Source organism: Patagioenas fasciata, chromosome 2 (genome assembly GCF_037038585.1).
Source record: "Patagioenas fasciata isolate bPatFas1 chromosome 2, bPatFas1.hap1, whole genome shotgun sequence".
Classification (NCBI taxonomy): Eukaryota; Metazoa; Chordata; class Aves; order Columbiformes; family Columbidae; genus Patagioenas; species Patagioenas fasciata.
The window spans coordinates 75,392,528-75,536,706 of record NC_092521.1 but is presented as its reverse complement, the minus strand read 5'-3'; the positions used below and the strand labels follow the sequence as shown (position 1 = coordinate 75,536,706).

At 39.7% G+C, this 144,179-nt stretch overlaps 3 protein-coding genes and 1 long non-coding RNA gene across 7 annotated transcripts; 2 read left to right on the top strand and 2 right to left on the bottom strand.

The window, feature by feature from the left end:
* Window positions 1-26,708: 26,708 nt before the first annotated feature.
* TENT4A (terminal nucleotidyltransferase 4A) lies at window positions 26,709-86,918 on the bottom strand. Of its 4 annotated transcripts, none has more exons than XM_065832150.2 (12): window positions 85,798-86,918; window positions 74,375-74,498; window positions 72,869-72,915; window positions 71,869-71,989; window positions 70,157-70,264; window positions 69,301-69,429; window positions 68,031-68,244; window positions 60,570-60,696; window positions 52,696-52,796; window positions 52,260-52,432; window positions 40,408-40,566; window positions 26,709-28,942 (listed from the first exon to the last, which is right to left on the bottom strand). In XM_065832150.2, the coding sequence occupies exons 1-12, from the start codon at window positions 86,613-86,615 to the stop codon at window positions 28,763-28,765; spliced, it is 2,301 nt and encodes a 766-aa protein (XP_065688222.1). In that variant the 5' UTR covers window positions 86,616-86,918; the 3' UTR covers window positions 26,709-28,762. The 4 variants fall into 4 exon arrangements, with proteins under 4 accessions (XP_065688222.1, XP_065688223.1, XP_071660543.1 ...); XM_065832151.2 differs by having other exon boundaries at window positions 26,709-28,939; XM_071804442.1 differs by lacking the exon at window positions 40,408-40,566 and having other exon boundaries at window positions 26,709-28,939.
* A 105-nt stretch (window positions 86,919-87,023) lies between these two features.
* Window positions 87,024-89,658, top strand: LOC139827199 (uncharacterized). The gene is made up of 2 exons (XR_011737516.1): window positions 87,024-87,694; window positions 89,470-89,658. It is a non-coding gene; the product is annotated as an uncharacterized lncRNA (long non-coding RNA).
* A 12,506-nt stretch (window positions 89,659-102,164) lies between these two features.
* SRD5A1 (steroid 5 alpha-reductase 1) lies at window positions 102,165-121,577 on the bottom strand. The gene is made up of 5 exons (XM_065832214.2): window positions 121,233-121,577; window positions 118,945-119,111; window positions 111,735-111,836; window positions 109,482-109,632; window positions 102,165-106,563 (listed from the first exon to the last, which is right to left on the bottom strand). Exons 1-5 carry the CDS (start codon window positions 121,550-121,552, stop codon window positions 106,497-106,499), a joined length of 807 nt encoding a protein of 268 aa, XP_065688286.1. The 5' UTR covers window positions 121,553-121,577; the 3' UTR covers window positions 102,165-106,496.
* A 236-nt stretch (window positions 121,578-121,813) lies between these two features.
* NSUN2 (NOP2/Sun RNA methyltransferase 2) lies at window positions 121,814-142,977 on the top strand. Its single transcript, XM_065831202.2, has 19 exons — window positions 121,814-122,017; window positions 122,090-122,247; window positions 122,391-122,495; window positions 122,606-122,711; window positions 123,360-123,431; window positions 126,067-126,151; window positions 126,971-127,163; window positions 127,569-127,643; window positions 128,753-128,883; window positions 131,484-131,557; window positions 134,346-134,476; window positions 135,082-135,178; window positions 136,267-136,442; window positions 136,801-136,893; window positions 137,288-137,423; window positions 138,690-138,770; window positions 138,997-139,135; window positions 139,976-140,015; window positions 140,643-142,977. The coding sequence occupies exons 1-19, from the start codon at window positions 121,931-121,933 to the stop codon at window positions 141,043-141,045; spliced, it is 2,382 nt and encodes a 793-aa protein (XP_065687274.1). The 5' UTR covers window positions 121,814-121,930; the 3' UTR covers window positions 141,046-142,977.
* The last annotated feature ends 1,202 nt before the right edge of the window (window positions 142,978-144,179 follow it).

The window sequence follows — 144,179 nt, the reverse complement described above, 5'->3', positions numbered from 1 at the left end:
TGGCTTATTTGTTTCTTCATCTTTCCTACCTGCCTATGTTGAAAATCATCACAATGTGTGATTGCCTTTGGAATACACTCTTTGCCAAGTAAATTGGGTGACTTTTTATCCCTTTAAACATCTATTTTTCCTTTTCTAGCACACTGTAGCTGACATATTGATCGAATAAAGTCTCCTCCTAATCTTTTCCATGAGAAGCTGGTGACAGAGAAGCAAAGGCACCCAAGAATCTAAAGCTATGAACTTAATTCTTCCCCCAAAGGCTGCTTTCAGTCGACCCAGTCATGCACAAATTCTTTACATGGCATCAGAGGCCACAAGAGGTAAGGCTACACATAAAGTTTTGTAGACTTTGACTAGAGAAACTGGGCGTGTTTTGCCAACCTGGTGCAAAGAGCCATCTGGGCTTGGACATATCACTGATTTGTTGTCTTTGATCACTTCTATTGCTTCCTTCACTTGTATCACATCTGCCTTCTAATACCAGATTCCACCCTCCCAAATTCTCTGAGCCTGTCCATGTTGCTTAAGCCTTAAACTGGCTGCACTCTTGTTACAAATAACAAGAGAGAAGATTTCCAGGCAATATAACTTCCAACTAGGAAGAAGGAATTGCAGAATAATGTTTGAAAACCAAGAAGCTCATGCAAAATCCAGGCATCAAATTACAAAATGCATAAAGAATTTTTCATCTGTTTTAAACCTCCCTGAAGTGATGCCATGTGATGCTTTGAATGCTATTAAGGAGACCAGAGGCATGAGGCTAAAAGTTCAAAATCTCCAAATTCATGGTTGGGTGGATTTTGTGGACCATACCAATTCCCTTGGTCCCCTCAGTTAAAGGAGAAGAGAGTTCTCCTTCCCTTCTGGGTGGAGTAAATATCACTCCCAGTCACCTCCTTCCCAGTCACTGGTTACAATACTAGTGAATCCACTTTTAATTACTACCTAGTGTAAACCAGAGCAGATACAATCCTGATCCCAATAGAGGCACTGCTCAGCAGCTATGCAACTGTACCACATACCATGGGAGCCTGCACTATTGAAAGACTAGGAAGAGTTTAAATCCTATCACGAGAGGAGCTAAATATGAGTCTCAGTCTAAATCCTATGTTCATAAAAACAGGAACAGGGCTCAAGACAATTTCACAGCTCTTTTTATCTTGCAGATGAAAGCAATGAGAACATGTGTGCATTTGTGAACACCTTGTACTCAATTTAATGTTTTTATTGCTATAAATTATTGTTTGTTGTGTTACAGAGCATTGCAGTTGCACCACTGTGCAACTGCCGTCACTTTAAACTCTTTGTATAATATTTTAATGAGATGTTCAGAAAGGGGTACCATCTATAATGTGATGACAGATATCCAGTCAAACTACTGTTTGTAGGTGTACCTGTCAGACAGAAATTTCAGGTTGTTAGACTAGTTACACTCAAATTAGTAAAAAATTATGTTTGGTCTGCTCTAACAGAATAATGTTTTCTTCATACAGATAGTGTGGCTCAGTTTCCAGATTAGCAAATCAAGCTGAAGACCACATGAACACTCAGTGCTCACCCTAACCCACCCCTCCAGAAGGCAGTGCAGCCCCCTCAGCGGGGAGGACCAGGCAGCCATCAGCACAGCACACAACAGCGAACACTGTGCTGGTTGGGGATGTTACTAGAACAAAATATCCTGTTCCATTATAAGTATTTGGTTGCAAAACATTATCTCTACTAATATCTGGCTGTGGCTGAGGTCCCAGATTCCCCTTCGGAGATAAAAAACAGTGGAGTGACAGCCACAGTGTAGAAAGCCAAGGTGGCTTAGCAGCAGTGTTAAGGTAGTAGGCTAAGGAGGAACTGGTCAGAGTCAAGTTCAGATAGTTACCTAATAGCAGGACTATTCAGGATGCTGTTGTACAGACCTCTGGACTAGCTGAGGGACCTTGGTAGGGCTTCTTTATTCAGTGCCAAACAGGTAATCAAAAGATGCCTGTGTGCTGTATTTTGGATCCACAGTGAGCAGAGTGGAAGTTCTGAGTGTGTAATCAGGCAAGGCAATGAGGCCATAATGATTGCCTTGATATTGTCAATTTACTCACTGCTGGCTTGCCCAGATGCATCATCTTCTTCTGGTGAAGATGCATTGCCGTCCCACTGAAGTTCCCTTGGTTTTGCCAGGGTTGTTAGTCATGATGGGAGCCTGTATGGTGGAATTCAGTTCTCCTGGTTTACAGCTTTTCTCATTTATCTTTAAGAATGGTATATCTTCAATAATTGAACTCAATCTTTCTTGTTATTTTGTGCCAGCTGGAAGGACCACCAGAATTTTACCAGTTGTTAGCTCATTATGGTTCATTGTCAGATTTTCTTCTTTTTGACCCAATGAGGATGTGATCACTAGAGTCGTTTCTTGAGGGCACAGTCTTTTATAGGAAGTGACTGTAATGTTAAGAATTTGTCATGTTTGATTCTGGCAACACTTGAGTTTCCTGTGTTCAATAAATCTGGAATTCAGGAGGACACTTAAGCAAACATGCAAAAATGCAACATTTTATTTTAAAATGGAATAGTACGGTTTCTCATTCCCTTGCTATTTTAAATGTTTATTACTGCACAGTTTTTCATCTCCATCTGAATTTAAAAGTACAATCTCTCAGCTGACCATTGAAGTCTTACTTATTATATATAATCTCTTCCATCTATGTCATCTTCATAGCTAATAGCATACATTCAGAATCCCTCAGGAAATTTAGGGAGACAGTGTCAGAGTAGACACTGTTAAACATCATTGTCTTCAAAATGAACCATAGCTTTTTCATCAGATGTGAGGAATAATTTGTCCCTTGTGTGCAAATAATAAAGAAATAAAGTCATAGTTAATAAAGTCTTACTAGCTATAATAAATTATTTGAGAGGTACACAAAACAGCAAATTGAACACTAATGGAAACATATTCTAAGTTTGAACTCCTCCACTTTGATTTCTCCTGAATTGTGATAAAGGAGGAGCAAGTTCATTTCTACTTTACATTCATGTAAAACTTCAGGTTTAGTTTGGGATCTGGTTCCAATTCAGTACAGGTATTTTTACCAGCTTTGAAGTCTTTTGACAAACAATCCATAGAGAAATCGCAATGATATTGTAATTTCCTTTCTTATTTCCCTAAATATAATGGTAAATTATCTATATATATTGGATTTTAGGAGGAAAAGAAAAGGTGATTGGTATATCACTTCATGATGGCAAATATGATTTGTGTCTATTTTAATGCATCTTCAGTCTTGATAGTTATTAAATCTACCTGCTATTTCGACTTTGTCTGGTCAGCAATTCAAGAGTCTCCATTTTACAACTATCATTTGCCAAGCTGATCATTCCTAAATAGACAAATATTTGGTAGTAGCTTATCCCAGAAACAAATTGACAGAACTACCAATGCATGAGCAAACCAGTTAGAACCTTTCTGCTGTATGTATGGTTTGCCACCAGGAACCTCTTTGATTTCTGTGTATTACCGTTTGTTACTCATAGTGCATCACCCAGAGGTCTCATTTGATACCAGGGCTTTCTTATGCAGGACACTGCATGTACATGGGAAGATGGTACCTGTACATCAAAGTCCACCCCACAGTCTATTCTGCCCAGGAAGCACAGAGGATGACAGAACTGTCCTTTCCAATGCTTTTGCAGCAAGTCTGTCTCCACCCACCTCCTCTCACACAGACACATGGAACTCATACCCTTAGCATCATCCTCTAGAAGCAAACTCAAAGATACCAGCATCACTACTCAAAGGAAGTAGATACAGGTCCTTGTAGCTGTCTGTCTGAAGATCTCCCAAGCCTCAGAAGAAAGATGGGGAAGGAGAGAGATTTATAATGCCAAATCACCCTCAGCCTTGTAAAAGGTGCAGGCTGTTTGCACAAAAGTCAACAGAGTGCACAGCACGATTTCACATGGACACCTGCATGTACGGAGGTGACACAGGTGAATCAGAAATCTCGTGCTCTTTTCCCTACCCCTTCTGCTCCACACCCAACTCTAGAAAATTTCCAGTTGCTCTCCAGTAACCACCCAATCTGAGCAGGTCACTGTGGGGCGTGACAGTAACCTCAGGCAGGGGACAAAGGCAGCTGCAGAACTTACCTTGGGATACAATGAATACTGCTTACTTCCTCATGTGTATATAGACAACAGCTGGAAAAACACAGCAGAGAACCTCCCTCGAGGGAGGTTATCCTGCCCCTCTGCTCTGCCCTGGTGAGGCCGCATCTGGAGTACTGTGTCCAGTTCGGGGCTCCCCAGTTTAAGAAGGACAAGGAATTACTGGGGAGAGTCCAGCCACAGGCTATGAGGATGATTAGGGGTCTGGAGCATCTTTTTTATGAGGAGAGACTGAGAGAGCTTGGTCTGTTCAGCCTGGAGAAGAGAGGCTGAGAGGGTATCTTAACAATGTTTATAAATATCTCAAGGGTGGGTGTCAAGAGGATGGGACCAGACCTCTTTCAGTGGTGCCCAAGGATAGAATAAGGGGCAACAGGTGCAGACTGAAACACAGGAGGTTCCATCTGAATACGAGAAGAAACTTCTTTACTTTGAGGGTGCCAGAGCACTGAACAGACTGCCCAGAGAGGCTGTGGAGTCTCCTTGTCTGGAGACATTCAAAACCCACCTGGACACATTCCTCTGCGATCTGCTCTGGGTGAACCCGCTTTAACAGGTGGATTGGACTAGATGACCTCCAGAGGTCCCATCCAACCCCCACCATTCTGTGATTCTATTAACTGCCAGACCCCCAGCTTTTCCTGCAATCTGCTTTGGACAGGTAATCACTCCGGCACCGCTCTGCTCCCCCAAGTCAGAGACAGCTCGCACCAGCTTTTGTAGGCCATCCTGCCTGGAGTTCTCCTCCAAGTAGTCCTCTTCAGGCATGCTCTATAAAAGAGCAATACAAAATTGGAAATAGTTACACCTAAGCATGCCAGGAGTAGCAGTCATCCTAGGACAATGGTTTCTGACTCAAGGTTACTGAAATTACAGCCTAACAAAAGGGCAGCAGATTGGTTTAGAAATCTGCTGGAAACTGCAAAGTAGTCACAAATTGTTGTGCAGTAGTTAAGACCGAGATAGATCTCTCTCGTTATTTAGAGACAAAATAATATATGTTGAAGCATCTCCTTTTTGCAGTACTGTAGACCCTCCAATTAGGAGCTGAAATAACAAGAAACTGTTAGAAAAACTGCAGTATCAGCTGGAGCAGTGAGCAGAGCAAGAAGCAGGTGCAGCTAGAAAAGCAAGCAATAAAGGAAAACAGCAGCAAAACTGGAGAGAGCAGAAGTTGCTCACAGCACAAACTCTGCAGATCTTCAAGACTTGACCATAAATCTGTAAATATAAATGTTGTGCAACCTTCTTTTTTTTTCCCTTTATTGTCTTTTTTTTTTTTTTTCTTTAATGGGTTTCCTGCTAGTTTTAGTAGTTCATGTCTCTGGTTTCTGTATGTAGAGCACCAAACAGATTTGTAGACCCCTATGATATCCCTTCTGTCTTTGCTAGGCTGTAAAATTACATGGTAGATGAATGGATTTATACAATGGAACAATGGCATATTTTTTCCTAAAAAAATCACATTTGGTCTGTTATTTGGACCACTACTGGCATTGAGCCAATGTCTTCATGGAATCATTCAGCATAACCCCACCATCTTGCACCTGAGTTGCACAGATGACCTCCAAGTCTATCATTTTACAACTGTAGCTATGCATATCTTCCTCCAAAGTGCATAACTTTACAGTTACCTCTGTTGAATTTAATCTGGATAGGTTTATTATAAGACTGAGTGACTTGAAAATGTCTTTCTACTCTTCATAGCCAGTTCTAAACCTTACTGCTATGAGTAACTTTGCACTACCAGCAGTTTTCTTAACCCATTGCTCCTTTTCTGGTGAGCAATGCCAGTCCTTGTAGATACAATGGTGATGTCTCTCTTCAGCTAGACTTAAGTCTCTATTTCTTACCTTTTAAAACCAATTATTTATTGATGCACAGGCCTCCTGTCCTATGACATAGCTAGTTTCCTTGAAAGGTTTGATGAGGGACTTTGTCCAAAGATACAGATCTGCTCTACTTATTTATCCATACTCTGATGGACCAGGTCCCGCAGGACATAAATCAGTCTGCTGATGAGGCTGGGCCCCCAATACGTCTCACATAGTAAAGAGACTACTCAAACACAAGCAGCAAACACAGCATTTCAGAAGCAGCAACAGCTGATGTAACAGACACAGTAATGAACTGTAGGGTGTTGTAAAGCAAGGTGGACAAATGCTGAGGACAAAACGTGCTGCATGTCAGCGTGGCATGTGAGTATAATACATGCAAAATCTGTAGGGCACATACTGAGCCAGGGGTCTCTGTAAGTACTACACTATATGAAAAAGGCCCATCATTCATAGTGGGGAGCACTGGGGGTAGATCCAAACATTTTAACAGAAGCCAGCCTCCAGTAAAGGGTCAGGGGTTGCTCTATGGTGTAATACAATGACTATAACTATACAGATATGTGTATGTATGCATACATACATACAAAATGATAACAACATGCAGATAAACCCAAGATGCATTTTAAAGGTTTATTTTAATATTCAAGTATTGAATAATATTAAATAATCACTTATTAATTTAATTATTCATTATTAATTTATTAGCAAGTAATTCCTATTAGTTTATTTAATATTAACATGTTCATTTTTTAAAATAATTGTAAAATTTCTCTGTCAGGAACCTCCACATACTTTCATATCTAACTTTCTCCCCTTACAGAAACTCTCAATAATCCCAACATCATATGAATATTGCAGGTGCTAATTCAGGAAGAAAACTAATAACCAGAAAGCTGCTTTTCAGAAATTACTGAATCTAAAAAACCCAAGAGGTTCATTTCTTTTGCTACTCTGGTAAATCCCAGTGCCTCAAATGTCGCAGGTTTTGGAATTCTGGGCAGCCACAAGTACCACTGTGATGGATGTGATGAAAGAATCAGAAAACAGAAACTTTGTTGTGGGGGATTACCCAGATCCAAACATATTTTATGAAAACAATCTGATCTGTTGAAAGGAAAGCAATGCATTGAAAGAAACCGGTTTAACAGTGCAGTTCAAGTCACATGTTTTTTCTAAATGAGAGTTTGGAGGCAAATTTTCCTCTAACTAGCATTTTGCATACTATATTTCAGGTCTGTTTTCCCAGAGTATAGCAATATACTGTATATAATGGCATAAGATTGACAGATTCTGTACAAAAACATACCAAGCAAGATTTAAAATAGAACCCTGATAATATGTGAAAAGGGAAATATCATAGTCATAAACACTGAACCAAGAAACTTTTTGGAAGCAGAAGTGGAAAATTAAAATATTTCAGAAATTTGGCCTCTGTTCTCAACATCTTGATGCAACAGATGATCTTTCACTAGCAAAATGTTTTATGCAAGACTTTTCATTTCTCTTTCTTTTATGAAAAGTAAAAGGAGATTTTGAAAGAACTTTGTTACCAACACTTTGTTGTTACCAAGACTATGAAGAAATAGTAGTTAAATCTTTGCTTTCAACATTATCAGTTCACATCGCTGTACCCTAAGTCAGGCAGAACTAGTTTGGTTTTATAACCAGAGAGCCAGTGTCATGTTAGCTTTTCTTCCTGTAGGCAGTGCTGTGACACTTTGCGCAGGTATGCCTACATAGATTGCTAGCGTGATACAGTAAAAAACAAACAAACAAAAATTTAAAAAAAAATCAAAATCCATCAGCAGAGCTATTCCCAGTAGATGGAAAACTGCTCATGTGAGCCATAATTTCAGTAGTGGATCCAAGTTTGATGACCTATAATCAAGAAAGATGAATCTTAAAAGGCATGTGGATAAGGCCTACCTGAGAGATGAAAAGAGTGGAGAGGCTGTCTTAAGAGAAACTGCAAGAAAGTATTTGGTGTTTGGTTCCAAGCAATCTCCCTCTAAAAGGCAAAAATTAGTCTAGCATGTATACCTATACACATAATAGCAGATATTTGAGTTAAAATCAGGGAAGGAAATGAACTATTATGCATGATAACAAATGACTCTTAATGAGCCATGAATAAATACCTATTTGAAATGAGGAGAGAATATCTAGACCATTGGCACAATCATGTTCTGAAACGGGATTCTGAGAAGAGTAGGATCAAAAACCTCAAATACTTTCAAATGGGACTTAGCAAGTTCATGCTTGCAATACAGCTGGACTGATTTGGCCACCCAGAAGCTGTTTGCAAGTTCCATTGAGCAGCAGCAATCCCAGTTTGCATAGGACCACAAGTATATTGTATGGCTGTTGCCCTATTTGTAAATTACTGTGAAGTTGAAAATAAAATCATTTAAACATATAAGAATGACCTTTGTGAAGCTGGAAATGAAAGAGCCATACTAAAGAAAACTCTCAGAAGCTGGAGTCTTCTATTTGTGTTTTTAAAACTATTTAACTACCTTTATATTCAAAGTTATATTCTATTTAAAGGCAGCTGCATCTAAATTCATATTAAAACTGCATCTTAAACAACTGCTAGTGGTGATTTTCTATTCCTAGCAAGCCTCATTCTTGCTCTGAACTGGCAGATTTTTATTCAGGTCCGCAACTAGGTGCAGCAGGCAGTCTCAGACCTTCCCAGCAGAGTATCCCGAAGGTTAGGTCTTTAATGAAAAATAATTGAATGACGTGATACTGAAACATTCAAAGCCTTTTGAAGAATACCCGCAGGAATAGTTCTTCCTGTAGACAAAATGAAGAGCAAATATGCAGTGGCTAAAAAGTACAGATAATCTGAAAGGTGATTAAAATGCAAACGCTAGATAGCTCACCTGCACTCATCTTACCTTGATGTAAAACAAGGGCAAAAAGAGATAACACAAGCAATTTGAACATTAAGAGCACTATCAAACCATGTTCTCAAAAGCAGTAAGGCAAAAAGCTTCCCTCAATATACATGGGTGAGATATTCTTCAGCCTACAGTGAAGAATAGGCTCAAAAGCACTTCAGGGTGTTTACACAATCTAAGTACAAAAAGTACTGCTACAGCCCAAGAACTTTGGTGTTTGCTTCTTAAAGAGCTCATGCTATAGACGGTGTTTCCAGGAGCTTGACATCATGGCCTTTAACCCGAACAGGCTCGTTCATTGTGATAGAAATAGTGCAGCATCCAATGCATGATGATGTTAGAAGCCAACAAGCTACTATACTCAGGAACTCCTGTTTCTTATGCATAATTCACATGGGAGGAATAACAGATCTGAAGACAACTAAAACTCAACTTACTGACACAAATCTAGAAAATCTGGAATCAGATCATTAATAGTTTGACCACATAGCCCTGTAATATTGTTTTGCTGTGGCTTAGTGACAGGTTGTGAGCTTGGTACTGAGTTGAAAAGGAACAAGACCTCAAGCTTCTCAGACCTGTTCTGTCTCATCTTTTCCTGACCTGCCTGCAAGTTTGCTTTATTTGCTTGTTCTAAACTAGTTTACTTGGTTACCACATGTCTATAATTAATTTGTGTTACTTGCAGTTATCTTTATATTGTACAACCACAGCTTTATATAGATAGCAATGGAAGTAAATTATTCTATGTAGAATGAGGCACTTATGCCTCTAACATAATAAAAAGTATAGAGAGATATAGGCCTAGTAAGATAGCAGAACAATAATACTTTATTAACAGTAACATGTAAGAGACACTAGATATAGTAAATTTTGATGGAACATGGGGCTGGAGACAAAGGAAGAAAGAGCAAAGGTGTAAAAGTGTTTTACATACATACATACATACATACATACAAGAACAACCCCAAGTAGATCTTAGAAAGAGGAAGACAAAATTATCAACACGAACATAATATTTCTCCTGGCAAAGAACACCAGGTGCTGATACCTCACCATAACACCCACCACCACCACCAGAATGAAACCACAGATAGTAGGACCCAAAGGAGCAGGGAAAAGCTGAGCGTAACATCAGGAAATTGAGTAATTAATGATCTGGTTGATGGGGCAGAGTGTTCCCTCAAGAAGTTTGCATATGACCCAAAACTGGGAGAAGTGGCTGATATGCTAGAGGGTCATGCTGCCATCCAGAGGGACATTGACAGGCCGGAGAAATGGGCTGACAGGAACCTCTGATGACATTCAACAAGAGGAAATGTAGGATCCATCCAATCCTCCCTCAAGCCCTTCCCTGTCATTGCCTGGATTGAGGTGAAAACCATCTGGGTCCCCATGTACTTGACCCTGAACACCGGAGACAAGCAGTCACTCTTGATACACGTGAGGTCTCCCCAGCAGTACCACAGATGCCCACTTGGAAAAGCAGCAGAGGGGATAGCACGAGAGCTGCCCTTGGCAGTCTTTCTGCAACATCCTGGATCCAAGTCCCCAGCAGGCAGCAAAGCTCCCTAGACAGCAAGTCAGGTCGCAAGTGGGGGCTTCTGTTTCCTGCAGGAGGGAGTTTCCCACTCTTACCACAGGTTGCTTCCTCTTGGTGCTGTCACATGTTCAGGCTTGGCCAGCTCTCATGAAATCATAGAATCATTTGGTTGGAAAAAACCTTTAAGGTCATCAAGTCCAACCATATACCTGGTGTCCAGCTTCTCACCAGCTACCAAGGCACAGGATTTATTGTGTAGGTGCAGATCTGGAGCTGGAGAAGGAACTGCGCTCCTGCTGCCTGAATTCACAAGCCTCCAGCCTTCACAACCACGGGAGCCTCCATTTACTACCCTGATGAGTTCAGCTGTTCCTGCATACAGCTGAATTCAGGCTCTTGTTTCTGCAGTGACTGGGTCCTGTTCGGATCCAGCCAACCTGTTTCTCGTCATCCCTAGTGCTGCGCTGCATGCCACCCTCCTCCCACAGCTTTTTAACTTGCTACCAGACCTCCTGCAGGTAAGGACATCACCGCCCTGTGTCCCAGTCTTAGCCAGCAGTACCAGGCACTCCCTGCAGCTCCAGACCTGAAGAGCGGCAGCCTCCTCCAGAGCTGCCCCTGAGCAGAGACCTCTGATGTTCCTGAAGTAGTTGCTCCAGCCCATGCTAGAAAGGGCAGTGTCCTGTGTCACATATGCTGTCTCATTTTGGTATTAGAGAAAACTGTGCCCTTGCAAGGAAAATACATTTCTACTATGATCTAAATGCTAGGGCAGAGGTATGAGTAGTAACAATTTATCACGCACACTAAATTAATAATTAATAAACAAATTGGGGGAAAAAAAATAACATCCTCCTTGCTGATATTGCCTGAAATAATTACCATAGTCTTTTGTTTCTCTCCATCCCTGTTAGCCTTTAAAAAGCCAGCTCTGAATGGTACTGATAATATTTAATTAGCTTCTTGTTTATCAATTAGTGTTCCTTTCAGAAAGTGTATTTTTCAGCCATTCAGTACCTCCTGTCAGTATTCTGGCTATTTAATTATACTGTGACAATTTAAAATTGGCCCTTCAGCCTACTGTCTCAGCTAAGTCAAACCTAAAACATGAATTTTCCACTTGTTACAAGAAAACCTTTTGTCTAGCCTAAACCTCAAAAAACCTAAACCTCTTTTCCCTGAAACCCCTTCGATGCCCACACGGCGTCCAAACTAATAATCTTCCTTGTTTGGCTGCTTTTCTCTCAGTCTTATCTAATGTTGCAGTACAGGTTTTTTATCAATAGCAAAACGTCAGTAATTTTCTGAACCTCTTTAAGATCTTGACTTCACATGGTGGCTCAAGGGAAAAGAATGATGCAAAAGAAATATTTCAATCATATCACATATGTAAAAAGCTGTCTTCAGAACAGTCCTAATTTTAAAAAATAAAGACCCATCAACTGTTTTACATCCAGAATAACCATATCAGGGTATAAAAGAGTCACAGTGGTGCACAGAAAGGGGATACAACAGCCAGCACATCTCAGAATGCTTAAGACGGTGTAGCAGACTCATATACAAAAATATGATCTCAAGGAGAAAGCTAAAATCAGCCTCCCAGGCTTTTCCCACATTTAAGTGAAGCAAATAGGCAAGAAACACGGCGAGGCATGGTATTCCTGATTATCTGGACTGATTCCTTCCTTTCATGATTTGGGAAACATTTTCAACAATGGATGTAGGAGAAAAAAGGCTCTGTAAGATGTCAGATGGTAAACACTCCTACTAAGAGAATGAATTATCATAAGAGGATTAAGCTTGAAACCAATAGCTATTTTATAGATAGTAGGATTAAGAAACTAAAGACAAATTATATTAATAAATATTAGAACTGTTAAATAGGTGGTAACAGAGATGCTTAAGTCCCTTGAAACCCCTTGCAAGAGAAACTGAAATACCAAAAGCATGAACAGCTTTCTTCAGTTCATCTTGCACAGTGGTCCTTTTCTAACAGGAGGGTTTTCCTCACTTCTCCTGATCTTCTGTGCATGCAGAATGTGGTGTAGGAAGTACTACCAGCTTGCTGTGATGGAAACAAAATTCGTACCTATTTTTAAGTAAGCAAAATGAAGCTTTTTTTTTAAGGGAGCAGGAGCGGCAACGGTGTAAATGAAATCTCCTGTTTATGCAGTTCCCTGTATATTTCAGGCAGCTATCTTATGAGGTCAACCAAATTGAACAGAAAGATAGGATTCAGAGAACAGCTCACAGTGGATGGGACTTCAGACTCAGGAGGTCATCTAACACAACATCCTGCGCAAAGCAAGGTCAGCAAAATATTACTCAGGGTTTTATCCAACCTGGTCTTGAGACTTTCTAATGATGGAGACTACACAACCTCTCTGTCATCATAGTTAACAAATTTCTCCCCTCATGTTTCAATTTATGCCTTCTGGCCCTCATCGTCCCACCAGGCACCACCGTGAAGAGCTTGGCTCTACCCTCTTGATAACCTCCAGCTTCCAGGTCCCCCTGAATATTTCTCTCCTCCATGGTGAGCCAACCTCAGTTCCTCAGCCACTCCTTACAGGGCACATGTTGCACAATCCCAGAGATAACCCACTTTCTACATCTTCCCCAAAAATCTACAGCTAAGTGAAGGGGAAGCATGAGTACCTGACCATTTTGACATCAAACCGCAAGCATAGCTCAGAGGGGGTGCCGTCCGTACAGCCGTGGTCAGCGGGAAAGCTCCAGGTTAGTTACAGGCTTCTGCCCAGGGGAGGTATCACAGGAGACACATGAGGCACTGGGATCAGGGGCGGGAGACAGAAAAAATAAAACCAGAACAGATTGAAATTCATTAGTTCTGCTGCTCATAAACCAGCCTGCTTCTACCAGGTTTTGTTTTCTGCGGATACAAAATTCAATCAAACTCATTATGTAAGATTTGTATTTGCCGTAGCCCTTTGAGCATGTTGCTTCTGCATGGATATTGTATCTATTCATTGTTCTCCTCTTTGTAGTTAAAAATGGAGTATGAAGCAAACAGAGATCAGCTTGAACAATTTTATTCTGCATTGTTCAACTCAATCTAAATCATCAATATGTGACTTTTTCAGAATGGTAATTTCAGAATTGTTTTCCTTTTTTTTTTTTTTTCAAACTGAAAGGAATTTATAAAAAAAATGAAAATAGCTTCAATTGTTTCCACTGAAAGGCTATACAGTAGTTATTCCTGGTAAATCACAATCCTGTGCATGGATGTTTTACTTTCTGGGAATCCCTGAGGTGAGCTGTATTTTTTTAAGACTACCATCTCAAATAGTGAACAACTTAATTAGCAGCATGATTTACATTCTAAGAATATACAGAATGTACCTGCGGCAACAAAGGAGATAAATTTAATCAAAATGTTCTCTGCTTCCAAATCTTGATATCTGTCACAAATGAAAAACTGTAGTTCAGTGGGATGCAAGACTAATGAATATGTCTAGAAGACCATATTTTTAGGTAGGCTTCCTAAGAAAAAAAACCTTATGCAATTCCATTTTATAGCTGTCCATCTACATGTCTTCTATTAGAAGATTAGACTTTGTTGGCCAGCTGCTATCCAGCTTGAAAGGGGTAAATATCAGGAAGATGACTGAGTTACTCTAAGTCACATGAATGTTCACTGCTTGGTAGAGGGCACTGGATCACAGCAGCACACTTGAGGAGGGAAAGTTGCAGAATTCATCTTCTACATACACACCCCATTTATCAACCACTGAAGATGCTGACATTTGACCTTAATATCACCCTCCCAGACTTTTATAAGCACTTATTAATTATTTCAGTATTTTACACTTCTCAAGAGATTCTACAAACATTAAATCCTGCATTACGTGAAAATTCTCAAGAGCAGTTTCTTTGCTGCTGTAAATCAGTCAATTCCATGGTGGTATTGTGACATGTATCAACAGAGGAAGCAACCTCACAGAAAATAAAGAAATACTGGCTTGCAGGTAAATAGAAAAGAATTACCCTGATGCATTACACAGTCTGCCCGATCTATTTTTGCTTTCCATGTGAGGGCATAATGAATGTTTTTATAATGAAGTAATAAAAGTCATCTAGATTTCATCTCCCAAAGTCCCACGTAAGTGGAGTAATTGTGGAGTAAAAGTGGAGTAACTACCTGCATGTGAAATCATTTGATTTTCAGGAAGGAAAATTGTTTAATGTTACACATTATTAAGTATAGGGATTAAGAGTATTCCTGCATAACTCTAATAAACACATAGAAAGGACAGATTTAGTTTAAAAAAAGAACAACTGTTCAAAAGCTTGACCAAGAGATTCCCACACACGAAACAGGAGCTCTCAGGCTGCCCTAATCCGTGCCAAACCAGAACTGCCAGTAGTCCAAAGCAGAGGGCAGACCCGACAAGCATCATCCAGAAATTCGGTGCAATTAAAATAACCAGCGCAACAATGAAAGAATAAGGTACATACAAGCATACAAAAGAGGTTTCTACACATTAGAGAAAGCTTGTTTCCATGTATACATAAGTACATTAGCCTTACTAATATTTACCACAGATCTCACTGGTCTGAACCCTGCATGTGGGTAGGAGCAGAGCCGTACCAGGAACAGCATCAGCCACACAATGGAGCAGTAGCAGTGACAGGCTGAGATAAATCAGAGAAGTGGCAGATGGCAGAAAAGGCCACAATAACTGGATGCTCTGGTACCATGTGGAATTATGTGGTAGGTGGGTAAGTGGTGCAGTGGGGCACAGTGGACAAAGAATGTATTAAGGCCTTGTAAGTGGCTGCAAACTTTCTCATGTTATTCTTCCTCTTTTTCCTCGCCCACCACAGGTCCCTCTGATCTCTCTCTCCAGTACCTGTCTGCAATTATCTTACTCTTCATTTTCTCCTCACTTTAAAGCCCTTTACCACTCTTCACTCTCCTGCGTAGTTGGAGAAGCCAGTATCGCCAGTACCTTTTAATGCAATTTTCTTTAATTTCATCTTCTTATGTTGTTGTTGTTTTGTTTTGTTTTTTTTTTTTTCCCCAGATCCTTTCCTTTGCAGAAACTCCTTTACTCTTCTGTCCCTTTCCTCCTCTGCACAAACCACTCTCAGCTTCTCTGGAGACAGCTTACCTCACCCTGAAGCAGCCACAGCTCTAGAAGCGGCTGCCTGCCTCTGAGGGGGATGGAAAGAGATGCAGTGGGAGGGAGATGCCTCCATCTGGACCACACAGCTCCCCTTTCCAAACCAATCCCTTTGCAGCTCTGGTTGTGGTATCCAGAGGTGTTATCTCATATTCAATATCCCTAAAAGGGCTTCTTTTTTTTTTTGAGATTTTTCCAACTGTTTTTCAAACTCAGATAAGACTTCACATACAAAACCTTTCAGTAAGGAATTCTGCAGTTAAACCAAGAGTTACAAAAATTGTTCCCTTTTAACCTGCACCTGCGTGATTTGTTTGATGCTGTTCAACCGTTAGTAGGAGAAATTAGCAACTGTTCCTTTGCCTAGTATTTTGTCATATCCATCTTCACTTATCATTTGCCAAAGGTAAAAAGTCCTAATCTCTGTATTTTATGTAGTCTTACATGTAAGCAATACGATTTATATAGAAACTAAACAGGACATTACTCTTGGCCTCTCCAAATATGGCCATACTTTGAATAGATGGCTCAGATTCTTAAATGAATCTGAGTTGATGGATGCATGTAATTACTGAGAGCTATGCAGAAGCAACTTATGTGGGGGAAAAAAAAAAAAAAGACACAAAACCAAAAACCTACATATGGACTAGGTTGCATTGCTGAAAGCTTTTTTTAACCATATATTGAATGCACAGTCAGACATATAATACCAAACCACAAATCTAAAATACTTGATGAAAGACAAAAGTTTGGCAAAACACAAAAGGTTTGATACACAGTAGTGACAAACCATGTTGTCTTGGTTTTTTTCTGAAGGACTACTCATTATACAGCGTAGGAAGCAGCTGGAGAGAGAAATGAGCTCTAGGAAAGATCTCATTTTGGAAGAAAATTCAAGACCCTTCCACTACAGTAGAGCAAATGCTTACTTCGGACAGCTAGAGCCAAGCAGCTTTGTAAACCCACACATTTCTCAGTACCAATATAAACAGAAGACAATGAAAGCCTTAGATGCTTTTACTGAATATTAGTCTAAAATGGGGGCAGTACCCCAGCAAAAAGGTATAAGAAACAGATGTTAGTATCATCTCCAGTAACTTCCAGGAAGAAGTGGGGAGGAAGGCAGGAAAGAAAAGCTTGAGGGTTGAGGGGTGTGAACCCAAACATAAAACCAACACTCAAACCCAGAGTGAAGTAACTATAATTCTGGAGCAGGAGAAGATAGATAACCTTGTGAACTGATAGAGTTGTCTTTGTAAGTTCTTTAATTAAACACAAGAGCCTCTTTAAATACAAGGCCTACTGATTTCACCCTGTTTCACTTGCAATTCTCATTTCTCTTTAAAAGCGCAAAGTTAACTCTTCAACTGATAATAACACAGACTCCCTGCATACAGCCTGGACTGCAGAGAATAATCAAAATAAGTTCTGGCTTGCACAGACCTTTGCTCTGTGTTAGAAGTCCTATTGCCATTTATTCTTCCCCATGCACATTTAGTGAACACAAACTCATTTACCATGGTGATTGCTGATATTACGTTACTGACTAAAGATTTCGCTCTATCAACTCTTTAACCTTTAGAAAACAATGTTAATGGTAAACTGACAACTGAACTAAAGCTGGATAAAACTAGGAACATCAGTACCTGTTTACACAAAACAAAGAATATCTAATTTGGATGATGCCTGGAGATATTTTCAAGACTGTCTTTTATTAACACATCCATGTTGACTATACTGTATTTTCATCTTAAACTTGAAGGGGTGAAAAAAAAAAAAGCATGGCCATTTCAGGCTAGGGAGAGAAAACCTGTCAGCATCCTAATTCCATTCCCAAGAGGACCCGGGCATAAAAAAATCTCTTCTGTATGCTAAAACAATTAGGAGCTCCTGCACCTGAGCTGAATTTGCATAGTTAAGGGACTGAGAGATCCCTAAGAAGGAAACAACGATTTAACATCTGGAAGTACGAAGCGTTATGCCAGTGGTACAGCAGGACAGCACAAATCAAAGGTAGGGTTTCCCAGGTACAGGTTTGATAGAAAAACAACCACCTTGTCAGTGATCCATTACTTCATACAAATAAAGCGTTCTGAATATTACCCGTATAACACGAAATGAAATTACATTTAAAGCTGCCCTGTGCCTTGGGAAAGGTTTTTCAATCAAGGTAGCACCTCCTCCACACCAGAAGCGGTGAGCTGTTTATTTAGCGGTGGAACATGAGAGTGGTGCAAGAGCGCACCCTCCCTGCAGTCAGGGCAAATTGAATTTAGCGAATTTCATTTACCTTATTAACAGCAGAAAATCTTGTAAAACCCTATAAGGAGATTAGTTAAAAAAACCCAAACAATTCTATACTCGAGTCAATTTAAAGTCTTATTACTAGATGAGCAACATTCACTTCCAGTAATCTATGGGTAAAATAAAGTAATAAAATCTCTGCAAAATGCCCAGGAAAAAAGTTCTTTTATCTAGATTCAATGTTTACCTAGAAAGAAAAAAGAACAGCTCATTTTGAAGTAACTACTGACAGCAATCTGCTTAAACAATGCTGAAAAATTAATTCATGTTCACCATAATCCTTTTCATAGCACATCTTCAGAAAGATCCTGCTGAGCTCTTTCTCTCTCATGTGTATCAGAAGGGTCTCTGAAATTTAAATGCATAATGAATAGCATGTTTTGCTTTGGTAATTTAAATAGCATTCATGCCTAGAGGATTATAGTCCTCACAATTTCAGATGCCTTCCCATCCACTCTCCCCCAGAGTCCTCTCTCAGGAGTCCATGAGAGCCAGAAAACAGAGGTTTTCAGTTCCTACAAAAAAAAAAAATAAAGGGCTATGGAGAAAAAGAGAAGGTAGCTGTGAGATGAATGAACAGGTAGATCATTTTGATAAGTGTTTATCAGTCTTTTATTTCTTTGAGGCTTGGTTAACATGACTGTTTATACCCTTGGATACTCCAGGGTGCATCCTGCATCTAGAGGGTCTGTCCAGCCATTTCCGAGCCTTCCAAGCAAATAACCATCTTGGTGCTGCTCTGCAAAATGCCACTATACACTGGGATGTCTCAACAACCCCATAATATTTGATGAAAGGACACATGGAGATCCCATCTAGGTGTTCTGAACACATCAGAGATGCAGACATTTCTGAGCAAATCTCCACATGTGGCTTATGCCATGGTGAAACATGCTCTGAGCACTGAAGTACCTCTTATGATTCCCACATGACCATGTTGCAGACATGATCTAATGTGCCCCATCAGCTTGAACAACAACTGCACAATTGGTCCCAACATCCTCTCTGCTGTAGGTATAATATTGTGACCAAGGCTTTAGTGCCATGAAAATCTCCTTGATGTCAAGAGGATTTCAAAAATTCCTCTGGTCTGGAAGCATGGGCTCTGAGAAAATAAACTAATAAATAATTTTCCTAATCCAAAATGTTCTTTAGAGAAAGCTACATCAGACACTTGAAAGGATTGAAAGTAGGGAACTAGCACAGATGAAGATTCGATAAGGTCAGATCTGTTACTTAGTCCTGAACCTTGACTGTATCTAAGGGCACGTTTATGACAGATCTTTTTTAAGCATCAAACTTAGAGCCACAGGGAGTATGCAGGGGAAGAAAAACCCCAACTATATCCTGCATAAATCTGTGAACATTGGTATTAAGAATATTGAAGAGCAAGTAACAGGTGAAATCAACTTAATGGTGATGTTTCTCCCCTTTGGGACAGTCTAGACTATCCATACCAAGTTAAAGCAAATACACTAAAATAGTGAAGAAAATTCTTTCAGGTCACTAAGGCCTGCCTGTACAAGCAGATGGCAGAGGGGCTTGGGGAGGCGACAGAGAAATGTATTCCATTTAGACACAACGATGCTGTGGTAGATCTCTCCTTCCCTATGGGATCACCCCTCTTGTTGACAAACTAGCCTTTTTTTTTTTGTAGGCAAGAGCCATGCAATGAGAATTTAAGTAGCTTTCATGCCTATAGGATTATATTCCTCTCCACCCCTCTCCTCCTGCACATTTGAGTTTGGATCTATCTATATCAGTATGTCAATGAACAGGAATGGACAGCAAGAGTTACCAGGGACTGAGCTATGTCCTGGATGCCAGGCTAGGTCAAAGGGTGCCATGAAATTCCTGTTTTATACACTGAAGTGCCCAGAATTATTGGAGGAGTCTGAGCTGTTGCATGCCTTTTTCTTCCAGATCTTCCAAAAGGATCTGACAGGAAACCCAGAGTAAAACCACAGGCATTTCTCCACCAAAACTGAGGAAGGAGGGCTGGCTACCACAGTCATTCCACATTCCCTAGACTGATTGCACCCAGTCAGATCTTCTACTTGTCATACACAGATACGAAACGACAGTCAGCCAGCATGTTCAGTATCCCCAGGAAGCAAGTCATTCCTACATCAAAGCCAAAGATCCAAAGTTTGTCAATACAAGAATTGTGCAAACTGGTACAAAAAGCTGGGTGATGGTATCTGTCATCCCTAGTATTACCCATCATTTTGTCATGACATCATAAAAACTAGCTTAAGCTTTGATCAGTCTCCAGAGGAAGTAGATCCTCAAGTGTCAGAAGATTCTTTAAACCTGTGCCTGCAGCTCCGGTCACAACTGAATAAAGAAAAAAAAAAAGAGGATTACACTTTCTTTTTGTCCTTTTTTATTTTTCTGACATGATGAAAGCCACAGGTAATTTAACCAGTAAAACTCCAGACTTGTAATTAAAGAAAATAATTAACACTACTGGAAATATTTCATCTAATATGTGTTAGGTTCACACATCAACTTTATGACACAGTTTGGTGAATTCACTCATACTGTCAACAAATATGCCCGGGTCTCTTTCCTCTTTAGCATTTCTAAGCCATAAACTTTCACTGTTTGGAAGCAGCTATAGATTCTTAATTTCTAGACTTGTGCTTTGTGTGTCATCCCATCTCTAATACTCAGTACTACAAAACTCTAACACCGTGCATTGGCCACGCTTCCCACATTTGTCACAACAGCAGATTGAGCTGGTGCATGGCAGTTCTTGTGTCACAATCATTAGCAAACACAGACAAAACAATCTGTTTGCAAGGTTGATCTCCAGTGATATGCACCACCCTGGCCCAAAAATTTGCACTCAGCGCCATCTATTGATTCCATTCTGGTTAAGTGGAAGGTAACATTCGTTCACCATGTGGCACTGAACCACAACATACGCTTTACAGAAGAATTCGGGAAAATAAAAAAATAAGGGAGGTTTTGTTTGTTTGTTGTTTTGGTGGTGGGCTTTTTTTAATAGTAACACTGGGTAAGGCATTACAAACCATTTGATAAATGAGTGTTGTATTTTGCCTGTTTCTAATTAGCTCTATTCTGCTTTCCCACAGAAATAAAGATGCAATACTGATATGAGTTGTCCAAATAATGCCTTTGCTATTTCTTAGCGATACCAGTATCTTTGAGATCCTGGAGCCATTTTCTCCATACAACATACCAGCATTAGAGGGACTTTCCTGGTGGGTTTAAGTCCTTATTAGTAGATCTGCAGCTTGGCATGCCTCAAATCCTGTTCTGCTGGGATGGCTATTTTGTATTTCAAGTTAAGATCATCAAGCTCTTAGATTTTGCTTCCTTTTTCTTTGTGGAAATTTCCTTTTCTATATACCCAGTCCTGATGAACATTTTTCTCTCTCTGATTTCTATGGTGCAAATTGACAGCTCTGATCTAGACAGATGTGATCTAGAGTTACTTAGGTAAAACTCAGGCTAATAGCAGCTTCCAAATCTTACCTTCAATAAGCCTTGTCACGATGCTTTCAGCTCCATCAGTGCTGTTTTACTACCTGTCAGGCAGTGTTAATGTAAGTAATCTGCCTACTCCTGTACTGTAGAATAAATCCAAACAAGCAGATTTTAATTATCAAAAGCCTCCATGATGAATCTATGCAACTCTCATCAGGAAGAAAAGGTGAAGGACTTAGCATTTTGGAGTATTTTGCTGATGTCCTTCACAAACCACTACTCCTGCACATCTGCATTATGTTACCATTACAAATGCAAGTTAACTGAAATCAGAAGAGACAAAATATATGTTTATCGATAATAATAATACAGAGAAGATACAGACAAATTCATTTTAGTCAGGAAGATTTATTGATTTACTTTTTGATGCATAATATATGTGTGGGGACTATGCATTTCTGGGCATTATTAACTTCAGAAGCCAGTGTGTTCTCACCTGTTTCAACCTGTTGGTCCTAGAATTTCCAGATATATTTTCTCAAGTGCAGGACAAAGCAAAAAAAAGTTAACAATTCCTGCCCAACATTAAGACACTTCATAAAACTAACAGAGATACAGATAAATCAAAAAATAGTTATTCTTTTTTGTGATATCATAGAAAAATTAAGTTTAGGAAAGGTCCTACAGAGGTCATGTGGCCTAATCTCCTAGTCTAGTAGGACTGACTTTTAATTTAGACTGGGTTGCTTAGAGTCTTGTCTAGGTAGGGTTTCAGAAGATGGAAATTTCACGGCCTTTCAACCATTTCAAGTAGTTGTATTCAGCGCTTAATCGCTTAGGATTTCTAACACATCCACATGGTGCATGTAACTTGCACAACCTTACACCCCTTGACCGCTCCTTCTTAACAGAGGAGTGGGAAGACATTTCGGTTGACTGTTATGTCAGGAACTAGTCAGAAAACTTGTTGCACAGACCTGCTCTGGGGCAGAAGTGGCAGCATTTGCTCTTGATGTGAGGGACAAACAGCTCTACTGGGCTGACTTTGCTGCCCCTGAGATCTTTGTAACGACCGCAGAACAAACCTTGCTCATGTAGCCGAGAACCGCAACTCTGCTCTGCTCATCCACAGAAGACTGCACACATGTATATGAATGACTAAAAGATTAACCCTATCTTCTGTTCCTCCATCTCCTAAGAAATTTCCCTGAGAAAACAGAGATGGTTTCATGATCTCACCCATGACTATACAGTAAGAGGTTACTCAGGTTGTCTGTTACCGCCTGGACAGGCAACTCTTCACAAGGGTGAGATTTCACATACCCCTGTTGGATCCTCAAATTAGCCAGATGCACCCAACAGTAATCCTGAAGGAGAGGATGTAGCCCATCAGAAGATTCGTCTTTTTCTCTCTGAAAAGGAGGAACAAAAAACAAGGAATCTTCTTGCACAGATTTTCTCAACAGAACTTCCCTAAGAAGATCAGTGCCAAAGTTTTTACTGATAGAAAGTGGTAATTAGCATAGAGGTTATGGACTTCCAGTTTAAAAACTTCTTTCATCCCAGAAAATCACATAACAGAAGCTCCCAAATTATGTGTGGTTTAGGTTTAAAAATGAGACACTGAAACATTTATTTGAAACCCATTTTTTACTAAGACAGTAAACCAATGTACTGTTCAAGTCCTCTAAGTTACTGAAGCAGGAAACAGCTCACTGCACAGCTAAGAACTCACAGCAGGAAAACATGACACATGGGTGGGCAGAGGCAACATAGCTGGTGATGCCCTTTGCACCCACAATCCCGCATGAGAGGCAGTGGCACAAAGGCCAGTAGCAATGCCACAGAAATTTTTCTTGATCTCAAGCACAAAGATGGGTATCAGTAATACTTTTCTTTCTTTTCTTCACTTTTCTTTCTCTTATGTTCATGCAACAATCACTAAATAAAAAATAAAAAATAATAATTTCTAAAAAAATTAAAAGGCTTATTAAAAAAGCAAATGGTTGGAGATTGCCTAATTGATTTAAAATGGAAAGGCTGCTCTCCCAGAGACAACAGCCTGTCCCAAAACTTTTGCAGTAGCATAAAACTGAGAAGAAATGCGACCAGACCTGTAGGCAGCAATTTTGCACATTTCAGGTACAAAGATGTTCCATAAGCGGCATCCCTATCATTCTTTCACTGAAACACAACCGTAGCCTGTGACTGTTATTTAACGGAAATACACAGCTGATTGAATTGTACAAGGTTCAACAAGGCCAAGTGCTGGGTCCTGCACTTGGGTCACAACCCCAGGCAAGCACTAGAGGCTTAGAGAAGAGCGGCTGCAAAGCTGCCTGGCAGAAAAGGATCTGGGGGTCTTGATCGACAGCTGGCTGAACACAAGCCAGCAGTGTGCCCAGGTGGCCAAAACGGCCAACAGCATCCTGGATTGTATCAGGAATAGCATGGCCAGCAGGACTAGGGAAGTGATTGTCCCCGTGTACTCAGCACTGGTGAGGTTGCACCTCGAATGCTGTGTTCAGTTTTGGGCCCCTCACCACAGGGAAGACACTGAGGTGCTGGAGAGAACTCAGAGAAGGGCAATAAAGCTGTTGAGGGGTCTGGAGCACAAGTCTGATGAGGAGCAGCTGAGGGAACTGGGGCTGTTTAGCCTGGAGAAAAGGAGGCTGAGGGGAGACCTTGTCACTGTCTACAACTACCTGAAAGGAAGTTGTAGCATGGAGGGTGTTGGTCACTTCTCCCAAGTAGCAAGTGATAGGACAAGAAGAAATGGCCTCAGGTTGCATCACAGGAGGTTTTGATTGGATATTAGGAATAAATTCTTCACTGAAGCAGTTGTCAAACATTGGAACAGGCTGCCCAGGGAAGTGGTGGAGTCACCATCCCTGGAGCTGTTTAAAAGACACGTAGATGTTGTAGACTTGGCAGTGCTAGGTTAACAGCTGGACTTGATGATCATAAAGGTCTTTTCCAACCTAGATGATTCTGTGATTCTATCTCCTAGTAAATATACCGGTTAAAAAGTTAAAAACATTTTGCTCAGTAGATCTCTTGCAGACACCAGCTGTCCATAGGTTTCTTTAAGTGATCTTTTGCTGAGAACCAATGGAGGATTTCTGTCATCCAAAACAGGCAAGGCACCTCCAGGACTGGAACTTATGCAGTCTTGGAAGGAAGTAAAAAAAACCCACCAAACTTAATACAACAGTTTAATATCCAGGTTGAAAAGAAAGCCTAAAGCCATATGAAGAAAACGTGGGGAAAGCTCAGCTACAACAGTCTTCTGACTGTGAACCTGAGGTTCAGTAAATGGTCAGTACTGTCATTCTGATACTTCTTTTAGTTACAAATAAATTAAACAACAACCTGCACCGGGTCTGAATACCGGGGTTTATTTACAAACTAAGAAGACTAGAACTTTAATTCGGGTTGATTATTCCACACACTCATCCGTTCACTCTCTCAAAGCCCTACATTTGTAAGGGTGTGAGCAACCTTCCTGGCAGGTTGGCTTGCTGCTGGTGTGGCAAGGTCAGGCAGAAAACCACGTCCCTTCATGCTGCACAGCTACCAGTCCAAGGCAGTATCAGCCAACATCCCTGGCATCCCCTGGTGCTTCTTCCATGTTCCTTATCTCCAGGATCTTTTCTCCAGGCAGGATCTTTACTTTTGTCTAAGGCCACTTCCAAAATCCTTTTTGGCACCACATGTGTGTTCCAGAACACTCCAAGCCCAAATCAAAATAGTCTACATGCAGAAGTACAAAACATGATCAGTGACCTAACACGTGCCTCTGCCTCATGTCTCTTAATGAGAGAATTCAGGACACAAACTTTGATTTTAACTTAATTTACAACCAGACTGTATCAGCAGCAGCCAGCAAGTAGCAGGCTTGTTGTGCTTGAGAGCTCAAAAGTTGGCAAATTAGCCCCCTACACATATACACCCAGACATCTGTTGCCTGTTAGCATTCACAATTTTAGCTTTTATTTTTGCTCACCATTGATAAAGAGCTCACATTACTTGAAGGTACACTGTATTTCAACACCACTCTCTGGCTGTTACTATACCTGTTCAAGATCCTGTCCCACAGCTGTTCTGTGGAAAGAAATGCTGCTGAACCAGCAACACTGTACCAGCAGTCACACCTCTGTCTTCTCACCCTGCCCCAGTGCATGGGGGGGATGAAGTTACAGGAAAAGTCCAATGCGACACCAGCATTTACATCTCCTGGAAACGGCAACAGATAGCAACTGAGTTCTCTCCGTAACATACACTGTGGGTCCCGTTCATCCATTCCATTTGCAGTCTCTTCCTTCCACATCTAAAGTCCGCGGCTAATTTTGCCTGTGAACAGTGTACAAAATAGTCGGTAGGGCTGGGAAACAGATCTGGTGGACATCTGATATTATTATCAGAGAACAAGGGTTCAAAGGAACAAAATGAGACTCCCTGTCTGTTAAACTACTAACAAGCATAGACAGTTTGGCAGAATCTGTGGGAAGAATAAAGCGAAGTCACCATCTGGACAGGAAAAGGTAAAGCCCAGGAAAACTTACGTTCCAAGACCAGCACTGCTGCACTAAATATAAAATGTCTGCAGAAATTTTATATCCCTCTGTTAGCTGTGTCCCACCAGCTAACTGACCTTGACAAAAAAACATTATCCCACCTGTTACCGACTGCTTATTATTTTCCTTTCCCATTACTTCTTCATGAGTATCCACTAGAGAAGAATAAAGTCTGACCAAGTACCACAGACTTCTCTGGTTCTGAATCCCTAACTCTGCATTACTACTACAAATACTTCAGTTCTCTCTGTTAAAGTTCACAGAATCACACAAATTCCTTCCAAAGACTCAATTCTGAAATTTTGAATTCAAGTAAATTATTGACATGACAGAGTCCTCTCAGAGGGTTAATGCAAATCAAGAAAAAAAGACAAGATAAGTCTAGGCTTTCAGGAGGCTAAAAACTGGACAAAGATTTTGAGAGGAAGTTAGAAACTACAGGGAGGGACTAAAATATTATATGGAAAGTTAAGGTATCCCAAGGGATCAGTTAAGTCAGTCTCCTCTTTTAAGAATATTGTTGGGAACTACCTCCAACTCCTTCGCTGTCTCGTATTATCAAGAGATCAAACCCACAACTACGACACCAACTGCAGTGTTCATTACTCCCTTTATAAACACATCACAAATGTTTGCAGAGGGCATCCACCCACCTTCTGAGCTCGTTCTGAAGGCGTCTGGCATCAACAATATAAAGCAGATCCTAAAGTATATGTCTAACAATGGGATAAGGTCAAGTATTATTTCACAAATTCAGTGTCCCATTAAAAGATACAGAAGAGTGACTGGTCTCCAAAGTTTATTAAAAATCAAAGAATAGAAAACTTTACATAAAAATATGTCAATTTTAGCTTCCACATAGTTGTCCACACAAAAAATTTAAACATGATTTTTTTAAACCTGTAGCACATAACCACAGTGATAGCCAGGCCAATTTATTTGGTTCACCATGACTGAAGTGTTACATGATACCACTTTTTGAATGAGTTTTGCTTTAAAATGGACTCTAGTATAAGACACCAACTAAAGCCTTTGAAGGCTCTTTAATGTAGTTATGCTCAATATTGCTAGTGTGTGAAGACTAAGCAGTACAGGCTCATGTAACAGCCCTTAGATATTATTTATGAATCAGCTCACAATTTTTAAAACTTTTTTTTAATTGTGATGAGTCTGGAGCATTAAGACAAACTTTTTTGCAAACAGATATGCGCTACTCTACTTTGGAATGTTGCCCTCTCTCCCCTCAAGGACCTGTTTGTGTTTGACAGATTCGGTAATAACATGAACTACTTCTGCTTCAAATGCATACAGCATATTAAAAAGCTTCATGCTCGACACCTCAATTTAATATTCAGATATCAGTTTTAAAACCTTCTATATCTGTACACAGTATAGATGTCCAGTTAACAGGATTCTTCAACTTTCTCTGCTAGTGGGTTAGCATGACTGATCCGTAGTTTTCTGTATAGCTTAAGAACTCTCATTAAAAAGAAACGGGCAGTCAGAGGGCGTGAGATATGACCTACTCCCAGGACAACTGTGGCGCTTTAAAAACTCAGGGTTAGGCAGGATGTACATTTTTCAAAAAGTTAAAGACAGTGTTTGTCATGGCAATACACACTTGCATAGTATACCTGTATGCATCTGTAAATTAAGTGCCAGCCACTCATACTGTGTACAACACTGGGCTGTGCTCTCCTGCAATACATCAAAAGATACTTCTTGTAATGCTCAGAGCAGCTGAAGTACTTTTTATATATTTGCTCTTAACAGAACTAATGCATACTGCTATACAGATTCCTTAATGGAATCAACATATTTCCTTTCTCCACATTCCTTAAGCCGGGTACCTCTATTTAATAATGTTGTTTGAACCCAAACATTAACAGGTTACATTACTAAAATGCATCAACGCGTGTAGCTCACAGCTTTGTAATTTCACATCAGGACTTGAAACACCCTTTCCCCCCTCCTTTCAAACGTTTTACTTCTGGTACTACAAATTCTGGATTTGTCGTCTAGTTAAAGGAATAAAATTAAAACTCGTTGGTCAGAGCAAGATAACTGATAGAGGCCAGACAATGAGCTAAAAAACACAGGGTCAAAATGCTTTGGAGCTTAATACCTTCTTAAAACCATAAGCCAAATCACACTTTCATTGTGAATCAAGAAGCCTCAAATATTACCAAATGTCATGTTTGTAACACTGCTCAGACAACCTGCCAAAACTATGAACCCAACTTAGATAATGCAACCTGGGAAAGGATCTGTAAATTAAAAAACCTCTTCCCATTAAATATAACTTATGTGACAATATGAAGTTAAATTAAAAATTCTGAGTTATTGCACAAATTATACTTCCAATATTTACAGAGCAAAAAATTCTGAACTTTGAAACAAAAACAGGAGAGCAGCAAATTTATGAATTCCCAACTTAATTTGCTGCAAAGAAAAAAATCCCAAGGGGCCGAAGTTTCCTTCACTTCTAAACCAAAAGAAAACAGAACCCACAAAGGAACAGATGCAGCCACAGCAAAAAAGCCACAGCATTTTTAGAATGTCCTCACAGTTCCATTGTCAGAGCTGCTTCGGCACTGTATGAACCATTGTGGGAAGGCAGAAAACAAACTTCCACGTTTTAATAAGGCTTCACAGATAAGCACAACTACTTCTTGAAGATGGACTGAACCACCACACAAAAAACATGCAAAGAAGTCAGCTGCAGATATTTGGCAACACCAATAAAACGATGTGCTGGACGCTGGTCTCCATCCCTCAAGTCGAGTGGCACTCGCTCAGTTTGTCTGAACAGGGAAGGTCATTTTGGCACCCGCCATTATCTGCTCAGACTAATAGGCAAACTGTCTCTGTGTTTTTTTCTTCTCCATATATTCCGATTGTACTGGTGGTGTCCTCGGTTACCAACTGGTTGCCTCATGCCTCCACTGCTGACAGGGCTGTAGCCGTTGCCTTGGTTATGAGTTCCTTTCATGGAAAACTTCATTCCACTGTGCTGCTAGAAAACACAAGATAAGCACTCAGTTTAGGCACAAAAACAGCTGAAACAAAGCACATGTTACCCTTGGTATTTCCTTAACATACAAGTCATTCCCACAGAACATGGCTTGAAGCAACTCGTCTTTTCATGCTTGTCTAACTGTAGCTGCGCAAGACCGATGGCACTAACAGTTTAAACAGTGTTCTTTGATCGTCCTGCAAATGAAATGGTGTCGATCTCAAAGCCTCCTTAAAACCCTTGGACCTCTACAAATTATACTCACTATATATTATACTCACATCACACTTATTAAAAACAGAGACCTTCCACATTAAATACTAATTGTGACAGTCGTGTCTATTTTAGAGGGTCTTAGCAAGAGTGTGACCAAGTGAGATACTCAGTAAGACTTTCAGAAACATCATGGACAGATATAAGGGTGTGTTCATACGAGCTGATACATACATAGCACAAGTCTGCTCTGCCCATAATCTCACTCACCTACAGGTAAACTAGCTACAGCTTGTATGGAGCTTGTAAATCCTACTGGTCTGATCAGGGGGCTGGACAGCTCTTAGAACATAATTCACATCCAGACCAAGGTAAAACAAGCCATCAGGAACTGACCACGCTTTTGCCAAGAAAGGTTGGACGAGATGATCCTTGTGGTCCCTTCCAATGCGGTATTCTATGATTCTATGAACGCAGCATGACACTTTATTTGGAGGAATGTCTTAACTTGGAAACTGCCAAAAATGTTTACTGCCAGCTTGAGTAAATGCAGCACACCATAAGGTACTACAGGCATCCCTATCACTTCACAGCATATAGTATGTTGGTTTAATGTGCGTGTACTTAAAATAGGTACAAGAGTTTCGAAGATGAAATTGAAACACACTTCCCAAATACTGGTAACTTCAACGCATATAACGTTTTTTGATGTCTGACAGCAATATCTTTAAGACAGACAACTGACTGCCTCTAACAAAAGCTACTAAATCATTTTGTCTGTCCTAAGTGCTTACACAGGAACACCACAAAGCTAACATTTGAGCTAGCTGCTTAGAATATAGAATAGCTGCAGCTGCTTTCGTAACCTGTATTTCCAAACAGGTTTGGAGTAGAAAGAAATATGAGAACGCCAAGCCATCATTACAATTGTGTGCACAAAACCAGGTTATTGAAGACATAACTCCATAAGCAACATTCTACTGTCAAATTAATTAGGAGAGACACTGAGCATACAGAAAAACAAACTGGTGAAGACTAGTATTGAGGAATAATTAAATTAGCTGCAGGGTGATTAAAAAATCCTTAAACTCTTTTTTAATTTGTAAAGTGTGTCCTACAGCAATCTAATCAACCTTCAACATGCAACTTCTAGACTTCCAAGACAGACATGCCAAGTGCTGTCCTCAGACTAACAATGGTAAAATATTCAAGGACAAAACATAAAAAGGGAAGCTGAGAATCCCTCATTCTTTAAGAGACACAACTGCCCAAATCTTATTTATTGATGTATGTTGCAAAACATCTACCAGAAGCTATTTATGAAAGTCAACATGAAAATTAAAAAAAAAAAAAAAAATCAGAGTATGTTTTATATTCTTGGCAAGTGGTTCTTCAAGCAAACACCATCTTGTCACATTTTTGTGCAGCAAAGCTTTCTAGTTCAGTAAGTGTACATCTAGCTCTCAATTAAATAAGCAGACAATTAAGCATCTACATCAATTCAAAATACTAAAAATAATCCTTCAACAGTCAAAATACTAAAAACAGCCAGTCATTACAGTTACCCTCAACTACATGCTGAAAAAAAAACCACAATCAAAAACTTTAGTTTTCCTGCTGTACAACTGGAACAAAAGTCTGACCAAGCAGCATACAAAGACTCAGCAAGCCTATCCTTTTCAGCTGGAAATGTGAAAAATCTGGCAACTTCATCCTCAACTGGAGGATGTAGCAAAAAAATTACTGAGGGCAGGAAGGCAGGTGACCACCAGGTCAGACAAGCACCATGGCAAGTACGACAATTAAGCCTGTCTATCAGTATCCTAAAAGCCGTCATATCCCTGATCTGTTCAAAAGGCAATCAAATTTCCAAAGAATGATCAATAAGATAGCCAGAAAGTGATCTCTAGCTTGTCATGAAGCATTTTGCATTATTCTCTAGGCTATCAAGGTAAAGACTGTCAAACTATCAGAGCAGAATCTGAATCCATCTGCCTTATGACTCATTAGCTGAGAGCAGGTGCTTACACAAGTTGACCCAGGGACCTCTTGAGTCAGAGATGATGCCTTTATATTTGCTAGTTCTCAACAAGATATTGCTCACTAGTCTGTTCAGATTTTTGAAACCATAAGCTTTTAGCATCCTGCATGCTGTGTCATGGCATTTCACACCTTAAATAAGCATCATGTTTAACTTGAACCTATTATTTGATGATTTTTCAGTTTGTGGAGTAGTTTATTTTCATTCTGCTCCCTTTTCCATATACTTTTCCAATGACTACACAGACCTAGATCACATACTACTTCATTTTCTTCTCCAGGTTAAAGAACCATTCATTATTCACACAGAAGCAATTCCACCTGTCTGGCCATTCTTACCATCCTTCCCTATTATTCTTCCACTTGCATTATAACTTTCTTCCCATGTAGCAGGTAAACTTGTACTCCCTGTTCATGATGTGGGGCACACATTAATTTTTACATAATTTAATTTCTGCTCTTTTTTTCCTAATAAGATCTGAAATCCAGTTTGACACTCAGTTCTCTGTAGGAAATCAAGAAAGCATTATCACAGTAGTTTTCTGCAAAAACATCAAGATCTCGTGTTTGCAAGAACTTGTGAGCCCAGGACCTACAACTCTCTACCAAGTTTAAACTATTTGTCTCCCTCTATGCCTTGCCAGGTCCTTTTGCAGCCCTTTTCAGTTGGCCCTTAAGGAGTTTATCAACACAAGCAAACTTCACCACACTTCATTCATTGCCCTTCAGATATGAGGCAGCTTGAGGCCCAGTACAAACTCCCGCAGGGTTTTCCTGGTAAATTCCGTTTACTACAAAAATTGAGGGTTTTTTTTTCTCATCATCTAACTAGTTAATCATTTATCAGAGGACACACATCTTTCACTTAGTTTCTTTCAAATCTTTGGTAAAATCACATCTTTTGGAAACCACAAGAGGTTGTTATCAGGCAGTTTCTCTTGTCCACACACTTCTGGATATTTGCATGCTCAGGACTCCCATAATCACTGAGAAATGTCATGTTTGTAAGCAGATGATGACTAGATAGAAATCAGATAATCAGAAAAGCAAGCCCTTCATCCTGTAATAAAATAGACAAACTTGTGGTTCAGATATTTTGACCGTCTTTAGATCTATTTCTCTTGATAGAAGAATCTCCTCTCCCACCATAAAGTTATTGATTCAACAACTGAATGATAGAACTGGTTCTGTGGATTGATTGATTGGTTTGTTTTCTTGTTTGTTTTGGTTTGTTTGCTTTTGGCAAGTCTGTTGAATTTGATCCTCTGCAAATAAAGCTGCTGGATCTGGAGAGAAAACTAAAAATCTGCACTTAAGACAAGTCTGGGGGTAGGGAAAAGGGGAGAATTCTGTATCACATAGTGGGTTTAAAAAGCTGCCAGATGTTTCAACAGAAATTTAAGAAAAGGATGTTCCTGGCCTTTACCCGAAACTATATAAATCTGGTGGAAACTGAAACACCAAGTAATTATTTGCTAAGGAAACCAAACTTTTATTCTTAAATACAAGCAAATGTACTATACAAAACTGCTGACATTCAAAAACTGTCATTATTCAAAAAGAAAATTTATTGCCAAAAATAAATCACCCACACTTTGAAGTAACACAAGTAACATAACAGAGTAGAAATCTAAATGTAAACGTGTCTGAATTGTTTTGGTGTTTGCTTGCTTTTCGCCTGCTAGCATCTGTAAAGTAAGGAGAAAAAAGCAGAAGTGTTAGTGATGAAATTTAAGTATCAGTACTCTTAACTTTGAAGAGATGATACAAACGGAGCTCAAAAATATTTGGTAAGGACCAGCTAAAGAACAAGTTTAGAAAAGGCAGTTTAGAAATAACACATATTTACTATTTTGTTGTTAAGACTACAGGATTAATGGCCATGATTGAATCTAGTCTGAAGTTGACAGGAATTGTTACCAAACTCATACACTTCAAAATATTCCACATGAATTTACAGAGTAATATTCAGAAGAACATAAGATTTTAAGTATCCCCTTAATTTAATATACATCCTCAAAATAGTTCATAAAATTGTTTTCAATTCCTCACCTTATTTCTGAATTCTCTATTTTTGGCTTGTAGAAAAAAAAAAAAAAGAAAGAAACCAACCAACCAAAAACCCAAAACAAAAACAAAAAACCAACCAAACAAACAAAAAAACCCACACAAAAAACCCAAACAAACAAACAAAAAAACCCACACAAAACAAAACAAAAAAAATAAAGAACTGGTTTCTAAAGATTTTAGGTTCACTTTCCCACTTTCTGAGCATAGGGACATCTGGAAACACACTTAAAAATGCATCTGGTATGTAAGTGAAATTTAACTTCTTGTTCTTTACAAAAAAAGTTCACTGTTTTGCGGAGAAACAATGGACAATGACCTAACCGACATTTTAGCCATTATTGCACAAGCAATAAATCAAGTATTAGGCAATGGTTCAGCCTAGCCTCATTACTTTAAATTAGCTAATAGGATTCTGTAAGATATTTGCACAAGTTACCTGGGCACCCTCTTAACCTGGTAAGATTTGTAAGTGGTTTAGATTTCTAAGCTGAAGTACAGCAAAACCAAAATAAGTTCTTACTCAAGTTGTTTAGAGCTGGCCAACCAAGGAAAAAAAGGCCCAAAGCACTGCAAATATCAAAGACACTTCCCCTCATTTTGGGTCTCTTGTTTGGACTTACTGGTTACTTTCAGCTACAAGAAGATCTTGAGCCCTAAACAGATTTTATAAAATGAGCTAAAATCTTCTTCTGCTCCCATTAAGAGGAAAAAACAGCACTTATGCAACCAGCTGCAAAAGTAGCAAAGAAAAAAAAAATCAACACAGATACCAGAAAGGTCTCAAAAGCAAGAAAGCTTTTAGATGTTTCTTATCTTCTAACACTAGAGAACTGAAAGACTCACAGCCACAAGGGAGCAGGTTGTATCAGTCCTTTGTATCTCATCTTACTTTGTGTGGTAGCTCTGCCAGTAGCCTTTAACAAAGGGAAGCTTTTGCTTCTCTTCACCTCTAGCAACTATTAGTATGACCAGTTCAAAGAAACTGGTATTTGAGAGATCAGAGGCCTGATCTCCAGAATGAGTGACTGACAGTAGAGACAACTGTCATAAGCTGAGCATATTTTGAAAGTAGAATCTGACACATAAAATACCCTTTTTGATCTTGTCACCAGTCAAGTTTCAAAAACGAGAGTCAAAACAACACTGCCAGAAGACAGAACTCACACTGCAACTTTGCTACTGTTGTGACACGGGCCATGAAGCGTTATCTGCATACTTGTCATTAAGGAGAACACTTTTCTAGCATAAAGCTGGCAATTTTACACCTTAAAGAGAAGTCTTACATCAATGAGATTTATCACCTTTTTATTTGGAACAAAAGGTATTATTACAGTGAGCAGACCCAAAATACTTTCCAAATGGTGAACTGATAGCAATATAGTACATGTGAAAAAGTCACTAGAAGAAATGGATATCTGAGTAGTCAAATCAATCTCAGTTTGGGAGCAACAATCTGATTACACTGGCATCAGAAGATAAAGACTACGCAAACAAAACATCAGGTACTACCCCTACATTTCCATAAGTCTATATTTTATTTATGGTGGGTTTATTTATGTTCTTAGAACTACTGTTTAGACTTTGTGTCTCTCCTGCAACTCAAAAAGTACTCAGGAAGCAACCACCAAGGTGGCCAGAGACTTTCATAGAGTCATAGAAACACCTGCACTGGATGTTTATATGGAGACCTGAATGTCTACATGAAGGCCTCTAAATATCATTTAATCCAGCCTTCTGTTGTAAACAGTCAGATTAGGTTATCCAGGTCTAGTCAAACAGTCAGTTTCCCTACATAAAGGGATATCACCACATAAAGACTGTCCATATAAGTATAGGACAGTCTAAGATGGAAAATATCTTGAGTACTATTTTGAGCTGAAGAGCCTCTGAAACTCAGGTGCAGGTTTTCCTTCTCTCCATTCTTTAGGAAAGGTAATATAACATCATCCTCTTTTCCTAATTTTGCATGTTTTAAATAAAAATAAAAACGTAAGACACAGAAGATAGGAGTCTGACATCTAGAATCAAAACTGCTTCCAAAGGAGACAGTTGCATTCTCCTTGCTCTACCTAAGAAAATACATAAACACTGAACAAGTATTCCACACTAAATGAGCTCTAAATAAAACATAAATGACATTTGGTTGACTGAAGAAATCTTCAGTACCTAAGCAGCTTAATAATGTGATTGAAGAAACTCAGTCTACTTCTAAATTGTAGTTAACATACTAAAAATACTAAAAAAGCACCACACTATACTAAGGGAATTTAGCATATCTGTACTTCTGACCAGCTGATGACACCTGCATTCTTCAGAAATATTTGGTAAAGTGGACTAGAGTTCAGCCTTGACATGAATGACAATGTATATTTACAAATATATATCTTTCATCAAAGTGAACAACACTTAGCTGCTTGCACTCATGTAGAAGAAACACGGGGTGTTTCAAAACCATCGATCCAATTTGAAATCACTACATCTCCGCAACCACAAACTCCCCATGAATGAAACTCTTATCACGTGAAAGGACGGGACACAGAGCTCCAAACCATCACAGCCAAATGCCTCACACAAACAGTCCCGGCCTCAGCCACTCGTAGGATGGTGACCCCACAACTGCTTTGAAATTTAGTCCATCTTTTTGAAACAGCCTGTACATTTTTCACTCAAGCACCTGAGCAACATCAGTTTTGTTTTCGACGTTGCTAACTTTTTAGGAATCATTCCAGAGATATCAGCAGTACCAGCAATACTAGTGAGACAAAGCAATACCATCAGCTATTGCAAATTCTGAAGCAAAGTATTTTAGCCAGTGAAGTGCCTGTAAAGCAATATAAACAAGCAGTTTATAAAGTTTAAGTGTATGGTCTTGTATAGCTGAACACAAAAGAATCTGAAAACCAAACTACTTGAACAAGTTCTTCTAAGAGTTATTTATAGCGTGGTGTTTCCACACTGGCATTAAGGTTTCATTTCCTAGTTGTTCCCTGTGTTTCACAACTGAGCCAGTGAACGCTGCTATGAAATTTTAAATGAACGTATTCACAATCATATACCACTCATCTAAAGAGGTTTTCTTAGACACACTGGAAGACAGCACAGCAGATTGACTGGTGCTTACTGGCTTTAAGATACTTTTGAATCAAAAGACCACTCTTTTGGGGAAAAAATGCGACTTAAAAAATAAAAGAGTTCTTCTGACCTAAGCAACATGAATTTTCTTCGGTGGTGACTAAGCGATCACCAATCCAAGAACAAACCAAACTTATTTCATCCCAAAATAACAACATGGAAAGCAGTCCCTTGTTCTCCATGGGAAGTTACCAAGCAATTTCTGCCTGCTCCATTCATCTGGACATGCATGCCAATATCTGTTTTTCTGCTTATTCCAGTAGGCAACACTGCTTTATAAACTGTTCTGCTCTCCCAAGTGACATTTCAAGTTGCCTGTCAGCAAAGTAGAAGAATGATTACCTTGGAAACATGATGATGATCATGAAAACCATGCAGACCTGTATCAGGAGCTTAATTAGACCCTGAACTATCTGGAAATTCTCCAATTAATTATGCAGTATGTAAATGGAATCCGTAATCAAACCAAAGCTATTTCAAAGAAAGTAAGTATTAGGAAGCTCTAATAGCAGAGAATTTGCCTAGAAGGCTGCAAGTTGTTCAAAATACAGTTAAGTGCTCTTGACGCTGGCACCTCCTGCTTTTGAGAGTAGTGCTGGACACCCAGGTACAGCTTCCAAGCCAAACTGAGGCAGAGAAAGTTGCCAGGGAAAAGGCTGAAGACACCCTGCAGACAAATCAAGGACGTTTTGAATATGAAAAACACCTGCTGCTAAGTAAGACCTGAACATGTGCAAGCCTTTATCAGAATAGGAGCCCTCTGAGCTAGCAAAATGTGCCATTAAGAGATATAAACTGGCACAGTCTTAAGTTACATCAACTGCAAAAAGAAAACAATCAACCTAATCTAGCTCAGTCACACTCCAGAAAGCTGGAAATGAAAAGGAGGCATTTACAGTATTCTGGGTAGAATTATTTCATTTCCCACTTCTGACTTGGTCATAATCCTTACCCATAAAGAACATTCCTACTTCACAATACACAAGCTTTTGGTAAATTCAGCACAGAAAAAAACATCATCCTATTTCTGAACTGTAGGTAACAATAAATTCCTCTGATTTCATGTGAATCTCAATGGCCCATCTTTGTAAAGTAAAAGCCACAGAGGAATTCTGAATTTTAAAAATATAAGTATTGCACAAACTATTAAAAGAACATTTAACAAGGATTGGAAAGGAAAGCCAAGTAACAAGTCCAGAAAAAGTGCTACAAAGCAGTTGTTTTCCAAGATTCAAAATTCCAATAAGGATCCAAAATTCATGCAACACACTGCCTCTTCACAACTGAGGCAAAAACTCTGGATGCCAACTTGGTTTTTATGTACCAAAAAATGCATGCCTCAAAACTGGCTATTTTTTTTTTTTTCTGTAATTTTGATTAAGTTAAGCTTCAGGGTACGTCTTCAGAAAAGCAGAGCTATTAAGTGAAATAATAAACTAGACTAAGTTTGTACTTTTGCTGAAGTTTAACTTAAAATACTTTTCCAGTTTCATTTTGAACAAACTTCAAAGGTTTCAGACCATACACTAACATGTGAATACTCAACTGCAGACACTAAAATAGCAATATGATATTCTATTACCATCTCACTAACAGAAAACATTTCCTGTGCTGATAAGCTGGTTTTGCCTAGGCAAGATTCAGCAGTAGGGAAGTACAGGTAAAAGGGCAAAAGGCAGGGGGGAATCTGTGTAATCACTTAGAAGATTAAAACAAGTCATCCCCTGAGATGCAAGTGGGGCTTAGTAGAGGACTGTCCGGATGAAGTTTTAGTATTAATCCAAAAGTTTCAACATTTAAAGCACTGTTTTTTTTTTTTTATTCTGTAGTAAGTGGCAGTTACCATCTCTAGACATGTAAGTCAAACTCACAAGCTGAAAAGTATTCCCCTTACATGCCAGGCTCAAAGCATTTTGATAAGCAGCCCAAAGTCCAGCTGGAGGTCAGCAACTACCAGTATATCCCAAGAGCTGATACTAGGGCCAAGACTAGTTAACATCTTTGTTAATGACTTGCATGATGGGAGAGAGTGACTCTCAGCATGGCTGCAGATGATACTAAATTGGAAGGAGTGGCTGATGATAAGATGGTTGTGCTGCCATAACAAGGGTCCTCATCAGGTTGGACAAATGGCTTGACAGGAATCTCATGAAGTTTGAAAAAGTTAAATGCTAAACTCTGCCCTTGGGAAGGAATAATCCTATCTACCACTATACACTGAGCACTCTGGAAGGCAGCTTGGTATAAAATGACCAGGAGTTCCCAGGAGACAAGTTGAACATGAGCCAGCAACATGCTCTTGCATCAAGGAAGGCAAAGAGCACACTGGGCTATGTTAGGGAGAGTATCTCTAGTACAGGGGTAACTACTCCTATATTTATACACGCCTAAAACTACATTTGGCCCTTTTGAAGGCAACCATGAGGCTGACGTGGCCCCCAATGAAAATGAGTTTGACACCCCTGCTCTAGTAAGTCAAGGAAGGTGATCATTTCCCCTTTACTCAGCACTGGTGAGGCCACACATGGAGCATTAAGCCCAGGCCTGTGAACCCCATTAACAGAGAGACATGGACATATGGGAGTGAGTCCAGTGAAGGTCCATGAAGTAAGGGACTGAAACTTTTGTCTTACAAGGAAATGATGATAGAGCTAGAACTATTTCATCTCAAGAAGAGAGTGCTCAGGAAGGACCTTATAGATGGGTCTAACTAATGAGAGGGTATAAAGAAGATGGAGCCAGACTCTCCTCACTGGTGTCCAGTAAAAGGACAAGAAGCAAAAGGCACAAGCTGAAATGCAGAAAACAACTGAAATTTAAGAAGAAACTTTTTTACTGGAACGAGTTACTCAGAGCAACTGGGGAGTCTCCATCCTTGGAGATACTCTAAGCCCTAATTGGACAAGGCTTTGAGTAACCCGCTGTAGCTGACCCTTTTTTGGGCAGGAGGGTTGGACCAGGTGACTTCCAGAGGCCCCTTCCAACCTCAACTATTCCACGATTCTGCAAAATGCTTGAGCAGTCTCAAAGTAGAAACTGAAACAGATATACCGTGTCATGGCCAAAGAGTCAAGGAGGTGCTGAATCAAATAAAAAAGACAAGGTCATTAAGTTGAAAATATCCTGGCCCTAGATTCCCAAGAATTGTGATAGAAGCACTGAGAGAAGGAGCAAAATGCTACAAGAACCTGATCAAACTAGGTTTCAAATGAACCAGCTCGTTATTTTCTTATCACAGGCAACCTACAACTCACAACTTGCATTAAAGCTCATGTGAGGTAGCTGTTTTGATTAACAGTTTCAATAATCAAGACTGAGGTAATATTTTCGTACAGACACAGGCACTGAGGCTGTAAGAAAAACTGATGATTTTTCTTCCCCTTGTAGTATATAATGGATAAATGAGCTAAAACACTTGAGGCTAGTTGAGTAACATACATTTTCCCTGCACGTTCACCTCCCAGCCCATTTAAGCACACATTTAATATTCTGGTAAAAGTTCTTGTACACATGCTCGTAATTAATTTTCTCTTCTCTGTCTTTATAATGTATTATTCATCTGCTTTAATAATTCAAAACGAAGACAACTAAACAAGCCTAGACAGGTCAGTACTATTTCTTCAGATTCAAAACCTAGCTTACAGATACACCACCTACATGAAGTTTCTATTTTAAGAACATAAATAGCCTAAAGATCTGCAAATATCCCAGTGGTTAGGCACCAGGAGTCTCAAGCAACACCTTAAGGAGTCAGACATCTGACACCCTCCCTTGCCAGTGTGTTGTGCAAGGGCCCTTATACTCAGAGACGCATCTCAAACACTGAACCCTTTCCCACCCATTCTTCTCCCCACACTTCTGACATGGCAGATAAGTACTTTTATGATTACATGAAGCTTAGCCCATGCTATCTTCAGAGGTTTTTAGAGTGACAGCACAGCGCAAATGATCTACACTTCCGTTTAGATCACTATCTCATTAAGAAGTCGCTCCATTTAGTTGGCTCATACCTGATTACTGGCGGCCATTATCAAGGTTCTCGTAGGCGCAGATTGGGGTTTACCACTTGGCATAGGCAATGCGGGTGGTAAACTGGCCATAAGCTGAGTCGGTGCTTGCAGACTGAACTGGTAAACATTAGGAGCTGTGCAAGGTGGTGTATCAGAATCCTTTTGGCAGAGAAAAAGGGGAAAAGAAAAGCAACTTTACAGAAAGTACAGTATATACAGGCTATGCATGTGAAAAAGCACCCAAATATCAACTCATGTGAATACTCTAAAATTTAATGATTTTTTCAGTGGTAAAAAATAAAATACAAGCCAGCACCATATTTATTTTACACATGTAGCAAAAGTTTAATTGAACTTGCATCAAGGAGACAACGCCAACAGGTCTATGGAAATCACAGATCATTCCAGGCAGCACAATCTAAAGTCAAAGTTATATCTCTACCAAATTTGAATTAAAAGATGGGAACTATGGTTGGGGAGAAAAAGGAAAAAAAAAAAAAAAAAGGCAGAACAAAAACAGCAGCACTGTTAGTGATACAAGGGCTAGAATTTTAGGTATCATGACAGAATCAGTCCTCTGGACAGTGTTCTGGATTGTACTTATCTGTACAGCAAAGTCACTCACTGTAATTGTTATAGTCTTCTCCCATTCTACCCAGAAACAGCAAAGTTAGGGCTCCACGTACCAAGAAACAAGGAGACGGTCTGCCGGTCACCCACTTAACTGCTAGCTGAGAGCTCTGCTCTTCTCACTTTCCACTGGAAATCTGAGTGATAATTCCTCAGGGAAAGCAAGACGGATGTACATTTACAGAAAAATATACAGTAATGGAACTGATATTACTGATTACTACGCCTCCTCCTCCTTCCAGTCTGACCACCAGCAATTACAGATGCACCGTAAGCAGTCATACTGGTGATGTTAAAACACTGAGGCCCTGCAGCACTTAGTAGACACCAAGCAGGGCGGCAAGCACAGATGCAGTGGTTTACAGGAATGACTGAAGTCTGAAAACACCCAATTGACTGCCTCAATTCTTAAACAACAAGTTATAAGTTGAGAAAGTTGAAAAACAAGCTACAGCCTTTTGAAACAACTTTGAACACAGATCCTGTAAAACTTATTTTTCAGTCATAACACAATGGCAACAGATAAGTAGCTTTCCCTACATTTTACTGCTGCTTTTTACCTCACTCTTAACTCCAAAGCGTTATAAACTTGAAAAAAAAAATGGAAAAATCTATTCTTTATCCCAAACCACTGATGTTTTTTTCCATTCCCATCTATCTGGTGCAAAGTATAGCAAGAGATGGGGCTTGGCTAATTAGTAGTTCGGAGTTACCATATTAAAAGATGTTACTAGCTCAGATGATCAGGGATCTTTACTGTTAAAGTAATTACTGAAATATTCTACTGCTCTTTCTCTGAAGATTAATTACCTGGAAGCAAAGACTCTCCACTTAAACCAAGCAAACTTTAAATAGACTTACAGCACTAATACTTGTCCTCACACGGCCTTGCTTTCCAAATTAGATTATTCAGTTAGAGAATAGACTATCTAGGAAAACATTTTCAAGAACAGAAACAAGAAAATATTTTAAAGCTTTTCTTGGAGAAAGCAGAAGGCCATTTAAGAGAGACTGACAGTTATGAATACTGAGCAGCCTAAGCAATGAACTACTAGAAAGCAAAACTTGGATCCCAGCTGAAGCGAATACCCACAAGAGTCCTCAATAAAACTGTCAGCTATTAGAACAATCACTCTTTTACTGGTCCATATAAAGTTGTGCTTACTAAAAAAATAAGTTTAAGAGAAAACAGAGCTGCTCTCCTATTAAGTGAACTAGGAGTAAAAGTTACAGTATGCTTTTCTGAAGCAGTTTCAGATATTTGCATCATGAATTCACCAGAGACAGACCAGACTAGTAACAAGAACCTGCAAAAACTTAAGTCTTATTTATGAGATCAGATGTTTACTATTTAATAAATATTTCCACAATGGTTGACTACATGCTGTAACACTGATAAAAAAAGTTAAGCTTAGCCATACGCACACACAAAGCTGACTGCCTAGATGAGATGGCATTTTTCTCCTTTGCCCAATCCTACAGTATTAGCCACAGGAACAGGGTACTGCCTCTACAAAGATGAAGCTGATACATTCTTAACTAAATAGGTGGTAGTCAGGTACAGGCACAAGAACTTGGATTTCTAAGCTGAAGTTTCTTTAGACACTCTTGGTCACGGAATTATTAAAAAGCTTATAAAAAAAGAGGGAAAAATAAAGAGAGGGCAGTCATGTTTGAACAGACAACTTCTAGGCATGCTCATGAGTAACCCCGAGCAGGCAGAGGGAAAAGGGGATTTTACTGTCCATCCAAACTAATGTGTTAACTTCTGCAAAGCAACCTTCATAAACCTGACCAAAGAATAGTTTTAGTCCCGACACTCAAAGAACTGAGTGTCTTTCTCTTTTGCTTAGATAGTATCAGACCCCTTGAAAATCTGCATACCTAACCCAGATGGGACACTTCCCATTTATAAAATTTAAGGGGTTTTGTGCAACAAGAAGTTAACTCCAGTATGGAAGGAGCAGTAGATGGAAAAGGGAGTCATATGGTTTAACTGAGACTAGATAAATTTCAACACAAGGAAGCTTATGTTGCTTTATTTTTGTAATAAGTATGTTGTTCTTATTTACTGATACATGTCTCATACACGTAGATTGTATTTCTGTTCCGAAGTGATCCTGGATTGTTAACAGGTTCACTGAATGGAGCTGATATGCTGACTTCTCATCAGCATCAAAATCCTTTTGTGAAGAAGAGCATTACGTTTCTTATTCAAGCTGAAAGGTTAACCAAAATAATTGAGCTTAACGTGAACAAAACTGATTTTCCATGAGCACTGCCTACACTGAGGGATTACATCTTCTTTGGTCTTCTGGACAGGATTCTCAAGTGTAATATGCAAACTAGAAGCATCATAGAAGCTCAGAAGACCTACAAGTAAGTAAAAGCATACGGGTAACATTCTGACACTTTAGACCCACCTTTACTAGAGTATGGGCTACAGAGGTCACATTGTAAAAAGATTAATGTGAAATAAAGATCCCTCAATTGAGTTTACCAAATAATCTAGGGATAAAGCTACAATGACTGCACTAAGAGCCAAGATAAGTTCCTGATCTCTAGACTACTACTACTACGAATGCCAACCAGAGTCGCTCATCCTACAAGGAAAATAACCCCAAAGAGACGCTTTTGGAAACAAAGAGACACTGCCAGATACAGGTTTAGGATAAGGGAAGTTTCCCTTTTAAAACACACTCTTTAAACAAGTTTCAAACTCATGAGTAAGAACTTAGTCCCTGGAAGGAAGATTTCTACTATTCATAGCCTTGATTACTGAGGACTCTCTACCTTAATGTTGGAAAGATGACAAAGTATGGAAGACACCTAGAAACTCAAGTGTTATTGATGAACTGCCATCTAACTATAAATTTTACTTGAGAAATGGGATCCCTTGGCCTTCTGTCTAGACAAAAACAGTGAAAACACTGCAGCCATATGAAAGATGAAGACCTGAAGCAATCTTAGAAGCCAAACTCCTCTTCCTGACATCGGAAGAGAAAAAAAAAAAATCCTTCATGCTTCTGCAAAGTGCATCTCCCATTATAAAAAGTCCCAAGACTTCATCAGCAACAGAATATTTACTCACCATAAGCTCCTTTGTAACTAGGTCTGGCCATAAAAGCTTATTTCCATTCCATTAATAACTCAAGGCTTAAGATACAAGGTGAACTGTACTGGTACATTCATTGACCAAGACAGTAGCTCAGTTTCCACAAATTTCACAGGCACTCAATTATAAACTTCCTTTCCACCATTTTAAATGCCTGAATGCTTTGTTTCATTTAGTCAGTTGAAAAGTTTTAAATGACTGACAATAGCTACTACTTTAGAGCTTTCAATTTCCAGGACAATATTTTTTTAAAAAAAAGCTGGAATGGCCTAAGAAGATTAATTCTCAATCCCAGTCTGTTAAAGTGTTGGACCAGTGATAAGACTCCAAATATCCTAAAAGTCAGTATTCAGAAATCAAAACTTAAACAACAGAATGCAAATTTCTTGCTAATGTGACAGTTCTGGGTTCTTACACCCCACCACCCAACGCCTCAAGAATGAACAGAGGTCTTGGCAAAAAAGGTTCTTATTGTTTCCATTCTGCCAACTTCTCCCACTAATGAAACATTTATTTTTTCTCTTTCCCACAACATTCAGGAGCTGGAAGCTGTGAGAGAACAATGACCACTTCAGTAAAAATTGTGTTCCATGTTTGAGAGCAAAGAACTGAAAATAGTGAGAAAATTGGTGTTTAGAGTTAACACTTTACAGATTTTCTTTCACGTGCTAGTCTCGTTTCTTACAATTGAAGTGAATTAAAAGATAAATGCTTCCAGCCTTACTCTTTTTGGCTCTTTTCCCATTCTGGCCTTCTCCATTATACCTGCATTAGCATTTGACGTTATTATGAGCCAATTCATGGAGGTGTACCACAGAAGCAGTAACCCTCTTTTTCCTAGCTTCACCTTCTGAATCAGTTCACCACAGGATTAGGTGAACACCAGTGCAGAAAAGCAGCAGCAGACAGTGAACAGAAACATCTGTAGCAAGAACATCTAACTACTGGATTATCTTAGTAAAAGTATAAAATCACACCCCTTGGAACATAAAGGAGCACCAGAAAACTTCTGACATTTCATAGTTTGGGGCCATGTGCAGAAGCAGAACCTCAATGCATGCTCGCACTTCAGTGGTTTTAGCCCCAGTCTAACTTTGCTTGATAAAGTAACATGCTCTCAATGTGACTTCATGGATTATACACCCCCGTCTCATTTCTTCCACATCAGCTTGTGCCATTTCCCTTTCTGGTAGGTGGAACCATAACTTTTACTATGGTGTAAAGAAAGAATTGAGATGAGCAAAATTTCTATTTCTATGGGAGGTCACAGGGTAAGAGAAGTTGCATCAATACAGTTGCAACATTTCCACTTGGCAGCCTATAAACATTACTAAACAGTCTCAAGTAAGATAGCTGATTTTTCTGCCTTTGGGTCAAGGCAAGACAAAAGGAAAACATCTTGGTCATTGTGCTTACAGGAGAGGAAAAGTGAAAGAAAAGATACAGTATACGCAAAGCAAACTGAAAAATATGAATCCTTCAAAACATTAGTGTTCATTTTACAGAAAGACAACTAAAAATATAATCTTATCAGTATCCATCAAGATTAAGTGCAAGCACAGTACGCACCTTAACCCCACCTCATTATATCCTGCCAGACCTGACTGTGGGCTTATTCAATACTCACTGTATTTCAGATAAATCATCTTAAATAAAAACAGGTCTCAGAGGTGTGTCATTTCAAATCTCCTTTGTTACTCCTAATATTTTCATTTCACAGGCTTTCAGTTGGTCTGTATTGTTAACACTATATTAATATTTCAAGTTAGTGTTTTTCAAGTTAAGCACTACACTATAGGACTCATTATGCAAGCTGAACATATAACCTAAATTAAATATTTATATCCTAGTATGTTTTCTTCCATCCTAAAATGGCGTAGCTACCTCTGGTTATTTTTTTCAGGGGAGAGAATATTAACATATTACAAGAATACTACTAGCCTTTAGCATCAGAAAGTAGTCCGAGTTTCTCTCCTTCACTGACATCTCAGCACTAACAGTCAGTTTTACTTGCTGATTTACACGTTCCCTCTGTATGCTTTGCTGCTTAGAATAACTTTTTGATAAATAAAATTAGTTTTTATTTATATGTTCAAAAATGTGCCTCCTACAGCTTTGCAGAAATTTGTTCTTCCTTCAAGTGGATATAGACAAAAGTCTCCTCAAACAACTGAGACAGAAGAACTGAAGGAGAGCATTCAACAGTATAAAACAACGCATGGTCAAATATGGGTTAAAAAGCAAAACTGGGACTCCATGGTGAAAGAGGAAAATAGGCAAAAGCAGTACTGGAAAAATTTGTCCCCCTCTAGTTCACAGAAACTGTCAGTAATCTGCACAGCAAGAACAGGAAAAAAAGACTAGAGGTTTTAAAGGATTTGGGGCTTAAACTCAAATGCCCCAAATCAAATGTCAATCAGATGCTTTTCCCCTGTAACATCAGGTTGTCTGTGTCTGCGTGCTCAGGGTTGCACACAAGCTGGCTGCAAGTCAGCATATATAGCTTTCTTTAAACACTAAAGATTAAGAGGTCTACTTTTTAGACCACTTGCCTCTATTTGTTCAGGAAGGGGAAAAGACTAAGAAATAATCTGCATTCCTCTACAAAAAGATGATCAACTATCCATACACGTATTTGAATTGTCACTTTGATGAGGACATGAGAATATTCACACATGTAGAAATAACGGAGAAAAATCTGTGTAGCTCTCAGACTGAGAATATTGTTGGGCCACCCCCTTAATGCCCCCTTTCCCTACACACACAATTTCAATGGGAAATCTACAAATTAATCACAGTCATTAAGACAGATTAAACAAGAGTACAAGAGCTGTTACAGTAACTATTCTGAAGTGTCTGTCCCTCCTACTGCAGATAAGCACATGCCTTACACCTGCAAATATAACTGCTTTTTAAAAAGCAACATTTATCAGGACAAGACATATCATATACTTTATCACCTCTCTCTGTGAATAGGGAAGTACAACAGTTCCTGCTAATACGCTGAAATCAGAGTCTTTGACTAATAAGGAGGAAGGGGAGATGGTGACAACTTCATTAAGATTTTGAGTTCAAGTACTAAGCCACAATTAACTGCAGAGCAAGTAACTGTTTCAAAGTCAGTGTGGATCTTGTACACATTCAGCAGAATGACAGGAATAATAAGTCTTATGAGTCATATTTATATACTGCTCTCACAATGAAAGCATACCATCAAAATACTAAGTATGTAATATTTGAATTCAGTGAAAAGACACATTCCATCCAACACTGAAGGTCTTGCTCAGCATCTCCCCTTGCTGATGGGGGCAGAACAGTGGGCAGATCAAGCACTGACAATTCTGATGAAAGCTTGTTACAAAGCCTGAATGGCAATGGCTACAACTAAAATTTCAAGAACAGTCTGAAAGGACATACTGTAAATGCTAAAAAATTAAATACAGACAAGGATTGTGTTCTCCCCCAAACTAAGCTATACAGGCACCTTTACTGAAACTGCAGCCACCCTGACAGGACTGCATGGTCTTGAGAAGCCAAAACTCTTCACAAAACCTTGCTGTAGAAGCCCAAAGAACATTATCACCAGAAACACTAAGATAAGGTAAACAAAATTTCTTAGATCCAAACATCTAACAGACAACTTTGAGATTCTGTGCTGGAGTGGATATGAGATTACATATCCATTAGGTCACAAGAAAGACCTTTAAAACTTTCCTGTAAGCCATTATATCTGTTACTGATATGCAGGTATCAGTGCCACAAAAATGCTATGCTTTATTTGGCATAACAGCATCAAAACTGTGGAACACACTTAGCACCAGGAATTATATCAGACCGAAATGAGACTGCAAAAACATACCTAGGATTATTTTTTTACTTGGCAGACTGTTGATCTGACAGTAGATATTCTCCAGCACTACTCTAGGACTTCCTGAGCTAATAAAAAGCAGCTCCCCACAACGCTTAAGCAACAAGGAAACCAGGTCGCTTACAGAGTAGAGGTCCAGAACATAAAAGCACCCAGGAAAATAGGCATTTTCAAGAGGAATTGGTCACTGCTTAGGTTCTCAGACTGACATCTGCAACTAGCTAGAACAAGCAGAGAGCTAGGGGCAAACATAGTTCATTTCATCTGGTTTCAGATTCTCATAACAACCACTTAAGTCAGTGTGAAGGTTGAAATGAGATTTCCTAATGCTTATTTTTCTACTGTGGAACAGTTTGACTCTTGTTCCCATAGAGTAAAAACTCACTTTGCATTGTCCTTGATGGCAAAGATATTTATAAAGCATCTTCCATTATTCACGTCAACGTTTGTTGGATCATGTGGGAATGCATATTATTTTGCAACTTACCTGTTTACATGAGTAAGTGAAGAATACATACTGCGCCTGCCTCTTTGTCAGGGCAGCATATGGTATTTTAAATGCCCCCGTAGAAGAATATTTAACTGAGAAAATACTTAATACATAGATCAGTTTGATAATTAAGAGAATCCAGAAAAACATATGCACAGTCGAATATGTTCTGATGATCAGGTTTCTTGCATCCACAGGTTTATTTCCATGTGTGCCTCAGTTTGCACCTGATCACTAATAATTATATATCTTCACAGAGCTGAGGTAGCAGGGCAGCAACTTTAGCACTCAGTATTTTGCAAGGAACTACATTTGAAGCGCCAGTGAGAGAATCAGAGCTTTGTACTGACATGTTCAGTAAGATAAACCCATAAACTGAACAGCTATATCACTAATAGTAACAGTGATACCAGAACACAGCAGTCTTTGATCAAAATTTACTGGTCCCAAAAGCTCTCTTTTGCAACTAAGATTTTGCAGTTTCTTACAACTCTTATGAAAGACAGCACAACTAGAACGTCATCAGCCAGGTAGTGCTAACATTAAGGCATTTTGTAAATAGCTTTCTTGCCTTGGAAAATCCATAAAAGGATTTTTTTTTGTACAAATTATGCTTTAATATCATTAGAACCGGTTCTTAGTTTTGGGTTGTATAGACAGTGGTCCAGAAGTGTGCTCCCCTAGAAGCTAGTCCTGGACTTGCAGAGATGAAAGCAATCACCCTCGAATTTGATGTGGTATATTGAGGAAAAGCATATAAATCTAAAATACATGGGGAAAGGGAAGGCTCTCCTTGATGGAAGCGGTTCTCTTGTTCCTCAGCAGTACACAAGTGCTCATCTTCAAAAGGTTATCATCGGTATGGTCCCCAAAGGAAAGCAGTAGCAGGAATAGAAAAAACTCAGGGTAGTAACTTTAAGCTTTTATACCCCTACACTTCCATTTTTCTGAGTATGTGCAAAAGCTGAAAAGCTGATTTCTAAATGTTAGCTCTGGTTTATGCCACTCTGGTCTCCAGAAAAACCTGCTCCTTCTTGGTGTTCTATTCTGACACCTGTCCTCCTGCAACAAATCTATATCCATCGCTGTCTCTGAAGTGCCCATAATTCCAAGACACCAGAAGCCTTGCATATGCAGATGCTGAGTCATATTTACACAATATAAGGTAAAACCTGTAATGCTGCCGGAACTTCAAGGAAGTAAATCTTCAAACAACATACAGCGTGCTGTATTACAACCAACTAAGCTAACTACTGTTACAATCAGCTATTAAACCATAGGACTTAATAAAAATCCAAGGAGCTGTATGGGCAACACTGCACTGCTTTGATAATGCTTGCATACTTTGTATATACTGTCAATATTGCTTCTAGCACATGCTGACAACTATAAAGTAGGCCCTCAGACCTATGGCTGGTGTACAGTGATGTTATGACTTCAAAATATAGCTACTTCTGTGCTAGAGTGGACAGCTGGAATATTTAACCTCCAGTAGAAGCTGAAGTTCAGCAAGGGGCGATATGACCAAGTGAAGTCACAAGCTCCCAAACCTAACTCCTCTTCCTCCACATATATGAGTTGACTTCCTTTATATTGGTAGGCAAATCTCAGAAAGGTCAAGGTGTAAGCTGATCACTATTACCCGTGAAACTTTAGCAGTAAATTGAAAAGCAAATACACTATTATCAAGTCCCTCTAATATCATAACTAAGATCTTGTGATTGATATACAGCAAAAGATATCCTGCAGTCATACAAAATACATGTCCAGAAACAGTCTTGACACAGACCTTGTGCTTAACAGTGACATCGTAGGGATGACTACTTTGCTATTAAAATAAAACCTTAATTTCTGGGAAAAGACCAGCAAACTGTCAATATAGGATCTATCCATCTGCATTTTCTTTATAATCTATATCTTGCTTCCAGTCTTCAGTATCAAATAAGTTCAAAAGATTTAATGCTAAACAAACACATCATTCCTGAAGAACAACCCCTCCACAAGATCAGAGCTAACACTACATAGAACTCTCCAGTGATGAGACACACCATATTCGTATTCCCTTGTTCTGAAGCTGGTACTGAAGTTTACTGCACCAGAAGTTTTGGCACAAATTACCAGTTGTCATAAGTGCTAGATGTTCCTTTGCTGGAACCTGGACACAGTATTATGCCAGGTCATGCCATGGACAGCCTCTGACTCTGGCAAAATAGGCTTCTCTTCCTGAACCACGTGCAGCTCAGGACTGCTCAACCAGAACCTGTTCATCTTCATATAGCCAAGCATGAATAGGATGAACACAGCCATTATTTGTCAGAAACCCACCATTCCAAGCCAAATTAAGATAACTTGATGGCAGTCTACTAAAGACATAACACCAATAAATGACCAGGCCTTAAACTAGGGTTTGTCACAAGCACACGGGCATAAGGCTTTTTATTTTGTTAAAAAGGGCAGCATTTACATTTACTTTGTGGATGCCCAAACTGATTGCAGTTCTGTCTTGTTGAGAGATTCCTTTTCACTTTCCATTTATTTTTCTGGCATCAGAAATGAGGTTTCATCATCAATGTCAGGCAAAAAGGAACTAAGGTGGTATCATAACCACTTACCACTCATTACATTGAGAGTGAAGAATATTAAGCAAACACTGCATTTTCTCATTAAACTTATTACAGCCATCTTGCTCACTGACATACTCAAACCAGGAGCATGGCTAGTGGTATCACTGGCAAGCATCATGCTCTTCTTTTTTCATTAGCCAGATGGTGCAACTAAAGCATTTACCAAATTTACTGGAGGTGCAGTCAAGACAATTAAACACAGAAAATTCAGTAGTGTAAAGGAATTACAGAAAGTAACCAGAACATATAAATAATGCCTTTTTCCCTCAAAAGTTGCTAATTTTTTATTGAATACAATTCCCAACTTTTAATTCCGCATTTGACTAGCTTTTCAAAGCAGTCAAGAAACAGGTACTTGTGTGTCTGTTGGCATCATCCAATTATTCACTATCATAGTTAACTGGATATTACATCTTGTTCCAGTCAATACCTCAATCTAGCATAGAATGCTTCAATAGATTTACAAAGAGCACTTCGTGCCATGCAATACAATTTTGTGCTTCATAATCTGCCCTGCCCAATTCTATGTTGATTTAACTCCATATTGAAACAAAAACACCTTATACAATCTTAAGAGTCTTGAAACATATCTAAAGAGACTGCAGCTGTCTCTTCCAGAAAGTTACAATAAAGCCCAGCATTTAGTTTTGAACTGAACTTTCAAAACAAAAGCTAACACAGCAAGACTTAACATATGAGGGCCCCATTACCATTAAAAATGAACTGACTGCCTGGTTGAAAACAGTAAGGAATATTATTTACCTTCACAGCACTATATGATGCTCATGTTTAATCTGAGGTGTGGGGAAAATGGACCAGAATTTGACAATGGGAGATCTTGCTTGATGAGAAGCTACTTAATTAGCTACTGATAACTTGGGTTTTTATGTTTTCTTACATTTAACTACTACCACAAAGAGTATCAAAGATTTAGAATGGAATTAAGACCGATTTAATTTCACAAAAAAATATTTGATTTCAGTAACTTTACTGAGCAGGGAGGTTATTAATTTGCTGTAGCAGCTTAGGAATACTATCACATTAACTTTTGTATCAGTTGAGGTTCTGAAGTGTATGATAAACTCTGCTTCTTATTAGCTTAACCCATTAAAAGAAAAAGCTTACAATGTCACTGCCGGAGAGTGATGATACCGAAGAGGTGGATGAGCCAGAGGATAACTGTTGTGTACTAGCCAATGACAAAGCCAATTGTTGGTTGTATGATGTTTCAGAGTCTCTGTTCTGCTGCTGTTCCCCATTGCACGGAGCTATCTGGTCTCTTATTTTCAACCTATTATCTGTTAACAGAAAACATAAGTATCATTTGAGAGCACAGAATACAAACCCGTGGGTCTTGAAGTCTAAGAAGAGCTGCAGTTTAACAAGCTAATTGAAAAACAGGCTCAGAGAAAACTAATCTTGGGTTAGAAAGTTACAAATTCCACTTTTTTTCCTACATATCTGACAACGAATAATTTCAAGGTATGAGTATTTTGAATGACATCAAATTCAAGAAAAAAAAAAAAATTAAGCTGTTTTCAAAGATTCCTGCTATACCTACCAAGCTCAGGTGATAAATTAATTTTGCTCCCCCACTTCTTTTTAATCCAGGCCCTGTAGTCAATCACTTCTTGGGTCACTTTGATGATTCTACCTAATGTGCTAAAAAAATTTTTCAATTAAGTATTAAACAAAGATTGTTGGTTACATATTTGCAAGCATTTCAATAAGCAATCAAATTATGCTAAAAGTCAGTTCAAAATATCCCTACCCAAAGAATCCTTTTGAACTTTCATTTCCTTCGCACATCATTTAATCCACTGAAGCATCACAATTTTAACATTAGTGTATTACTTATCTTCTGCCACACTAACATGCAAACACTGACAAACAGTAAGATTTTTTACTCTATATTTCTAAATGGAGTGTGTCTTATGTATCAAGACTGTACATGCAGTTATCAGTGTACTTGATAAAAGCAGTTCACAGGTTCTTGCATTTCTCTACACAGAAAATATTTTTTTCCAAAGAATCTGGATTAGAATGCACTGAAGACATTAACATCCCAGCCCCTCAGCTGACTTTCATGCTGAAGACAGAGACCTTCACTAATCCTCGCTTGCAAATTTATAATACAACTTAAAAGGTATAAGATCCCCACAACTATAAAGGAAGTACCATGGATCGTGAGGTAGTGGAAAAAATAAACAGACTGGCTCCAAAACCAGAATAACTTAGAGTTTAAGAAAATCCGTAACAGCAACTGGTTCAGAGAAAAAGCCTACCTGGTCCTGCTGAACAGTACCCAGTTATCAACAAACACAAAGCAATATTTTTCCAACATGCCTTCTCAATATTCAGCTATTTGAGCTGTGCTTCTTCTTGAGCTTCTTCTTTGTTTGAGAGCTAAACTTTCAAGCTTTCCTTTCATCAGGGACTAGTGGCTGAAACACTAACTATAAACTCCATGCTCAAGATAAAGGACTGACTACTGTACAAAAATGGGCTGTGAAAAGTTACCATCTGGGAGAAGATAATGTTATTTTAGTTTTGAAAATCTTTAACAGTTACAACAAAGCTTACTTTGTATTTCACATCATAAAGGTACATGGTACCTGAACCAGAATGTTCTTCTGGTTTAGATTTATAATGAGGAGGTAGGACATACATAGTTGAAATGTATTTAGAATACCTTTATTAGGTCATTTCATAGTAACACTTTCAAAAGGAGCAATAATTTTCCTACTGGCTTAGGAATTACTGTTTCATGCAAGACCAAATATCATGTCTTCCAACTTTAAAGACATGTCAGTTAATACTGTAAATACGTGTGTTAGTACTGAAAAAGGCAGTCCGGCATTTTAAGCAAACATTGAACCAAATAATGTAATCTAAGTAATAAGTCCAATAGCTGCAGAAGGGCCTCATGGACAGAATTAATGTCTTACACTATTTTATTTATGTAATGTAGATAAAATTACGCATGTTGGAAAACAATCTTGAATTTTATGTGCAGAATTAAAGGCATGATTGGTACACTCAGCAACTAAAGATATGGGTTATAATAGGTAATTCTTTGGAAACCACAGTTCAATAATTCAGTAGAGCACACTAAGAAAGGAAAAAATAAAGCAGAGGATAGTATTTTGTCAATGTACACTCTCATGACATAAAGGCATTTTAGATATTCAATGCAGTTCTAGTTTCTCAATCTCAAAAAGGAAGTTAAGCCAGAGGAGACAGAATGAAGACAGGGGTGGCCGATACTGCAGAGCAGCAGCTGTGGCCCTGAAGCTGCAACTTCCAAGACAGTAGCACCAGTGTGGGACTCATACACACGGGTTGGGTCTCCTCAGCACTAGGACAGAGGAGGACACCTTGCTGCTAAAGAGTTTCATCTGAGATGCCCTCAGAACAATTTAAGCTTTTACTCCAAGATAACCTACACATTTCACAACTACGCCTGCGTTCTTAGAACCAGCAAGTGAACACGGACTGAGTAACACAAGCTCTTACAGAAGAGGTGGCAAGACAGTCTGAAGCTTCTTAGAGTACTTTCCCAGAAGCAAATCAAGTCACGCATTTATATACCAGAAGGAAAATGAATTCTATAGAATGGTATTTTTATCAGCCTGGGTCACTGATACAACAAAAATGCCTGCTAGCAAATAAATGTAAAGGGTGAAACTACTGCTACACCAACAATTATTGCAGAGCTACGCATACAGAACCTGGCAACCTCTTACCATCTCCTTCCACAGAGAACAGAGATCAAAAGCCCAAACTCTCATTTTTGGTAGAAATGCAGGAAAAAAAAAAGAAATTCAGTAAGTTATCTGGTCAGGAGTCAAAAGGCAGATCCATGCTATGCCGCTCATACACCAAAATTAAAAACGTTCGAGACATCAGAAACTGAAAGGTGATTAAGCTTATGCTGCCATATACTTGATGAAGCAGCAAAGAGGAAGCAAGTGTGATCAAACTAGAAACTTCTCTCAAAAGCACCTTTTCATATGTATGGGACTACAGCACATCCACAGAGTCAGAGATCAATTTTTCAAAAATAAACATTTTAAAAATTGTGCTTATATCAGTTTACAACACTGAAAAGGCTCAGGAACATTAAAATTTATTAATCTGCCCCACCCTTAGTATGAGGAAATTCCACACTTCCGATTTTCTTTTTTCTGGCTAAGGCCAGAATTTCTACAGATACGAGACACTCCCACAGTTCCTCAAAGATACTTGTTTGGAAGACATGGAAATAACACAGTTAACTGGTTAATAAAATTAGCTTTCCTATGAAAGATGTCCCTTTAAGGTTTTTCTCTTATCGTACAGTAAAACCAGGAATAATCTATTTACATACTTAGTTTATTTTATGGTAAGAACTTAGAAGCTCCTCTTTTTACACCCTGCAAGCCTTCAAGTTCAGAGACACTTTTTAGCTGTTATTATAGCACAACTCTGGTGTAAATAAATCTTAAGATCACTCTTAAAAGGCTCAGATTGCTGACATAAGATGCAGTAAAACCAAATACTTAAAGCTCCAGCCAAGCTCCACATGAACAAGTGAGTATGAGAACAGGAAATAAACATCAAGTGTGTGAAAGAATAGTCAATAACTGTTCAGTAGGCCTTAAGTGAACTTACAAAATATCCCCCTGGTATTAAAAGGGCAATATAATCTAAAAGCAAACTGAGGAACACCTGAGAAGGATCTGCTTGAGCATGAGGATAAAAGAAAAAAAAAAATCAAAACCCTTTATCCAGACAAATATGCTGTGTAAGAAAAGTTGATATTGCTGATACCTCATGCATTCTAGTGACAGCCATCCACCATTTGAGATGTGAAGTAAAGACTGGTTCAGACAGCACACCTTTTTTCTGTGTCAGCAGATCTAGCAGGTAAATTTAACATTCCCTTTGACAGATCCCAGAACTCCCAGGACTACCTTGGCCAACCAGGGGCAACCCAAATCTAACATACAGACCTGCCAGCAATTAGATCAGTTGAACTGTACACTAGGAAGACACCAAACATCTTTCCACCAGAGAGACGGAAAAATCACTTTATATATGGCCTGGATTATATGGCCTTGGCCCTGCCAAGGTTTCCTCAAACTCTGAACTCTGGCCTGTTGGCATGAGACTCTCTTTTCCTCATCCACCTGCACCACATGTCTGGCACCAATCAGGAGGAATCTGTTACCAACCTGCAACTCTAAGAACCAAAGAAAGGTTTCAAAAGTTTAGTTATACCAGATAGGTACATCACAACAGAACTAGTCTTCTATTCTTCATCTCATATGACCTTGTCTGCCTCTCAAATGTGGCTACATTGCTGTTTAGAGATGCCATCTGAGCACATATTTGTATCTGAACCATGCGACAGGCCAACATGTGTGCCAACATCCTGATCTACAGACAAACGTATCAACTCAAGGTTGCATCTTTGTCACATCCAGATCAGCATAACTTACTGTTGTCAAATGGTACAATACCACTCTCACTGTCTTCCCTGAAACATGAACTCTCACACAGCCACAAGCTGGATCAACTTCTTGACATGACAGAAGCGTTGATGTATTTGTTTTCAGTCAGACCAGACAGTCCATCTGACTCACCTTCTGACCTCAGGATTGCTAGGTCTAATCCAAGGCAAGAGTCAGGAACATATAGACTGAGAAGGTAAAAAAAAAATAAAGGGGCAGCTGATAGGCAATAGCCCCTAGATAGTTAGGCTAGACAGGGTATAATGTGAAACTGCCCCTTAATATAGAGATCATGGACAAGGTAGTAACAGATAATCCACTGCTTCAAAGAACATGAATCAACAAGCAAGAGCTTGTTGTCAGACATCTGCTAAGGTTCCAGCTTGAAACCTTGTGTCCAATGAAGAGCAACAAAGCTGGTGAAAGGTCTAGAGAACAAGTTCTACAAGGAGCCACTGAAGGAACTGGGGCTGTTTAGCCTGGAGAAAAGGAGGCTGAGGGGAGACCTTATCACTGTCTACAACTACCTGAAAGGAGGCTGTAGCATGGAGGGTGTTGGTCTCTTCTCACAAGTAGCAAGTGATAGGACCAGAGGAAACAGCCTCAAGTTGTGCCAGGGGGGGTTTATACTGGATATCTGGAAAACTTTCTTCACAGAAAGGGTTATAACAGTGGGACTCAATCTTAGAGGTATTTTCCAAACTAAATGATTCTATGATTCTTGCATTTCAAGACCAGGGTATATCAGTGAAGAGTACGATCAGCTTGGTCAAATGCTAGAACGGCCTTTTTTAAAATAATATCCTATTTATTTGCCATACTTCACTCATGCTCCACCCCAGGAGGTGTTTAAAAGACACGCAGATGTGTTGTTTAGGGATATGGTTTAGTGGTAGACTTGGCAGTGTTAGATTAATGGCTGGAGTCGATCTTAAAGGTCTTTTCTAACCAAAACGATTCTATGAAAATATCACTCCTTACAGACTTCTTTAGTTAGTTCACTTAAAGTGACATGCATTTTGCTAGAGGCAGGCTATGGCCTAACACCATACTAAAGCTGTTCAAAGCACATACTGACACTGACCCTTAAGGAGAAGCTATTCTGTCCATAACTATATTTTACAGCTAGACTCATGTCCCCGCGGGCCCAAATATTAAGAAATCAATTGTGATTTTCAGTCACCTTGGCTGAACTCACACCACCAAACCTGACCTTGCATACACCTTGCACAGATTCAAAACGTATCAGTCTCATTCTTCTATTAGAACAAACATTCTTTGGAGGAAGGGTTTTCCTAACAAAATCTACTGTACTGTCTTTCAACCTCTCCTGAGCTTTCAGTTCTTCAAAAAGTCTGGGTGAGAAAGACTGGGGACAAAACAGTGTTAAGGTAATTTCTGCAGCTGTAAGAATTACCTTGAGGACTGATTACTGCTCCCACTCAGGCAGAAGATAGCTTTCAGCTCCCAGTATACTCCAGACATTGTATTTGGAAGCTTGAATGAAGATGCTGGTAAGAGTGATTTGAATCTACTCATTGTTCTGTAGGACTTGTTACTACAGAACATGAACAAGAAAAAGACCTATACTGAAGGACCAAAATCTGACTTTTTTTTCCCGCCACACTGGGAATATGAGAAGCAGCAGCTTGGGTAGAAAGCCTTAAATTAACTTAGGCTTGTGTTCCTTTGAATTGGACTGATCCTGAAAAAGAGCAGTAACGATGATCACCCAGAAAGATTTGAAATCTACTGAGATTGTCACGTACAAAATAGGACTCTGTAAACAAAAATTTTCCCTGGAAAGAACTGATACGAATTCAAACCCACCATGTAGTTCAAGAACAAACAGTTCCACTTCTGGAAAGCTATCCCCAATTATGACAAAACTGAATTAACTCAAGTCAGCCTGGGGAGTTGAGCCTCCTGCAAGTTACTTCCCTTTCAAATACTCTTCATTTAGTCTCTGTTGATCCTTCTAGGAGAATGTCATATAGTTATTCACTGTTCTTAGAGGGACCTTATTGTTTAGTTTAACCTACCACTAACAAGCCTAGCAAAAAGAAAAAAAAAGATCAGGACAAAGGGCTCCTGGATGAACAAGGCTTTAGAAGTCAGACCACTTGAAAAGTCTGTATACACAGCCCAAACCGTTCTGCCTAACAGGTGGAAAAAGGATCTAAAATACACCTGGACTGCTCAAGTACATCAGGTTTAACTAAAAATGAGACTGAGCATGGACTGCTCTTGAGCTTCTGCAACAAACTTGTTACCAAACCATTCATCATCTACCTACAGGTCTTTTGACATTGACAAGCCTGGTGCCGGGGGAACTACCTGCATACAAGACTTTGCTGAATGCTGTTCCTCTCGTGACACCTTTGACAGAATGGCAAGCCACTGGCATGGTGAATTCTGAGATTTAAACATCACTGGCACAGACAAAACAGAACCAGCAGACAGGTCAGATGTGTGACACCTGAACACTGCTGCTGGGCCTTCTCCCCAAGTTTGAAGTTGCAACAAAATTAAAACACTTTCCCAAATACAGTAAGAACTGTACATGTGAAGTGCACATACTGATGACACCTGAGGCTTCCATTAACTGCATTTACAAATATACTTTTTGATGTCTGTAATGAATACAGGTACCTCACGAGAGAATGACTATATCCTTTGGAGAACTACAGAGAAGTTAATGAAGGCCAGGACCCAAGATAGAAGGAAAACTTCAGGAATCCATAAGTTGTTCTATCTGTTCTTATATAAGAATGAAGTTTTTCTCAGCAACAAGAATTGTCAGCCAGTATGCATTTAACAGATACATCTTTAATCCATCTTAAAACAGCAGTCTCAATGTCAGTTTGAAACACTACCACTCTTCCTATCCCTCCATTACAAGCACAAGCGCAGTCTCAACCTTTGTGCATTAAATACCACAGAAAACCTAGAGATTCACAGGCGCTATTAAAATACAGTCAGTTTTAAATCCACAAATGAAAGACCGCATCTACTTTGCAATAAATTTACTATAGGAAAACTATTTCACCTTCCAATGACATCAATGCTGGAAGTTAACAGCTTAACTAGAGTTTGGGATTGCACCTACATAGTTTATGTCAATTGTTACATACAGTCATCCCCCGGGGAGGTCAAAGCCTCTGGGATTCTAGGGAAGTCTCAGGGAGGAAATGTCACTGATCTAGCCCAAATTTCTAGTGAGGGTTAGAATAACAGATGCCAGAGCAGATATATGAATGAAAATGCAACATGGCTGATATGTCTTCATTTTCTTTCTCCTCTCCCTTCCAAAAAACAGAAAACTTGCAAAGGTGAGAGCTGAGAAAGTACTCGTACAGTTTTTTTATGAAGGACATTAAGAACTGTATTAAAAATGGCATGTCTAGAAACATGCTAATTTTAAAGGTAGTTCTGACATTACAGCCATACCTAAGTGATTCTTTTAATAGCTTAATTACATATCAAACCTTCACAAACAGCTTATGTGGAGAGCATGTATTAAAGAACTAGGGAAATTTCTAGCCTTGTTGCCTGGTTTTGTGTCTACACAAGCAATTTCATCACACACATTTCTTTCTGCCATAGTGCAGACATACATCATACCAAGCAATAAACCAGCAGACCTTCCTCTGAAACACTTCAAGCAGAATGTTTGAGGAAAGACCAATTATCTTCTGGCTCCCTTCTGCACTAAGAGAACCTCACATTGGATACATCCTGTGTTTTGTCATGCTGTCTTCATTTCAACACTGCACATTGAGGCATTACACTCATACCAGTGGGCAGCCTAAATTTCTGGGCAGATTTCAATACAGCCACAGTTAAACAATAAATAACAACATTCCTGTTATTGACTTAGACTCAGACATTCCTAATTGATTACACAGACAAATGGATATTCAAAAAGTAGACTAATTACCTCTCAGAATCTCTATTTGGGTATGATCTTGCAAGTGGTGATACTGCATGGCTAAGAACAATGTAGGCATAATCAAAAACTTGTTTCACTTGCATGGCACCGTAAGAACTTCTGCCAACGTCGTTTCCTGAAATAATGTGACAGTCATCAGATCATCTTATTTTCATATCAGTTACCAGAAAATTATTAATACTAAAAGCTCAGAAGCCTTAACAATACAGCTTAACTCTGTTTAAACTGGTTAGCCCATCCTACTCATATCAGGAACAACTAAGTGTGCCTATCTCAATAAAAGAAGCTAACCTTAAGAATGACACTTCACATAATGCATTCAGATTACCACTTTTAAAATACCGATGTTCCAGTGCCTGAAAGAAACAAAGAACAGAGATGAGCTTCAAGCTCTTACAGCTGTCTTTTAAGAGGGAACCTACCAAGCTTAAAGCATGTCTCACTTACCAGTAGTGTTTCTGCAGGCCAAATTCAGCTTAAAATTCCACTTGTGCAACCACATTATCTTCATAGGGCCAGGTATACTTACATCAACTCCCACTTAACCATATCAAAACTACAGATTAATAAACGAGCTCATACAGACTATTTATTTCCACAGGATAAACCGGTTGGTCAGAATCTATTACAGAGGATTCCAGGAGTTGGTACAGCATTACTTTCTGATCAAGTTGCTTGCGCTTCTTGACTGCCCCTCTCTAAATGTCACTCTGAGTGACACTTACAGCAGAACTCCTTAAAATCCAGTGCCATGTGCAAGGAACTGTGGTTGTTAAGAACACACTAAAGCTTCTGTATATTGGTGACAATGTACAAGTATTGGTCTCCCATTTGACACCTAGAGAGATCTTGCTAGTACTAGGCAAGAAGAAACACTTGGCATTTTTATAGATATATTTGGCACCAGACACCAAAGGTTCACTGTCTCCACACAATTTAAGAAACACAAAGAAAACTTCCTTGAAAGTGCCTGTCTGAAATACAGACTATATCTTGAGTGGGTAGAAAGCTGCTTACAGTAAAATGTTTCCTCCTTCAGAATGACGTTTGAAATGCTGTGAGAACACTGCAATGGAATAAAGCACTGAACATGTTTATTTTAAGCTTGAAAATCAGATCAGGGCCTATGAACAGGCTTTAATGAAAAACCTGCTTTGAAAATCAATGACTAAAGGACAGAATCTATCCTTTGGAGGACTGAATCTAATGAGGCTGAATTTGACTTCAGAGGAACCCTTCACTTGCTGAACTATTTTGTCCAGCAAGTAATTACAGACAAACATGATCTAGATGTTCCTGCTCCAGCAAGGGGATTGGACTAAATGATCTTTCAAGGTCCCTTCCAATCCCTAACATTCTGTGATTCTGTGAAACATGTTAAAGTTTGCCATGCAGGGGGGAAAAAAACCAGCCTTGACTTTACTACTTAACAACACATTTTGGTCCTTCAAGATTCTCCAATCATAATGTTACTCTAACAGGAAAGCATAATCAATGAAAACAGATTGGGGACATAAAAGCATTTTGGAAAGACATAATTTCTTCAGTAATTTATATGGTCAAACAAAAGCTGATCCAGAAATACTTCCTGTTGACTGAAGTAACTGAGTGTCTTGTTCTGAATGCACTGCTGCAGTACCCAACAGCTACTAGGCTCAGAACTCCAGAAGCCTCTCTAAATGTCGTATTTGCAAGTGAACCCTATCCTAAAGTAGAGACCACTGTGGGCCTAGGACAGAGAATCCACGAAGAAACACATTGCAGCCAAGCTCAGAGCTATACTACAAAGTAGCAGAGGACTTTACAAAGGACTTAGTCCAAAGACAGCTGAATAGAGACCAAGGTTATTTCAGCGGTCAAGAAATCAGAACATGAAAATGTTAATTTTACTAGAAAAGCAAAGATTACTTCACTACAGGTTTTCCAGGGGCAGGACACATTGTTCCTGCAACAATGCCACCTCCCACATAATGACATGCTAGACATATGCACAAAAGAAATTGAGAAGCAACACAGAAATGGAATATACAAGTAACTAAACACACACAATTGCTCCTAACGCTAAATTTGAGTCCACCTACAGTCAGACTTGATGATCTTAAGGGTCTTTTGCAACCTAAATAATTCTATGATTCTGTAAATTCACATAGCAGGAATTAAGAATACACAATCAAGCTGCAATAATTCAGTTTAATCTGGTGCTAAGACAACTACATTTGACTATGCATCCTGCATGGAGTGACACCAAACAACCCCAGGCAGCACTACAGGCTTGGGGAAGAGTGGGTGGAAAGCTGCCTGACAGAGAGGGAGCTGAGGGTATCAATTGACAGTGGCTGAATATGAGCCAGCAGTGTGCCCAGGTGGCCAAAACAGCCAACAGCATCCTGGTTTGTATCAGAAATAGTGTGGCCAGCAGGACTAGAGTAGTCATTTTGCCACTGTACTCAGTGCTGGTGAGGCCCCACCTTGAATCCTGTGTTCAGTTTTGGGCACCTCATCATAAGAAGGACATTGAGGTACTAGAGAGAATGCAGAGGAGTCAAAGAAGCTGGTAAGGAGCCTGAAGCAGAAGTCTGATGAGAACCAACTGAGGGAACTGGGGCTGTTTAGCCTGGAGAAAAGAAAGCTGAGGGGAGACCTTAACACTGTCTACAACTACCTAAAAGGAGGCTGTAGCATGGAGGGTGTTGGTCTCTTCTCACAAGTAGCAAGTGATAGGACAAGAAGAAATGTCCTCAATTTGCACCAGGGGAGGTTTAGATTGGATATCAGGAAAAAATTCTTCAGGGAAAGGGTTGTCAGGCATTGGAACAGGCTGCTCAGGGAAGTGGTGGAGTCACCATCTCTGGAGGTGTTTAAAAGGTGTTTAGATGAGGTTCTTAGGGACGTGGGTTTAGTGCTAGAATTAGGTTATGATTGGACTTGATGATCCTGAGGGCCTCTTCCAACTGAAATGATTTTATGATTCTAACATGAAGACACTGCTGCTACAAACTGTTGGTTACTCTTCTTGTCAGTTGTTGCAACCTGCACCTTTGTGCCAGCAAAAGAAATCATAAGCCTTCCCTAATCCACTTACGGGAAACTCAGGCAGTTTAGTTTAAACCACCAATGAAGTTGTGTTTTGAGTCTTGATTGAAGCAGATTTGAGAACCGAGGCAGGATAGCTCATGCCACTGCATGCCTAGGTTCCTGGATTGCCTCATTCTGCACCTGCAATTAGTTCATAAAAACATCTGAATAAACAGTCTTGTTCAATTATACAGGCTGCAGAGTTTCTGGTTTGTGCTGAAGCTGAAAAGCAGGTATGGAAGCCAAGGCTATTATGTGAACTACTGTGAACTGTACCAGTCAAGGCTGTATAGAGGTGGCCCTACCCAATCCAGAAATCAACATATTAAAGAAGCCAGAAGATAACATATTTGCACTGAATATTTTCTTCTGAGAGACTGTCCTCACTAGCAGATCACACCTTACATACCTGAGCATCCCTTTTTTGTCACAATGCAGAGACTGATCAGTTAAAGCACATAAAAATGCTCTCACTCTTTAAAAAAAATCATAGAGATTTCAACCTCAAATGCACATTAGTAGATAATAATGATGTGTTATTTCATGTACAACTCAATCCTCATTCCTTCTTACAAATTCTTTGTGCCTAAAGGAGTATGTCTAAGATTTCCATCCCTTGTTAAGTATTTCCACTCCATCAGGTGGTCTTCTATTACCTGAAGCAGTTTTAAGAACATGGCATAGAAAAGATAATACTATGAGCTAGGACTGAAGCAGATCCATTTATGGTAAGCTACTATGTAGTAAGTACCTTTTCACAACATTCAGCATTAAAGGAGTTATTTCAGATGCTAACTTCAATACATTTGTGTATATGCATATATTTCATAGACGCACATATATATATATATGCAGGTTCTAATGACAAACAGCAAATATCGAAAAGCTTCAGTAAGTAACTTTGGGTAGCCACTAAGGCTAGAATAGATGAACCCAACAGTTGTTGTCAATCTCAAATCTTATTACTTCCTGTATTTGTGACCTATCAAGATGCAGAAGCAAGAGACATGAAGCATAATTAGTCCTGCAAATTGAAGAGTCTCTCTTCAAAGAAAACACGTTGACTTTAAGGTTTAGAACTTTTGTTAATGCCCATAGCAATTCAGAATAGAGAACGACCTTTTTCATAAAGGGAATAGCGCAGGTGGAACTCTAGGTCTTAAACTGCAATTTATCTACTCTTGCCACTGCCAATCTGAAACAAGACCAAAATCATTCCTGTTCTGAGCATCACAGACGACTGAAGGACCTTTGATAATCACCTGATTCACAAAGGCGTAAAATAAGATTTCCCTAGAAAACTGCTGAATAAATGCCAAGTTTTTTGGTTTGTTTTTTTTTTTTTTTTTTTTTTTACACCCTCAGATTAAAGATTCATCACTTGCAACCATGTCTTCTGAGACAGGATACCGATAGACCAACTCTGCACATACCTCTTCTGGGGTGAAATCATCTACCCTGCTCCAACATGTTCTGTGAACAGACTTCTGAATGTCTGGCTTTGCAGTTCTCATAAAAGAATATTTTCATTTTTTACACAAAGAAATAACAACTGCTTAGAGCGACTGAAATGGTGGCAGTTACAAGATGTTTATAGAAACTTCCTTCTTTGGACAATGCTAAGGGAAAGATTTTTCACCTCATTACCCTATTCCAGGACACTAACTCAAGATGAAGAATCTTAGGCTATGTATGAAGACCAAGTAAAAACTACCACTTCAAAATGCATCACCAGCTAGATTACTCTGATATCTCAAACCCAGATTAACGCATTTCCCACTTTAAGTGTAAGACTCCCAACAGCTTTGTTGGAATCTTAGTTCTCAAACCACAGAAATTACAATCTTTTAGTGCCGAGTAATAGGTCTTCAAGAATCTCAGAGGAAACCCTACAGCACCCAGGAGAATCTGACCAAAACCCACCACAACCAAAACAGCAACACAACAGGTTGATGCCTGTTCCTTCCAAATCTAGGAACTAACAGAATCTACTGAGCAGGTAGAACTGACATCATTTCTCTGTTAACCAGACATCACCACTTCCCACTGAAGAAACTTACAGGAACTAACCCCATGGAACTTCATTTTCTCCCCTATAAGGCTGTCTAAAGCTATTCTTACAAATACACCTTTCAACATCCTACTGCTGAACTAGTGCTTATGCTCACGGGAGGGACGTTCACACTACTTGTATAATCTGGAGAAACTGACAGACTTTTTTTCACTCCTGCATTTTTTGTCTGACTTCTGGATTAAGAAGTCATCATCTGAAGTCTTCTTCCAGGGCTTAACCAGAGCTTTAGAGAAACCTGTGATCAAGCTTAAAAAGGATCACTAAAAGATATTAAAAACCTGTGTGTGTAGTGCACCAATAGGTTTGAGGGAAAAACTCTACAGCAGCTTATGCTCTCTTAAATCAAAAAATATCTGTGTCCACTCTTTACCAAAATACTTGTTCCCATCACCTCCACAGTACTGGCACTGACCCTCACATGGAGTGAGACACTGAATGGATACGACCCCAAAATTATCAAGCAGAGATGACTTGTCAACTGGGCAAGGACCTGAACCCTTGGAAAAGTTTTTTGTAGTGGGACACAAGCAGTAACAGAACTAAACTAATTAACAGAATTCTAGATATTATCCACATGCACTTAACAGGTACTTTTAGATACTGTAGTAATATGTGATTAAGTCTAGATCTAAGGAGGCTGTATACATGAGATCTGATTCAAAGAGCCATCCTATATGTCCTATATAATTTTCCTCCTAGTGCCATCAGACAAGTTCTGAAGCTCTGTGGTAGCTGCCAGAAAATATCCCTAAGGGACACAATGCTCAGATAAGTTCAAGTTACTGTCAGCTTTTATTTCCCTTGCCATAACACTTTCTCTCCTGTAAGAATCACCTCAGCCCATAGGAATTAATCTAAAATTTAGTTCTTATCAACTCTTCGATACCATATAACTAGATATCTTTCTTCTAAATTACAGTTCTTTGCTTCTGCAAGTCCTCTGCTATGAGGAATGGTTCAGAGCCCCTACCGGACTCAGAATTTATTTTTCTTTCTTCTCTGAAGAGTCAAAGAGAAGAAAAAATTCCCAAGCTGAACTATTAGCCATGACTAAAACATCATGCAGCATACATAATTCCTTCTCTTTCAGTCCTCAGCAGACAGGAACAGAACTGGAGGACAGTAAACGTTTTTGACACTCAAGGAATGCGGCTCATGCTGCTACACAAATAGGTCTTCAAGCAAGTGAGTACACAGCTCCTGAAGAAAATCTCAGTCAATGAAAGTTCTGCAAAATCACACCTATGCCTGGCCAAGTGCAAGAGTCATGATGGACACAAACTCAGAGCTACAAACAGATCACCAATATCTTGGCTTGCAACCTGTTCTAGAGAACTACCAACATTCAGCATATTCAGTATTTAGAAAGGTGCCAGACTTCAGCTCCTGATCCATGGTATTTGCTTTAGAAGTGCTCTACATAAGCAGTCTACCCACGAGACATGACAGTATGGAGTTTGAATGCCAATTACATTCCAGTAATACTAATGCTGAAGTCTAAATTCACTGAAAATTGACTTGGTTAATAAGCTGTTTTGGAATTTCAGCTATTTGTGACAGTCTGAGTAGAATCCAAACTGAGTACTAGAAGTTGAACATTTTTTTCAGGAGCTCAGCCAAAATTAATCTTGACTATTTTGAAGGTTACTGAATCAAAAACAGATCTTAAAGAAAAAGAAGTACATACAACTAAAATTGGCCTTCTGTACAGGTCCCTGTGCAGCACGGAAGCCCATTATGCACATCAGACTCTTCACAGCAACACCATACTACTCCCTTGCTACACGTTCATGGATATAAACCCCTCCTTCTGTGCAGGCCTACTGCATCACGCTGCAGGACAGGTTCCTCATCTGGGGTGTTTCTTTTTCATATGGTATCATTTATCTCGAGTACAGCACCACAGACTGTGGCAGGAAAAGCTGCACCCTCCATTCTCATTCTATCACAATGAACAATGGAGAGCTGTTCCTACTAACAAACTCCCTTCCAGGATTTCCTGGACCTCTTTCTTTCACTACTAGAGAATCCTTTTGGACACTCCACACAGTTCTGACTTTCCAATGCATTATGTATCTGCACTTTCTACATGTAAGCCAATTTACTCAGGCTATGAATCTCACGAGCCTTGAGGTCCTTATCCCTTACCCCATCTCTGTAACTGTACCTCAACACCAGCAAAGTCTCCTTTCAGTGCAGCTTCTTAACTCATTTAACAAACTTTAGGGACCCTAATGCAAGCTCTGAGAGCACAAGTTGAGCCAGAGCTCTGGAATATTGCAGGAAGTGTACAATCTTACCAGGCAGGAGAGGATCCTCAATACACAACATGGATGGTCTGTATCCATTAGTCATGACTTTCATGATTTCTTCTTTGGCAATATAGGCACCTCCATTCTTTATTCTAATACCAGTTTTCAAGTAGTTAAAATTCCTTCCATAGAGTTCAAAAAATTCTATCAGAAGCATTCCAAGGTTTTCATCAGCTCTTCTGGCATCAATTCTTGGATGCAGCTGTGACACAGAACAGTTAATTATTAAAAATTAATTTCAGACCATAACAAAGTGCAACAAAAAGCTCTCATTTAAACAGCTGAGTATAATCTCTTTACTCGAGTCCAAACTGAGTCATTAATTCTTCATGTACTTAAACTACTTTCACATAACCAAAGGGGGCAGCACTTCAGCAGTATCTGGAAGCCAAAGAATTCCTTCTTCCCTCCTCTTCCAGCTTTTTGAGGATTAGTAAACTCCTTTCCCTAAGCCAAAAGCAATAAAAAAGTACTGTATACTACATTACAGCTTAGTAGCAGAGCAATACCTGTTTTTCCACAGAAAATCCATCAGTCTTAATGTTTTCAGAAGCAGAGGGGGAATCTATTTACCCCAATTGAAATAGTGTTTTTTTTCCTCAGTCTCCCTATATTATCTAAAACAATCATTAGCAGCAACAGGATATGTAGGTTCTTCCATCATCAGAGCTGCTGAGACACACACTGTACCTCATCATACTCATAAAGAGCTTACTGTCACGAAAATATATTGGAAGAAGTTAAAACTCATTAGCTATTTCATCATTTACCTACAATATCCACAGTTTTAAGTATGTGAGAACTTAACCTACACATAATTCAAAAACAAGTTGACTATTATTCATAATTTTAATAAACACTGAAATCAACCACTTTGCACATTCAGTATCAGTAAGTCTAGGAAGCAACAGACTTAAAACTGCATCCTGACAGATTTACAAAACACCAGTAAAATGACTCAGGTACTGGAACAGGCTGCCCAGGAAGGCAGCATAATCCATATCACAAGCCCTGGTATAGAAAGCAATGCCCAGCCTCTACAATTCTCACAAGGCTCTTGCTGCTGTTGCAGTTCATACAGTGAACAGTTCTTAGGGGTCTGAAAGGTCTATAGGAGCTGCCAATGACCAAACACTTAGAGCCATAACAATAAAGCTGGACATTGACAGGGGAGTCTAAACAAACAGCACATAACAGGGAATAAGTACAGAAACCAAAATATTTTAATGAACGCAGAAATAAATAAGAACACGCTTACCTGCAGGAAACTAATTGCCATTAAAATTAGGCTGTAAGAACTAATTCCACCAGTAAAAACTTCATTCAAGTCCCTCTGAAGGAGGAACTGTTTTAATACTAAAATCAAGTAAGGCAGCAAAGAATATTTCTGCAAAGCAAAATAAGTCTTATCAATGACCACGCAGACATTCCAAAACAAAGAAAGAAGTACACAATCTCAACACAAGATTCACGTTCCAATACAAAAATGTTATCCATTCATGTGCTATAAAGTGTTTCCACAAGAAGAACTGAAACATGCTTTTTTTTTTGTAATTCTAGAAACAGATGAGAAGACATAGCTCTCACTTGATCAAACAGGTTACATAGCAAATTTATTTCTTTTCCCTAAACAGGAAGATTTTTATATCCTTCTTTGAATGCCAGTGTCACTCATTATGGTCAAAGCTTTCCATCTAAACAGTACTTTTAACAGAGCATAAATAGTAAACTTGATTTTAAGTATATAGCTACAGAAGAATTGGTTTTAGACACTGTTTAGCAAGATACTGTTCATAATCAAACATCACTTAAATTCAAGGTAAGAAAAACTTGAACAGACTTGCTTTACAAGTGTAGTACCTATCTGCAGTTCTAGAAATGACTGTAGAAGACCTTCCATTGCACAGGTTCATCCACACAAACACCTAACACTCAAAGGCAACACTGAATAAATAGCAGTAGAAAATCAATTAAAATATCCACATTTAGTTAGCATTAATGAAAATAGTCTTCAGCAATAAATCTTCAAAAGTCTTAGCCTATACCAAAAGAAGTTAGTTAAGCATCTAGCACATCCTTGGTAGGTAGTATAACACGCATAATATGGCTGATACCTTCATATATTCCTTGATAAATCGAGCTGCCTTCACACCAGTTTCTACATTAAAACTGATGTCAACTTTCACTTCTGTCTCCTGGTCAGTAAGTTTTATTATTGGTACCTGAAAAGATTAACACAACATTTTACAAATAACAGAAATGCAATTACTGGTGCTATTTTTCAGCTTACTCACTTAAAACACATGAATATTATCAGTCCAAACGAATGCAACTATCAAGACAAGAAAACATGATTTTGAGAAAAGATAATAATGCTAACTTTACTGACAAGCAAATGCTTTTTAGTGAAGTGATTAAAAACGCAGGCAGTTATGTTCACATTAACTTATGATCACTTATGTATTCTCCCATAGATATTACATAACTACCTTTATAGCTGCAATATTGTTTTGTAAGAAAACTAAATTTACTTCATTTACTGACTCACTGCTGTTAGTAGGAGACATTCTGCCCTCATAACCTGTGGGAACTGCATTCCTCTGACCCAGCACTGCACCAGCCACTTGCTAAACTGACAGAAGACTAGCAGAAGAAAATAAAGCACGGTCTGTTGGTTTATCAAGCTGAACTGATTCCCTGCAGAGTCAAACAAAAGCCAGAAGGGGTAAAAGCAAAGCAGGAGTAGCAGCACTTCCTCCTCTGGCAGCAATAAATTATTATAAAACTACTGAATATGTAGTTCAGTCTCACATCATCAACTTGAAGGTAGCATCCTACGAAATGGTCTTACAATCATAAATAAATGTTATCAGGAGAAGTTTAGATTAAATTGAACTTCTTGCATTTTTAATCTGAGATTGAAAACAAACAAAAAAAACCCAGAAGTATAGCTTCATTCTATACCTACTGTAGACGGAATAAAATAAGAATAGCTAGTAAAATTGGCAAGTCTAGCCTAGGGCCATTTTACATATCTAACTGGTATCACTGATTCTGAAAATTCCACTCATTCTCAGGTAAACCTATGACTACCAGAGCTACTGTTATGTACTACTACTCCAACAGAAGCAATAGGGATCTTCTGACTTAAAAGAGTGACCCTATTTCAGAGACCTTAAAACATAACAGCTTACTAACAGAAGTTTGGAATACTCTGCTTAGTCTCCTGGAGAAAACGCCACTTGCTCAGTAATATAAAATTCTCATACTTTCAGTTTTTTGCATATTCAAATTGATCTGTTAGGCTTAGAAGACAGATGCAAGAGATATTACACATCAGTTTCACAAATGAAATAAAGCTTTTCAGTAGTGTATTTTGGAAGGAAAAAAATGTTCAGTTTGGAACGCTCTCCTATGCCATCAGAAACAAGCCAACCTGAAATATCAGGGTTTCAAGCAAGACCGGTCTAGTGACTGGCCCCTGCGTAAACAAAATCTTCCCAAAGGTCAGGGGAAAAATGCTATACAAACCGTTAACTTATTTTTCTAGATATTTTACAAATACTGACTTTCAATTCTTTATTGACAACATACGCAGAAAATACGGCCTTCCAGCAAATATGGTACACAGACATACCACTGTCCATTTAAAAAACTGTGTCCTATTGCTAAGTACACACACATTCTACTAATCTTGCACAGACAGAGCAAAACATCGTGCTTAAGACAACATCATTTGCTTCATGAGTTAAGAACGACATTTATCACTAACATCTTAAGGAGTCTGAAAGCTCTTCAGTTCCGTATTCTAAAGACTATTACTTACCGTAGCTTTATCAAGTACTTTAATGGAATATGGTTCAGCCACATTGTGTTTTCTTAGTGCTTGCTCTAGCAGCTGTAAAGGGGGCCGTTCCCATTTCCCAAAAACAACTAGATCAATATCACTGGACAAAAAGAACACAGCATAAGATTCATTATGTCTAAAACATAATACTCCGCCACCCCTCCAGGGTGACCACTTTGCAACTTTTATCTAGGTTCCCAATAAGCTTCCTTTAGCAATGTTAAGAGATGGTCTAGTGCACTTTAGGGACCAAAAGTAGTATTCTAGTTTCTTGGTTCCAGTTTTCTGATTATTTGAGCTCCTCTCCATTTTACCTTCCTTGCTCCCTCTGTTCTAACTTCCACAGCCTAATCCCATCCCTCATCTACCCATGTTGACAGGCATGTTAGTATTCCAAACTATTTTAATCAGTGATTGTTATTCATAGAAATGAAAACTGCAGTGTTTTCCTACTGAAAATTTAATTGCTGTAAGACACAGCTACACAGGTTTTCCACATTCATCTATTGAACCATTAAGCAACATAAATCACTGAATTAAATAAGACAATTGGCTCTCCAAAAAACGGGAAAATACAGCTGTGATGACTCCTCTGACTTTGCACAGTAACTTGGTGATCAGTGACACAGTCTCAGTAATCCACTTTATTTAACAAAACACTACTTTTACACACAGGAAATACTAAACATTCAGTTCCACTATATCTTGAAAACAAAGAGCCAAAGACTAACTCCAGACACAAGGAACAAAAGGTAATTCACCAAAGGACCAGTAAGTACCTAGCACAGTACAATGATATATCAAATACTTATCTCAAATCTCTAAATTCAAAGGCTCTTCATTTTGGCACATGGGACATTAGGCAAAAAATTTACTGTAAGTTTGATGGGTTTACACATTCCAGTCTAAATTTCCCTTTAAAATTTACCATTACTCTAAAATAAGACATGCTTTAATATAAAAGTAAATTGTCACTTACCTAGTTGGAAGATAAAGCCCTGTACTAAAGCTGCCAAATATCTGGACCTGAAAAAAAAACCCACAGCAGTGAATTATCTTGTAATTATGAATGCTCACCTCATTTCACTTCCATGAGACTTACGAGTTTTTCCAGACTCATTAAGGATACAGCCCAGTAAAAGCGTTACTGAACATACTTTCCTACATACTCTGTTAAGCTTGTACAAATACACTTTCTCTTACAGATGTAACTTTAGAGGAAATAATTTTAACATGAAATGACTACCAATACTGCTAGCAGCAGAGTGTAAACTTTTGAAACAAATCCTTTTCACTATTTATTTCCAGTTCGACAGAAGTATAAGCTGTTATAAATTTTCTTCCTTCTCCTTTCTTTCCTCATAGGACAGCTTTACTGAAATTTGAAGAGTTTAAGGAAAACATTTTTCAAAATGTTTAGGTTTAAAAACCAGCAAGTGAGTCTAAATATATAATTCAGATAAACATGAATACTCCAAATTTTACTGTAAGGATGACTATGAAATTGTGGTAGGTGTTCATGCACGGAAGAAAAAGTATGCTGAAGAGACATTTATACTCCATATCAAATACTTTAAGTATGCTTCCAATCTAGAGAATTAAAACATTCTTTCTCCTTTGATACAGCAGAGCAAAATATTAATGTTCACTTCTCTGAAGTGACTTATGAAAATAAAAGGGCGGGCAACACTGGGCCATTTCAGTGCTTATACTTGTTCCCACAAACTAGAAAAATGTTTTACTAAGCAAAATTGCAAGTGAGGGCAAAGCCAACGAGCTTCGCAGTGTCTTCAGCTCAGTACTGTGGCTATAGCCCTCACTCTCTCATGGAAAGCTATGAAAACACATTGTTCTGAAATGTTTTTCTGCTTGTTCACGACAACACTACTATCTGGTAATCAGAAAAGGTGATGCTACAGATGCAGCTTACAGAAAATTCCTTCTGGATGTTTTTTGTTTGGAGGAAACTTACTCATTGCATAATAAAGGGTTTGAAAATACACAAACTTTGGTTGCAAGATCTCAGGAAGTCAAGTCCAATTTTCCCACTAAAGCAGGGCTAAAGTAATTCTCCAAATCTCAAATTTCTGAAGAGTCAGAAAAAAAAAAATCTGGGTTTTTTAACTGTTCTTTTGTAAAATATTTGTTTTTACAAATACTTACACACTCAGGATACCTTGCAGAAATGGATACATAGGTAGTCAGTCTCACTTTAATATTCAAAATGAAGTTACAGTTCTTCACATCCCCAGTTCTCAACATGAAAAAAATTACCAGTAGCCTTCATTAACTTGGAATCTAGGTTTCAAATTTCCTCCTCTTTTTAAAATAAACTGCCAAGTACTGCTAGAACTGTAATATTAAGTTCCTTAAAACTGAAGTCTTATCTGTTCACTTCTAAAACACAGAAAGATAATAGCAAGCTTAAGTGAATCGAGCTCTACAATCTACTAGAGAAGCAAATCAACACCTGAGTTACACTCACATCAGCTGTAGGCCAAAGATCTTTGATGACCATTTCTATTCTTTTCACCACTTCTCTTCTCATAGCTGCTTCTTCAGGACGAGGGGACATGAAGTCATAGAAGTCAATTATTTCTTCATGTAGTCTAAATCAGAAAGTAGCATCAGTTATAATGACGATGTAACTATTACAATAAATTTCAACAAAAATGGGCAATAGGCTTTATTCAATACCATAATTTAACCAAACCCAGCAATGCTTTCAAAAAAGGTGAATGCCACAAGAATTAGGCTTTCAGATGGGAAACTGGAGGGTTTGGGATCTGGAGTTCGGGGCATATATATTCATCCTTGACTTTCATGGCAGCACCTCACAGTAATCTCAACAATACCTACACATCAGCCCTCAACACAGTACCTGAATGCCAAGGTGTCAAGAGACACAGGATGCAAACACTAGTAGACATTTACTAACCTCCTTACTGGCTCAATAATGAAGGTCAAATTCAATTCCTGATTCCTAAAAATTATTTTCTTTAAAAAACAAAGCATAGTCTTAAAAACTACACAATGATCCAAATTTGAGTTTTCAAGTTAATGTTGTGTTTGCTTTCAATGGAAAAGCATCAAGTCATGCCAAACAAAAACACTCAATTTCTTAAACAGGACAGTAACAACTACTGCTGCGATGGTTTACAAAAACTTTTTTTTTTTATGCTGACACATTTCTAAGATTCCTCTCTACTTCAAGAAACACATGAATTCAGCAGTGTAGTGAAATCAAAAAAAAAAAAAAAAAAAAATCCAATCCTTTGTTAACATACTTAGCCTTCCAAAAGGAAAATTTTATACATCTCTACTAAAACTCTTCCCTGAGACATTAGAGAATTCCCACTCTAACAGATAGCTTCCAACAGACCATACGCCCAGTTTTAAAGTGTCAGGATTCCTTCCTATCCACAAAGAAATTTTATCAGAAAAGTACTAAGATACTTCTAAAAAGCCTACATATTTACAATTACTGTTTGCCCTTTTTCTTATCTTAAAGTGGGCCTGGATCCACAACTGAACATTTAACTATGCAGTATGTTTATCAACCAAACTTTTCGATTTGTTGATGAATCTACTTGATTTCAAAATTTCAGAGCAAGAAAGAAGGTACAAACTAACATGCTGCTATTTTATTTTGTTTCTACAAAGTATGCTTTTTTTTTTCCTTCTCAAAGATGACACAACTAATGAAGAAAATTTTTGAATATACCTAACAGCAGTGGGCCACACTGAAAACTTCCCATTGTCTTGTTTATAAAAATCGGCAATATGCAGATTCCAACCACAGGGGTTGGTTCCAACCATAATATGTATTAACTCAAAAGACTTTTCTTTCACTCATTTTTTCAGGTCTTTTTAGTCCATTTTTGCTTTTGTCATTCACAGCATTCTATGAGAATTTAAGTATGCATCAGAATAAAGAAGTGCCTTAAAGTGCTGTCTGTTAATTATTTCATTTGATGTTTTCTTGCGGGGGGGAAAAGGGAAATTATTACTGGCAGTTCATCTTCAAACATAACACTTCGGAGGTTCTCAATTCATATCCACTTGTCTCTATCAACCAGCTCTTTTTCAATCTAGCAGTAGTTTTCATTTGAGTATTTTGCCTACATAGCCTCTATGATCTTCCTAAGCACTTGTTACCTCTTGAGTCAGGACTGTGACAGTATCCTAGTCATTAGGAACAAAATTTCAATTTGCAGCACAATGTAAATGCACATATAAGCAACATCTTAACTTCTTTTTTTTTTTAATGTAACTTCCTTCAACATACAGCATGAGTCAATTTTCTCAATCTCCTTCTGGCTTCTTGAAGAATTTGGCCTCAAGCAGCATCTATGCACCTAGCATAGATGTTCTATCATATTTTAAGGTGCCTATTATACTACCTTCCTATCAAAGATAAACATTTTAATTGACTTTTTTCACAAGGCAGTTTCACTACATTTACAGAAACACTGAGAACAAAACTTGTTGGTGAGATTCAGATTCACCGTACTCTTAACATAAGGTGGAAAAGATTAGAACACAAGGATGCAAAAGAGAGGCTACCTGTACTTGCTACACTATTCAGCTTGCTAATTTTCACAGCCTGGACGAACCTAGCATTCACTAATGTTATTACTGCTAAGCAGAGTAAACATCTGCTGCTTACAGGCTGAACTATGCAACAGAACTGACACCTTTTGTTTATCAAAATTTATCCCTTTTATTGTTTTAGGAAAGGCAGACACACTTCTAGTCTTCAGGTTAATATATTATTCAGGAGACATCCTCAGACTTCTCTGATATTTTTCCTTAAAGGCAGGTTTCTAAGAAAAGAGAACATTTACTTTACTCATCATTTACTATATCTACAACTATCATTATATAGAACATTGACTTGTTGCCTCAAGGGCTAACTCCAATACAGTGAAATTAAACTCTCAAACAGCATCAACAAACTAGAAAGTGAATGAAAAGCTACAGACTTTGTTCCTTCAAGTAAACATCCTGTTTCTTTTCAACATCATGTTTCTTTTCAACATCATGTCTACACTGCCAAACACATTAATTTAATCTAAAGGAACAGACAGAAACATGATGGCATGATTTATGCAAAACAACTGATTCTTTTTTAAAACATACTCGTTCTAGTAAGTAAAGAATATTTTTCTAACTGAAAAGTCTAACACATCAGCCAAGAATGTTTATAAAAGGAAAGAATAGATGCCCCAGTTAAAGCATGTGGGTGTAACACTAATGGCAAGTAAGAAACGGAGCTAAAGGATTGGGAAGGCATACACTGCATTTCAACAGATGCTTTGTTGAAATAAAGGTTACAAATAATAGCATACTTTCTTTCAACGAAATGTGAAGTCTGAAACATGCCTGAGGACTTTGCGGTCTCAAGGTTAAATGGTGAAAGGCTCAGGAGCCACTGTGCATATTTCTGAGATCTGTTGAACTTCACCCTTCACCTCCAGCCACTGCAAAGCACAACTGCATTACCAGGGAAATGCAGGTGAAATCTCACACAACAACAAACACACAAATTCAGCAGCTGAAATCAGCGTAACAGTTTAAAACTCAGCAACATGGTTTAGTGAAATAAAGGAAAGCAGAACATATATATATGATTGAAAGTAATAGTATATTCTGAGATAGACTTTTTCCAATATGATCTAAGATTAAGACATCCGTAAAAGTAGCAAAAATAGAACTATTAATATGACCAAGAAGAGCAGATGAACTTAGAATTCTTTTCTTTCCACCTCAGTCACAACACCCATCAGGTGCCTTCACTTTTGTACGCCAACCCTCCTCACTCCCAGTAACACACAGGTAAGAGTGTGTTACAATGTTCAAGACTTAAGAGGTGAAACTACAAAAACATAGGACTACGTTCACAGACTGTACTGCCGCAGCAAATCAGTCTCATATTACTACATAATTCAGACAATTATCTTTGTAACTGTACAGAAGGCAGCAAACTCAAAGACTGGCAGAAAAAAAAAAAATCTCAACTATACAGAATTTATGAATCAGAGCTGTGAAATGTTTAACAGGTAGGTACTCATACAGGAATACTAAATACTAAACTCATATAGGAATCAAGATGACTTTGCAAGTTAACTACTAAGGAGAAAATGAAGGAAAAAAAGTACTTTTTTTTCTCATTCACAGAACAAAGAGAGCAGTTAATAAAATATATTGTACTTTTTCCAAAAGAGATTGTATTGTTCATATTTCCTCTCTAAGCTTTCTCTTTGTCCCACACTCTTGCAAGTCAGAGTCAGTCCTAATTTTAGATTTAGTTTCTTCTAGATTAAATTCTGTATCTCTTAGGAGCACTTGATGGTTCACACACTCAAGAAACTAATTGGATTAATTTACACTACAAATTTCCAGGTTTAACTAACAGAATCTGTTGCACTTTGGAAGAGAAAAAGAAGCCAAAAATCAATCCATTTTTGCAAAGTCTGTCAATCCAATAAAACTCAAACAATTCCTTTCTTAATGGCTGGATGTTCTTTGAAAAAGCTGCATTATAAAAATGTAGAAAATAAACTGATCTATATCTCCAAGTTAATAGAACGCAAAATAGATCCACCACATAAACTTCTGGACAGCTGTACATTACTCCCGACTTAGGCTGCTGGACTTCACCACACCACCAAGAAAACATCACACAACTATTTTGTTGCATCAGTGAAGGAGGATACCATATGTTAAACCTTGGAACTGAATCAGCAAGCTCGCTATGCCAACAAATAGAACCGCTAAACACTGAAATTCCTGTCTTAATACTATTCTTCTCCAAATGCCCAAAGATAGCAAGCGATTAACATCCCAGACAAGTCAGAAAGGTTGCAACAGCAGAAACACATTAGTGATGAGAGACTAATTATGCCCATGTAGATCAGGTATGCATTACACCAGGTTAGCCACTGAAACATTTAAGAGAAACAACTCCTGACAATCTCAAGCAGCAGAGTTAAATTTAAAATGCATCCATCAAAGTACTACTAGCAGTAAACCCTGCGCATTCAAAGTCAGTATCTCTGAAAGGCAACAAAAGGTAAGAAAGACTTTTCTGGATTTAAGTACTGCATCTAACCAGATATTAGCGAAAAAAGAGCTGCTACTGCTTTGTCACAGGATTCCATCAAGTATCATCTCCAGAAACCCTGAAGTCATGTACGAAGCAGGAAAAGAGGATTGGAAGATTAAGGATATCAAAAAGGATTATGAGAAACAACTTAACGAGATGCAAACCTATGCTTGAGAACGGATAAACTAGCTCAGGAGCCCCAAAACCTGCTTCTGTTAAGCCAATTAAGTGATCAGAACAGAGGAAGTTAAGCAATTACAATGCATGACAAGTACAGAAGCTAGTGTTGGGGTTTGTTGGTTTTTGGTGGGGTTTTTGTGTGAGGCTTTTTTGGGGTTTGTTTTTTAATCCCCCAGAGGTTGCCCTGATCCCTAATTATGCAGGGAGAACTTGTCCCACACCAGCTTTTGAGTAGAAAATACTTCACAGTAAAATCTATTCCTGGTAATTTGGTATCTGCCAAAAGCAGCACTCACTTGGTACTGCATTTGTATCAGAAGAACACTAAGCAGCAATCTCTTCTTTTAATCTAAAAGCATTAGTTTTGACATTCATAATAGTCAAACTAGTCAAAAGAAGAATCAATTCAACACATGAATAGTTATCACTATATCAAGATGTCAACATAGCTTTCGTAAACAGAAGTAATGTCTTAAAGAAAACTATTAGGAATTATTTGCAAGAATCAGTGAACCACAAAGGAAATCCTGTTATCTACTTGGATTTCCAAACAGCATTTGATAACGGTCCCACATGTCCTTATGAAGACTTAAAAAGAAACGAAGCTGACATGGGATAAGAAAAAAGACCTTCATGTAGATAAAGAATTTTTCAACAGAAAACAAGTAGCTGGAACTCTTAGATTCCACATTAAAGGCAAGTCACCACTGAAGCCCCAAAGTGCCCTATGCTAGTCAGCATCCTTGTAAGTGATGTGGTAAGGTGACAAATAGTAAAGCAGAAAAGTCTGAGACTGTGAGGCTACTCAGTATAAGCCAGCTCAAGAACTGCAGATGGACATTAAAATACAGACTGCACAATGGAGTAGCAGGCAGAATTTGAAATAGGATAAATGTAAGCACAAGAGGCACACGAGAAGATTTTATCTTTACAAAGATGCAAGGAGGTGCTATAAGAATTCTGCTAAAAGGTCTGTCCCCTATTAGTAATCAGGAAAGAAAGTACAAGATAGAACAAGACAGCCCAAAATGTAGGAATACTGTGACACTATGACACACGGGTCTGGTTTATCTGAGTCCTGAAGATACAACAGAACGTTAAACTATACAGAGGTGATAAAGATCTAGAGGCAGGAAACGGCTTCAATGAAAGGAATTATTAAATAGACTAGAAAACAGACAGCTGATTCAACTCTTCCCTCTTTCAGGTCAGCTGCAGAGAGCACACATGGACTTCCTCATTAATGCATAGACCTGTGGCTGGCAGTAACTACAACCTTAGTGACAGCCTCAGGACAGAAAAAAAAAAAAAAAGGATCTTCACATAATGCATAGCTTAACTGAGGAACGCCTTGCCACAGGACACTGCTGATGCCAGAAGTTCATACCAGCTCAAGATAAGACAAATTCATACATAAAGTCTACAATAAGCTTATCAATACACTGCCTGTAGCCCCAGGAAGTCCAAGAACCATCAATCATTGAAATCTGAAAGATTACTGCAGGTAATACCACCACAGGCTCATGTTGATATATTCTTCTCCCAACATTTGGCATTAACCTCTAATGGTCTCACCCAGTACAGCTGTTTATGTTCTTAGTGCTAATTATCTCTATTGCCAAAGCCTAACAAGTGTGAAAAGCATCATGAAGCTGATGCCAAGATTAAACTGCTCCAAACATGTCCCATTCTCCTTCACACACAGATGTGAGCAGCTGTCATGCAAAGCTTTCTCATGTTTTACTACTGTAGCTCAGCCTTTCTGACCTCTAGTACTATGCTCTCTTCCAGGTCTACTGCTGCCAAAATATTTCTTTCATTCCTTTAGTGAAAGCATCAGTCTCTAAATTCATGCTAGACATCCACTTCACAAAGAGCTTTTGAGCTTTACGTACTTTAGTCAACTTAGTCAACCACAAAAAAGAGATGCTCTGTTCTTTTGATAATCCCTCCAGCAGCTTCCCTTGAATTCTGCTGGGTACCAACCTTTAGGCATGAAAACAAACTGTTCAACCACATCCTGATGCTCTCTCAAGTCTCTCTCTGGATAGTTACTATGACTAACAGGCAACTACTCCTGCCCTCTTCCTTGTGTACCACAGTATATAGCTGCCTCATTCTGCCCTGATTCTAAAGCCAGATGAAAGAAGAATGGAGTGTACATTGCCAGCATTGCCTGCCTCTTACATTAAGAACTTCACTACAGGTATCCACATAACATTGCAGGTAACAGACAGTAATGGTCTAACAGATGAAGGATAGCTCAATGTGTTGATTCTTTATCACAAGGTATTAGAGCGAGACAGCATCATTAAGTACAGGAAGGAGTTAGAATACCACCCTTGGGAATCCCTTAAAGCCTTTGCAAGTGTTGGACACCTCAGTGCAGACAGTAAAGGTTTCACAGAGTTTCCAAAGTCTGCGTTTTTTCAACTCAGCCAAAGTACAAGAAAATCAAATTTGCAAAAGGGGTTGACAGTGTGGCATCCCTTCACAGTGATTTGCATTGTCCAGCTCTGACAGCAGAATAAGAAGCAGCAAGAGTTGACAAACATGGAACTAGTGCTATGGAAGTTCTTGAACGCAAGGCACTTTAAATTGTGCATTGCATAAAACTTAATAATGGAATTTATCTTGGTCCAAGTTCAGCAATATAGCACGAATAAAAAAAAAAAAAAAAAATTACAATAACACTGGAATTAGAAACACTTCAGTATACAGCTGAAGAAACAAGCAAAACCTAATATAGACTTAATATACTGTAACACCACCACATCTGAGTAGCTACAGAAATCAATTCCTGGACACCACTTTTGGTACACAGTATCCTTCAGCTGCAAACTGGTAAACACTGAGGTAAGTCTTCTGGGGAAGCATCATCATGATCTTATCTTGCTTATGTCAACTCTCCCCAGATGAATCTGCTATGGTCACCAAACAATGCTGGCCTGAATCCTCCCTCAGCCTAATCACATGTGGAGGTGTTTGCACTCTTCTGCTCTACAACAGAAATTTCATGTCATTATCAAGAGATGGTTACTACTCATAAGCTATTTGCTATGTCTTAAGATAAAGTACCCTGTTAGCTGCATACCCAGACAATGCAAACCTAGCAGCAGAGGTTTTACTAAAAAGTTTAGAATAACTGGATGCCATATTTTGAAATAAAACTCCAGCACTTTTAAACTCTCTGGATGCTTAAATTAGTCAGACATATTTAAAACACTGACTTTACAGAAACAGAAGTTACTACTTTGATGTAAAAATAAGACAGATCCTAAGATGCTAGATGTCGTTTAAAACCATCTAAGAGAATCCTTCACAGTAGCAAGAAACTACATGTAGTTCTGCAGTCACAACAGTTTGAGCTAACCTTATGATAATAAAGTACACTTACATGCATCATATCTGTAATCAATCATTCTGTCATCTCCACTGTGCCATATTCCTAACCTAAACCTAAAACATTTAAGAATTTACACTGCTGTTATATTAATTACTTTTTTGAGGCACTGGAATAAATATGGCGTCGTTCTCCTCACTCCTTACTTTCCAAAAATCTGGGAAAAGATAACACAGGTCAATCTAGAGCATCCAAAAACAGAGATTTAGGATGAAATCTAATCAAGCATGGCGATTCACGCTTGCATTTTATGAGAGGGAGAATTTCCTTTACAACACAAAGATGGGCATGCTACTGTCAGAAGGTGGTAAATGCAATAGATGTGAGTCCACTGGAAAAAAAGGAATGCTGTACATAAAACAGAGCAAATCACAGCCTTTACAACAAAGTACTCTGAACGTCACCACATCTACCATCACAAAGCCAGTGACTATGATCCATTTCAAAAAATGGTGACAACTTGCACTGCTACAGACCATCTCCAGCTCTGAACAAGAAAGCAAGGACAGCACAGTACTATTTCAAAGCAATCAAAAGTACTACTGCAGACTGAGAAAAGGCAAAGAGATTACCCTTTAGTCAGCTACCAAAAGACACTACAGTAACACTCTGAGCTGCTGCATATCACTTAGAAATTTCAGCGCGTTATAGAAAAACATTCCGCAGAGAACAATTTTCATAACAGAGTAAGCTCTAACATTCATGCAAAAACTGAGCACAAGAGCATCAATGATCGAATCCTTCTTCCCATAATCTATGTCCAAAGCAGACTGCAACTGACAATTGTAAGGATCACATTCTTTGACAGTTGCACACACCAGTTTGACACCACTGAGGACACTCTGCCACTCAAACATCACAGTTATGGAAGTGATGCTTCAGGACTGGGCTGACAGTGCCAAGTAATACCAGGCAACAAATCAGGAATGTAAAGGATCCAGAAGAAACTTCTGTAGGGATCTGTTCCCACCCAAGTTTTTTCAGTGTATTTTTATTTGAAAAGGCAAATAATACACCAGACTGGCTTCAGGAAAATGAAATGAAACTCACCAGTAGTCAGAAATTACTGCAGTAGATACCTAAAGTGGCTCCACTAATTACAATATTTTTGTTATTCCAATCATGTAAGCATTTAATAAAAGATTCTAACACCAAACAGAAAATTGTTTTAGAATACACGTTCATCCAATATTCACCTTGGGTAACAGAACTCAAAGTTTACAGCAGAAACTGCTTCTCATATTTAAGTCTATGGTCTCAACTTACATGCTGTCTTTCAGCACTAGCTCCCTGCTACTCTAAGGAAAGCTATGCCATTGGTACAGTTATGTGACACAATGATATGACAAATTAATCATAAGACAGTCTGGAATTATGGAATCACACATGCTGTAGTTACCAGTGTCTCACCCCTTGCATAAAGTCTCACTGTAGTAATACAAATTCATGACAGAAGATCAAGAAACACAGCTTCCACTTTCAAATCACTTGTCATTAACTCATCAGCAAAATAACTTGTATTATGGAACTGAGTAGCGCAGCTGAAGCTTGGCTAAACAGACTCTCTATAAACACATACCTGAAAACTGGCCTAATCTTCATCAAATGAAAGCCAACAGAAAACAAATAGGCAGAAGATGCAAGATAAGGATATGTGACCAGTATAGGTGGTGCTACCTAACAACCAGAGGACAGAACCTGCATTGCCTGGATTCAATTCCAGGTTCGCCAAAGACCTGCTGGGTGACCTCAGGCAACTCCCTCACCCACCTGCCTGGAGATCTACCTCAGTGATACTGTTGTCTTACATACATAAATTAAAATATTAATTCAGTGTTCTACTGCATCTCTATAGAAATAAACCAAATTCAGACTATTTTTAAAATAACATTGGAATTTGAGACATACATCTTATTAATACAGGACTGAAAGCTTATGACACCTCTTAAACATCCAAATCTTAGTTTCCTGTAAGCAATTTTCATTTTCAGTGTCAGTCTGGAATTAAAAAGCAGTAGTCACAAGTCTTGCCTTCCCCAGCAGAGGCTACGGTTTGCAAAAACAGAACTTTAAAAACATATTTTAATACTTCTGAATAACTTTAATGCACTCAGCACCTGACAGTACCACCCTAAACAGAAACAAAACACAAAGTCCTTAAGTTAAATCTCTCAAATTTCTCCAGCTGTGAAAGTGTACCCTGTTATCTTTATCTATTTCCTTCTACAAATATGCAGTGCCTTTACTCCATGGGCATTCAAAGGTCTTGGATTTTAGGAGTCCCAAGAAACTATTTTTGAAATGACATCAGAAATCTGCTATGATCAGTCAATGCAGCTAGCACTTTTTCCATTAATAAAATAACTTTACCATTAGAAAGCAATATTTCCCCTTGATCAGGTATAATATAACAGCTGAAATACAGAAACCTCATGGAGCACTCCAGAGGTGCTTTGTTCAAGTTTGGTCCCTTCTACATGCTTGTCAGACTAAACTGAATACTCAGCATTACTAACTATACATTTATATGAGGTGGTTATGGGCACAGAATATGATAAGCTTCATATAAGTGTTCTCTTTACAAAGTCAAGATTTCAGTTAAGATATTGGCTGACTCTCTCTATGCTAGGGATAGAACATTTCCCTCAAAAATGTTCTGAGACCACATTGACTTTCATGCTTATTTCAGTGAGAACTGGGCACTTCCCTTTCAACTGATGTTCTTAACACCCTCCAAAGTAAACAGTCTGCTACAGCCTAAACAGAGGCATTTAAAAATCAGTGCAACAGTCTTATTTGAGCTCTTCTGAACTGAAGCCTTCCACTTTCCTCTTACAATTTGAATTGACCCCTAGAAAGCTGAGGCATCCCTCACCCATCTCTACTTTAACTACTGTAGGTGGCCTGACATCTTCGAGTCTCAACCTATCACAAAACAATGCCTATCTCCCTGTGTCTATGGGTTTCCAAGCCCGGCCTGCATCACTGCTTTGGCCAGGAGCCACCCAGCTAGCATAGACCAAGGTGATTTACAAAAGAACATGGTTTTGTGCTCCGCCATCCCGTACCATCAACCTTGCTGCCACAGCGGGCTCCAAAGGAGTCAGTGTGACCCCAACCCACCCGCCTCCATGCCCGGAGGGTGGCCACAGGAGAGGCTGCCGAGGTCCCCCTCTCCTCTCGGGCTGCAGCAGCCCGAGAGGCCCCGGCTGCTCACCCCTGCACGCCCGGGCTGTATTTCCTGGTCTTCCAGGGTGTGCCGGGGCTCTGCAGTGCTGGCTGAGGCTGCTGCCGCTGCTGGTGGGGGGAGTTGTTGACGGCGACGCCCCGGCTGCCGGAGAGCAGGTAATTCATCCCATAAGTGCTGGCTTTATTCTCTCGTTTCCTCCGGCCCGGATGGTACTGGTGCTGCTGAGGAGACGCCGGCGGCGGCGGGTGGGGGCTGCGCGCCAGGTGCGAGGGCTGGTGGTGCCCGTTCACACCGCTGTTCACTTTGTTCTCGTGGAAGTTAAAAAACTCCCCGGGTCCGGCCCCGCTGCCCAGCAGCCCGGGAGGAGCCACCGCCGCCGCCCGGGGGCCGCAGGAGGAAGAGGAGGAGCCGCCGCCTCCGCACGATCCCGAGGAGGAGAAACCGGGGCTCTCGGTGCCGGACTCCACCGACGAGCAGGAGGACGAGGACGACACGGACGGCGACTTCTGCAGCCGCCGCCCTCCTTCGCCGCCGTTCAGCGCCGCGGGGCTGGCGTTGGCAGCGGGAACCAGTCCGGTCAGCAGGGCCGGAGGGGACGGCGAAGGCGAGGGCGGCGAGGAAGAGGAGCAGCAGGCGCTGCCGCCGGGCGCCCCGAGCCGCACGCAGCTGTGGCCGCGGGGCGGTGAGGCGGCGGAGTCCAGCGCCGGGGAGTTAAGGCAGAGGTAGTGCGGGAAGCTGGCGCCGCCCCGGCCCCCCACACCCTGCGAGGTCTCCCAGATCTGCATCCACAGCGCATTCGCGGGGCCTTTCTGCTCGGGCTGGATCCAGGCCACGCGGGGATCCATCCACGCCCGCCCGCCTCCAACCCTCACGGCCCGGCCAGAGCGCCGCGCCGCCGCCCGCTCACCGCCAGCCGCGCACTCCCTCGCCTCAGCACGCCGGGCCCGGCAGCGGCACTAGACGCGGGCCGGGAGCAGCAGCATGTGTCGCGGGGAGGAGGGAAGGCGGCCGCAGGCGGGGGGCAGAGCCGGGCGAGGCCAGGCGAGCGCGGCTCGGGAGGAGCTGAGGCGGCGCAAACTGTACCCGGCCCGGCGCTGCCCGAAGAGCTCCCCTCGCCGTTCCAATGTGGCGTCCCCCTCGCCAGGGCCAGAACCGGGACTGCGCATGCCCCGCAGATTTTAAACCTCCACTGGAGACGGCCGCCCTGGCAACCGCACATGCGCGCTAGCCGCCCCGGGGGGCGGGGCCGGGCCCGCCGAGGCCGGTGGGAAGCGGGAGGGAGAAGGACGTCGCAAAGGCTTTCCTCGCTACGGCGCATGCGTGCCTGAGGGGGCGTCGGGAGTGCTCGGAAAGGTTCGGAAACCCTCGGAAAAGTTCGGGAGCCCTCGAACTCGTGCGGGGGTTGAGCCGGGCTGTGCTGGCCTCCCGCAGGAAGGAGGGGGCCCGGGGTGCACAGACATAAGGATGCGGTTGATGAGCAAGGGGAGGCTCTGCTACCTCTGTTTCTAGCGCCAAGAAAGTACCGTGAAGTACTGTGTTTCTGCTGGATACTCAGGTTTTTAGTGAGTTTGAATGGCTGGGTTTCATGTGCCGTCATCACGGTGGGCTGGGATCGAATGCAGATACACTGTTTCTGGCGTCGTGTAAAGATCTGCTTTAACAGCCAGCCTTCCAGAGTGATGCTCATAGCTGTTCTCTTCCTAATCCCGCGATTTGGCCTTCTCCTTGAGCAGCTTCAGCATGCATAGGGATCAAGTGTCCTCTCCCTCGGGTACTCCCAGAGTCTCCAGTGGTCCTCGAGTCACCAGTCAGCCGGAGACAGCCCTTACCTGGCTGCAGCACAGAAGGGAGAATGGTGTAGACGCACGATGACAAATTCTATCAGGGAATCCCAGTTACGACAGCTCTCCAATGCAGTTGTCTGGTATGTCCTGGGTGATCTAACAATTGACTGCCACAGGTGAGGAGGAAAGGAGAGGTCCCACTCTCTGTAATCCTGTTACTCCCTTTCTCTCTGCTCCTTTGCACCAGACCTGATATGGATCAGTGAGCCAATTTACTTTATTAATTCGGCAGAAAACTGCACTAGGAAGAAAAATGATAGTTTTCAGCAGTTCATTTTGAAGGAGCTTTGTCATCAGAACTGGTACTAAGAAGGGGGTGGAGAGAGGATGAGAGAACAATACTAATTTGTTAGCAGAGGACAGTTGTATTTGATACAGCTGTATTTTCTTACTATACTTTTAGACTTCAGAACAAGATAAACTGATTTGAGGGTGACAGCCTGATGTTTATTGTTGGAAGTGATTTAGAACGAGCAAGTAATCCATTTGCTTTTGTTAAGGAACAGATCTGTTTCCAGGAACAACAGCCAAACTACACATAAAAGTACACAATAAACTAAAACCTGACCACATGAAAGAGCTGTTAAGCTTGTCTCATATAAAACCATATTCACCAGAATTTCCATCTGATGAAACCAAAATGCCCTCCTAACTGGTGTGGTCAACCAGGTATATGCCTCTTCAGCACAGATTTCAGCCACTTGAGTCACAGGTAGCAGTCCTTGGTTTTATAGTTCATCTTCCCAAAGGATTTTGGATATTTTTGGTTTGGTTTGGTTTTAATTGAATTTTAATGGAGACAAATAAACGGGTCCCTCAACTCTGTTCTTATATAAATGCTACAAGAAGTAAACCACAGAATTATACTGTCTCTTTCTTCTAGCCCTGAATACTTCGCATTCTTGTCTCTACGATGGCTCAGGTTCAGCAAAGAGAGTATTTCCGCAAGCCTAGCCAGCGCGGTATGCTTGTGGTTAGAGTGGTTACTTTGTAGATTCAGTTTGAAGTACTGAGAATGCTGAGGAAGCCATAGAGCCCAGATTTCAATCTTTTTTAGTTCTGTGTTCTGACTTTGCACACAATGGGTGAAGTTCACATATTCAAGCCACTGACTTAACAGTTTTAATATATAAGTACACATCAGTGTTTTGAGAAGGAAAAAAAAAAAAGAACAAAAAATTAAAATAAAGAAAAAAAAGACACAAGGACCAATCTCACAGAGGCAATTCCAAGCTCTGCAGTTTCATTAGTTGTTTTCATTATTTCCCGTTCTGTCCTGCTTCCATCTTTTAAAGTCAGTGCTTCTGAGAGGGCCTGATTTTCCACTTCGCTAAAATTGTCTCCAACTTCATTTTGAGGTCTAGCTGGTAGAGACCACTGGTCTACAAGAAGCAATAACTCAAAAGCAGCTTTTGATTGAGGAGAGACACAGTATTCCTGAGGCTCTTGTCAATCCCAACACTGTCTTGAAAGGGGCCAGGCTGTCTCCTGAAGTAGCTACAGTCTTCTCAGAAGTGGTTGCCTCTCACTGACTTAATCTCTGATCCTGTAGACAGAATAATAACACCCAGTGGCCTGTTGTGGCACAAGGACAAGAAAGATTATCATCTTTAACATCAGCTCTTACTCTCTGTTTCCAGCATCTCCAGTGAGAAAGCTAAATAAAGCATGTTTCTAATCTTGTCTTCTTAAAGCAAGAATTTCCTTCGCAAGGATTAATTTTTTAAAAAGACTGGTTGATTTGAATTCTTTTGTCTTCTACTGAATGAAACTATTCACTGAAGGTAAGACTCAGGAGGTTTGAAAATCAAATACAGTTTTGATCATCAGAAATTGTTTTTTTTTTTATTTTCAGAAGAGCTTCTTTCACACTGGTGAACTTGTGAGAACCCAGACATTGAGAAGATCGTAACCTCAAGAGACACAATGCCTTGTTTGCTGTGGTGAAGTTCAGATGCTTGATTCAGATTATTAATGTCATATTAAAATGCCTCATGCTAGCATTGCCTGTCTTATGCCAGTAACATGATGTCCTTATATCTGCTATTTTTCGTGACTTCAGTTTCTTTAAGATAGTATTTAACTTTGAAGTTATAGAACTAATGACTAAAAATGTAGCCTCATTACTTCTGAGGTCATTTAATTAATCTTTTATAAAGTGTTTTAATCTAGCTGCTTGTCACAGAAAACTATGGAATAATTAGTGAGGGGGCAAATTACTGAAACTAATTATCAAGATTATGCTTGCTCAGCATAAAGCTATATCCATATCTTTAGCATATAAGGCAGTGTGGCGGGGAAGAAAGCTGCTCTATATGGTTTCATCCCCACCCCTACCTGGCCTGTAGCCTTGGATGGTTGTGCATGGGGGAGCTCAGTGTACTGGCAATTAAGATGAATGGGGAAGTGGAGTGGTATGAAGATAGCGTAGCCAGGCCCTGTATAACAAGGCAAGTACAGGAACCAGATGGTATAGCCACTGCCAATTTTAAAGGTAAGGTGTAGCTGCTGTTAATTAAAGAGGATGAGTGTTCATTTCTGTCCAAAGTGCTAGTTACTGAGCCAGAAATTTGTTTGATGAATGAACTTTGAACATTATAATCTCATTACAATTACAAAACACACCTCCATCTCAAAGGATACTCACCCCCATCACACCCACAAAGCCCCTCTGAGCAAGCTCAGTTGAGTTTTTACCTTAAAAATCAAAGTGAGAGTTTTAAACCAATCAGCAACAAAGGTAAGTATGACAAGAGTCACTCAAGCTCCACCTGAATGTAGGAAGTAGTAAAAAATAATAGAGGAAGGGTGGGGGAAAGACCCCATCACTGAGAAGTCAAGGGAGCAGCATAATAAGACTTCTGGGACCAGTTGATGGGCTGAGTCTTATCTTCCCTGCCCTCAGGAGGACACTCTTGGGTAAGATTTGTGCACTTGGTTGTGCCAGGTTTTGCCTGGGACACTTAGACTTAAAGCTTGCATTTGTAATCACATCAACAGTGCTATACAGTCATCTTAGAATTTATATATATTTGGTACCAATAGTTATTTCTTGAAACATTTGTTTTCAACTAAAGTGTATTTTGCAACTAAAGTGGTTTTTTTTGCAGACATTGTATTTATTAACAACATCTAAAATAAGTTGTACCTGTTGATATAATAAATCTCATTATTTGTGGATCTAGTTGTGAGAATTTCTTATTGGATGCACTCAGACTTATAATATATATTATACTATTTGTGAATCTGTACAAGCACATAAATTCAGTGGTCACAACTGTCTCAGAACTATCAGTGAATCCATAAATCTGTGTGAACTGAACGTTATACCAGCTGTCGAGCACGATCAGACTTATAGTGCCGACTTGAGGTTATTTGGTGTAATTGGGCACCACTCAGGGGTTCAGCCCAGCTGCACCTAAACTGCCCCAGTGATTAGCTAGATCGCAAGGGAGCTTAACTTCTGCCAAATTAATCTTCTTAATGCAACAGAAAAATACAGCCGCAGCTCTCTCTTGGATTAAGATTATGTTTCAATTTCAGCTTCAGCTAAATACATTTTTTATTTTGCAAGAGTGGCAGTGCTTAGGTCTTTGGTAACCTTGTAGTTGATGACTTTGACGTCCTGATGACTGCAATTCGAAATCCATGAATGGTTCATATGTTTTGGTAAATAATGGCAATTGAATTGAGTACCTAAGTGCTTAGGGCAGTGTTACCCAATGTTTACTTTTTTTTTTTTTTATGAACTCTCTAAACTCATTAATGCAGGTAAAGGCAGCTAGTGTCTCATACATTTAATATGGCTCAGTTTACACCGCTGGAAATTATGACATGCAAACACGGCATACCTGTGTTATGCAACCTTAGCTCTGCTCTCTGAAGCTGGGAGTTGCCATGGGTGTTATTCCACCAGGTCAGTGCTGTAGCTGAGAGGCAACCAAGAGGTTCTTCAGTGGTTCACACTCTCCAGGACATCTCCAGGATTTTGTCCCATATGACCTTCATTCTGGTCATCCACAGTCTCACTGCAAGCATCTGATACATCACCTCCTTCATGCACCTCAGCTCTGAGCTCCTTCATACCCTTTGTGTCCTATTGGATGGATGGAGAAGACACAGAGAGCAGGGTTCAGCAGTATTTCTGATCAGTCATGTATTTGCTGAAGGCAGGAAGAGGAAAGAACCGAAAAAAGAAAACTGGCCTTGAGCTGGGTGCCATTAGCCTTCCTGGCCACAAGGGCACAGTGCTGGCTCATGGTCATCCTGCTGTCCACCAGGACCCCCACGTCCCTTTTCCCTACACTGCTCTCTAACAGGTTTTTCCCCAACTTATATTGGTACCTGGGGTTGTTATTGCAAGACTCTACACTTACCGTTGTTATATTTAATTAAATTTTTTCCCACCCAACTCTCCAACCTGTCCAGGTCTCACTGGATGGCAGCACAGCCTTTTGGAGTGTCAGCCACTCCTCCCAGCTTGGTGTCATCAGTAAACTTGCTGATAGTACACTCAACTCCCTCATCCAAGTCACTGATGAATATATTGAATAGTACTGGTCCCAGTACTGACCCTTGAGGGACCCTACTAGATACAGGTCTCCAGCTAGACTCTGCCCCATTGACCACAACTCTCTGGCTTCTTTCCTTCAGCCAGTTCCCAGTTCACCTCACTACCTGATCGTCCAAACCACATTTCCTCAGTTTAGCAGCAAGGATGCTGTGGAAGACTGTGTCAAATGCTTTACTGAAGTTAAGATAGACCACATCCACAGCTTTACCATCATCTATCCACCTGGTTATGTCCTCATAAAAGGCTATGAGATTGGTCAAGCACGACCTTCCCTTGGTGAAGCCATGTTGATTGCCCCTAATAACCCTCTTATCCTTGATATGCCTTGAGATGGCACCAAGGATAAGTTGTTCCATCACCTATCCAGGAATGGAGGTGGGGCTGATTGGTCTACAGTTACCCGGGTCCTCCTTCTTGCCCTTTTTGAAGGCTGGAGAGACATTTGCTTTCCTCCAGTCCTCAGGCACCTCTTCTATCTCCCACAACTTAGCAAAGATGATGGAGAGTGATCTACCAACGACCTCAGACAGCTCCCTCAGCACCCGTGGGTGCATCCCATCCAGACCCATGGATTTATGGATGTCCAGATTGCCTAATTGCTCCCTAACCCATTCCTCATCAACCGAGGCAAACTCCTCCATTGTCCTGCCTTCCTCTGGGGCCTCAGCAGTACGGGGCTCCCCAGGACAGCCTCCGGCAGAGTAGACAGAGACAAAGAAGGCGTTCAGTAACCCTGCCTTCTCTGTATCTTCTGTCACCAGGGCACCCACCTCATTCATCAGTGGGCCTACATTGCCTCTGGTGTTAGTTTTATCTGCCATGTATTTGAAGAAGCTCTTTCTGTTGTCCTTGACCCCTTTTGCCAGGTTTAATTCTGAAGAGGCTTTAATTTTCCTAGTTGCCTCCCTACACTCTCTGGCAACAGCCTTATATTCTTTCCAAGTGGCCAGCCCCTCCTTACATGATCTATAAACGCTCCTCTTCCACTTGAGCTTACCCAGCAGTTCCCTGTTTAACCACACAGGTCTCCTGGCTCCCTTCCTTGACTTCCTAGGTGTTGGGATGCTCTGATCTTGAGCTTGGAAGAAGCAGTCCCTGAATGCTAACCAATCTTGAACCCCTTTACCTTCAAGCAGCCTCACCCATGGGATTTCCCCTAGCAGTTGCTTGAAAAGGCCAAAGTTGGCCCTACTGAAGTCCAGGGTTGCAATTCTGCTCGGTATTCTGTTCCTGCCGTGTGAGATCCTGAACTCCACCATCTCATGGTCACTGCAGACAAGGCATCCCTCAACCTTTACCACCTGGACACCTTCATGTGTAGCCTCATCTAGGTGTTCCTGCTCCAGCAGGGGGATTGGACTAGATGATCTTTCGAGGTCCCTTCCAATCGCTAACATTCTGTGATTCTGTCATTCTGTGGGGTCATGAGAGAAAGGCTGTCTAGCCAAGGAGATACAGCTCAAACAAGTGACCTTCAGAGTGTGCTGGTCACCAGGACACAGTGTTGGGGAAGAGGTAAAAGGGAGGAAATTTCCTTAGATGCACTCTCGTCTCTCTTTTCTTTTTTTTTTTTTTCCCAGTAAATACATTCCTGAACAGGAAAGCAGAGATAGAGTTTTCCTCTCACAAATGGAGCTGATCACAATGGGGAGACAAATGGAAAAGCAGAACAGGAGTTTCTGATTCTTACAAGGCATGATTTAGGGCATGCTAGTAATCTCTCCTCTGGAAACATGGGCTTTTACCTTCTCTGCAATGGCTTCTGTCTCACATCCAGGAAGGTCTGGCACAAGTAACCCTGAACAGGCTAAAATCATGTCATTTTTTCCTCCTCAAATCTTCTACTTGGCTCCTTCATGGTTCATCATCCTCTTCTGATAAGCACTGCTTGTCAGCCAAATGTAGGGTGTTGAGGCATATTCAGAGCAAATTAAAGTGCAGAGGCTGGAACAGCTGTCAACAACCAGCCGCCTCCTCTTTTCACTCCAGCCTCCCCCACTCTCACAAGGGTTGCCAGCCCCGTGTCAGAGAAGCTGAACAGACCATAAATCAACAGCTGAACAGCTGCAGCTTCCAGCTGGGCATGCTCATACACATAAAAATCCTTTTCTAGCTGCCTACATAAAACAGCCGGGTGGTAAATGGAGAAAGCATGGGAGGTGGTTTGCAAGCCATTCAGTCGCACTTGTGGTCAGGGTGGCAGCTTGTGGGGCAGAGGTTGCATGGACAGCCAGGCATCACTCTTGCCTCACAACACCGGGTGTGTGTCGACTCTTCTTGAGGAACTCTGTCTTGGAGACCCTTCCTCACTGTGTATGTTGTATAGATGTTCAGTACCACAACAGGAGCAATACAAATGTGTCACCTTGATACACCTGCATGCTATTTCCATTGATATATTTAGGGCTCTGATAGGAATTACTTTCAAAATGCTACTTTATGATGAATAGTTGTCTTGGACCATGACAAAGCAATTAAATACTTAACATAGCATTATTTACAGTTTTCTGTGACAAAACAAATAATTATTTAATTGTTCCATTTCAATAATGTGTATGCAAATTTTCAAATTGTTCTTGGGTTCTATTTTGTTTGCCTTCCTCATCTAGACAAAATTTGGAAGGATATAGATTTTGGAAAGTTTGTTTTTTAACTCAGAGGTTAGAAATTTCTGTCTTTAAGACTTTTCATATTTCTTAAGAGAGAATATATTTCCAGCACTAACATCTAATTGAAGAGAATTAAATCTTACATACTTACTTTCTTCAAAGGCTTATTTAGACATGGAAGTAAATTGTGATAACAAGCACAGAGAGGGTTTTAAGAATAATTTTAGATGTAGAAAATAATATGTGAGAGAGATCATAAACAAGTGAAGTTTATGTTAAATATCTATAAAGCTCTTGAAAGTATTTTCCTAAGTGGGATCTGAAGAGTTGTGTGAAATCAGAAGGTCTGTCTACCTGTCCTGGTTAATGCAGAACCCTGCAGAGGGTCGCTTTTGTAAGGAGGATCATTTGCTTTTGAATGACAGTTTGAGAGAACACGTTAAAAAGACTCTCATGAAAGTTTTGGGGAATGAACCAGTCAGGATTCTCTCCTTCCTCATGTTTGCAATCTAGGAGGTCCCAGGATCATCTTTACATTGTCGTTCTCCTGGCTATTTCGTAGAGGACAGCTGAGGACATAGAGAGCCTGCTTTGTGAATCCTGGCAAGGGGAAGGGATCCCAGCTCACAGCGTGGTTGCAATGTGCTCTAAAATTGAAGGAAAAAGTATATTGGGCTAGACCTTTTCTGCTTATAGGAAAAGAATCTATACATAATTAATTGTTCCTCCTAGGAACAATATTACAATAAAAATGCTTTCCTTCAGATGTGTTGAATGTAAGCTCTCTGCTGAGGAGAGCAAGATACCGTTAAAAAAAAAAAAAAAAAAGACAGGATAAAAAAGTGCTAAGACATACGGGACAAGCTGTGAGAGAGCTGATGTAAAATTTGCTTAGTGAGGATGTACCCTGGAGCCCTCATCTGCCACATTAATGTGGCACCAGATAGAGTGCCAGGTGCTTCTATACTAAACCTGGAAGAATCATTTATGCATAGCAGAACAACTGTGGATAGAAATAAAGAAAAGTTACATTAAGTGTGAGCAAAGACTATCATGGTGAAAGATGTAGCTCAGTTTTATTAGCTTCCTAGCTAGACCAAAGCCATATTTGGTCTTGTACAATTTTCTAGAACCTAATTTCTCTTGCATGGTCAGCTGCCTAAGTATCTTTCATTGGTTCATTCTGCCCACTGTCTCTCATCTATAGGCAGCACATGCACATAGCTATACACATTCACTCTTTAAATAGAAACTGCACTCTGTTGCAATGCACCTCCCTCTCCTTAAGTATGTCCATGTCCTGCAACCCACCTTCAAAGCTATTATTTTTAACTGTTCTTGAGCCACAACTAAATCACTTGGACATCTCAGGAAGGAGATTTCCAGAAGAGAAGCAGCTTGATGCCAGTATAGAAGTGCTGACCCAAGCCATATTCACATAAGTGAACAGAAGAGTGCAGAAGATGAAAGGAGAGTAAGATATTTTGGCAGGGTTTTTAGGTAACATTAATGTGCAGCAGCTGTAGGATAGATTAGATAGTGACTGACAGGGAAGAATAATATGGTGTAGAAAGTCCTTTAGAATGAGAACAGAAACAAGGATGGAGAAAGTGTGATTCAGTAAGGGTATGACTGAATGTTTAATCTGATATAGAGAAAGACCTGGACTGCGAATAAGGAGAACAAAGGAGGTGGAGTGCATAGATGTGGGTGTTGTCCAGGGGAGCAGGAAAACTGGCAGAGCACGGGCTCATCTGTCAGCACACATATTTGGGCTGTGAAGGAGCTAAAGTCAGGCCCAGGCACCAGCAGCACAGTATTCAGATGCCTCTCCCCCAGGCTTTCTATCAGCCCTCTGGCTTCCTTGCACCAAATCCTCCTGAGCTCAACACTAGAACCCTATAGCACTTTACAACTTCCTCTGTCTCCCTTGAGATGTGAGGAAGAGCCCCACCATCAGTTCTTTCCAGTGCATGGACATCAGCTGGGACTTCTCCAGGACTTCTTCAGTTTGTCCCCCTTGTTGAGGACAGGTTAGGGTGCACAATGCGCTACTTAGCCTGACTTTAAGGGTCATATTCTCAGATAAATCACCTCTGCAGTTACCCAAAAGGAAGAAGAAATGGTCTGTGATGTCTCAGAGCAGATCTCACCAATCATCCAATGAAGTTTCAAATAAAATCAGCTAGAACAAAATATTTATGGTATACATTAGGAAAGATAAGATGTTTTCTAGATCAAGTAGAGCTCTGGCAGAGTACCCAGCCTTGCTGCCAAACAGCTGTCCTTTCTGCTGGAGAAGGAAGTACATTTTTCTTAAGGCATCTATACAGAGGTTAACAGAGGCAAGAGACCTCATTCACGCCGACCAGAACTACCTGGAGGCTTCACTAATATCCATTCCAAATGCTTGCTGGAGAGCCTTTAAGAAAACTGATTTACTTAAAATGAAAGCCCATTCAAAGACTGCCATTCAAAATGCCTATGGAGGCATACTTCCCTAGGCTGAAAAATATGGTGTTATGGAAAACAATCTCTATAAATAATAGAGCTGTGCTTTGAATTTTGTGTTTTTCTCTACGTATTATGCTACACTCATGTACTTTAGAACATATTTAATTGCAAATTGATAATAAATGTGGGGCCAAACTCTGCTTCTGATCAGGACCAGCATTTCTCTTTCTGCTTCTCCTGTATACAGTACTTTGCCTAAAATTCACCAGCACAAACACAATTGATTCTATGTTAAAGAATCTTGATGTTATTTAAAAACAAACAAACACAAACAATAAAAAAGTTTTTTAAAAAGGCAAAATTTTGCTTCAGCAAAACTAATACTAACTAAAACTAACTAAAACTAAGACTAATACTGCCGTACTAACGAGAACAGTAATGACACACTAATACAAAATCATGTGAGTGACTTAGAGAAGCTTGCTTTTTCTAGCTGGCCAGTCTTGCTTTGCTTTCTATGGATGCTCAGCCTGCACATACATGGGCCAGTTTGCATCCCAGTTATTTTTATATGTGAGTACTTCACTTCTGGGAAGCAGATAGAAAAGTTGAATTCTTTGTGTGAACATCACCAGTAATTCTGTTTGTGCAAATGGTTGTAGATTTTGCATTTATGCCACCATTTCAGATTGCTAAAAGAAATATATTTTGCTAAAACGAATTCAGAGCAAAAAATATGTTCTAAAAGTTAGATCTTGTTAGTCAAGAAACAGAAGAAGTGTTAGAGATGACCAAGCACAGCGAATTATTTTCAGGTATCTGGTATCCAGTAACCCCTCTTGTGATCAATTCATGAGCTAGTCCATAAATTCATTATGTGCAGAACAATGTTAAATTAATAAACCATTGAATAACTGGGGGTTTGTGTGGGGGTTGTTTTTGTTTGTTTGGGTGTGGGTTTTTTTTTTTTTTTTAAGGTTTTTAGAGAAAATCTGAGCAGAGATAGACTAAATACACCAGCAGTTGGAGTGGAGCTGTGGATCTCAGAGTTTTTTTGCATGCTCAGGTGCTGCTAGATGCAGAGAGTGAGGATCCAGGGCTGCTTGCTGGATGCCCTCTATGTCTAAGCAGAATTAATGGTGGATCCATACTGTGCCTCTGTGTGTATGTGTGCATAGCTGTGAGCAAAGAGGGTCTGTACCAGCAACTGCAACAGGGCTGCAGACTCAGGGGATCATATGTCCAGGTGCCAGTGACCAGGGAGACTGGGATACAGGGGCAGTTGTTGGGCATACTGGGTGTCTGTCATGGTTTAATCTGAGCTAGCAATACAACCACGATAGCTGCTCACTCACTCCCCTGCCAACCCCTGAATAGGGGAGAGAATTGAAAGGGAACGGAGAAACTTATGGATTGAGATAAACACAGTTTAACAAAATAACACTAATATACTACTACTATAAAATGGAAATAGAATATAAAATGAAAGATGATTCCTCACAAACTCCATCCACACCGAGCAGCTGGTCCCAGACAGCAGCACCTGGTCCCAAACAGCTGATCTTGGAGAGAAAAAAGAGAAGAGAAAAAAGGCAGAAAGGCCCAGAGGCCTCTGCAAAACAGCAGGATGGCAAAAAGGCTGAACTTAAGAAACTCTCAAACAGAACTCCCCCAAAACAGAGACGGAACAGATCTACTGTCCCTGTCTGTCCCAACTCCATTATTAGCCATAAGATCCCAGCTCCCCTTAAATATGAAGCATGACACTAATGGCATGGAATATTATTAATCAGTCCGGATGTCAGTCAAGCTCTGCCCCATCCATGCCCCACTTCCCAGCTGCCTCACATCTGTAGGTAGAGAGCTCAGAAAAGTCATTGGCTCCCAGACAACAATAATTAAAAACTTTAACACCATCCCAGGGTGTTATCTTCTTGTTCTCAAACTCAATCCAAACCACAAATGTGCTAGCTATGAAAAATAGCTTCTTGAAGAAAATTAACTCACTTCCAGTCAAACCAGCAGTGCCTGAGCGCAGCTGCTGGAGGGATCCACCCTGTATGTTTGTTTTGACATATTTCCCACTAGCAGATATTCAGCCTGATCTGCCAGAGAGGAGAGCAAGATGAGGCTGTTGGTGCTGTTTGTGTTTGCGTGTATGCAGTGTGTCTGTGTGGCCTGCCATGTATATGTGCATATATGTGTTGCACATGGGCATTTTTATGTGTGCCTACTGGGAATATACGCTTGGCCTTGCTACTGGTTGTACTGGGGGGCACAGGGCTGCAGGAGCCTCACCTCTCTCAGGCTGCTCAAGCTGGCAACCCCTAACACCTAGAAGTTACAAGTATGTTATACTTCATCCTACATCTGTGGACATTTAGGAAGAAAATTAGTCCGTTACAGTTTAACATTCACATAATGAAAGCTACAGCAGCATGTCTGGAGCTTAACCCTCAGGGTAATTGCTAGAATTACCAACTACTGGGTGAAATAATGTTGCACATACTTTATTGTTTGATGTTCTTTGCTCTGATATGTTGTTGTTACTTTCTTCTGCTGAAGGAGACAAAAGTCTCTCTCCAAACCCTGAACAGGAAAACTCAGTCTTCCTTTATTCTGCTAAGTCTTCAACACTGAAAAGCAACCCATGATCAGCAAGCCACAAACTCTGCTGCCTTAAAACTAGGCACTTCTAGAGAGCTTCAACTGTGTCCATACCATGTAATGTCTGGTGAGAACCCTGGTGTCTTACCTATCTCATGGGCCTTCATACCTGTTGGCCTAGATGTCCCGCTGACTCCAAACACATGTTCTGCTCTCAGCACCTCATCCCATGCACAGCACAGCAGAAAAATGAAGTCCCCTTTGGGTAGGACAGTTCATTCCCTCCCAGAGGTTATATTTTCTTGATCATTTAGCTTTCTGTTCGTAACACTAAGCTGCTGTATGCTGTCTGCATAGCTATTCATATATTCTAAACTACTTTTCCTAGTATTATCTTAATTCTATCAGTAATGATCATATAGTGTATTTTTTTATGCTAAATATTGTGCTTAATCTATTAGGGTTTATTTCTCAGGCCTAAAAATTTGCAAGGCTTATTTAAAGCATCCTGAAGACTATTTTTATTTTTGATTACTGATGTTAGTATATGTTAATGACTGTTTTCATGCTTGACCACTTCCAAAACACTACTGGGGACTTTCAAGTCAGTTCTCCTGTTTCGATACAATCACCATTTTCCAAAGAGGCAGGCTGAGAATAGAAGAGGAATCATACTTACCCTCGCAAAACATTAAAATTCTGCAAGTCTACATTACTGCACTGAGCTTCTTTCTCACAGATTTCCTCCCAGGGCCACCTGCATATTAGCAAAATCCTGGCTCTGCATAGCGCCTGGTTCCTGGGCTCCTGCAGCAAACACAACACAGGGGCAGGAGCCGTAGCTAGAAGCCTCTCAAGCTGTTCACTAATACCAATTGAAAAGGTTGGATCCCAACACAATAATTGCAGGTACCTGGGCTAGTTTCTGCTAGCTCAGGTTAGATAAGCCTTTATTTAGTCTTGACAGTGCTACTCAGTATATTCCTGTTCATGGATATGATCACATAGCTCTTTCTTTTCTGGTAGATGCATATATCCAAGTTTGTACTGTTTTTGCCTTTCAATAGCCCAAGAGAAATGAAGCATGCCCTCCTAGAGCAGCCAGAAGACATGGCTTCCCTAGTGCTCCCTCTTCAGATCCAGCCACCTGTGCTCTCACAGAAACTGGACAAGTAAATAGGCATTTCCTAAAAAACAAAAACAAAACCAACCAAACCAACAACAACAAAAAACCACAAAACCAAACAAGAAGAAACAAACCTGCAAATATGAGGGAGCAGGGAAAAACATCACTGCAAGGCTCTTGGTAGCACACTGGTAACACATCATCTCTGGAAAAGCATTACATCAAATATTGTACCAATCATAATATAGGTATTCTTCCACGTCTGTGAAGAAATAACTTATTGCATCTGCCATCCACAAGCACACAACAAAACATAAGGTATTGGCTTTGCTTTCAAAACAAACGTGGGAATCAAACAAGAGATCTACAAGACAATTTTAAGAAGCTCAACAGCAAGTTGTAGTTGTGCAACCCTGTTTTAGATTTATCCCTCCAGCTGTTTCACAGCAGGAATTTCCATAGATGTTTGCTCACATGTGTTTTTGTGTGGTTATATGGGCACACACATGCTGACAGACACATTGCATTACTGCAAAAAGTGGTACAATTTTACCCAGAGGTCTGTTTTCCTCACAAACCTGACTGATGTATGCATGAAAGGCTGCCCTGACAAGTGCAGTTATTGGTAAAACTTGGCAGCATAGAACAGGCTTGGACATTCTCATACTAAAATTATTACTTAAATTAACAAACAGGTTTGTTAGAGGTGTTTTTCCTAAATAGGCTGTAAAAACTCTGTGGTAGGCACTCAGGATTTCTTGCCTGCTGAAAGAATACAAGTTCATATGAGAAGTCATTTGTACTCATTCCTCAAATATACTGCTGAACCACAATTAAAATAGTTGAAACAGAAGGTGCTACAGTTATTCCAAATAAAAAGTTCACCAAGAAGACAAACCCAAATGAGTAGCCTCTGCTTCTGTTAATCTTTGCTCTAGCAATAAGTGTAGAACATGTCAGCTATATACTTTGTTTTACATAATTAAGAATGCACACTAGACAAATTTATCATGTGACAACTTTTTTGAGTGGAACTCATTAAGTTCACATATGCATCTAGGTTATTCTAATACAACCTTTTACAGTCCTCAAGACCTCATTAGAGATAATGAAATCTGTGGAACAAAAGCCTTTGTCAACCTCCACAAGTTAAATCAAGTATTACTAACAGAAAAAAAGTATTCAGCAAGACACCGCAAACCATATTTTATTAGTAGGTGATTTTCAGGAAAGATGTATGCAGTCTGTATAGAAATGTCTCTTAAAAATTGCTACACATATTATACCCAATAGAAAGCATATATGTTTTCACCTTCTGGAATGAGCAGAACAGAGTTCATTTTCACACCATATATTTTCAAGAAAAATTTCTCAGTATCAGATATTTTCTAACAGAAAAATTCTGTCAAAGCTGCTGAAAGAATAAGGAAACAAGTAAAATATGAAAAATAAATAGTTTTGTTTGGTTTTTTTTTTAAAAAAAAGACAGTTCTAGCATTTGACCAAGTTGATCATACTTTTCACTGATGTATCCTGGTCTTGAAATACAAGAATCATAGAATCATTTATTTTGGAAAAAGCCTTTGAGTCCAACCATTAAGGTAGGACTGTCAAGTCCATGACTAAACCATGTCCCTAAGCACCACATCTACATGTCTTTTAAACACCTCCAAGGATGAGGACTCTACCAGTTCCCTGGGCAGCCTGTTCCAGTGTTTGATAACCCTCTCTGTGAAGACATTTTTCCTAATACCCAATCTAAGCTTTCCCTGGTGCAACTTGAGGCCATTTCCTCTTGTCCTATCACTTGCTACTTGGGAGAAGAGACCAACCCCCTCCATGCTACAACCTCCTTTCAGGTAGTTGTAGACAGTGATAAGGTCTCCCCTCAGCCTCCTTTTCTCCAGGCTAAACAGCCCCAAGTTTCCTCCGCTGCTCCTCATAACATTTGTTCTCTAATGAACTGCCTCAAATGAGTTCTGTACTTTACTTAAGGAAGGTTGCAGCAGTATAGTGAGAATATAAAATAGAAACAAAGAACAAACAAAACCTTCTTCTGTTTGTTGGGGTTTTTTTAGTAATACACAAATTAAGCAGAATTTCTATATACACTGACATTCATATCCCACAGACCTTAGCTTTTCCTTTTTTGTAATGAAAGAACATCGACATGCTATCAGAGCATCCCCTTTCAGATACCTATCCTGCTATAGGTAAACCATAAATTAACATTACGTGAGGAAACCAGCTGAACTTTTAGTCAAGATAAACATTTAGCAGCATAGTACCAAAGCAAAACTGAGGCATCAGTACAAATTTTCCATAAACAATGGTAAAAACTACCGAGTACAGAGAGTTACAGCTTTTGATAATGAGACATACTGAATGCCAAGCAATTTGTCTCACTCTTTACTATTAAAAGAATCTTTACCTTTTCATAAAAGGCGAAAAAAAACCAAACCAAAACAGCAACAACAAACAACCACAAACCAACCTGGTGGATTAGAGACTAAAGTGCTGCAGCCACATCTTTTTTGCTAGTTGGTTGTCCCATTAGTGATCTTTTTAAAACAGATATAAAGATATTAATAAGACGCAAATTCACTGTAAACTATGTGTCGAGGGTTAAGATTGCGGGGTGACAATCAAACCCTGGCAGATGTATTGTTAATCTCCTCTCCCCACCCACTTCCCCCTTTTTCCCCTCCCTCTCCCCCCTTCCCACTCAGGACAGGCGATCGGGAGGGAAAGGAGGACAGAGAGAAGAGAGTTGGAAAAATTAAAGATGTTTTACTAATGCTACTAATTAGAGAAAATGATACAAAATATACAAAACCAATCTTGAAAGTCTCAGCAACTGCAGAGCCAGCACCCAAAGTCCTGGATTAGACTCTGTAGCCAACCGGAGCTGGATTCAGGCTGTCACTAGGCCTCAGTTCGCAGGGACGACCAGCAAGGTCCTCTCCTAATGTCGGCCATAAGGAAAAAACGGACAAGATCCTCACAATCTCCCACTTCTATATGAATGGCATGTTATACACAGCTGGTCAGTTTCTGGTCACCCGTTTCTCATTGCCCCTCTCATGAGATGTCCATCCTTGCTTATCAATAAGTTTGCATTCCATTGCTAGGTTTAACAAAACCTGTATCTGGTTTTCCAGGAAAATGCACCTAATATGAAGGCTTTAGCTGACAGGCAAAATTCACTAAAAGAGAAACTTGTTTTTTAACAAAACCAGGACACTATGCAAATATTTAAATATCTAGAGTAAGTAGTGTTATTTGAATCCTGTAAAGTATTTTTTCCCCCTAAAGCAGATTTTGATGGCTGAATGATTTAGACACCAAGACTTAAACTGCCACAGGGATGTGGTAAGGCTTAGAAATATCTAGATACATAAGACTAGGCTTCTAAAAATTATCTTCATAACATGCTTTAAGTGATCCTATTGAACTTTTACTGTCCACTAAGTCCACTTCAGTATTGAGGGGTGAATCCTCCTCCTCACCATCCTCTGCCTCAGGGAACCTGAGTGTTCATGAGGCAAGCAAGGATCCAACATGAAATCAGCTTGCGACAACAAAAATAACAGGGGAAGCCTCACACTTCCTGTAAAACACTAGGGAAAGATGTAAACATTAGAGAAATTATTAAGTAACTTGAGAATCAAGTAATGACACTGGCAAAAGAATGAGTATTCCTATGTTCTCCCAAAGCTGGACTTTTTGGATATCGGCTGAGAGCAGGATGGGTCACCCCAGGCAACTTTATGAGGAGCAACAGGTAGTCCAAGGGTATAGCTGTATTAAGTTATCATCACTGCAGGACTGCTAATTTCTCTCCTTTGACTATTTGAGTCAATAACACTGCAATTTTTTGTTACAATTATTTACACCACCGTATAAATTCTTAATGATACCCAATACTACAGTGCAGTAAGTACCATATAAACATGGCAGGAAGAGGAAGAAACAACTGTTAAGCAGAAACTTGGGTCACAAAGTCCTTTCTTCACTGCTCATTTTCTGAATGTACTTTTTTTTTAAATTAGTAACTCAAATACTAAAGGCAAAATTCATGAGATACACTAGTGCAGTAATCAGAACAACATAACAGTAAAGACAGAATTTCGAGCACTAGCCAAAACTTACTGAAATACCATACTGGAAAACTCAGCATCTTGAAAAACTGTATTATCAATTTGTTTTGAAGAACATAACCCAACATACACAGTATAAACAGATCAAAAGACACTTAGCAAGTTTTACTTCCAGTGACTTCTAAAGTATATTAGCAGCAGAGTTCCTGGGTTTTAAGTTTTTCATGTCTTTGTTTTTAATTATTACTGTTTGATTGTTGGGTTGGCTTGGTTTCTTGTTTGTGTTATGCGTTTTGTTTGTTAGTTTTAATTCTGTAGAACTGTAGTTTTGTGGGGTTTTTTTTAGCAATTCTAAAAAATCCTTTAATATCACAAGCATGCACAAATGTGCCCAAAACTCAAATCTGTATGCTTTCATGCCTTTGAAACCCTTCTGAAGTATTTCAGGAGGAAAATGCAGGGGTCTAAGAACTGACATTAATAAAACAAGCAGCACTAAAATATTCCAGATTTTTGGAGTATAAAATCATCTTGACTTATCAACAGGAGAAGGAAGACACTTGATTTTTTTTTTTTTTAAACACACAGCATAGTAAGAGAATTTTGTAAAAAAGTATAAAGTTAGAAGATACTACATAATTGTTAACAGTGCTAGACTGGCTTAAGTATACCAAATAAAGAATGCCTTCAAAAAAAAAAGAGATGAGTGGGAAAACACATATTGAATACTGAGATAGTTATCAATTTTGAGAGGTAGATAACAATCTTAGTGTATTATTTGGGAAAGGCAGCACTACAACTGTTTATGTAAATAGCATTAAGTATTATCTATACAGTGTCCATACCCATGTAATAGCACAAAGAGAAAGCAGAACACCGACTCCCACCTAAAAGCTGGTATACTTAATGTCTTTGGTCTGCATCATCAGTTCTGGAAATGCTGTCAGGGGAAAGAAAGGATTAGAAAGGCAAGGGAAATAAACCCACACACATAACCCCATTTGTGTATGCAGGCAAGTAACAGGCAGAACACAGCATGCAGGTTGCAGTGAGGGTGACTGGGCCCACAGCACAATCCTCAGGACAGTGTGGGTAGAGCGAGTGGGACCACCAGAACCTGCACTTGCAGAAAAGGAAGCATCAGAAGTCCTGTGCAGTACTTCCCATGATGTGAACTCAGACGCGTTGCTTAATGTGCTTATGATGGTGCTCTGCTGTTGGAAAACCATTTCTGTTCCTATTCACCATGTCCATCAGATTCTGGGTTTTCATTAGAGGAAGAGCAGTAAGTAGTAACAGCACTGATGCCAAGGCTCTGTCACAGTGATGATCAGGCTATGTTGTTAACCTACCAACACCTGAGTATTAACCATTACAAAAAGCATCAGTTTAAAAAAGTGTTAAAAGCACAGCTCAGTACACAAATGGGATCACAATTTTTCTGTCTTTTGGGTAGTCTTCAAATTTCTCAAGGTACCATCTGAAAAACAAAGACAAATCTGATGAGTACTGAGTCTTCAAGTTGCTATTAAGGAAATTAAGTTATTGTATAATGTGTTCAATAACTGCTGTTTACCACACTCATCCTAATGACATCTAATTACCAACTACAATGAAACAAAGTTTCTGTTGCCAGCAATGGTAATTCAAACCAACAGATGTGGTGAGAGCAACCAGGAAAGAACCACCTGTTGTTGCAAAATGTGTTATGCATCCTGAGTATTTGCATTTTCAAAGGAAAACAAAGCCCAGCCAACGAATGACACAAACTTTCAAGGGTGTAGCATGTCAAATTGTATAGTGACTTCATGTGGAAGCAAGGGATACTTCACATACTGGAACAACAGTCCTTTTCTGCATAGGAACATCTAAAACCTGACTGGAACTTAAGATAATCAAAATCAATGTGACAAACATTCCACTAGCCTTACTGCTAATCCCCTTCAAAGACCATCCCTATTTTCAAATCCAGACAAATTTAAAAGAATGCATAGCACTATAAAACGGTATTATTTGTCTGGTCACCTTAAATATTTGAAAATGGGAGTAAATATGTGTTATATGTTTTAATATTTTAGAGAAGCTGAAAAATATATAATTAACTTCATCTGGGCTCCTCAAAGGCACAGGTATTCATATGATCAACGGCTAACTAGAAGGTCAAATCTATAATAAACAGAGAATAAAATGTGCAGTACATGATAACCTGCAGCTATGTCATACCAGCATTACACTATTTATCCTTTTCAGTCATTTATTTTAAGTTTTTCATACTTACAGACCATTCCAAAAGTCTTTCTTCACTTCACATGGATTCACTATTTCTAGGTTTTTGTTTGTTTGTTTCTCTTTTTTGTTGTTGTTTGTCTTTTTTTGTGTTGGTTGGTTTGGGGTGGTGTTTTTTTTGTTTCGGGAGGTTTTTTATTTGGTTTTTTTTTTTCTGTACACTTCTTCATTTTTATGCGTTTTTCCTTTAGTGCAAATTGCTTCCTTTAACAAAATTTAGCTTTTCAGAATGCTCTGTAAGTCAAGAGCTCTGAAAGAGTGCAGTCAAGGCTTAAGACAGACAGAAATCAAACATGGAGTTTAAGCCTGAAGAACATAACATAAGATGAGGCTGAGGAACCTGGCATTATTTAGTCTGGTGAGGAAGAGACTAAGGGACCCTGTTACTGCTGTCTACAGGTACCGGATGGGGAGTTAAGACAGTGGACCAAAACTATGAATGAAGTGCAAACTCTTGCAGCTGGAATGCAATGTCCCCATGCAAAAGTGCAGGCCAGAGATTGAATGGTCAGATAGTAGCTCTGCACAAAAGGACATGGACATCCTGGAGGACAAATTGAATGTGAGTCAGTAAAGGATCCCTGCAGTGATGAAGGCTAACTACATACTGGCCTGCTTCAAAAAGTATAGAGCCACCAAGTCAAAGGAATTGATTACTCAGCAGTTGAAAGCCTGTGTCTGCATTATGTCCTCCAGTTTTCAGCTTCCTGTACAGCAGAAATGTCCCCAAACTAGAGAAGAATCCATCATTAAGATGACCGCATAGCTGGAACATGAGGAGAGGCTGAAGGACCTAGGCTTGTTCTGCCTCGAAAAAATGTCAAGACAGATTTAATTGCAGTCTTCTACTACCTACAGTGATATTAGAGAGAAGGCAGAGCCCCACCACTCCTGGAGGCACACAGCAAGGGGATAAGTGGCAGGGGATAAGAGCTGCAGCACAGAAAATCCCAGCTGGACATAAGTGAAAAATCCTTCTTTCCCCATGAGAATGAAAAAAATCCTGTTCCACTGCTTTGCCAGAGATGTGCTGAAGACTCCACCCTTGGAGACACTCAAAACTCAACTGGATGAGGCCTTGGGAAACCAAGTATAACCTTGTGGTTGGCCCTGGTTAGAGCAGGTCACACCAGGTGCCTTGGCCATCTTCAGGTGCTCCTCTCAACCTAAGATAATCTGCAACTCTAAGTAACTGCAGCTGGTAAAACAAGCTGAGATGGACACAGGTGACAGGCTTTGGAAGGTTCAGGTCAGATAGCAGGAAAAACTTGTTCACTGAAGAGGTAACACAAACAAGGTGCAGGAAAGCCTTTGTTTCTAGAGGTTTTTCAAGACTCCACTAGACATAGCCATGGCTGCCCTGACAGACAATGCAATGGCATTTTTACCTATTCCCTCCATAAACTCATGTTTATTTCCTTTTGTGCCACTAAGTTTCAGCATGAGAACCAAAGCAGAAAGATGAAAATAACCAAAGTATGTTGGTGTTCAAATTCTTTTAAACATGCTATTCCTTAAAGATAATCCTTTCAAGAAACAAGTCTTATCAAACTATGATCCCTCTGTTAGCAGGAGAGCCACATTGTCAATACAGTACATTAGTAGTCAGTTTAAGTACAGAGCAGAGACTTTACTTAATATAATCTACCAGAATCAAGTGTATAGACAGTATGAAAACAGTTATAGACAATGTGATGTAGACTGGACTATAAAACGTGCCTGTTACAAAATAATTTAGAGTGACTTTCAAAATTTTAATATTGAAACAAATTTGAGCTGCAAGGTATAGTACATGTTCAATTAAGCTCATAATCAATAATGACAATTTTCCAAAACTTTTCTATCTTCTTTACCAATTCAGGATGAACCATGTTCATTTAAACATGATTTTGACCACCCCATTGTACATTATGTTTATGCTCAGTACTATCCCACTGAAATTCAGCAGCACTTAACACTACTCAGAATATTGTCTACCATATTCTCCACTGCGGCAGCAGAGTCTTTTACAAGACTTGCTTTGCAACATCCCTGTGGGATGAGGCATAATTTGTGAAATGAAGATAAAGTGTGGCATAGAGACAACAGAAATTATAAGATACAAACACTTACTGGTGATGTTGTTTTGCCCTTGAACACAAGATGAAAAGCGTACACAATGCAAATGCAAGGCTTTCAATGGTGCAGCAGGCAAGGGCAAACCCAAACCATTCCAGGATCTCTCCAAAAAAGTTGGCTCCGCTGACATACTCAAACATTCCTCCTGAAAGCAGTACTGAGTTATTTTAAAAGCACCTTAATCAATGATATCTCCAATGCTATCTTCTGCTGTAAGTCAAATAAGAGCTATATGACCAATGTCTCCATGCAATTTTTAAAGAAAGTGGAACCAGAGTTTCTCAGTTCAAGCGGTACTAAGAATGAGGTCTGAAGTCATCCTTCGAAGACAGACCCTCACCAGCTCCATTCTTCCTCTTTAAGTCATGAAACAAAAGCAGATTTATCAGTAGCAGAAGCAAGCTCATGTTTCTGTAAATAATTACTTAATGATATTAAACTGGCTCTTTGATCATAAACCAAGCCTTACTTTAAAATATGTAAAAATGTAAAATATGCTTCCCTTTAAGAGTCACAGAAAATACTCATAGGGTTACTTAGCATACAATGTTTAAGTACTTCAGAAATTAAGTGTAATTATGAACAATATTATTACAAATTGAAGTCCCAAATTTATTATGTAGCTTAAAATGTGTTGCCCCTTTCATTCCCAATTCCCATCATGTCCACTGCTTCAGCCCTGACACCCAGTGAAAGAAGTAATTGGCAGTCTGCGTTAAATATGTTTTAAAGCCAATTATGCATAAGCAATCAGTACTCACCTGCTAGAAATTTTATAAAATAAAGAACTTTCACCCTAATTCCAAAGTTAGTGTACAAACTGATAACATCTCAGTACATGCTGTACCAGTGAAACTAAACAAACAAGTATTTGCCAAGTGTAATAAAGGACATTTTAACCTTGCTTTAATGACTTCACTTTTGTGACAAAAGTAGAATTCTAACACTTAAACTGGATAAGGAATATCAAAAAGACCAACTCCTCCTGACTGTGCAGCAAATAACATCTTATTTCTTTCAGAACTTTTTTGTGCACCGAACACAGTACAGTATGTTCATATTCATTTTTTACATAAGCTTGGCTTTACATCTATTCAAACCATAAAGTTATCTTTCTTGGTGAAAAATAACAGTCTATTACATTGTATGTCTAGTTATTCAAGTTTTAATAAAACAGTCTCCCTAAAAACCAGGAGAGCGCAACAACTGAAGGAAAAACTCTGAGAAACAGCAAAACTCTTTTTCTGCTCTCACCGAGTGTAATATGCCTGGAAGAGTCTAATGTTTCCAAAAGTGTCAAGAAGCCTTAACACTTAGTAGGGTCCATAAGAAGTCCTTTCATATCCTCTATTTTCCCATGATGGCCAGTATTTATAATGTGTAACTTCCTTTGGTTTTCTGTCCTCTTTTCCCCTGTATCTCCCTACTGCAGTAGTTGTTGCCCTCTAATCATCCCTGTTTATGCATGGGACAACACACAATGAGTCAGCAACACACAACTGCCAAGTTCTTTCTGCCTCCCCCTTTTGCCCCCACACTGGGATAGAGATTTCGGTCTTCTTTCTCCACCCAGCTGCTGATTCTCACAAAAGTTGTAGAATGCTGTATTACATTTTTAAGTTTCAAAAACACAGCCAAAGTTGGTCAAAAATTTAAAGACTCGCACAAGTCACATAATATCATGAAACAGATCCCTTAAAATACTTGGCTTAGGAGGAAAAAAATAGAATCTTTCCCACACTATGAAATCACTTACTGAAGTAGGCAACAAACTGCTATTCCCACTTTCTTCTTATATCATAAGTGACTATCTCCCCTAAACACATCAAGCTTTAGAAGGCTATCTTGTTAGGTTGGATGGGACCCCTTGAGATCATCTAGTCTATTCCACCCTGGCTTGAGCAGGATTCCCAGGACCACATTCAGTCCAGTTTGCAGTACCTCTACAAGTGAAGACGCCACAACCTTTCTGAGCAACCAGTTCCAGTGACCACCCTCATGGTAAACAATGCATTCAGATGTAATTTCATGTGTTTGAATTTTGTGCCCAGTGTCTCTGGTCCTGTCACTGGGCACCACCGAGGACAGCCTGTCTCTCTCTTCTTCATTCCCTCCCATCGTGTATTTACATACATCCATAAGACCCCTCCTGAGACTTTTCTTCAAGCTGAACACTCCCAACTCTCCCTGCTTCTCCTCATATGAGATGTTTCTTTTGCTATATAAATTTCTAGCATTTTTACTCACCTCTTGGTATCTTGTAACCAGTTTCCCCAGGTTTTCTCAGATTTCTGAGAATATGATCAGAATGAATATTGATTGCCATGCCGACCAACCACCCTATTAAACCTGAGGAAAAATATTTAAAATACTATATTTAATACACTGAGCCAAGGAACTTTTTCAGAAAACAAGCTAGTCATATATCTCATATTAGGTATACTGTGTCAAAGTAGTAAGAATGTAAGCAGTATAAGCAATCCTGGTGAAATCCTGCACAACCCCAATCCCACAGTAAGCTCTTCAGTAAGCAGAGCTCACAGTAATCAACAGATCTCTAGACAAGAATAGTACTGTAAGTATAGAGTTTATTCTTATGTACAAGACTTTTGTATGCATGTGCATATATAGATATATGCATATATAGATATGTAATGTGTATATTTTCTTAACTTCCACATAAAAAAACACATTAAAATTTTAAACACTGAAAGAAACAGCCATTCTCCTTCCTTACAGAGGAACACATTTTAGTCCCTTTTTTTGTTACTGACAATATATCAGTGTTTCCACAGCAGACTTCTGTGTTATAAAAGGAATACTAAAATTGTGAATGAATTCACGCCCCATTTACTTGTGTCATTAAGCAAAATGGTTTAACAATTTACACCAGGCTTTCACAACAACTGAGATTATCATCACATTCTGCATCCTTATGTCTTATTGCCATAATTGCATGGGATAAATCAAAAGGAATTTAGGACTGAAATTCTGTATTTTCACCCTTCCATTCTGAGTCTTTGACTACATGTTACCTATGTTCTTTTCCTTTGAAGGCAACATCCCTTGTTACTAGGAACAGACAAGTTTTGGGTTTTGAGGGTAGATCCATTGTGTTGTTGTGAATCCACCTCCAACCTTATTTTTATTTAAATTACCAAGAAAACGCCAGTGATGTGCTTCTAGAACAAAGTCACTTCAAACATCAGATAAAGAAAGCTTTCTTTGCCTTTTCGCACCCATAACTTGAATATTTCAGATCGTTCTCTTTCAATACAGAGAAATGTAGTAGTATGACGATCTTGGCAAACACAATAAGTGGACATCCAGATGTATAAGGCTGGGTTGCGAGACTAGTAACTTGTCAGAGCACGCTTTACCAAGACTTAAGCTACACTTCAAAGTGAAGCCACAGCTGTAAGTGGACTTTGCCTCTCAAACAACTTGTTTGATAGGCAGCTTTCTTCTCTCAATCCCTCATGAGCTGTGTTCACCAAAAAGACCTAGCTGTCTGTTTCCATGTGGATTAGAAGGAATTGACTGCTCTGCAGAGTAACTGAGGTTTCTGCATGAGAGCTCTCTCCATATTTACCTATATAAATTTTAAAAAAAGTGTTGATTAGCTCGCTACAATCTGCTTACATTACAAAACCAGAAGCAGAATTTAGTCCTGCAAACGAGCATATTTCAAACTTTTATTCATATAGCACAGTGCACTAAGTTTCCATTAGCAATCAAGGTGTGTAGACACCATATATAAAGTTATCTTTTGTAGTAAAATTTTTTCTTAATCCTTCCAACTATATATTTAATGTAATTATATCATCATGAGATAGATTAGATCAATGTAATGAGGAATTTACAGACCAAAAAGCACAGGGTGCATAATTCACAGAATTATAGTCTAGAATCATAGAGTCATAGAATCACAGAATAGTTTTGGTTGGAAGAGACCTTCAAAGGTCATCCAGTCCAACCCCCCGCAATGATCAAGGACATCTTCAACTAGATCGGGTTGCTCAGAGCCCCATCCAGCCTGGCCTGGAATGTCCCCAGGGATGGGGCATCTACCACCTCTCTGGGCAGCCTGGGTCAGTGTTTCACCACGCTTATTAGAAAAAAATTTCTTCCTCATGGCTAGCTTGAATCTCCCCATCCTTTAGTTTAAAACCATTGCCCCCTGTTCTATCATAACAGGTCCTGCCAAAAAGTCTGTCCCCAACTTTCTGATAAGGCCCCATTTAAGTACTGAAAGGCCACAATAAGGTCTCCCTGGAGCCTTCTCTTCTCCAGGCTGAAGAACTCCAACTTTCTCAGCCTGTCATCACAGCAGAGCTGTTCCAGCCCTCTCATCATATTGGTGCCCTCCTCTGACCCCTCTCCAACAGGTCCATGTCTTTCCTCAACAGGTCCATGCCTTTCCTCTACTGAGAGCTCCAGAGCTGGACACAGGACTCCAGGTGGGGTCTCACCAGAGTGGAATAGAGGGGCAGAATCACCTCCCTCAACCTGCTGGCCACACTCCTTTTGATGCAGCCCAAGATACAACTGGCCTTCCAAGCTGCAAGCACACATTGCCAGGTCATGTCCAATCTTCCCTCCACCAGTACCCCCAAGTCCTTCTCCGCATGGCTGCTCTCAATCCCTTCCTCCTCCAGCCTGTATTGATTCTGGGGGCTGCCCCAGCTCAGGTTCAGGACCTTGCATTTGGCCTTGTTGAACCTCATGAGGTTTCACAGGCCCACTTCTCAAGCTTGTCCATGTCCCTTTGGATAGCATCCCATCCCTCGGGCATGTCACAGTCCACCCATCAAATCCATACCTTTCCAATATAGAGAGAAGGATGCTGCAGGAGATCGTGTCAAAGGTTTTACAGAAGTCCAGACAGACAACATCCATAGCCCTTCCTTTGTCCACTGATGTAGTTAGTGCATTGTAGAAGACCACTAGGTTGGTCAGGCAGGAATTGCCCTTGCTCAAGCCATGTTTACTGTCCTGAATCACCTCCCAGTCCTGCATGTGCCTTAGCAGAGCTTCTAGGAGGATCTCTTCCATGATCTTCCCAGGCACAGAGGTGAAGCTGACAGCTCAGTAGTTCCTAGAGTCCTCCTTTCCACCCTTTATAAAATGGGTGTGATGTTTCCCTTTTTCCAGTCACCAGGGACTTCACCTGACTGCCATGACTTCTTAAATACCATGGAGACTGGGTTTGCAACTACAGCAATTAATTCCCTTACAACTCTGGGATGCATCTCACCAAGTCTATGGACTTACGTATGTGCAGGCTCCTCAAGTGGTCATGAACCTTGTCTTCACTTACAGTGGGAGGGACTTTGCTCCCCAGTCCCTGTCTTGCAGTTCATCCACTCAAGAAGTGTGGGAAGAAAGCTTGCCTGTGAAAACTGAGGCAAAGAAGTTGAGTACCTCAGCCTTCTCCTCATCTGTTGTTACCAGTCTTGCTCATCAGGGGGGTTACGCTTCCTTTTCTGGTTGACACACCTGTAGAAGCCCTTGTTATTATCTGTGTCCTTTGCCAAGTTCAGATCCAGCTGCACTTTGGCTTTCCTGACCCCATCTCTGCACAACTGGGAAGTGTCCCTGTGCTCTTCCCAGGACACCTATCCCTGCTTCCACTGCCTGTGCATCTCCTTCTTGACCTTCAGTTTGATCAGCAGGTCTCCACTTGGCCATGCTGGCCTCTTGCCTTCCTTATCTGAGTTCTTACACCCAGGGATTGAGAGCTCTTGTGCTTGATGGAAAGCATCCTTAAACATCTGCCGGCTCTGTTCTGCTCCCTTGTCCCTGAGGGCAGTTTCCCAGGGGATCCTGTTCACAAACTCCTTAAAAAGCTGGAAGTTGGCTTTCCTAAAATTCAGGGTCCTGACTTTACTCTTCACTTGTCCCACATGCGCCAGGGCTGTGAATTCCACCAGTGCATGATCACCACAGCCCAAGCTGCCTCCAATCTTGACATCACTTATTAGCTCCCTTGCACTGGTGACCATCATATCCATATCACTTTTCCCCCAGTAGGGCTATTACCTGTCTGAGGAAGTTACCCTCAATGCACTCCAGGAGTCTCCTGGATTGCTTACATCTCACCATGCTATTTTTCCAGCATACGTTGGGGTCGCTGAAGTCCCCCAGCAGGACAAGAGCCTGCAAGGGAGATGCCTCCTGCAGCTGGAGTAAGAAGGCTTCATTAATAGTCTCCCCCTGACTGGGCAGCCCGTAGTAGACATCAACCACAAGGTTTCCTTTGTTGGCTTGGTCTCCAATTCTTACCCATAAGCTTTCGACTTGCTTGTGGCTATTCTTCAGAGACAGCTCTTCACACTATCCAGCTCCTTCCTGATGTAGAGGGCAACCCCTCCACCCTTCTTTCCTTGCCTGTCCCTTCTGAACAGCCTGTAGCCATTGATCACCACACTCCAGTCACCAGATCCATCCCACCAAGTTTCAGTAATGGCCACTAGGTCATCGCCTTCTAGCAGCACTGTGGCTTCCAACTCGTCCTGTATGTGCTGGTGTAGAGGCACTTCAGCTAGGCTGTCAGCCATGTCACCTTCTTAGAAGAACGGTCAAACACTATTGAATTCTACCTTTGGGGAAACAGATAATTTTAACTTTTTTCCTTCAAAATAGATCTCTATCCAAACAGAGAATATTGAATCCCCACTGCATCTGGTAACAAGAATAGCTTGCTTCTCTTAGTGCTTAGTAACTACGTATCAATTTGCTAATTGCCAGAGAAGGGATGTTACTCATACAGCTAAATAAGCAAGTCATTATCTGTATCCATACAATAATTTGAAAGGAAATTTCTTAACAAGCACAGAGGTCAATTCTACTTAAATGTAAACAATACTACTAATTTACTTCAGTATTAGCATGAAGAAAAAACACTACACATAAAGTTAGCGTTATTTATAGAAATTTAATATTCTTTCTTTCTCAGGAGAGGAAATTAGAGGCCTTTTGATTTCTCTGAAATGCCACCATAAGTTTGGAGAGAGATACCTGTCTGTTCTGTGTTAGTATCTGTAAATTAGCATATGAACTACTAAAAACTTCTCAGATAATGTAAAAAGACTGGAGGTTGCTTTAAGAGTGCCCAATTACTATAAAAGACTAGTTTGATTCTGTACATTTTTACCCCTCCTACTTGAAAACAACCACGTCAGAAGGAAACCATCAAATATCTCATCACAGACAACAAGCCAATGAATGCAGGCTATTTTCACAGCACCCCTCTCCAGTTTGAAGATCCACTTTCCCCTGAAGTACTGCATATCCACATCCCCTGTGCCTGTACTCTGTGAGCATTGTACTTCACTGTCCTCATATTCTGATCCTCACCATGGCTCAGCCCTAGGACTGCACTCTACAAAGCCAAGAGCTAGTTATGCACCATGACCTTGGCTTCCACCACAGAGAAATGTGGCTATGTAAACAGGAAGGAAGCCACAGTGCACTCCAGTAGATTCTCAGATCCACATGATGCATCACACAACACAGATGACCTCACATCATAAGAACCATGAGTAAGTATATATTACCAAATAACATGGTGCAATGGAAGAGCACATGTGTGTTGTTGCATCAGTGCCCTCTGCACCCTCTCCCATACAGAATATCGCACAGAGATCTACTTATGTTCCACAGGCTATTTCAGAGTGACAGCATGGTAACTGCTGTCTGGTTCACCTCTCCACTCTAGGTTTCAAGAATATGAAGTGCAGGATGCTGTACAGAAACAGCAGGAAGACAGTTTATACAGCTGCATGGAAAGTGCCTGGTAGACACTTCAGTTGAACCAGTGCTTCATCTCAGATTGTGTGGTTAGTCTCTCCAAGAAGACAAGATCATTTGGAGCCTATATTCAGAGAGATACTGACTAACCCATGGCCCTCAGCTGTGAGACCACATCCAGATATGGACATTGCTCATGCTCTCTTCATGTCTGTTCTGTGTAGGGAGCAGAAGTGACATGTGTACTTGGTTGCCTCACTGCCAGATAGAAGGCCTCAGGCAATAGACTAGGTGCTGATGTTCTGTCACCTGCACTTTCTGAGCTGTAGGTATTGCTCTGTTTCACAGAGCTGCTGTGAAAAAACGTGTTTTGATGCACAGAAGGGTTAACAACATTAGAAGGAAATAGTTGAGAGGGGATTTAAAGGAGTAAGAAAAGAGATACAGCATACTGCAAAGGGTTTGATGAAGCTAAAGCAAGCAAAGGAAGTAATGAGTTTTCAATTATATGTGCAGACAGATCAGTGAAGAACACAAGGGTGAAACAGGCAGGTGCATATGTCCTTGTTCGTAGCATTAGCCACTTCAGGGTATCATGAGTACTCATGGTAAGTTCACAAACTTTTCATTGGCACACATATGTAAGGCACATGCTGAGATATCATGATGTTATTCCCACAGTGATTTGCAAGCTCACGGTTTTATCAACTGTTGTACTGCATGTGAAGCAGAACATTTCCACTTCCTCTGAAAATCAGACTAGTTCACTGCACTAACACAAAGTCCAGAGAAAGCATGAGGGAATGACAACAAAACCATATTGCTGCTCCAAATGAATTGCTAGCATAGATACAAGCTATTGCTTTTCCAGAATTAACTCCTAAATATCTGAAAACAGTCAGTCTATAAACTAAGGTTCCACAGACAGAGAAAATGAGTTGTTTGAAACTCACTGCCATGATGGTTAATCAGTCTGACTTTCCCAAATTTCTGTCTTCCATGCACATTTATCTAATTTCAGCTTTCAACTACTGAACTTGTTTGGCTGCTACTTAAACATTATCCCATTTATCTTCCTCATGTAACTTCATATAGACTGAATAAGTTTCTTGTTAGCCTTCAGCAAATATACTTTCTTGCTACTGTTATTTTCTGCTCTTCTGTTCTTTTTTTAGTCATTTTAAACAGAGGCCTAAAGATATTGACAATGTTTTTGATGAACTAGAACATAATAGTCCAGTTGTTCAGAGAGTATCCAGCGTAAAATACGGCATTTCTGCATTTGAGCAACTGAAGCTACAGGCATAAACTACAGTTATGTGGAGGTACTTAGCTAGGATGAATACAAAATAGCAATTTTAAGTATCCACTATGTTCCAGTTACATAGACATGCACTACAAAACAAACAAGCCCAAAAGATGTTCTAGTTACAGGACTAAAAGAAACAAGAAGTCTTAGGTTTAGCTGTTTCATAGCCATGTTGAACTTTAACTAAAGATTTTTTGTAATAGTCTCAAAAAAGTTAGTGAGTGACACTATTAAAATGGATGTATACCAGGAATCTCCTAGTTTCCAGCTACAGCAAACAAGAAAATTAACTACTAGAAAAGTTATAGATAGGGATTGAAACTACTATAAAATTATTAAAAATGTCTCTGAATACAAAGGAAAACTAGATCTAATGTTCCCAGTGTTTTAACTCACCTGTAATGAAACGTGGATCTTTTAACCAGCCTGAATGGTACTTTGCATAGTTGGTTAAGCTTCGGCCTTGCAAGTATCCATTGTAAACACAGAACAGAAGTGCTAGCACAAAAATGAAGAACGGTGTTGGTTTTCCTTGCCGTATCAGAAGAGGAAATATGAGTGCCCTACGATGAACAACAGAAGGAAAAAAGTTGCATTAACAAACAGAAAAGACACTTTTGATGTCCAAAACTGTAATCTATAGTCCATAATATCCTGCTTTTCAAATTCTCAGCGGCATCCGATTCCAGTTTGGGAGGATAATTACACCTGCTTTAACACCTAAACATTAATTTTGTTGCTTAATGGGAATGACAAGATCAGTCCTCTGAAAGAAGTTTAGAATCTTGTGTCCAAGGCAACTACTTCGACCCAAGCAGTAAAGGCAACTGATGTTAAGCACAGTTTATTTTTGTCCTCCTGTGTTCCTAAATCCTCAGAGGTATCATCAAGCTTTCTGAAACAAGTCAGGTCTCAAAACCCCTACACCAAATCCACCAGCACTTCCATGAGTGTAAGTAAATCCTATTTAAACTAACCTGAGCTCAGTTCCTTCTTGCCCTAAAAGTCACTTAAAAACATCGTTGCTTTGCCTTGACATTCTTGGTCTACCCTACAACACCTGTTAAAGACATGACAAATCCACAGCTGCCATCCCATTTGGGAAAGGAACCTTGATTGCTTTCCATGGAAAATTACGCAAGTAAACAAACAAGCTCCAAACAAGAAAAGCAGGTGAATGATTTTTGTACTCTGCCCCACAAAACTAGCCAACTCCCCATCTCCTATCAATTTAATTACAATCTATGACATGGAAGCTGGATCGTTGAAGCCTGAGCATTCCCCAGGTGTTTTCCAGCTACCCTACTGCTTCAAAGGAGCCTTTCTAGCAGAAGCAAAACCATAACATCTTTCAAGACAGCATAAACTCATTAATACGGTTATCTAAAGCCCACTACATTACAATGAATAGAATTGGATAACAGAGGTCTCTTCCAGTTTATATTCACTTAGAGAATAGTCCCTTGGTCAAGCAATAGCAACAAACAACTAGAAAAAAGAAACTACAGTACAGTTTAGCTTTCTGTACAAACCTTTGCCTTGTGTTTCTAGCTTTTCCCAGACATTGAGAATGAGTTGACATCCCAGGCCAAAGCTAATCTCTTCACTCTCATGAAGGAAAAAGGAGTAAAGAGACACTCCTGGGTTTGCAAAGCCAGTCAGCCACCAGGCCAACTGTACATTGCATCCCTCTTGACTACAGCAATGTGGAATACTGTTAGTCAAAAGCAAGAGTCTCTTGCAATAAGCACTGGGAAACAACTGCATATCAAGTCACACACTCAGTTTAAAATTAGCCTGACAAATCTATCTCTGCTGTGTTAGTATAGTGGCAAAATTACTCGTGGAGTATTACCAGTAACTATTGTCAATGACTTGAAGGGAACAGTGAAATCTTACCTGAGCTCCAGCTAAGCTGCCTGCTCCTGAGTCATCCTATAAAACACCCAGACACCATCGACTGCACGGCAACATGGGGCACTCAGACTCAGCCCTGACAGTATTTTTTTTCATATGTTAATATAATGATGGAATATCCTAAGATAGAAGGGTCCCATAAGGATCATCAAGCAAAAGCCCTGAAATAAACACTACACTGAAAGACGTAATTGGAAAATAACTGTTTCACACAAGTGAAACGGCATTGTATTAGGATCCACAGCTGAATTTTTCTTGTTGGAACAGTGTCCTTCAGACTACCTTGGTTAAGTCACTGGTGAAACAGGGGTCATCACGAGAGCTACAGCTATAGCGTACACACATACAGACACTGACAGAACACCGCACACTCAGTTTTTATGCCATTTCTGAAAGGTGTCACACACCACGCAGCAGCAAAATAAAGCAAGGAAGCACAGCACCACCGCCGTTACTTGCTCGGTTTATGTCAACACACAGAATACCTTAATAGAAAGAAGCAGAAAAACTACTTTAGTGATCATTATGTTAAATAGTGAGTATTAATTAATAGCAGAATTTCAATCCCTGCAGTCAGGAAACAGTAGTCAGGCGTTTCTATCAAGATGAACCCCAAACTGCCACAGGCCCGCCTTCCTGCGCTATCAGCCGCCCTCCCGCCGTTCGGGCAAACCTGAGGGGGAGCACCCGAGGGGCTACCCCCGGCCAATCGCTCCAGCGCTGGCGCCCGCCGGCAGCGAACCCCCGCCCCGGCCGAACGGCCGCACCTGTGCGTGTAGTGCACGATGAAGCAGCCCAGCAGTAGACGATTGGGCCAAGCGGCGGAGACTGCCCCTCCACAGGCAGCGAGCCCGAGCGGGACGAGGAGGGAGGGCAGCTCCTGCAGCGCCCAGGCAGGGCGGGCGGGCAGCAGGCAGCCGAAGCGCCGCGAGGAGTACCGGCCGTAGGGCATGCGGATGAAGCGGAGCAGCAGGGCGGAGGTGGCGCCCAGCGCCACCAACCCGTAGGAGAATAACTCCAGCAGCCGCCGCTCCTCCGGGCCCGACACCCGCCGCCAGAACTCGCACACGCCGCTACTCAGCCCCATCCTGCGCCGCGGGCACCCGCAAAGCACACACACACTCCCCGCGCCCCGCCGTCTCCATTAATCGGCTGGCCGGCGGCACGCCCACCGCCGCAGTGAACCAATCGGCGCCGGGAACGTGCCCGCACCACCCCCTCCCCACCCGCCGGTTGGTGGGGCCGTCGCAGGCGGTGCTTGACAACGGAAGTTCTGCCCGTGCGGTGAGGGGTAGCGGCGCGACGTGCCACTCCCCACCGGAAGAGAGCGTGGAGGGGGGGGGGGCTGGCGCAGGCGTGCGGCGGTGGGAGCACGCGGTGCCGCAGCGCTTGATCCCCGCGCGGGCCGGGAGCGGCAGCACCGGTGGCGGGGCGCACGCTGAGGCTCGGGCGGGGCCTGGCCGCCATGGGCCGCCGGGCGCGTGACCGCAGGCGGCAGCAGCAGCAGCAGCAGCGGCGGCCGGAACGGGACGGGAGCGGCGGGGACCAAGCGGTGAGAGCCGGGCCGGGGTGGGGCGGGGAAGTAGCCGGGCCGCCGGACTTGACGGGTGGCGGCGTGTTTCAGGGCTGGGCCGGCGGCTACCCAGAGATCGTGAAGGAGAACGAGCTGTTCGAGCGGTATTACCGGGAGCTGGGCATCGTGCCCCGCGGCGAGTGGGACGCCTTCATGGCGGCGCTGAGGGAGCCGCTGCCCGCCACGCTGCGCATCACCGGCTACCGCAGGTAGGGACGGAGGGGGGACTTGGCGCTGCCCGCTACCTCGGTACCGGGCACCCGCTGGTTCTCCCTTGGGGACGACCTGCTGGCTGCAGGAGGGCTGGAACACCCGGTCATCTTGCGCGGGTTTCTCCCTCTCCCCTCTGCAGTCACGCCAAAGAGATTCTCCACTGCTTGAAGGAAAAGTACTTTAAAGAGCTGCAGGACCTGGAGGTAGACGGCCAGAAAGTCGAAATGCCACAGGCGCTGAGCTGGTAAGTGAGCTGGGAGTGAAATAAGGAGCCCTGCGTATTCCCTATCTTGAGCCTGACAAGTTGTTTTCTTTCTTTTTCTTCTGGCCTTTTTTCCGTCTGTTTTTCACCAGGTATCCAGAAGAGCTGGCGTGGCACACTAACTTGAGTAGAAAAATCTTACGCAAGTCACCAGAGCTGGAGAAGTTTCATCAATTTCTGGTTAGCGAGACAGAATGTGTAAGTTTTGGGTAGATCTTGATTTTTTTTTTTTTTTATTTCATATCCTAAGCAGTGTTTTATTTAAGTGCATTATGAGAAATTGAGGCTGTACCTTTTCTTTCAGAAGTTGATTAACTCAGAAGAATCTGGATTTTACATTACTGTTAACGGTGATTCATCCCATGATTCTGGCACATAACTGCAGTTAGAAGTATTTCTGCTGAACTAATTGCCTTTTTTTGTTTGAGCATGGGAAAATGAGTCCCTGTCAAATAATTAGTTACTGTTGGAAAACAGTTGTCTGAGTCTGCTAAGAAGTCCACGTGTATACATACCAAGACCTACCTTCAGTGAGAGATGTTTCTCACCTGATTGAATCCAGTTGCTCATATCTTTTAAGCAGAAACTTTTAAGCAGAAACTACACCCAGCAGAAACTACACAGAATTAATCCAATTCGTGTAAATATGAAATTATCAGAAACTTCAACTGGGTGAAATACTGTGATTTCAGTTGTTAAATGCTAACCTGAGTTTATAATAGTGTGGTTTTGATTTCTTTATTATTGTACTATATAGAGATTTAAAAACGTATCACAAAAGAAATGCATTCTTTCATAGAATAAAAAGGAGCTCATTTAGTTTGGTTTTCTTTTCCTCTTTTCAAGGGAAATATCAGTCGTCAGGAAGCTGTTAGTATGATCCCACCTCTGCTGCTTGATGTTAACCCTCATCATAAGGTAACTCTGGAATATACAGTATAGTAGATTTTTTCCCTAAAAGATAGTTTGATATAAACCACAAATTACAACAGCAGCATCAATACACAATTCTGGCTTGGGTTGATGTGGTTTATGTTTTCTGCACGTAAGCAACCACAATCAACTAGTGTTCAGCTCACGAATACAGTCAGTGCAACATGTGCGTTTTCAGCTAGATGTAATACTCATAAAAATCACTTTGTTTTAAAGTAGTTGCATAATCTTACTTTCAAAGTGTAAATGTATTTAGATGGACCTAAGTTAATGTGTTCTTGTTTCAACCCCCTTTTGAAGTAAAATGACTGGTTTTAACTTCCTGCTTTTTTTTTTTTTACATCACACTGTGAATAGATGTAGTTTTTGAGATCCAAGTGATGAAGTTCTTTGCCAGGTAGTTTTCACCCTTCTGTGCCTTTTGAAGAAGTTGTGTACTTCTGCTCTGTAAATCTGTTGGTTGAATTAATTTGGGTGATTTGACATGTGCTGTTGATGATGCCTAAAGAGCATAGGCGGTTAACTTTAGCTGAGTTGTCAAAAAAATGCCCATGGTATTTTCTAATGACAGATTGTAGGAGTGGGGATATCTGATAGTAAACTTCAAGTTCTAACCTTAGTGATGTTTTTACATACTGCATTTGTTTGCAGAATGAATCTATCAGTGGCCTTATTCTCTCAAACTGGTAAACTAAGGAGATATGCCGTGCTATCTCAAGCAACCGTGTTGTGTACTTCTTAAAATTTTTACACTATGTCTTAAAATTTTAAGTTTTCAAACTTAACGTATATAAACATATAAACTGACATGTTTTCGAGACTCATTCATACATATTATTTCTTAACTTTTCAGTTTATTTTCTCATCCTCTTACCCCAGTCCTGTATAACACAGGGCTGGTGGCTGTGTTTCGTGAGGAAAGGTCTTCTCATTTCTCTTAAATAAATTATGAATTGAGTGATATCTTCAGGCCGAATGTGTCATGGGTGCATTTTGAGTTTTGTCTGGAGCTGAACAGGTAGCGAATGTGTTCAACTTAATGTAAAACACAAATGGTGAGAATATTTTTGCACACACCTTATTTATATTGTATATACAAAGGTAGCAGTATTTGGGTTTTGTATTGAATTTTTAACTTTGGTGACTGTATTTCAGCAAGCGCTTTCCAGAAGCGCCTATAACGTTTGACAATTTTCCTCATAAGTCAGACTCAGAATAGGTTCTTTATCCTCTCTTGTGACAAGACAGGAAATAGCTGCTTATGGTGCTCTTGTTTGGGACCTTTTATGGTTCTTAGTGCCTTAGTTTCTGAACCGCTTGTTATGCCCAGAATTACAGGTTACTTTTAATGCTTAACCAGCACGTTCTGTACAGCATGTCCTACATGCTGATTTCTATTTTACACAAGGATCAGCTTGATGACTGTCAAACCTCTGTAGTTGTGTTCATTTTTAATCTACTTTTCATGATTCGGTTTTCCTTCACCATCAATTTGCTGGACCAATTTTAGAGCATGTTTAGGCTTGCTTATTCTTCATTATCTTCTGCATTATCTACAAAAGTAAGTAGAAACCAGTAGCATCACAACGGTTGTTTTGAACAGCAGATATGATGCTCTCTTACTGAGTATGTCTCATGATGTGTTAACACTGCTGCATGGCAGCACTTATCATGTGTTCTTTGGAACTGTCCGTAAACACTCTTTGCGTTTCTCCGTGGTCTTGTCTTCCAGTTTAGTCCTGTTCATGCCAGGGGCTTGCATGAGGATCTGAGCAGATCTGTCCCCATCTTTTATCCTGTTGCATGATTTCAGCTAACTTTTACTGGAGCTAAAGGTCCGGAAGATAGATGGGAGTCATATGTTTCTGAAAATCTGTAACTAGGCAAGAGGAAAGACTCTAGGTTTCCTTTCTTAACAGTGTTAGCTGTCAAATGATTTGCTGTGAAAGTGATTCTATGAATGACTTGATCACAGGCTAAGTTTGTGATGAAGCAGGAGGGAGAAATACGCTAGAAATCAGATGTTGGTGTCTGTGCAGTTCTGTTCTGCTGCCCAATGACAGTTTGAATATTTCCCAAGAACTTCTTCCAGGATCCAGAAGCAGGCAGCTTATACTGCCCTGATTTTTTGCATTAAGATGGAAATGAGTGAGGAGGGGTAGCAGTTTGTTTTTATGAAATCTACATGATCACCATGGCAGATAGTCTCTGATTAATTTGTTGATAGTTAAATAAAAGTTTGGCTTCCTCTTGGATGTACCTTTGCCCTTAATGTTTGTTCGTATTTGTAAAACTCCAGTTAACTTCAGTTGGAATTGCTTGTGAGCTGATTAAAGGATCATATCCTGTATGTGTAGTCAGATTTCTCTTTTATTTTTTTTCCAGCTAATGTATTTCTTCCTTACAAACCAAAGTCCTTGTTATATTTTAGACCCTCAGAGATAAAGCTGCATTCCATGATGCAAATGGAACTGTACTTTGTGTTTTTGCAAACTGGTATTCAGAACAATCATAATTCTACAATTGAATGCAAAAGTATTTAGACAAGAACACACTGTAAATTTCTCAAGTACTTAAAAAATATGAGGTAGGACTTTTTTTAACTTTCTGGTGTTTGTAGATTCTAGATATGTGTGCTGCACCTGGATCTAAGACTGCACAGCTCATTGAAATGTTGCATGCAGACATGAATGTTCCTTTTCCCAGTAAGTCTGGAAAAATTACTGAAAACTTTTGCGCCTTTGAATTTCTGCTTTTTCTTGAAGAATATTACTTTTAACATCACAGATAAGTAACTGCATTTAACTACATATTGAATACCCAAAGCAGTTGACCTAGATGGAAAGTACTGCACTACTTCCTTGAAACTTGTAGGCTTCCTTGCCTTGAAGGAGAAGGATGGATTAGACATACATCTTCACAGTTCGGACTACAGTAGGTGTGGTCAGAGGTTAAATTCTGCGTATAAATCAGGTTTATTTAGTAGATGGTGGCCTATGAGCCCCTGTGTTTTAGTGGTATCCTGCAAACACTGGATTAAGCTGCTTTAGCCTTAAAATGGTCATGATAGTTTGGTTTTTTTTTAAAGCTTCAGAATCTTTGTTTTTCAGTCAGATGCTCACAGAAAATACTGCCCATAGAAATTGTGACGTTGGGGGAGTGGATTCTTTCTGTGTTCCACTGAAAATCTGCTGATGTACAGAGATTCTTTGGAGGCAATGGAGGTTTTCTCTGTTACAAGGGTTTAACTTTGAGAGCGAAAAAGTTCAGGGGCCCTTGGTTGTGTCTTATTTCCGCTGCATGGAAGCTAGAACTCTTGAGACCATATTTGACACATCAGTTAAACCTCAACATACTTGTATGTTATTTTATGTTCAGTAGGGGGTCCTCTATTCCATAAGCAGCCTTTTAAGTAAAAGTCTCCAGTGAAAGATTTACACAGCTTTAAAGATAAGGCAGTAAACAATATAAAATTATTCAGCTGTTGGACAGTAAAGCATCTTCCCACTATTTTGTGTTCACAGAGGGTTTTGTAATTGCTAATGATGTTGACAACAAGCGCTGCTATTTGCTGGTTCATCAGGCTAAGAGATTAAACAGTCCATGCATCATGGTGGTAAACCATGATGCCTCCAGCATTCCTAATCTACAAATAGATGTTGATGGAAGAAAAGAGGTTCTCTTCTACGACAGGATTTTATGTGACGTCCCCTGCAGGTATCTTGCTTGTAATCTTCAATACGTGGATTTTATTGGACTAAGTGCAGCGCTAGAATTTTTGTATTACTGAGTTACACTTTTTGTGTCGCTTAATGAGCTATAGTTTATGCTAACTTCCAAAACAGGTGAATACCTTAAACTGTCATAGGTGAGAGGACATCAAATAAGGTGAACTTTTTTCACTACAAGTGATACTTAAATTTGGCCAGTTGAAGGGCTACAAATTTTGAGCTCTGACTCAAAATATTGAAATACAAAGACCATGTAGAAACAAACAGTACAGCATAGGAAAACTAGGTAACATGGGAGAGGGGACTGTTAATTTTTTTTCTGCTATAAAATTACTTTGTTATGACATTAAATTTACCCACAAATAATATGAATCTGTTCAACCTGTTACAGCGGAGATGGAACCATGAGGAAAAACATCGATGTGTGGAAGAAGTGGACAACACAAAACAGTTTGCAGCTCCATGGGTAAAAATGCTTATTACACATCTGCACTTCTTTCATTTCTCTCTCCTCCTTTTACCCTATCTTTAACATCTGCGTGCATTTGCATGTTAATATATGACAAAGCAGAGACTAAGAGTTGCTTTTCTCTCAAGTCAAGATCTTATGTGCTATTCAGAGAAAGTGTAGCGTTTCAGATGTGAGAAGTGGAGTGTGTGAATCAAAATTGTTTGCATTCTTATGAATATCTGACATTAATATTCATTGAATTAATTTAGACAAGGTAGCTAACAAAAACAGGGAACAAATAATTTGATTGGAATTCTAGTGTGTTGAAAAAACAGTAGCTTCTAAAATGTATTAGTAATGTTTTAATGTCTTTAGAATATTAGAAGATCATACATAAATGGTTGCAGTTACCTGAGATTGATTTATGCTAACTGATGGTGTATGAGTACTTAGCCTAGTGCAGGTACATGGTAATAAGCAGTAATTTAAACATAGATGAAAAAGCTTAGAACATTTTACTGTGCAATTGTAACAGGCTGGGAATGTGGTCAGTTACTGTGACTCATCTGAGTTATGGTGACTTGTTACTGCTTGATAGTTAATTCATAATTACAGGTTTTGTTTTAGTTTTAAGTATGCAGGTAGGATATAAGCTGGTGATTCAGCTGAATGATACTTTTGTTAGAAGTCAAATGATAGCTAAGATCTGTTGTCCATAGTATTTGTAACAGTCAGATTGCTCCTCATTTTAACTCCAGATTTCTGAGAAGACTTAGATTTTTAGGGTGTTATTTTTATAGTGTTGAGTACTTTAAAATAAACTTGATGAAGCACTAGAGAGAACAAAATACAGAATGTTATGTTAAAAGCTACCACGCAGTAGTGTTAATGTGTGACCTAATCGTTGTTTTAATAGGTGTAACTGTGTGTCTGCAGTATAGACTGCACTAAGCTGACTTGTTTAAAACTGACTTCAATTTGTATACTGGTGACAGCTGTGGAATTTGGTATGTGCTGGCTTAGTCCAGGGAGAGTTATGTGTCTAGCAATATAGTTTCACCTGTAAGAAATTTGATGGCAAATCTTTCTGGTTCCTGAATGATAGACCAAGAGTGTTCTGTTAGATTGCAGTTAAGAATTGCAACCCGTGGTGTTGAACAGCTGGCAGAAGGCGGAAGAATGGTATATTCTACATGTTCGTTGAATCCTATTGAAAATGAAGCTGTGATTGCATCTCTGCTGGAAAAGAGTCAAGGTGAGAATACAAACTTGGGCAGAGTGGGTACATATTTTTTCTCAGCCCAATAAAGGATATGTGTGTGGTAGTGTTAATAGTACTAGTAATAATAGTACTAGTAATAATACTCTAATAAGCTTAGAGTAGATAATGTACTCCTAGTATGCAAAACTTCAGCAGTTTTTGGTACCAGTGGTATTTAATTGGTGTTCATATGAGCAGTCTTCTTAAATAGATGTAAATCAGGTGCAGATATAAAACCTGAAGAAGTCATGTTAATAATATACAAAAGACTTCTACAGATCAATGGAGTTCAGGCTATGTTATCTGGCCACTGCTAAGCCATTCCATTCGTTGGAGTCCATGTCGTATTTCCTTTGGAAAACATGGCGTGGGACATTACTGCTGCATGCTATAGGAGTGAAAAGCCCAGAGTGTGCTTAAGCAGTTAGAGGAATGTTATTGTGCACCAGTAGGTGAGAGTCACTGATACCTTTATCATCCTTTGACCCACATTTTTACATGCTGGGAATTTTAATGTCTTCAGGGTCATGGGTTTTTTTACTTTTGCCTTGCATATGAAGGCTTGCTTAAGTTGCTGTCAAGTCTTCATCATCTGAAGTAACAAGGTGGAAACATTGAGATGAGCTGGGAAATTGCACTGAATCAGTTTCTGATGGCAGGGTTTAGTAGCCCAAATTTCTGGTCTTGAGCTGATGGACACTGTTTTTTCTGTGTCAGAAGCCTCAAGTTTGGAGACATCTAATTGGATTTTGCATGAAAAGTTCCACTGACTTTGTTGAGCCTTGTACAGAGCAGAAGCAGCTGTATTGCTCCTGGAGCTGAGCTGGTTCTGGAAGTAGAATAGCCTGTTTTGTGCAGTCTTTACTTCGTGCCAATCACTATTCTGACCTCAAATTATGCATGAAATTTCATTGTCTCAGAAGCAGCAGTTTAGCTGTGGTGCCTGCAGATAATTAGGAACTGACTATTTAGTTTCCAATCAAAGGACATTTTTATTTAGAGGTGGTTTCTTTGGCAGATTGAGTGAAAGAACAGCATAGACATGTTTCTGGTAAATTATCGTATGCTTGGCTTACTGAAGGCTGTAGTATGCCAGTTAAGTTTAGTGATGACAAGATTGGAAAGCGGTAAGGACTAGTTTGGATAGGAGCATGAAGCAGTAGGGGTGTTGATGGAAGCCAATAATGGCAGTATCTAGGGCAAAATCAGTACTTGGAAGCAAGGGTCTTGAGTGGCTGTGGCATGTGGATCTTGTTTCTGTCCAGTGGCAGTATTCTGAGGCTTACTGGGAGGCTCTGATGTGTCCCAATGAGTGAATGTTATCCTTGGGGCTTGAACATGGTGCAGCTCAAGAAGGGTGAGGTAGTAGTGGTCTGCAAGGGGTATTGGATCTCGAGGATTTGCTAGGTCAATCCAGAAGGTTTGTTGGTTCTTCAGTCTTAAGTTCCTGGCTCTGTGTTATACTGCTACTTGTGGGGCAGATCAGAGATTGCTCTCCCCTTGGGGCTGAAGGGGTAAAGAAAATGCATTTTTGTACCATGTTTCTCTGCTGGGAATTGTAGTATTTCTGACAGACCATTTAATGACCGATGAGTCTGATGTAGTTTTGAGCCATCAGTTGAAGTCATGCCGTAGGTGGGCAGGAATATTCGAAGGAGGGATGCAAACATCAAGTTTAATCAGATTTGAAATGTCATTTTGGAGTTCATCTATGAATTCATGTGTCACTTTTTCATTTATTTAAAAGACTTGCTTAAACTGTCACTGTAAGAGTAAAAGGTTAGTCTTGTAGAACAAGTTGATAAATTGTGTACAACATGAGGAAAAGCCTACCTAATTGTTAAGAAACTAGGTAACCAGAATCACAAAAAAAAGAAATTTTAAGGTTATTCTTCTGTAGAGAGATGACCTATTTAAACAGTAAGGTTTTTGTATTGTTCTTTCTGGACTTGGGGCATCTTAAAGTTTTTATTCAGTAGATTAAGTTATACTCTGTTGATGTTTTTGTAGTAATCTGACATATTTTAGGCCCATAACCTTTTGTCGTGTTAGTTTGATAGTTCTTAGATTCCGTTAAACAGTTTGGAATTTTCCGTTCCGTTAAAAAATAATAAACTCTTTTTCCTCTCGCGCTGAAGTATGTTAAGTTTGTAACACCATAAAATCAGAATACATCAAGCATTTTAAAGGCTTAGTCATCCCAAAAGAGTACTTTTCTGAAAAATGCTTAATCAGCATAGTAAATGCACATACTAAGTGAGAATAAAAACTTCTCTGAGTGCATTGCCTCAAACACTGATGTTTAATGATACAGGTTGTAGAGTATTACTCTATGCAGTTGCTGCAGAAAGTATCTAGCCATTATATTTCGGTTAGTTTATAGGTTGCAAAATTCTGTACTTACTATGAATGGTTCTTACCATATTTTAACTTTCGTGATAGTAGTTGTATAACATTTTGTTCCTTGAAACATTTAAAATGCAATGGTCTTAAAATGATCTTAAAACTTGAGGGAAAACTATTTTTATAAAAATTAATTAGGAGCACAACTCTCAAATTCTGTTTTCAAGAATATTTGTATTCTTGGGTTTCAGGTGCCTTAGAACTTGCTGATGTCTCTTCTGAGTTGCCAGGTTTGAAGAGGATGCCAGGAATTACAAAATGGAAGGTACTTATCTGATGTTCCTGTGACGTTCTCTGTCTATGGTAGAGTGTTAAATTAGGGAAGTTTTGAAGTAAAATTGCAAAACATTAGATAGAGCTGATGTAATGGTGATTTTACATTTAGACTTTTAGACAATATAGCATTGTAGGGGACAGCACTAAAAATCTTTCTGATGCTAAGTCCTTGTCTCCTCATCTGCTCTCCTCTTTATTCTCTACATTTCTTTGCTCTATTTCCTCTACTGCCTTAATATAATTCCATTTTATATTGCATGCAGCATGTGGCCTGTAGATGGCAACATAATTTCAGCCGCTTTTTAAGTTATCCCTTCTCTACAGTCTGTGAGTGTTAGATTTTACTGTTCTTTAGCCGGTCCATTTGAATCATTTGGAAGTAAAAGCTGTTGAACCCTTTCTGGAAGTAAGCTATAAAATCTGCAGTTGTGTGAGTAATCCTAGAATATCAATAGAATCCTGTATTCTGTTCCAAGCCTTATGTGATTTCAATTCTGAAAATAGACTGGTAGGGAGGGGCAAAAAACACTGAAGCTTCTTTATCTTCCTGAGTATAATCAGAAAGAGTAGAAGGCTGTCCTGGTTGTAGAGAAAGAAACTCTGATTAAATTTTAGTTATGAGCATGTGCCTAATAACATCTGTTGAAAGTTTGCAAGACTTTCTTCAGCTTTTATTTGCTGCTACTGTATTTTGTTCAGGCCTCATTGTCTAGCTCATCATTAAATGTATTTACTTCCTTTGGTGCTGTTTTTACTCGGTGTAGTCTTTTGTTTCCTGGTGAAATGTCTGTTCAGTGGGAGTTCTGTGACTGTTACATTGAATATTCCTGAACACCAGTTGACTGTAAATCTCTGGAAACAGCAAAATAAAAACAAGTGTTTTTTCAAGGGACACTCCGGTGCTTGGAAATAACATTCAGTACTCTCTCCATAAGCCAGATGATGAGTGAACTCAAATGAGTTGTTTCAGAATCTTGAAGGAAGAGGCCCTTTAAACTTCATATATGTTACAACACTTTTAGTCTTCATTCTACACTAGTAACAGTGGCAAAATACACAGTAGAGAAGACTTCAGCATGTCCTTTGATGCTTTGCCATTCCAGCAGTTACATTGTGTGGTTAGACTGGTAAACCAAAACTGAACACAGCAGGGCTGTTACGCATTTATTGTAGTACATCAAAAATAGTTCTAGACTTGTTTGTACTTCCAGTTATTTAACAGTCTCATTGTTTGTTTCTGTCAAACTGAACTCATAGCTTCCAAAGAAGAACAGTTCAGAATCTCAGTGTATCTTGTCTGTATCTAGCAATATGACATGTAGCATATTGGACTTAAAATACTAGTTCTGGAAGTACAGTCATTTCTGTTTCAGGGACATGGAAAAATATAATATTTTAGGTGTGATCTGATCAGTGGCTGAGAAATTCCAGACTTCATGATGGTGAAATCTGTATTCTAACATCATTAGTGAAATTGTAAGCTAGATAAATCTTGCATTTCAGTTTCCACTAGAATAATTAATTAAACCTTCAAGACAATCACAGTGAGATATATGAAAACATTTTATTATACTTGCCAGTCCTGAAGTCACCATCACCGTGACTTCTCTATTTTGTTGTCTTAACAACAGAAACAGGCCTTCATTTCAGATATTAATTTTATGCATTTGCCCCACACATTCCTGGATGTTACTTTTATTCTAGCCCTAGTCTCCAGTAGAAAACGAGGCATCTAGACTTCTGAAGTCAAATTTTCCGTTTGGCTTCATTTTTTGGTTGGTTTTTGTTTTTTTTTTTTTGTTTGATTTTTTGTTTGTTTTGTTTTGTTGTGTTTTTTTTTTTTTGTGATGGTGTTTTTTTTTCTACTTTGCTACTCTTGCTTAAGGAGCATTCCAAATGCTTTGCTACAAGAGTTGTGGTTCCAGCCTTCTGCTTGTATCCTAAGCATCTGTCAAAAGCTTTGACCCTTAGACAGAATGAGATGTTATGTCCACACAGTATCTTAAGAGTGGATTTATAGATGTGTTCTGAGTCCTAGATAAAGATGCGGACACTAGAAAATTCATGGGGACATGGTTCTTCAGTAACTTTCCTTGAAAACATTTCTGTGACCTATATATGCCTGTGTCATGGGACTCTGTGCTTACCGAGCTGTTGTGTTGCACTCTTGGATCTTTCCCGTGTTATGAATTTGGAGTTCCTCATTTCTAGTTTCTACTGCTAGATTGCAATAGCTCTTTTCCTTTGTATACTGCTTGGAAGCTGCCTATAGCAGAATGTCCCACACCCAGTCTCATGGGCAAAAAGAAGTAATGTGTGCTAAATCTGATGGTTTAGTAATCTTACTAATCACCACTCTCCTTCCTTTAAATGTTGGTATTCTATATGTTCTGGAAGATTAACAGATCACTGTAGCTGATTCTGCACCAGTCTTTATTTGACTGCACACTTCCTGAAGCATATGAAGTGGAGCAAAGAGGTACAGCTGGCAAGAATCTCCTGTTCTGAAGTGCATACATACGATGCACAAAGGAACAACACACTTCAAAGAACTTTAATTTACCATAGCAGAAAATAACTTCTCTTTTTGCCATCTGAACCTTGGCTTGAAAGTATTTTAATACTTCTTTGTTTTGAAAGTACTTGGTTTGAAAGTATTTTAATGGTTGGACTTGATGATCTTGAGGTTCTCTACCAACTGAAATGATTCTATGATTCTAATTAAAACCTGTGAAGTGGTGACACATACTCTGCACAGTATGTTTACTCCTTTGAAGGTAATGCTGAAAGATGGGCAGTGGTTTGAAGAGTGGGGAGATGTGCCTTCAAACAGACAAACACAAATACGTCCCACTATGTTTCCAATAAAAGACGAAGAGAAGCTAAAGGCAATGAATCTAGAGCGTTGGTAAGTTTTCCCAGAGTAGATTTTTATGGGATTTTGATGGTTACCTTGTATGGTGGTGGGCAAATTATAATGAGGTCAGGTTAGGAATGTGTTGCAGTATAGACTTGTGCTTGTATAGGTCTGAGTATATTTTGATTGCTTCATATGTAATAGCAGTACACAATATTTAAATTCCAGTGAACTGGGAGAAATTATTTAAAAATGTTCACAAGGAATAGTTATTCAAAAAACGGGTGAAATTCTTTGCATCCAATAGAGATACATATCCATAATTACTGGAAAAGTATGTAAAACACATTTTAACAGTGTGACTTATTTTCTATGAAGGACTTTCCATAGCTATTCTAAAAACAGCGTTTATAAATGAGTCATTAAAGCACAGATGTGAATGATGAAATGAATGCATTGCAATGATGCAGGTTACTTTGCCAGAATGCTCCATTTTAGATCCTGTTTCTAGCTTGATAAATTAAATCTGCGAATCCTACGAGTAATACTTAGTTTACCCTGAGAGTAAATATGTGACACTTCTAGTGCTTTGTGAAAGCCTGAATGCTGATGATGAGTACACTGCGACTTTTTTTTTTCCCCCCACTCCCTCCTAGTCTTAGGATATTGCCACATCACCAGAACACAGGAGGTTTCTTTGTGGCTGTGTTAATCAAAAAATCTCCAATGCCATGGAATAAACGCCAGCCTAAGGTAACTTCTTTTAAGAAGAGCTAAAATGTTAACTTTTAATAACGTTTATTGATTTTTTTTAAAGCTTACATAATAGAAAACATACTAAAACTGTTTCATATCTACCCTTCAGTTATAGTTCAGTGTGTCAATTAAAAATAATTCCTAAATCCCTTAAGAACTTGGAAAAAAATCTCCTTTTAAAATAGTAAAAATAAGGAGGGAGGGATTTTGAAATCATAGCAAAATAGCAAGATAAAACCTGAATCTAAAATTGAGGCTTTAAAAGAATTCCAGCAGCAGATTAGATTGGGTAGCTAAAGCTGCCACTTCCTTCAGTTGTGTGTGGTCCCTCTGCTGAAGGCTTTTTTTTCCTGTGTTGTAAGCTAATTCTGATTTTGGTTTATCTTACTCTGTGGCTGGTTGCTCGGGAGTGATTCACTAGCAGATTAGTCTGGCAGATCAGCAGCAGGCGAATGGATGTAAAACTGTTAGGAGCAGCAGCAGCTTCAGCCATCTGACTTTAATCCATTTGTTGTCAATTGTCTTTAAAATCCTGTCAACAGGATTTGAAGTTGAAATGACTTATTTGATCTCTTAGATTGCTCATATCTTTAAGAGAAACTTCTTGTGTGAATCCCTTTTAGGTGCTTCTATTTATGTGATTTGCTTCATTAGAACACCTAATGAGTGAAATGTATGTGGCAGCATGGAAAAAACATTCAGAAACAAGCGTCATCCAAATCATTTGTGCTGTTCTAAGTTAATTGTAGCACTCATGTGTGTCACTTTCGAGTGCTAGGAGGAAAGCAGTAAATACTGATTTAAAATAGTCTTTTCTGTGAGTGCTCAAGCATTGTTTTCTAAATGGTATAGAAACAGCTTTATTGGACAGTTGGTGAGAAATCGTCTGGATCAGTACTAGAGGTGAATGCAACTTATAATGATATCTTGACTTAGTAATCAGTTTAGCTCCCTAAATGGATCTGTTTGAGCTCTTATATACAAATTGATACGAGTTAAGCACATGCTAAGAGAGAACATAGATTTGTTTTGTTACAAGTTAGATGCTGCTTTTGCTTTATTGAAAATACTGTAATTTGAAACAGATTCATCAGAAATTACAACAAAGAACAGAAGATACTGAAGTGACAGCAGCTAATTCAAAAAATGGTTCTGAATGTATTACTGAAGAACCAACACTTGCTGAAAATGAAGAGTCTAAGAAAACGCAAGAATTGCAGGATTCAGACACTGAGCAAAGCAAAAAGGAAGGAGTATGTGGGTAAGAGACCATGTCTAAGTATTAGTCCTGTGACAGCTTTGTAATTGCTGAGTATTCTATAGGTCTTTTGTTGTTGGACTCATTTAGAAGTTGATCAAGAAGAACTAATGAATTTACTTTCAGAAGCTGACCTTTGGAAGGTCGCTACTGTTTTCACAATTACTCCCTCAGAAACCTCAGTTTACTTGTTTTTCTGGTTTCTGTAGTGTTGCCTTAGTGAAGCACAGGAAAATGTCAGTATTCTGTTTGGCATACTATTCTTACCATAAGGCAAGTGTTGACTAATTGAACTGAATATACCGATTTAAAACAAAGTACTTTTACTGCAATTGACAATACAATGCTATTTTCTTTTTAGACCACCACCATCTAAAAAAATGAAGTTGTTTGGTTTTAAAGAAGACCCTTTTGTGTTTCTCCCTGAAGATGATCCATTGTTCCTTCCTATCCAGTAAGAAAAAAATGTTTCTGTTTCTGCAGTAAGATTCCTAGTAGTTTAGGAATATTACTAGTTCAGGAATAGTTCATCACAAAAGATGTGTCTAGCTGGTAATACATATAAAACTTTTTCTCTACCTTTTCACCAGGTTCCCCTCTCCTCAACACTTAAACTCTCTTAAATGAAATAGCCAACTATAGTTTGCACTGGAAATTTTCCAGTGTATCTTAGTGTCTATGACAGCTTGTCCTTTCTGATATCATACATCTTAGAAAGTCTAATCTTATTTTTCTGGAGCCAAAATGTTAAGTGTTTGCACAGACAGCTTGAGGAAATGGTCTAACTCATGCATTTTGAGTATGTAATTTCATCATTCAGTTAATCAAAACAAGTATTATGGCCACAGGAACTTCTATGCATTGGACCCCTCATTTCCCAAGATGAATTTACTAACTCGAACTCAAGAAGGAAAGAAGAGACAGCTGTACATGGTTTCTAAGGAGCTAAGGAACGTGCTTCTGAACAACAGTGAGAAGATGAAGGTATGGTTCATTTCTTCACGTTTTCACAGCGGAGATCATAAGCATCAGTGGGTGATGTCTCCTTGAACTTTGTTGCTGAGCTTATTGTTTATATAGAGGGTGAGCCCTTTGATGGGCCTTTTCTTTTAGTCTGAATCAATGTTTTCCTCTCTATCCCTCCTCTGTTAACGTGAAGAGTTGTCTCTGAGAGGTAGATAAGTCTCCAAGATTAAAATTGGTATGCTTTTTGGCAGGTGCAAGGGAACTTAAAAGTAGAGGATGGGAACAGGTAACTGCTTTGTGTGTACCAGCATTGTTATGTGGTCTTCAGGTACCTTCACAAGTGTCCATTAACACTGTTGTATTATGAGCCCTTTAATTATAAAAATATTAAGAACTTCAAAAGCCTACCAAAAATAACTGATAACTTCAGCTAAATTATTAGCTGGATATGTTACATGGGGACGTTATTTCAAAGTAATTTCAAAAACTGAACGTATTGAAAAGTTGTTAAGCTGAATGATAATGGAATAAGAAGTAATTTTTTGTGAATTAGAGTTTGTTTATTTGTTTGGGTTTTTTTAATATGACTCTCCATGGAACATGCCTTAAAAGTTGTTGAATAATTTAAGTCAGAGTGAGGTCATCTAGTCCAGCTTCTTCCTGCCCCAAGCAGAACTAACTTCAAAGCTGGATTGGATACAGTTTGGGGCCTTGTCCAGTCAAATCTTGAAAATTTCCAAGGATATTCATTACATCTTTGCAACAGATTTTGAAATGGATAAATAATTATTCTTTCATCCCACATGCAGGAAATGGCTACATAATTGACAAGTTTTTAAGAAAGTCATGCATTATATTAGGCAGTGAGACTTTGAGCACTACAAAGGATATAGTGTCCTAATATTAAGCACTTGTGCATTTTTAAAATCCTGTCCTTGTTTAACTTTCCCAGAATCACTCAGAAAATGCTTGCTTGAACTAAAATTAAAATTAGATCTTAATAGTTCATTGCCCTCATTTGCCACTTCCTCACAGTGTTCAGTTTTCAACATGGAAATGAGTAAAAGGCATTTATGTTCAGAGAGAACTATGTTTTCATAGCAGGAATTCCTTTTTCTCTTGAATGAATTTTCACATGAATTTAATTCAGTGTCCATTGCAAACAAGCGAACGTTACCACAGAATTATCGTTTGTTCCTCCTTTTAGTCAAAGAGTTGAGAAAACAGAGTGGTAATTTGGAATTTATAGTCCTTAATGACGCTTATTGGCTTTGCTGTTTGCAGGTTATTAACACCGGGATAAAAGTCTGGTCTCGCAACAGTGATGGTGAACAATTTGGATGTGCGTTCAGATTAGCACAAGAGGTAACTACATAGTATTGTATTTTCAAAGGAGATACTTTGGTTTCCTCTAGAGCCTATAGTACAACTGGCATTAACTTTGTCAGATTAAGGACAATTTGTATTTTCATTATGGTTTAAAATGTGAAAATTGTTTCCTGATATTAGCTAAAGGGCATACTGCTTTTAATATTTTTCCTTCAGAAAGCAGAGATTGTCTTTTGAAATAATTATTTTATTTATTAAACAGGGAATTTATACTCTGTACCCATTCATTCATGCAAGGATTATAAATGTCTGCATAGAAGATGTTAAAATTCTGCTAACCCAGGAAAATCCATTCTTAAGTAAATTTAGCAGTGAAACGCAGAAGAAAGTCAAAGACATGGGTAAGCCTTCTAATTTGTGCTATGACATAATGATTATTATACCATACACAGAAGATGATGAAAATCCTGTCACATAAACTGTTTTTGCTAAAATTGCTAATTAGGCAAGTAAGCATTACTGAAAGCCACTGTGCTACTAGAAACTGTAGTCCTTTCTGATCACTGCCGTATAGTTCATGAACTCCAGACAATAGAAGAGTTGCCAAACTTAGGACAGCTGCGAAGCAGTGCTGTGATTTTATGTACATTACTGATCTTCACACCTGTTAATGCTGCAGCGGCAACTGTTTGTCATCTGTAACAAATATAGTGATTCTGATTTGATTTTTTTAAATATGGGCAGCAATGTCCACTCACAATAAATTTTTATTTCCTCTATATTGCATGCTTGAAGAAATGGAAAACTCATTTTCAGTCTTTTGTTTATGTTGGTTTATTTCCAAGTTATTGCTAGTCCTTGTACTTCAGTGTTTGATAAGACAAAATGGCAAGAACAATGGCAAGATACTCTTTGTTCATTTTACTAAAGTAAAAGTTTCTTGCTAGATTCACTGAATAAATTAATCCATTTAATGGATTTTAATTTTAATTTATTTGTTTGGAGTTTGAGAGGGGGCAGGGTTGGCATTTGCTTTGGTAGCTATATAAATACTTTGAGGGGAAAAAAAAACCCACCCTGGTATTGTCTATAGTTTAGTGATATTAGCAGCTGTTAACCAGCTCATGCTATGTGGCTGTCTAAAAACCAGTTTTCTTGAAAGTTTTCAAATTACAATAATTTTAATGTACCAAGTAACACATCTGTTTTGGTTTTGTTCCTCCCACCCCACTTCCTTGTAGCGATGGGAAGTATAGTTCTGAAGTACGATCCAGATCCTGAGTAAGTATTTATGCATTTTTGCATTTTTAAAACTTGGACAAGCATTTATTTTCACTCAGCAAAAACAGAAGTGGAGGCATAGAGATGCAGTGAGGTCAACAGTGAAGCCTGACAGGACACCAAGAGTATAACAGTGAAAGAAGCTATATTGCCTGTGTATGCTTTAAAAAATTTGATTTAGCTTTATAAAGGAAATCTAGTAGTTCTGCCAGAGGTCCACAGTATCCCTGCATGCAATTGATTTGTTTGTGAAGTCCAGCATTTGGAATACAAAAAGTTAAACTTTTTCATTGTTCATTTTTGTTGACAAAGCAGTATCAGAAGCTCTTGGGAACTTTTTAAATGTAAAATTTCATCTTGCTGTTGCTTATATTAGTTTTGAAACCAGAGCCAGAAAATTATTTTGCCTGTTGCATTGAGCTTTATTTTGTTTTTGTTTGCTTGTAGACAAGCAGGTACCTGTTTAGATTTTGAAGTTAAGACCAGTGTACACACTACTTCTACAAATAGTTATAAAATGCTTTCACTGTTACAGATTGTGCACTTATTTATCAGGGTTCGGCTATAAAATTAAGTTTTGAAGATTAACTTTCTCAATGTTGACTGAATGTAACTGTTTGTTTGTAGAAAACCTGATGATCTTCAGTGTCCTATAGTGCTGTGTGGTTGGCAAGGAAAGACATCACTCCGTGCCTTTGTGCCCAAGAATGAGAGACTTCATTACCTGAGGATGATGGGAGTTGAAGTGTTTAAAGCGAAGAGGAAAGAGGAGGAATTGGAAAGTAAAATGACGGAAGTTCAACATAGGCTGGCACAAACAGAGGAAGGAATGGATGTGGAAGATAAAGAACATGATTTAGTCACAAAAATGGAAGCAGAAATAGGTGAAGAATCTTCCCACAGTCCTGTGGAAAGCAGTGCTATGGAAGTAGAAAATAAAACTGAGGACTTAGGTCAATCTAGTAAAAATGCCAACAGTCATGTAAGCCAGGAGAGCAAAGAAACGGATGCAAATAATGTGAAAGATTAAGTTTCTTTATTACTTGTCAGCTTCCCTGAGGCTGACATCCTGACTTCTGCTTTTAGCATGCAAGTATATTTTAAAATTTCAGTTGGAATGAGATGTTCCTTTTCTAAAGTTTCATCTATTTTATTTTTAAAAAGAAAATTATAAAGAAATTTCAAGCGTGTCTTCTTTTTTACCTTTTTAAGCTCTGTATTACTGGTGGGTTTGTGTGTCTGTTGCTGGCAATGGACCAGGCACCAGTAAAGTCCATATTTGAAATGGAGTAATGGTATACACAAATGAACTGCCTGTGTAGCTAGTCAAGAATTCCTTCAGAAGGAAAAAATATGGGATATCATTCCAAGCACAGACGTTTTAGGAAAGTATTTTTTCTCTTAATATTGCTTACCCACCTACCACCCAATCTGATTACTACTTATGCAGGTTCTTTAATGGATAAGGGAATCGGTGTGAGTATGGATGCAAATGCACCTCTAGGTTGTCTAACTAACAACATGGTTAACATTTGTTTAAAATGAAACCATGCACAGCATCCTGGAAAAAAAAATGCAGAACACATTTTGCCAGAGACTGAGATTCTTATTCAGGGTAGTTAATTGCTTGACAGGCATAGCTAGTAAACGTCATTAACTAGATCTTTGGGTAAGCTGAGCGTGCCTCAAACTCCTATCTTGAAATGTGCCTGTTGAAGAGTCTGTGACCATCCCTCAAACCTGCTGTGGTCATCTGTTTCTCTGTCATTCTTTCAAGTGCGAGTCATCTCTGATGTTTGCAAGATACTTGTTTATAGCTGAAATAACAGTTTAAAAAAAAGTGTGGTGGTATATATTGTTGTATAGTAGATGTTTAAAAAAGGTTATTGAGTTCCAAAAGGGTAGTTTCCTTAATCTAACTTTAAAAAGAAAAAACAGTTGGCTACCTCAGAAACTTATAAATTCCATCCTTTGTGGGTTGGTTTCAGCATTACTCTATGTACTTGTATGGAGTTGAGCTGACAGCGATGTGTAACCCCTGCCCGGGGCCCTGGGCCTGTTCCCAGCTGCCCCGCTGTTCCCTGGAGGGAGGCTGGGCTGGTACTGGGGCCCAGGGACCGTGATGGTTCTCTTCCCTCGCCTCACCTGGGCCCCTCAGTCCTGGGCCTGTTGGGTGAGGCCGTGCCTGCGAGGTGAGTGCTGGTTTCTGGTTCACATGGGAGCAGGGGAAGGGCAGGTTCTGCCTGGAGAAGAGGTCTCCGGGGAGACCTTATTGCTGCCTTTCAGTGTTTAAAAGGGGCCTGTAAGAAAGATGGGGACAGACTTTTTAGCAGGGCCTGTTACGACAGGACAATGGGTAATGGTTTTAAACTAAAGGAGGGGAGATTCAGGCTAGGCATGAGGAGGAAATTTTTTGCAATGAGGGTGGTGAAACACTGGCCCAGGTTGCCCAGAGAGGTGGTAGATGCCCCATCCCTGGAGGCATTCAAGGCCAGGCTGGACAGGGCTCGGAGCAACCTGATCTAGTTGAAGGTGTCCCTGCTCATTGCAGGGGGGTTGGACTAGATGACCTTTGGAGATGCCTTCCAACCCAAACCATTCTATGATTCTGTGAAAGTGACCAGTGGTACAAGGTATCATCCTTCACTAGGAACCATGGTGATGCAAATATTTCTGTTGCATGTCAAACTTTACCATGTGTACTTTTACTGCTGAATTCCTAATGTGGCTTGGATCCATTTGCTGTACTTGCTACAACAGACTTTCTGATGCCTGTCCTTGAACTACTTCATCGAAGGGAGTATTCTTGAGGGAGAGATGTAAAAGTGAAATAATGCCATGCCCTCTGATAAGATGCGAGTCTCATGCAGTGAAGAACCATTGACAGGACTCATTTTCCTCTTGAGAGTCTGTAAAATAGGTTAATAAAAAAAAATCAGTTCTTGCCCTTGTATTTTTCTAAGGTTTGAGTGTGTTCTTTGGATCAGGAGCTGCGATTGCATGGGTTATTTTTTAGCAGCTCTTCAGGCTGAAGAGCAGCACAGCAGAATTTTCTTTTGAACGGAGGTGTATGCAAAGTACAATTTTTAAGCACATGAGGAAAAAAATTATAGCAACTTGAAACTTCAAGCATGAAAATTAACATTGGTTTTCATGTCTTTGCATTTATTCTGACATATTTGGTATTTGAAATAGAAGAAGGGTGGAAGACCAGTGTCATTTTAAAGTCCTCATCACTGTCACAGTCTGCAGCACTCAGCCCTGAGGATGAGTAATTTTAATCCATCTGATCTTTTTATGCTCTAATGATCTCCATAAATTACCAGAAGGTCAAGTGTTAAAACTTATGTGAAGAAAGCAGAATTTATTTTTAATTATACCCGCTGTTACTGTATCTGCTGATGTCCCTGAGCAGCAGTTCAAGCTTGCTTTCAGTCAGTGACTCTCCTAAGGACACAATTCCATAATAAGCTGATAAGAATACTTGATACAAACAATACAGACAAAGCAGCAAAAAGCTAACTGGAAAATGAATAGTCCTGATTTTTGGTGGGTTTTTGTTTTGTTTTTTGTTTGGTTTGTTTGTTGTTGTTTTTTTTTTAACCGAGTTTACCCCAGACTAAAATGAGAGGAGAAGGATTTTATCTGTGAGCTAAAGAAAAGTAAGTTCTTGGCCCATAAATGGACTGAAATCAGTTATAACTTAGACTTGTAATAGAAAAAGATCTCACATCTACATAATTTTAAATACTTTGAAAACCCTAAAATTTTGCTTTGCTTTTTGGAAGTTTTGTTGTTGTTTTTTGTTTGTTTTGTTTTGTTTGTTTGTTTGGTTTGGTTTTTTGTTTTTTTTTCCTCTGCCAAGTGCAAATGGGAGATTTCAGCCAAGAAACTGGGAGCCTAATTTTCTTGTGTTAATCAGCAGTATTACTCCATATCTCCATATTTTCTAATACTGTGAGTTTGCTTATACCAGTTATTCTGTCCCACTTATTCTTGCTGTGATTACCAGAAAGGAAGATGCCCAAAACACAAGGTAGCGGCTGAAAACACTGTCCTAGCTTCCTAGACTGGGGACCTGATGAAATGGGGTGTGTTTTGTTTGTCTCTTGAGTTATGTGCTGCTGCAGCTCTGATGGGCAGATGGCTGAACCTCTACTTGAG

Bases quoted from the DNA above. Each gene is read 5' to 3' on its own strand.
- TENT4A (XM_065832150.2), bottom strand. From the start codon at position 86,615: ATGGATCCCCGCGTGGCCTGGATCCAGCCCGAGCAGAAAGGCCCCGCG. The intron at 74,499-85,797 runs GTGAGCAGCCGG...TTTCTGATTTAG, and splicing joins TACAGCCCGGGCGTGCAGGG to ACTACATGAAGAAATAATTG. The intron at 40,567-52,259 runs GTAAGCTTTTTC...CTCTGCCAAAAG, and splicing joins CACTCTCCGGCAGTGACATT to GATTCTGATACACCACCTTG.
- SRD5A1 (XM_065832214.2), bottom strand. From the start codon at position 121,552: ATGGGGCTGAGTAGCGGCGTGTGCGAGTTCTGGCGGCGGGTGTCGGGC. The intron at 111,837-118,944 runs GTGAGTTAAAAC...ATTTTTCCTCAG, and splicing joins AGATCCACGTTTCATTACAG to GTTTAATAGGGTGGTTGGTC. The intron at 106,564-109,481 runs GTAAGTGTTTGT...TTTGTTTTTCAG, and splicing joins AGGGCAAAACAACATCACCA to ATGGTACCTTGAGAAATTTG.
- NSUN2 (XM_065831202.2), top strand. From the start codon at position 121,931: ATGGGCCGCCGGGCGCGTGACCGCAGGCGGCAGCAGCAGCAGCAGCAG. The intron at 122,712-123,359 runs GTAAGTTTTGGG...CCTCTTTTCAAG, and splicing joins TGGTTAGCGAGACAGAATGT to GGAAATATCAGTCGTCAGGA. The intron at 131,558-134,345 runs GTACTTATCTGA...ACTCCTTTGAAG, and splicing joins CAGGAATTACAAAATGGAAG to GTAATGCTGAAAGATGGGCA.